Source organism: Castor canadensis, chromosome 12 (assembly GCF_047511655.1).
Source record: "Castor canadensis chromosome 12, mCasCan1.hap1v2, whole genome shotgun sequence".
In the NCBI taxonomy this organism is placed as follows: domain Eukaryota; kingdom Metazoa; phylum Chordata; class Mammalia; order Rodentia; family Castoridae; genus Castor; species Castor canadensis.
This window is the reverse complement of record NC_133397.1, coordinates 6729897-6874075: the sequence shown is the minus strand read 5'-3', so window position 1 is coordinate 6874075 and position 144179 is coordinate 6729897. Positions and strand designations below refer to the sequence as shown.

The window sequence follows — 144179 nt, the reverse complement described above, 5'->3', positions numbered from 1 at the left end:
ATTTGGGGTCACTGACACTGCCCCCTCAACTAAAGGAAAATCTAAGGTTTTATTCCAAGGGTAACAACTAATATGTTTGTATAACCTTAGACAGCTGTGATGCTGTTGCTGGCTCCTTTATATTAAGTATATTTGTGTTTTCCAAGTATATCAGGCCTTTTGAAATACAAAACTTAGATAAACATTATAACAAAAAGTTAATAGTACTAACCTACTGTTCTGTTAGTTACTAAATTGTCCATCAGAATTTTAACCATGGCTCTTTTAAGTTTTTGTCATTACAGTTCTGATCCTTCTGTGGCATTTACAATCAAGTCCATAAATGACTCTAACAAGTACCTGTCTGTCAACCAAGTTAGTTTTTAAAATATCTACTTTGATAGATTTTGTTTTGTATTATTGTTATCTAGAAGCCCACTGCCTAAGAGCAACTCCTAAACTGCTTTGTTGCTTAAATTTGGCCAAAAGGGTCTAGTTGGCACTGACTCCCACCTGACCTGCTTGTTGCTTCCTCCCCAACATGGGACACTTTACAAAAAAAAAAAGGTAATCCTCACGAAGAAGGACCCAAATGACCAATCAAAAAAAATCTTCAGATAAAACTGCTCAGAGACAAGCAGTTTAGAGACAAGGCAGGGAATGCCATCAAAGTTCAATAGAATCACTCATGCCACACTTCTCAAAAAATTAATCAAAGCTGAGAGGACTGAAGAAATGTTTCTTATCTATGTGTGGCTATTTGGTATTAAAGCCCTTCTAGGCACAAACTTACATTTTTGGCCAGGGCCTTCTACTGTAATAGGGACAAAGTGACTATTACTACTAGCTCCGGACATGTCCTATGGTACTTAAAGGTAGTGATTTTAGTTTTGGACTTAAACAATGGGTTTTTTTCGTAGACTCATGGACCATAGCCTTGGATTTTCTTTTGGCTAAACAGGGAAGAGTATGTACAATTTCCAGTACTTCCTGTTACACATATAAATACTTTGGGCATTGCAGAGAAATGTATAAATTTCATTCTCAACAGGCTAAGTGGCTCCAGGAACAGTCCCTCAAAATTCAGGTATCCACACAAGTATGGGATCAAATAAAATCCTGCTCCTCTCTACGACATGGTTCCTTCCCTTTCTGGGTCCTGTAGTTGCCATTATTCTCTTACTTGTATTTGGACCTTGCATTCTAAACTTTATCAAGTTTGTTTCCTCTCACCTAGAATCCATCAAACTACAGATGCTGATAAAAATAAGACGACCTGCTATCATGGGCCCTCAGTAACTTCTTTCATGAGGGGTTATCCTGATGCCTGTTGCCTTGGGCCCCTTCATTGCTCCCTGAGCCCATGTAGCAGCTGAGCAGTAGGTTAGGGTGTCTCCTTCCATAGTAGTAGGAGAAATTGAAGAGAGATTGAAACTACCTATATTCTGCAATTTACCAAGTACTTCTTAAAGAGCTCTAGCAGTGTCATCGTTCACTCTTTTGGGAAACTTCTCATTTTAATATGACTTCAAAACTTACAGCAAAGAGCTATTCTCCACAGTTCATCATTGTTTATGTCTTGCCCGTGTCCTTCCTTAGCTGACCCCCATACATGCATTGGTGTTGTCACCAGCTTCCTGCAGTGGGAATGACACTTTCAACTCCCACCTGTGGTGAGGGAGTTATTCTAGATCCTTGAAGTAACTGATGTTGCCAGTAATTAATAAGACTGCTGGCATAGGTTTATGCCTGCTCACAAGTGTGCTCAGTCATTAGTTCAGAAGGCAGCAAAGGTGCAAGATTTAAGACATTACAAATCTTTATTGTCACTTCTGGGAACTCTAAAAGGATGGCTTGATATTTAGTCAATCTTTTCCCAGACATCCATAAATGACTTTTTATTCTAGGGAGGCTCTGACTTGGTGGGGAGTCAGAACTTCTAGTTGTTGGCCCAAGGTTATCTTCATTTCCTGCTCCACTAACAGGGTAGCAGCTATTACCCTCAGACATCCTGGCCATCCTAAGGCTGTCCCATCTAGTTTTTTTGAAAGGGTAAAGGTCTGTTCCTAATTTTTGGGTCAGGACTCAACTACAATTATCTTTTTTTCTGACACATATAGTACAAAGGTTTTGTTAAATTGGGAATCCCTAAAGCTAGGGCCTCAGTGAGGGCCTTTTTAAGTGTCTTATTGGTATGGTCTGTTTTTCCTGTCCATTCTAAGAGCTCATTGTCTCTCCCTTTGCGGCCACATATAGAGGCTATGCTGTAACTCCAAAGTTGGGTATGCAGATCTGGCAGAACACTGCCATTCCCCGAAATAAACAGAGTTGGTATTTAGTCAGTACCCCAGGGTACAGATGACCTCTATCCTTTCAGTGGACGGTCTCTAGGCCCCAGGAATAAGGATATCTCCCAAGGGAGACTTGGCCTTGTTTTTTGAGACTTTATATCTCCTATCCGCTAAGAAATTAAGAACCAAAACTGTGCTGGCATTTGAAATGTCCTGAGTTGCACTACAGATCAGAAGGTCATCTACATATTGAAGAATTCCCCCTTCCTTAATCTGAAGGTCCCTTAAGTCCTTTCCCAATGCCCTGGCAAACAGGTGAGGGCTATCTTGAAATCCTTGGGGCAGTACTGTCCATGTATACTGTTGCCTTTCCCTTGTAAAAGGATCTTCTCATTCAACAGCAAAGAGATATTGGGAGTCGTGGTGCAGAAGGATGGTAAAGAAAGCATTTTTAAGTTCAAGACTGTGAACCATTTACTGCCTTCAGGTATTTGAGATAGGATGGTACATGGATCAGCCACTAGAGGGTGAATGGGAATCATAGCCTTGTTTACCAGTTGCAAACCATGTACCTACCATCCTATATTCTCCTGTTGGTTTTATTACAGGTAAGACAGGAGTGTGGCTGGAAGACTGGCAAAGTCTTAACAGTCCATGTTTTAGAAACCCTTTAACGACTGGCTGTAGTTCCTCCTTACCCTCCTGTTTAGGAGGATATTGTTTACCTCCTGGGATAATGGTTGGGGTCTTTCTTTGAGTTGTATCTTAACAGGAAAGGCTTACTCCAAAGGAATTTCATGTTTCCACCCAAGAGAGGGGCAGGGCAACTAGGGAATGTAAGAAATTTATGCATAAAAAAACTGAGTTTCAATATGGCAAGAAAGAAGGAGAGTGAATTTTTTTTTTTTCAGTTCTGGAGTTTGAACTCAGGGCCTACACTTTGAGTCATTACACCAGCCTTGTGTGTGTGTGTGTGTGTGTGTGTGTGTGTGTGTGTGTGTGAAGAGTTTTTTCGAGATAGGGTCTTGTGAACTATTTACCCAGGCTGGCTTTGAAACTCGAGCCTCCTGATGTCTGCCTCCTGAGTAGCTAGGATTACAGGTATGAGCCACTGGTACCTGACTGGGAGTGAAATTTTTAATTTGATTTTTTTCCTTCAACTACCACTACGATTGTGGTCTGAGAGGAAGACCTTCCTGCATAGGCAGGGAGAACAGAGTAACATGCTCCTGTATCATTAACAAATTGAATTTGCTTACCCAAGACTTCCAAGGCTATACAAGGTTTCTCATAAGTGATGACAAGCTTATGTGGGGGCTGTTGAGACCACCCTGAGCCTCCTCAGTCACGTGTGGCTCCAGCTGATACAGCTAGAGTTTTGATGGACTGGGATCCTCTCTGGGAGTGGGGACAGTTCATTCTCCAGTGCCATTGGGCAGCTCCTGTTTTGGAACACTTATGACAAGGCCCCAGGGGTGATCTTTCTCTAAAGCCCCAGCTTCTTGCATTTGAAGCAAGGTGGCTTTTCATCTGAGGATGTATTTTGGAGGGGCACCCCAATTATGGCAGCTATAGCTTGGCTTGCCTTCTTTCCTTACTCTGTTCCCTCCTTTCCTCTTCCAGGTCACAATTTTTATAGACCTGAAAAGCAACAACTACCAGCTGAGTTTTACTGGTCAGGGGTCCCAGATGCAGTTTTTGAATGCTTCACCTAATATCTGAGGCAGATTGGTTAACAAAATAATGGTTTAAGAGGGCAGCCCCTTCAATCGATTCAGGGTCAATGTTAATATATTTTCTAAAGACTTCCTCCATCTGTCATAAAAGGCCATAAGGTTTTCTTCTTTTTCCTGAATAATTCCTTAACCTTATTATAATTCAAGGATTTGTAGCCCCTGATTTCATTCCATGAAGGATTGCCTCTAACATACAGGCCCTCTTTTGCATTCCTCCTGGGGTGTTATAATCCCAGTGAAGCTGAGTTGCTGGGACAGTGACATCCCTGGATGCTGGCCTATAGGGTCCTCAGCCAAAGCCTCATTTGCCTCCCCATGAGCTATAATGAGAATTTTTCCCTTTCTGTAGGAGCGCAGCAATTGGCCAGAGGAACTGAATGTCTCTCCAAGAGAGATTGAACTCTAACGTCAGGGTCTAAAAATCAATTGTAAATTTTTCTGGGTCCTCAGTATATCTCCCTAATTTTTCCCTACCCTTTGGCTATCATTCATAGTGAAGGGCACATGAGCATGAATTGATCCCTTGACACCTGACACTTCTCATAATGGGAGCACAGTTTGAGGAGTCTCTGAGTAAGGTATCCTGTTTCAAGTGTGTGGTGGACCCATGGGCAGTGGGAATGCTGAGGGAGGAGTTTGGGGAAGAGGCAGTGGAGGTGCACAGCAAGGAGCATGGGGGAAGAAATAGGGGTTCCCTTTCTGGAACACTTGATGCCCCTGTCAGCAGAGGATCGTTGAGGATATCCATGTTTTCCTTCTTAAGTTTATGTTGGGATCTAGCGATCTCCTTATAGAGGACTGGGTTTTGATAAAAGGCCATAAAAGCTTGCACATATGGTACCTCTCTCTCACCTTTTATGAAGCTTATCTAACTGTAAGATGGTGTCATAATCAAGACTCCTTTCTTTATACCACTTTTTAGTCCCCAGTTGATATTGGGACCAAACTTCATTACAGGAATTAGTCAAACGTTCCTTTTTTAGGTTAGCAGGGTCAAAGCATTTCCAGTATGTAAGGATACAGTCAAGTAGGGAATCACTGGGAGTGAGTTGGCTCTCCCTATGCAGCCTGTGGAGAGAGGGAGAGGAAAATGGGAAGGGGAAATTACCTTTAGAGAGAGAGATGAGAATTTCTGTGATCTGCAAAGTCATCCCTTCTTGTCTCAAGGAAATCTTTTTGACCTGGTTTGGGTGTCTCTGAGGAGCAGCAAGTGCAGGGTACCCTGGCTTCCAGTCAACTGCTGCAGCCCCACATGAGGGCTTCTGATTGGAATACTGTTCCAGAATGCTAGCCCAATAACTATCCTAATGAAGAAAGTCAGAGAAATATGCTAGATAACAGAAACCAATTGGGGTGGGATTCGAACTCATGGCTTTACATCTGCTAGGCAGGTGCCCTATTGCTAGAGTCCTGCTGTCAGCCCTTGTTAGCTTCCTTACAGAGGGAGACTTAGGAACTCTCTTTAAAACCTGGTATCTAATGCCATAAACCACATCAGTGAAAGGGGCCAGCCAATTAATGGTGGGCCCAGGCCTGTGCCCCCAGGACAAAGGAATGCGACCTTGGGGTGAGCATTTCCACTTCCACTGTGGGGCATGGGGACAAGCAGTGCATGGGCAAGAGGTGGGACCAGGTGCCCAGGGCAAATACACACATGGTGGGTAGACAGGCAAGGGGACAGGACAAGGGCTAGGAGGGACTTCTGGGCTGCACTGAGAGACAGGGCTGGAGAACCAGCCCATGCTGATTTGAGGGGCTGGAGAGTGTGTGCCAGACTCCCTCAGGTCCCACAAGCCTCTCAGCCCTTCCTGCTGGTGGCGGTGGAGGCAGAGCAGCACTCCTTGTGTGTGCCACCCGGGTGGCTGCATGGAGGCCTGCGTTTGTTCCCTTGTGACTGGAAGGTCTAAGCACCTAGCAGTTCTGTGCCCCAGGCCAGATGCCATCCCTGGCCCCCCGCCAGATGCCATCCCTGGCCCCCCAGAGGCAGGATGATCCAGTCGAGGTGTGCCTCCCATTTCCCCTCCAGAAACCAGCTGGCAGATTAGGGACTAGAGAGAGTGTGAGAGAGCCCATGCCATGTCCCTGTGGGTCACGCCTTACATAAACATATTTCCATATTTCAGTGGGGCACTTGGACCTCAGCATATGTCCTCAAGGTCATATGTGTGCCCTGTTGCTGAATGTACATTGTGTATCCCAAGGCACTGGAGAGGTGGGAAAATAATCGTGTCAGTCTGGGTGATTAAGAGATTTAACTTTTCCAAATGAATGTCTTGCCTTAAACCTTCTAGTTCCTAAAATATTGTTCTTAAATGGTATTTTCCAGTATAATATTGTGAGAAGACTATCTCAATATTTGATGCTGTGCTGTAAAGGAGTTTAGAGGAATTTTAGACCGGATATTTAAGATAGTGGATACTTTAAAAAAATGCAATAAACATCTCAGTATTCAAAGGGTTTTCTTAAAGTATCTGAAATGACTACAATACACAGTGAAACTGTAGACAGTGATGGATGCCAAATTATAGGTAGGTTGTTTTGCTGGAGAGCTTAATTACCTCATGTCAGCGAGCCCTTCCAGGAGGAGTTTCTTCAACATAATTAAAGGTTGGTAATTGATATTTTAAGCTTATTTTCTCAAGAAACAAAAAAAAAATGAGAGAAGATGAGGCAGGCAGGCAGGCAGGAGTGAGGAAAGCACTGCGTGGCCTGGCACTAGCAGCACAGCACCCCTCCCCCCATGTTGGAGTTCTGTGTGAGACATAAAAGTTTAATAGCGTGATTTTATGTTGATCTTTTAAGTGAAATTTATCAACCATAGATTGTATAGAATTAGAGGAGATTATGAGAGTGGTAGATTTGGGTGAAGGTTTGAAAGAAATCTGTAGTAATTAAGATTACTATCTACCTAATCATTTTCTTCCCTGTCACTTTAATTCCTATTTGGGAAAGGATTGGGCTGAAAACTGAAGTCATTGAGTCTGAATGACATTTTTTGAGGAGAATATAGTTTCCAGAGTCTAACTTCCCATTAAAATTTTTCTGTTAGCTCTTGTTCAGTGAGTTTTAGAAGTGGTAAAAAGAAAACCAGGCTTTCATCTTCTGGGGCATTTTTACTATGAACAGCTGGTCTTGAGTTGCTGGTGTCTTCTTTAATCCCAGAAGTATTGTGCTGGCTGCAGCAGCTGCAGGCAGGAGCTGGGTTCAGCCGCAGACTGCGGGTCCTGCCCTGGGGAATAGGCCTTTAAAACTGATGTTTGACCAATCGTTTGTGAAACTTGTTTTCTTTTTGCCTTAAATTTTCAAGTACAAATTGTCTGTTATGAGTGTTCAAACTACACCCTCCCCCCTCCACCACACTAAGAAATTTGCAAGCAAAGTTAAGAGAAACAAAAGTGTGGTTTAAACTATTTGGTATTTTAGTTAAAGAAAAAGGCAAAGTCAATGCCCTTGAAAGTCCTGAGGTCTCTGTCAGCAAAAATGTCAGCGTGCTGTTTTAGGACTTGACACATATCCTTGCCTGTTTATTTTTAAGGGCATGTTGTTTATCTGATGAGGTGAACTCTGCCCCTCCCTTGCAGGAATGGATAAACAGCTAAATAAATTTTCTCTGTTCTCCCATGCATTGGGGTTAAGCTGCCTGTACAAGGATAGAAAAGAGGGTAGAAAACAAAGTAAATAGAATATATCTGCCACCAAATGTTTCTTTAGTTTAATGAACGCTATGCAGAGACTCTGGTCACTATTAAAGGAAGTGAACAAATGAGGCATAAAGACAGCCCAAGGCATGTTGTAAGTGAAAAGCAGAAAGTTCAATAAAAACTTCTGGGGAATTTTTTAAAATTTAGTCTATCCAGCCACTCAGAAATAATAATCATTCATTCCTATAGCCTGGATATATTTTATTTCTCAGCCAATAAACCTAAGTCAGTGTTGCCTACTTCTTAGTCAGTGAATATCTTCTAAGGATGACATCCAGAGAGCAGGATATTGGAGCAGTCTTCTAATTAATTGGAAGAAGATACGTTACTATCCAGTTTCACTGAATTTTCATCCCCCTGAATCTAATAGTTGTATGGAATGTTTTTTGATAGCTCTCCTCGAATTTGGAGAAATAGTCACAAATAAATATGCAATCTGAGAGAGAACTAAAAAAATTCCTAATTCTCAACTTGATTTTTCTCAAGAAAAAGGATTTTGTGTTCTATAAACTGGATATATCTACTTGGAGTGTTATAAACATTAATATTTTCCTTGTACTTACAGTGGAAGAATTTAAAAGTAGTACATCTCTACTAATGTTGGGTATAAAAAAATTCATTATAATACGTGCTTGCTTTTTTTTAACCAGAATAGGATTATTTTTCCATTCTTTGAGTATCATGAAATCACTTCAGAGATGATCAGTCAACATTGTATTTACTTTTGCGTGTATTACTCAGGGAAAATTGAACAAAATAACTTCCCTCATTTTCATTTCCTTGAAACAATAGTAATTGCTTCAATTGGGTCTGCCTCAGCTGTCATCGTTTTAAGAATGTCTCGTTCTGTTTTTAAAACAAGCATTTATTGAACTCAGAGTAACTGGGGAAGCTTGTTTAGCTTCTGAAACATCCAGAGTAATAGAGAAGACTTATATGGCTTCAAAAATGTCCATCCACTACTCTTCTCATCAGCCACCGCCATCCACTTGGTTAAAATCTTTTTGCCATTGGTCCTCACTCACACACAGGATTTCTATGTATACTACTTTTGAAGAAAACTTGCAGTGAAAAGTTTCTGAAAAATGAGTGACTCCCTGTAAGCACTGGTTAATCTGGAAGCAGCTGGAACCTTCCTTCTGGCCAGGCCTGGGGATCTCTCATCCTTTAGGTCTCCTGCTTCTTAGCATTGGGAAAGGGTGGAGGGTCTGAAGTGAGAACCAAGAGCAGGGTCTGCAGGAGTCAAGGGCAGGAAAGTTCTTATCATGCTCCATTGACTTTATTGCTGGAGCTCAAAACCCTGACTTTTTAGAAGGTTGTCCTGACTAACAACAGGACTTTTTTTTTTCTTTTATTCATATGTGCATCAGTGTTTGGGTCATTTCTCCCCTCTCCCCGCCTCCTCCTCCTTTTACCCTTATCTCTAATTTTGTTGAAGAGAGAGTATAAGCAATAATAGGAAGGACCAAGGGTTTTTGCTAGTTGAGATAAGGATAGCTATACAGGGAGTTGACTCACATTGCTTTCCTGTCCATATGTGTTACATTTTAAATTAATTCTTCTTGATCTAACCTTTTCTCTAGTTCCTGGTCCCCTTCTCCTATTGGCCTCTGTCGCTTTAAAGTTTCTGCATTAGTTCCTTTGCATTGAGGACATCAAATGCTATCTTGTTTTTTGGGAGTTTCTTGCCTATCCTCACCCCTCCCTTGTATGCTCTCGCTTTTATCATGTGTTCAAAGTCCAATCCCCTTGTTGTGTTTGACCTTGATCTAATGTCCACATATGAGGGAGAACATACGATTTTTGGTCTTTTGGGCCAGGCTAACCTCACTCAGAATGATGTTCTCCAATTCCATCCATTTACCAGCGAATGATAACATTTCATTCTTCTTCATGGCTGCATAAAATTCCATTGTGTATAGATACCACATTTTCTTAATCCATTCATCAGTAGTGGGGCATCTTGGCTGTTTCCATAACTTGGCTATTATGAAAAGTGCTGCAATAAACATGGGTGTGCAGGTGCCTCTGGAGTAACCTGTGTCCCAGTCTTTTGAGTATATCCCCAAGAGTGGTATTGCTGGATCATATGGCAGATCTATGTTTAGAGTTTTAAGAAGCCTCCAAATTTTTTTCCAGAGTAGTTGCACTAGTTTACATTCCCACCAGCAGTGTATGAGGTTTCCTTTTTCCATGCATCCTCACCAACACCCACAACAGGACCTTTTAATCCATTAAATAAGAAGGCTTAGGAACTTTCTACTCAATATAGCTCTTAAAATGACTTTTCATAGTGAAATAATCTACTGAACAAAATATTTTCCTTCTCTTTCCTCTGCTTTTTTGGTTTCTGTTTGTGTCTATAAAATTGGAGATGATATATGCTATTATTTTCTAAAAATTAGTGACTTTACTGAACAGGACTTAACACCGCATCACTTCTCAAAAATTACTTCATTCAAAGAATTTAGCTACACTATTTGAAAAACCACAGAAAACAATTTAAAGTTTCACTGCTAAAATAATCATACAAATTTTACATTTCAGGACTAAACTTTTAGGACAACAATCTTTCCTATTTAAAATTCATACCTTGTAAATAATTTGTACATTCATGAACAAATCTGGACATATGTAATTATGCTTCTTTCTTTAATCAATTCCTAATTATTGGATAATTGGTTTCAATATTCGACATTATAATTGAAAGAAAAAGTGACTTGAGAGAATAATTGTTTCAGAATGGTGCCTATTATTGCTGTGTCAGCTAAAGATTTGTCCAGAATTTTAGATATGAACCAGTATTTTGAGGGGTTGGGGGTTTTATTCAGTCATGGTGAGGCAGGCTAGAAGTAGGAAAGGTTTGGGGCTCATGTCGGTTGCTTGGAGATGGCCCGGACCACCCTCACCTGGGCAGGAACCACCCATGCTCCGCCCTCTCTTGATTACTGAATGGGAATCACCTGTTCTGCCCCTTCCCTTAAGTTATGGTATGTTTTAAAAGCTCCTGAAGGGCAGAAACACGCTCTCTGGGCTGGCAGACTCCACCTATGCCCCACCATGCTTCCCTTTATATTTCCCTTCCCTAACTTTTAATCAATTCCTTTTACACCCACGTGTCTTGCCATGAATTCTTTCTTGTGGGATACGCGGGATTTTGAATTCTTCTGATCACAGACTGCACCAGTGCCATTATCAATGAGTACTCCATCTTGACAGAAATTTAATAACCCAATTTAACATCAGAGCAGAATTCTAGATGACACTCTGAATGTCACCTTAACTGCCCCAAGAACCTTAGACCTGTTACACCAACCCAGAGGCATCTAATGAATGGCTGATCATTTATATTCTTACTTTGGATGCTAAATGTATGCTTTCTACTGCCCTTGTCAAAGTGGGTTTCTTTCAGTGTGGGTTCCTGATGCTGAAGGAGGAGATTTGCGTTTAAAAAAAGAAATCCACTCTGGAATTTGGGTTTGATGGGTGAGAATGTAGAGGATCTTTACAGTGTTCTCCTGCAAGTCTGTTTATAGTAACTCTCTAGGTGATGTGGAAACATTGTCAGGTGAGAAACCAAGCGGCACTCAGAGAAGTAGGAGAACTCGGATTTTTACTTTATTTATTTTATTTTATTATGTCAGTGGTCCCAGATGAGCTTGTGCTCAAAATTCTGGGCCTCCAGCAGTGAAATCACAGGATTCTTAAAGGGCTGTGCAGGGGATCAGGTTACAGGGAAGTGCTGGTTGCTAATGTGTGGGCTCACACTGGGGTCAGGGACCCGGGGTTGATTAGGTGGGAGCAGCAGGGGAACCTGTTTCAGAAAGTCTGCTTACAGAGGGAGACAAAGAAAGCAGGGGATCTGTAGTGGGAAATCTGTTTGCAGAAGACAGAGGGAAGGGCAGAAATGGGTTATCTCTGAATGGGGCCTTTTGTCTTGGCCCTGGACTCATCTTATGACTTAACTGGCAATTTCTTGTGTCCTGTAACCTGCTCTGAGGCAATTTGACTTTTCATTCCCTCCTTTCAATGCTTTTCCTACTTGTGGACAAGCATCGACCCTAGGTTCCTGGGATTCTGTCAGGTTCCTCCTGTCCCAAGGGTCTGTATTGGGTCACCAGGAGTTACAACTTCACTGCCTCCATTCGAGAGCTAATGAAGTGAGTAATGGCATTGAGAATGCAGGGGCCAAATAAGAGAGCCAAAAGGAGCATGAAAAGAGGACCAGCCAAGGGGAGAAGCCATGAGGCCCAATTTCAGATGCTGCTCCATCTGTTTGAGGAATTCCCTAATTCCTGTCTCCTACGTGTGACCCGGTCCTGTAATTGTTAAGTCACATCTCTGTTCTGACTATTCCTGACTGATTCACATAAAAGCAGCATTCTTCTTTTAGAAAGTGGCAGAGTCCCCCATTTTTGGCAGTGAGTAAGCCCAACCCTCTCTGATTTTGGAGGACCGCTGATCCTAGAGAGGCCGGTTGGTCTTGCATGGCCACTATGGACCTAGCCAATTGTTTTATGTCACTTGTTAGGTCCGCATAGGAGGCTGATGAGGCAATTCCTCCTGTGCCCGTTCCTGTTCCAGCTGTTACCCCTAATCCAATTAGTAAAGGTATGAACTGGATAGCTCTCTTTCTCCGTGTGTGGGCTGTCAAAGGCACAGGGAGGGTCTGGTTGTTAGGCACTATGTTTATCTGGGGGGTGAGGGATGCTAATGTGCAAATGCCCTTCCAGTTAGCTGGCAAGCACTGATAAGCAAGGGTCCCGCATACAAAGAAAGTTCCTGGGCTGCTGCACCATGGTCTGTCAACTGTACATCTAATGGCAGTGGTTGTACAGTTTTGGATTTGGGCACATTGGCTAGCAGCCAGGTCCCCCACTGGATAGCTTCCTCTTGAGTTGTAGATACAATTAGGGGCCTTCTGAGGTAGCTGCATATTGCTCACTTTGGGGTTTGTGCTGGTACAGTTGGGAGTAGCATCATGCACACTCTGGTTAAGGGGGCTCACAGGGGCTGCTACATAATGGAGGGGACCTGAGGACAGGCAGAGCCAACAATCACCTGCCAATGGTGGGTTCGTAAGATTAAGGAGGCGGTGAGTTGCATTTAACAGCCTGTACAGTTGAGGTTCCAAGTTAAGGTTCTCTGTCCTGGAAAGAAGCCTTAATGGGGGTCGTGGTGGTGGCATATTAATGTCTTTTACAGGCTCGTAGCTGTCTAAGTAATTGTCTTTGGATGGCCTCTCTGAATCTGCAGCTTTTCCCTTTGTAGACTGATGTGGGGATAGGGTGGTTGGAGAGGATGCCCAGACATATTGAGGTTTATTTCCTCCCCCTGTCATTTCATCATTCCATGCCTTTAAGGGATCCCTATCTTTCTGCCAGCAAACTATCTGCCCTATAGTGCCTTTGTTCTTGCAGGACCCCGTCAGGCCTGTCAGTTTTCCCTTATAATAAATTGTCCCTCCTCTGGTACATTCAGAAATTGACGTACTGCATGCGGGTGACAGGTATTGGTAATAGGTGAAGGCATATCGTGGTTTTCCCTGGAAGGAGAGAGGTTTTACACAAGCTGAGCAGTCATCCCAGCCTCTGGATGGGACCACCTTAAAATGTACTAGAGTCAGAAGGCAAAAGCACATCAGAGGCCTCATGCCTGAGACTGGGGTTACAGATAGCACCAAACAGCAGTAAGGTTTCCTACTATGAGGAGATGACAGGAGCCCAGCTGTACCCTTTGGCCTCTGTTCCAATCCTGGGGAGCAGTGACGGCCAGTCCTAGGGCGAACAGTGTTGCAACAATGCTAATCAGCAGGATGGGGTAAGGGCGGCAGACAGGGGATACATTTATGTTCTGATGGGCGAATCCTCAGGCTTCCGCAGTGCGTTGACCAACCAGCTTCCGGGAGGTGGCTGGAGCAGGGCTAGAGCTCGCTCGGGCGATGGCGTGCTTTTGTGATGTCCTCTGGATCCTCAATTTGAGGGGGTTAGTTGGGTCACGGATGGCCTGCCAGTCATTAGTTTCTGTGGGAGCTGCTGCCTTCTTTATCCAGGGAGTAATTCCTGCAACTTTAAAAGCCATGGGAGTTGCTAACACTGCTAGATGGGGACCTGTCCACTGGATTGGAGTGGTTCTTTTTTTCCAATCTTTTACCCATATAATATCCCCGGGTTGGTGGGGATGGACCCAGTTACCCATGGGGATTGGGGTTCTTACTAAGACTTCCCAGGAGCTGTGGCATGGGGTTTTTCTTAGGGCCTGTAGATGTCGGGACATATCTAGATTTCTGATTTTCCTGAGGTCCCCTCTAAGCCTGTTTATTGTGGGAGGGGGTCTGCCATAGAGAATCTCAAAGGGTGAGTAGCTGGAGGGTCTAGGTGATGCAGGCCCTGAGCAGGCCTGAGCAGGGCCAGGGGGACTGTGTTTCTTGGCAGAGTTTGCTAAAGTGGTCTTGAGGGTCTGATTCATGCACTCTACTTTCCCTGAACTCTGAGGCCTGTATGCTGTGCGGAGCTTCCATTTTATTTTCACAATTTTAGCAAGGCCCTGGACTATTTCCACCATGAAAGCTGGTCCATTATGAAAGGCTGGAAGAAGATTTAAAAAGCCAATGGCCCCTGAAAACAGGCAGGAGTAGCAATACTTATCTTTAACAAAGTAGACTTCAAACCTACATTGATCAAATGAGATAAAGAAGGACATTCCATACTAATAAAAGGGGAAATAGACCAAAAGGAAATAATAATCATCAACCTGTATGCACCAAATGTCAACACACCCAATTTCATCAAACATACCCTGAAAGACCTAAAAGCATATATTAACACCAACACAGTGATTGTGGGACACTTTAACACCCCATTATCATCAATAGATAGGTCATCCAAACAAAAAAATCAATAAAGAAATCCAAGATCTAAAATATGCAGTAGATCAAATGGACCTAGTTGATGTCTACAGAACATTTCATCCAACCTCTACACAATATACATTCTTCTCAGCAGCCCATGGAACCTTCTCTAAAATAGATCATATCCTAGGACACAAAACAAGTCTCAGCAAATATAAGAAAATAGAAATTATACCGTGCATACTATCTGATCACAATGCAGTAAAAGTAGAACTCAACAAAAAAAAGTAAAGACAAAAAACATGCAAACAGCTGGAAACTAAATAACTCATTACTTAATGAAGAATGGATCATCGATGAAATAAAAGGGGAAATTAAAAAGTTCCTGGAAGTCAATGAAAATGAAAACACAACCTACCGGAACCTATGGGACACAGCTAAGGCAGTCCTGAGAGGAAAGTTTATAGCCATGAGTGCATATATTAAAAAGACTGAAAGAGCCCAAATCAATGACCTAATGATACATCTCAAACTCCTAGAAAAACAAGAACAAGCCAATCCCAAAACAAATAGAAGGAGAGAAATAATAAAAATAAGAGCTCAAATCAACGAAATAGAAACCAAAAAAACCATACAAAGAATTAATGAAACAACAAGGTGGTTCTTTGAAAAAATAAACAAGATCGATAGACCCCTGGCAAACCTGACTAAAATGAGGAGAGAAAAAACCCAAATTAGTAGAATCAGGAATGCAAAAGGGGAAATAACAACAAACACCATGGAAGTCCAGGAAATCATCAGAGACTACTTTGGGAACCTATATTCAAATAAATTTGAAAATCTTAAAGAAATGGACAGATTTCTAGATACACATGATCATCCAAAACTGAACCAAGAGGAAATTAATCACCTGAATAGACCTATAACACAAAATGAAATTGAAGCAGCAATCAAGAGTCTCCCCAAAAAGAAAAGTCCAGGACCTGATGGATTCTCTGCTGAATTCTATCAGACCTTTAAAGAAGAACTGATACCAACCCTCCTTAAACTGTTCCATGAAATAGAAAGAGAAGGAAAACTGCCAAACACATTTTGTGAAGCCAGCATTACACTTATCCCAAAACCAGGCAAAGATACCTCCAAAAAGGAGAACTATAGGCCAATCTCCTTAATGAACATTGATGCAAAAATCCTCAACAAAATAATGGCAAACCGAATTCAACAACACATCAAAAAGATTATTCACCACGACCAAGTAGGCTTCATCCCAGGGATGCAGGGGTGGTTCAACATACGAAAATCAATAAACATAATAAACCACATTAACAGAAGCAAAGACAAAAACCACTTGATCATCTCAATAGATGCAGAAAAAGCCTTTGATAAGATCCAACACCATTTCATGATAAAAGCTCTAAGAAAACTAGGAATAGAAGGAAAGTACCTCAACATTATAAAAGCTATATATGACAAACCTACAGCCAGCATTATACTTAATGGAGAAAAACTGAAACCATTCCCTCTAAAATCAGGAACCAGACAAGGATGCCCACTATCTCCACTCCTATTCAACATAATACTGGAATTCCTAGCCAGAGCAATTAGGCAAGAAGAAGGAATAAAAGGAATACAAATAGGTAAAGAAACTGTCAAAATATCCCTATTTGCAGATGACATGATCCTATACCTTAAAGACCCAAAAAACTCTACTCAGAAGCTTCTAGACATCATCAATAGCTATAGCAAGGTAGCAGGATATAAAATCAACATAGAAAAATCATTAGCATTTCTATACACTAACAATGAGCAAACGGAAAAAGAATATATGAAAACAATTCCATTTACAATAGCCTCAAAAAAAATCAAATACCTACGTGTAAACCTAACAAAAGATGTGAAAGACCTCTACAAGGAAAACTGTACACTTCTGAAGAAAGAGATTGAGGAAGACTATAGAAAGTGGAGAGATCTCCCATGCTCATGGATTGGTAGAATCAACACAGTAAAAATGTCGATACTCCCTAAAGTAATCTACATGTTTAATGCAATTCTCATCAAAATTCCAATGACATTCATTAAAGATATTGAAAAATCTACCGTGAAATTTATATGGAACCACAGGAAGCTACACATGGCCAAGTCAATACTCAGTCAAAAGAACAATGCTGGAGGTATCAAGATACCTGACTTCAAACTATATTACAAAGCAATAACAATAAAAACAGCATGGTACTGGCACAAAAACAGACACGAAGACCAGTGGAACAGAATAGAGGACCCAGATATGAAGCCACACAACTATAACCAACTTGTCTTTGACAAAGGAGCTAAAAATATACGATGGAGAAATAGCAGCCTCTTCAACAAAAACTGCTGGGAAAACTAGTTAGCAGTCTGCAAAAAACTGAAACTAGATCCATGTATATCACCCTATACCAATATTAACTCAAAATGGATCAAGGATCTTAATATCAGACCACAAACTCTAAAGTTGATACAGGAAAGAGTAGGAAATACTCTGGAATTAGTAGGTATAGGTAAGAACTTTCTCAATGGAACCCCAGCAGCTCAGCAACTAAGAGATAGCATAGATAAATGGGACCTCATAAGACTAAAAAGCTTCTGTTCATCAAAAGAAATGGTCTCTAAACTAAAGAGAACACTCACAGAGTGGGAGAAAATATTTGCCAGTTATACATCAGACAAAGGACTGATAACCAGAATATATAGGGAACTTAAAAAACTAAATTCTCCCAAAACTAATGAACCAATAAAGAAATGGGCAAGTGAACTAAACAGAACATTCTCAAAAGAAGAAATTCAAATGGCCAAAAAACACATGAAAAGATGTTCACCATCTCTAGCAATAAAGGAAATGCAAATTAAAACCACACTAAGATTCTACCTCACCCCTGTTAGAACAGCCATCATCAGCAACACCAACAACAACAGGTGTTGGCAAGGATGCGGGGGAAAAAGGAACCATCTTACACTGTTGGTGGGAATGTAGACTAGTACAGCCACTCTGGAAAAAAATTTGGAGGCTACTTAAAAAACTAGACATCGATCTACCATTTGATCCAGCAATACCATTCTTGGGGATATACCCAAAAGACTGGGACACAGGTTATTCCAGAGGCACCTGCACACCCATGTTTATTGTGGCAATATTCACAATAGCCAAGTTATGGAAACAGCCAAGATGCCCCACCACTGACGAATGGATTAAGAAAATGTGGTATCTATACACAATGAAACTTTATGCAGCCATGAAGAAGAACGAAATGTTATCATTTGCTGGTAAATGGATGGAATTGGAGAACATCATTCTGAGTGAGGTTAGCCTGGCCCAAAAGACCAAAAATCATATGTTCTCCCTCATATGCGGACATTAGATCAAGGGCAAACACAACAAGGGGATTGGACTTTGAGCACATGATAAAGCGAGAGCACACAAGGGAGGGGTGAGGATAGGTAAGACACCTAAAAAACTAGCTAGCATTTGTTGCCCTCAACACAGAGAAACTAAAGCAGATACCTTAAAAACAACTGAGGCCAATAGGAGAAGGGGACCAGGAACTAGAGAAAAGGTGAGATCAAAAAGAATTAACCTAGAAGGTAACACACATGCACAGGAAATCAATGTGAGTCAATGCCCTGTATAGCTATCCTTATCTCAACTAGCAAAAACCCTTGTTCCTTCCTATTATTGTTTATACTCTCTCTACAACAAAATTAGAAATAAGGGCAAAATAGTTTCTGCTGGGTATTGAGGGGGTTGGGGGGAGAGGAGGGGACGGAGTGGGTGGTAAGGCAGGGGGAGGGGGCAGGGGGGAGAAATGACCCAAGCCTTGTATGCACATATGAATAATAAAATAATAATAAAAAAAAGAAAGCTGGTCCATTGTCTGATCTAATAGATCATATCTATCATATCTGGGGATAATTTCTCTTAAGAGAGCCTTTATTACCTCTTGTGCCTTTTCTGTGTGTGTGGGGGTAAGCCTCAACCTACCCCGTGTAAGTGCAGCCAAGGACCAGGAGGTACTGGTGTCCTCGGCAGGGCTTGACCTCTGTGAAGTCCACTTCCAGGTCCTCAAAAGGCATGGTGCCTGTTGCTTGTATCACAGGCTTGGCTTAGGTCCTTGATTTGCATTGTTTGGTGCACATATAATGCACTTAGCACTTACTTGAGCGCACAGGGTGGGGAGCTTGGGAATGAAATAGTATTTGTCTGGCAGTTTTTCCAGGGCTGTTTTCCCCAAGTGCATTAGCTCATGTTGTTGTTTTACCAGAGGGGCTGCTACAGCACTGGGGACAAAGTGTCTCTGGTCAGGCAACTACCACCAGCCCCCCTTTTCTTCCTTTTTTCATCTTTTGCCCTTTGTTCTTCCTCCTTGATGTAATACGGGGTGGGATGTAACTCTGGAGCCAGCAGAAGTTTGGCGGTTTGCTCTGGCACTTTGCTGCCTGGGCAGCCAGGCGGTTTCCTCTGCTGGAGTAGCCCCCTTTGCTGGCCTCTGTAGTGGATAATAGCCACCTGAGACAGTTCCCAGACTGCTTCCAGCAGTTGGAGGGTTTCTTCTTTGTTCTTAATCTCTTTTCCCCCTGCCATCAGCTGTCCTCTTTCCTTGTATCTTGCTCCATGCACGTGTAGAGGGGCGAAGGCATACTTTGAATCAGTGTAGATGTTCACCTGCTTTCCCTCTGCATATCATAATTCCTGGACCAGTGCCCAAAGTTCAGCTTGTTGTGCAGACCATCCTTGTGGTAGGGCTTCAGCCTGTATGATGTCATGAGCAATGGTGACTGTGAACCTGGCCTTTCGCCGTCCTCCCTGGAGAAAGCTACTTCCGTTTGTAAAGAGTTTGAGCTCTGGATCCATTAGGTCCAGCCTGCTAAAGTACCCATTACCTCTTCACAGTCATGATCTGGGGGCCTTTCTTCTGTTGGCAGGAAAGTGGAAGGATTTAAAGTTTGTACAGTTTCAAGTCTGACTTGAGAATTTGCACATAGTAGCCCTTGATAATGGGCCATTTTGGAACTGGCCAGCCATTTATGTCCCTGCCCACTCATTAGGGCCACAACTGCATGGGGGACTTGAACATTAATTTCCTGTCCCAGGGTGAGCTTGTCAGCCTCCCTGATTAGGGTTACTGTGGCAGCCAAGGCCCAAAGACATGGAGGCCACCCTGAGGCCACTGGGTCCAGGTGCTTTGACAGGTAAGCCACCGGCCACTGCCATGGACCCACTGTTTGGGTGAGGACCCCTAGTGCTGTGTGATTCTTCTCACAGATGAAGAGATTGAATGGTTACGTTACATCCGGTAGCCTTAGCACAGGGGCACTGGTAATAGTCTCTTTATCTCCTGGAAGGCACTTTCTTGGTCTGGTCCCCAGTTTGGAGAGTCCTTTCTGGAGCCTGCTGCAGCCTCATAAAGTGGTTTGGCCAAGCTTGAATACCTGGGTATCCAAATATGACAGAATCCTGCTGCTCCCAAGAATTTTCGGACCTCCCTTTTGGTCTTTGGCTGTGGGATGGAGCAGACAGTCTGTTTCTTCTCTGAACCTACAGCATGTCATCATTCTGAAATGATGAACCCGTGGTATTGGACCTCTTGCTGACAAACTTGGGCCTTTTTCCAGGAAACTTCGTAGCCTGCTCAGAGAGTTGGGCTAGCAATGCCTTTGTCCCCTCCTAGCATTTCTCCTGGTCGTGGCTTGCCAGGAGCAGATCATCCATGTATTGGAGCAATGTACAGCTTGGGTTTTCTTCTGGGAACATTGACAAATCTGCTGCTTGGGCTTCCCTGAAAAAGGTGGGCGAGTTTTTGAATCCCTGAGTCCATCTGGTCCTGGCCATTTGTGTTTTTCTTCCAGTGTGGGTGTCTTCCCATTCAAGGGCAAATAGGGGCTGGCTAACTGGGGCCAGGCTGAGGCAGAAGAAAGCATCCTTTAGGTCCAGGCAGGTGACCCAACTTGCTTTCAGTGGTAGAAGGCTCAGGAGAGTGTAGGGGTGCAAAGTGATAATGGTGTTGTTGACTGCCTGTAGTTCCTGGACAGGCTGGTAGTCATTTCCTCCTGCCTTCTTGACAGGTAAGAATGGGGCATTCCATGGCAATTGGCATTCAATCAATATCCCTAATCCTTCAGCCACTGTAGGTGGGTCTGAATTCCAAGGCATGCTTCCTGTGGCAGTGGATATTCCCTGTTTCTAACAGGGAGAGACCCAGATTTGAGATCTACCATTTTGGGTGTATGGTTGCGAACCAGGCCAGGGGTAGAGGCCCTTTTTCAGCCCAGACATCAGGAAACTCCTCCAGCAGGCAGATGGGCTTCTCCAGGTCCCCCTTTTCCTGGTGGTAGAGTTGTCATTTGTCTTCTGTAGGCATAGTCACTTCCATGATAAGGGCATTGGTCCTCTCGCTGTAAGGCTTGTGGGCCTTCCCCGAGTGAAGGTGATTTGGGCTCTGAGCTTTGTTAGTAAGTCCCTTCCCAGCAGAGGAATTGGGCATTCTGGCAGGTACAGGAATTCGTGAGTCACCACGTGCCCTCCTAGTTGGCATGTCTGGGGTCAGCAGAACTGCTGGGCAGTTTGGGTGCTGGTGGTTCCAACTATTGTGGCTCTGCACGCCATTGAGTGGGGCCACAGGTTTAGTGACCACAGATGCTCAGGGCCTGTGTCCACCATGAAAATCATTGTTTAGCTCCCCACTTTCATTTTGACCATGGGCTCTTGGTAAAGGTCCTGGTCTTCCCTAGTCTGACTCAATTCCTGCTAGGCCAATGAGGTCCTGGGCCTCTGGTTTGGGTTGCCATCCTGTCTCCTTTCCTGGAGTAGTCTTGTTTGGCTCCAATGCTGATCCCTTGTAGCAGGGGCATTCATTCTTCCAGTGGCCAATATCCTTGCAATAGGCACATTGGTCTCTTTGGAGTGGGGTTCTTCCATTGGGTCTCCCCTTCTGCAGCAGAGCTGACTGCTTGGTTGGGTTCAGCTTCCCCAGTGCTGCAGCCAATAAACACACCTTGGCTTTCATTCTTTTATCAGCCTCTCATTTTTCCTCATGGTCCTGGTTCACAAAGACTTTATTTGTCACTTCTAATAGCTGGGTGGCATTCAATCCAGTGAAGCCTTCAAATTTCTCAAGTTTCCAGTGAATGTCAGCATACGACTGGGCCACAAATGCCATATTGACCATCCGCTGGTTTTCTAGCACTTCTGGATCAAAGGGGGTGTACACCAGAAGACCTCATGGAGTCTCTCATAAAAATTAGTTGGTGATTCCTCTGGCTTCTGGATAACTGCCACAGTTTGGGACATGTTGGTTGGCTTCTTAGCTCCAGTTCTGAACCCATGTAGGAAAATGGCATGCTATTGAGTGAGCCCTCCTCATCCTCCTGCTGCATTGAGGTCCAAGGTAGGCCAAGCATCAGGGGCCACTTCTCTTGCTCAAGCTTCTGAATCTAGGTTTCCTGCTGGGGCCTGCCCTTGGAGCTGGTGGCAAGCCTCCATCAGGATTCACCATCGCTCTTCTGTGTTGAAAATTGTCAAGAAGATATATCGGCAGTCATCCCAAGTAGGTTGATGGGTCTGAAATATGGATTCTAGGATGTCAATTATGGCCTGGGGCTTTTCTGAATAAGGTGGTGTGTGGTTCTTCCAACTTAAGAGGTCAGTTGTACTGAAAGGTTGGTAATAGAGGATAGAGCTTCTGGGCTGGACTGTGCCATCAGCACCAATCTGCTGGGGCCCTTGTGTCCCACGGAGCAGCATTTGCAGGGCCCTGGCCTGAGGGGCCAGCACCTGGAATGAGCAAAGGTGGTGGCTCAGGGGCTGTAGAGTCAAACTTCAAGCTTGGGATGGGTGTGGGATGTCCCTGGGGCTGGGAGGCTGCTGACGGGGCTGAGGGGGACTCACCAAAGGTGGCAGACTGTCTGGAAGAGGTGGCACTGGCTGCTCTGATGGTAGCAGCATGCTGGGAAAGTATGGTGGGGGCACACATCTTCTGGGTCCCCTTGCAGAACAGGCTTGGTTGGCTTCTGGTCTTTAGGCTTCATTGCTGGCCCATGAAAACTCTGGTCTGTCCATTTTTGTTGGTACAGAATCGGACCCAAGGGGCATGGTCTGAGCCACCTGAAGCCAGGAGTAGATATAGGAGAACTGATTGGGTGTCCAGGGGTTTTTATTATGACTAGATAAATGGCCCTGAAGGTGAGCAAATCTAGGGTAACTTCAGGGGGCCAGTTGACTCCGAAAGTGGGCCACTCCAATTCACACAGCATGTGCAGCCTTCTGGGAGACATTTTTACACCATAATCTTCCAAAAATCCCTTCTTAGAATGTTTACGCATACACTCTAGGACTGTGGGTTTTGAGGAACTTCCACCCATGGCAGCTAGAGGAGTCCTCCATATCCACCCTATGTATTCCCCCCTGTGTTGATGGTGCAAAGACAAACAAGGGTGGTGCCCCTTCAAGAGCAGAGACCAATTAGATGTCTGCCTGGCCACATCCCTAAGGAACTTAGGTGCCTCTTAGCATCAATGGTGGGGTCGGCCTGTGACCCTAGATCGGGTTTCCCCAACACTGCCCTAAGCTGTATGAGGATCACCTTGGAACCACAGGACAGACCCACTTGGACTTCATAACCTTTTGGCCGTGGAGCCACAAACTCGAGCCTGAAGCAAGGAGGAATCAGGTTGCTCATTCACACACATATTCACACCAGAAGTTATTACGGTTCTCCTTCCCCCCTTTTGGGGAAGTTCCTGACCTGTGGAATTCCTCTCGGAGATTCCTAGGAGTTGATCAGACTCCCCTTCTTCCCAGTGGGATGGGACCTGTCTGAGGGCTGACTTCCCCTGGGGGCTTACTGGGGGCACCACGCAAGTTGGTCCACTTCTCTTTGAAGTCCAGTTGTGCAAGACTACCCAGAGGGTTGGAACTCTGGGACAAGGAAGACCCAGAATACCATTGGATTGTGTGTCACTACTCTGGTGCAGCCCAGCCACCTGCCGATGGCTCAAGGGACCAGAATGGTTGGTATCTTACTGGGGCCTCCAGAAATGTCAAAATATTGTCAGATGAGAAACCAAGCAGCACTCAGAGAAGTAAGAGAACTCGGATTTTTATTTTATTTATTTTATTTTATATTTTATTTTATTATATCAGTGGTCCCAGATGAGCTCATACTTAAAATTCTGTGTCTCCAGCAGTGAAATCACGGGATTCTTAAAGGGCCGTGCAGGGGATCAGGTTACAGGGAAGTGCTGGTTGCTAATGTGTGGGCTCACACTGGGGTCAGGGACCCGGGGTTGATTAGGTGGGAGCAGCAGAGGGCCTGTTTCAGAAAGTCTGCTTACAGAGGGAGACAAAGAAAGCAGGGGATTTGTAGTGGGAAATCTGTTTGCAGAAGACAAAGGAAAGGAGGGGATGGGTGTTTATCTTCACATGGGGCCTTTTGTCTTGGCCCTGGACTCATTTTATGGCTTATCTTGCAATTTCTCATGTCCCATAACCTGCTTCAAGGCTTATCCTGTTCATAGGAAAGAACATTTGAAATGAAATTTTCCATGTGGATATTTTGTAGGAATGCTCTTATAACCAAGATTAAGCTGCTTTTTGAAGCTCTTGTTGTACAGAGGATGCAGCCAAATTCATTGTAATTGGCAGGCTGCTTAATAATGTTTTGTATGTTTTAAAATAATATTTATTTAAATAGGTTTTTAACATAATGCAAACCCCAGTAAAGAACTGACAAGCTTCATAGGTCGTTGATTGGGAAAACTGTGAAACAGAACCTAAAGACATTTTTATGCCAACTGATTTGTCTTGTCTTTAAAAACTGATTATAACTCTTCTTTTAATACAACTTTTGTAAAGCAACAAAAAGCTCCACTGTTCTGTAGATAATACTATATGTCCATGTAAAACCACTGTCTAATGTTTACCAGATGTCACTGCCTTGACACATTTTGTTCAGTTTTTTCGTGAAAAGATTATTGCACACAAATCTAACATACCTGCCTGGCCTAGCCTTCCTCCTCAGAAGTCAGCAATGTTAGTATGAGCCTCCCTGTGGCTAAGCCTTTCATTTGTGTGCTTAGCTATGTGGTTTTTAAAACAATATTTTGTGTATTTCTTACAGCCTTTCTATGCGAGTATAGCAACATGGGTTGTGTTGGTTCAATCTGCTTGTTGCTGGAGCTAGGAATGTCACGTTTTTTAAGTCGATAAATGCTATATTTCTCTTTACTGGCAAAGAGATCAAGCCTCTCCTGGGGGGCAGGGAAGGAGCAAGGCTGATTAACAAGTAATGGAAAACAGCCAGTTGACACTGAGCCTCGGCTTCCTGGCTCCCTAGCAGTGCTGACCTGATCTCCTCTAACAAGGCTCATTTTGGCCTCTCTGTTGAACCAACCTGCTGGTTCCCAATCTCTATATCACTTGATCTCCTGCATTTGACTCCTCTCTTGGAATTCTTGGCTTCTATGACTGTTCTGCCTGGCCTTTCTCCCTGCCTGTCTGAGTAACCATGATGTATCTTAGATTCGTTCTCTTCCCAGCTCACAGACGATGTGGTTCCTGCTGTGCTGATTCAGCCTCCAGCAGTCATGTCCTTTGACTACCCCTGCCTTTCTCTAGGCCTTCCTCCCTCTCTCTTACCTAACATCTACACAAGTAAGTTTTTCCACCTGAAACTCCCAACCATTTCAATTCAAAACTCAACTGTCATCTCATTCCGTCATTCCCAAAGCTTGCAGTTTCTCTCTTGGCCCCTGTCATTAAATATGACTATTTCCCAGGTTACACAAGTCAGAGGCCCATGCATCATCCTTGACCTAGTCAGCCCCTAATGTCCCATTCTGGATAATTCACCACCTCTCCATTTGTACCACCTCCCAGTTGGCTCATAGGAATGGTCTCCTAGCCTGACTTCCATTCTGCAGTCATGCCCTCCCAGGTTCATTGTCTAAAATGCAGCCTGGAGACTGTCTTTTGAAACTTACAAATCACATTTTTCTTCTCTTGCTTCACAAATGAAACTGCTCCCCCAAATTGTTACCCGCTGGTGTGAAATGTTGCAGGCCAGTGTCGAGGGTCCTTGCCTTCACAGGCCAGAGAACTGGCTCTCGAGGCAGCTGATTGACTTGTGAGCCAAGGCCGGTACACAAAGTAGGATTTGTTACCTACAAGAGAAAGGAAAGGCTACAGCTAGAGCAGTGCAGCAGAGCCTGGAAACCAGTGGCTCCCTGCTCAGGTGAAGGCTGGGGCTTTTATGGACACTTTAAATCTGGGTTTGGGTAAGGGTTAAGTGGGCTCTTTTCATTGGCCGTGGATTCATGTGCTGTCTTAGATGAGCTGGTTTGTTTGCCCCTTATTGGAGGGTGGGAGCAATCTTGAGAGCATTTTGTTCATCAGTCCTGTGGCAGATCTATGAGACCCTGTATCTCCTCTTCAGGCTGCAGGAATGCAGATTTACAACTATTACTAAGGAAGCAGAAATGCAGGTTTACAACTCCTTCTCAGGATGCAGGAATCATAGTGCTCTCCATGGGGGATGGGATACTCACTCATCTGCCCTTTAGGTCTCCAGACCCAACAAGTACCCCCTCTGAGACAAGTACCCAACTGCTGTTGGGGAGAGGGGCGATAACTCATCTAGCTTCTTCGTGCCGGCAATGGGGCAACTGGGGGTGGGGTGGTGGTACTTGTCTCGGGGGTTGACCTGTGTAGCCTCCAGAGGCCCCCAATAGAACTGGATGGAAGGCTCATGCATAGGCAGAGGCGAGTATTCCTTGACTAAGAGCGGGAGTTTGATCCATTGGACCTGTTGAGATACGAATCTGGAGAGAGCATTTATTATACAAGGCCCAAATAGGAGTATTAGAAGGAGCATAAAAAGGGGGTCAGCCAGAGGTAATGCCCAAGGAGCCTACCTCTATATGTTGTTTTAGAAGGACCACGAATTGGCTGGTTCACTGTTGTAAGGAGTTGTGGGGTCTTTAAAGGCAAACAGAGGCCGACTGTCAGGATGCAGAGGAATGCAAAAGAAAGTGTCCTTTAAATCTAGTACAGAGTAATATTAGGCTTTTGAGGGTACTTAAGCCAATAGAGTGTTGGGATTGGGAACAATTGGGTGGAAGGGAATGACTGCTTCATTAATGAACCAGAGGTCTTGAACAAACCTCCATTTGTTTGGCCCCTTATGGACTGCAAGAACAGGAATATTGTAGGGGCTGGAGCAACTGATTAGGAGCACTTTTTTTTTTTAAGGAATTTATGATAGGTAAGAGGCCTCATAGTCCCTCAGGCTTGAGGGGATACTGTTTTTGATGTGGAAACTGTGAAGGATCTTTGAGCTTTATTTGAATAGGGAGGGCATCCTGCCTCACCCTACAGTCATTCCATCAGTCCATACTGTGGGATCTACTTGTTCCTGAAGAAGGGGGCAGCAGAGATAGTCACTAAAGGATTCGAGCCTTTAGTTGAGATAGTAAATCCTGTCTCAGCAGGGACACTGGACTCTCTTGGACTATGAGGAAAGAGTGACAGAAGTGGAGGTCTCCCCAAGAGCAGGCCAGAGCTGAGTAAAATAGCACTCTAGGGGCTGGCCGGGTATGCCCCAAACGATAACCTTGTTATTTGACCAGGGACCAGGAGAGAATGGTAAATCAGAGAAATGGGATTCACTGTGTATGAGGAACATGACCTTTCACTTCTGTACTATTGTGGCTACCTGAGGCTCCTCAACATTGATGTTAAGTGGATCCTGGACAGGAGGCCTGGGGACCCATAAATCCATAGGAGGTGGCACCCCACCTTCCATCTGGAGATGGGGGCACTTAGTCCTCCAGTGGTTACCTTTGCAGAGAGGGCAGGGTCCTGGTGGGGCTGGAGCTATCTGGTGGGATGTCCCCTTTTTGGGCATTCTCTGCAGAAGTGCCCCTCCTGTCCACAGTGGAAGCAAACTCGGGTTGTAGGCCCCTGTTGGGTGGGGCACTCCCTGAGAGCTGTGGTTAGGTCATAGTGTTTTTGTTTTTTTTAAATCTTTTTCTTTCTTTTTAGTGATGTGCCAGTTAGAGTATATAGACATGGATATTTGCATTAGTTGGTCCAGTGATTTTTCCCCTTCAGCCACATCTGGAGTTTTCTACAGATATCTGGGGCTGACTGAATTAGAAATTTATCTTTGAGGAGAACCTCCCCTGCCTGTGACTCTGGGTCCACTGTGGTATGCTTTCTGATGGTGTCCTTAAGACACTGTAGAAAGGTAAGGGGGTTTTCTTCAGGGCCTTGCTGTACTAGAGTCACCCAGGAATAGTTTAGAGGTTTGACTTTGGCCCTTTTTAGCCCTTCCACTATGAGATGGATGATGTGGTGTCAATGCCATTCATCCCCCTTATCATTTTGATCCCAATGTGGATCTGCCAAGGGGACTGACTGTGCCCCTGTGGCCATATGCATATTTATTCCCTCATTTCCAGGTGCCACAGGTATTGGGGCTTGTTGCAGATGGTAATCGTCCCCAACCTGAGTGCCCTGGGCCAGGACCCATTACTTTTCTAATGAGGAAAGAGTCTGGTCTAGTAGAAGCAGAATATTCTCCCATGCCAATTCAAAGGTTTGGATCACAGAGAAAAAGGCCTGGATGTATTGGTCTGGGGCATCAGTATAGCTACCCAGGTCTTTTTTAATCTCCCTTAGATCTGATAATGGGAAGGGGACATAGACTTGCCCTCTTCCTACCACTGCCTGTTGAAGGGAGAAGCACCCATTAGGAGATCCCGAATATCAGGGTGGCTTAGAAGGTAGGGCAGAGGGTGGAGCAGTAGGGGTGGGGCCTTGTCATTGATAAGGGGCTTTTCTGGTCCTCCTTCCCATGTTTATCCTGTGGCTTACAAAGAATGGTCTGTGTTTGAGCATCTAGATAGCAATTATGGAGCCATTCTTGCAAGTTCCTAGAGATAAAAGACAAGCTGGATGTAGGGGACCTTAGTCCACTTTTCCACCCTTTTATAGAAAATGTCTAATTGGAGCATGGTATTATAATTTAAGGAGACCTCTGAAGTCCACTCCTCTTGGTCACCCAAGGGATATTGAGGCCAGGCCTCAGTACAAAGAAAGATGAGGTTTTTTTTTTCTTTAGATTATAATAGAGTTAAAGTCCTTCCAATGTTTCAGTAGACAGGCCAGCAGAGACCGCTTGGGTACTGAGGCTGGAAGACTGGAGGGGGCAGGTCCCATCTAGAAGAAGAAGAACATAAAAAAACTAGGGCAGTTCCCCTTTTGTCGGTGTTCCAAGTGGGGACTGACCTAATGAGAGCAGGCATCCCTGTCTCATGATTTCCTTCTGCCGTCCATGGCCAGGACCAGAGGAAATATAGTGACTGGTCAGGCTGGGCCACCTTACTGATGCAGTGAGAAAAAAAAACCTCTAAGATCCTGCATTTTAGCCTTATATTACCAAAAGCAGGCAGCCTTTTTAACAAAGGGGTGCGTCACCTGGGAAGTGCCTGTAAAATTAGAGAAGAGTACTCAGAGGGAGACCTGGGACAATTACAGTGCCAGAAGGGGTCAACTAATGTTAATATTTGGAGGAAAATTTTTATGCTGAGGCCAAAAGTATAGGAAATTTTAAATGAGAATTTTAGAGACCTTAGCAACACCCACTTTTTGGCTGTTCCCAGGTTACATTAGTGCACTTTTGGACCATAACCTTGAGATAAGAATTGGCTCCAAGGGCTTGATTGGTCAGGCTCAAGGCATGAGGTGGAGCTGGGAGTGGGGCCTGTGCAAGGTGCTGCCAACCTCCCCCCTGCTTGGGACGAGCTCTCCTGTCTGCCCAGGCCCGTACCTGCAGCCTTTTACCCCTCCCCACCATGTATGTGTGCCTGCACATGTTTATTTTTTCTCTCATCCATTTTTTCGGGGGGAGAGTGGTGGTGGGTCTCAGTGGCTGCCGTGTATGGCTGGCAGCTTTGGATATACACTGTGCCCTTTTTATGGATTGTCTTAGCTGTGGCAGGCATTACTGCCATGCTCAGGGAGTATGGCAGGACCGGCCAGCGTCCCTGTGCATGTGTGCACCTGTTTGTCTTCCTCCCTCTCTTTGTGGGGGTGGAGTTAGGGCATGTGTGTGGCTGCAAATTCCTGTGGGTGCCTTTGCCTCTGCCAGTGCCCAGCAGCCAATTTAAATTTGGTGTGGAACAAGGGGCATGACAAACCAGGCGTGGGAGTAACTTAAGAAAGTCATAAGGTACCATGGTATGAGTTTTCCATGGGAGACTAGGGTCCCAGTAAGCCCAGGGAGGGGAAGGCAGACAGAGGTGATGGACCAGGCAGTGGGACCAGGGAGGGAGCGTGTGATAAAAGTATGTCTGCTGCTTCTGGTGGAGATAGAGGGGTGACCTGACATCCTAAGTAAGGGAGGGGGGATAGGGCTGGGATACAGGACACATGCCTGAGGAATTAATGATTAGGTGTGCTTTCAGGTCTTTCCCACTAAGTAGTACTGGAACACTGTCAACCACACAAAATCTCCACTTTTGGGCCACTGCCTCTGGCAGAAGGGGGTATTGATAGGTGGGAAAAGAAGAAAAAGATTGCCAGGTGCCCAAACCAAACAGGTCTTTCCCAACATAGCATAAGGCATACCTGAATAAACCCCAGGCTCAGTCTTGGTTTGCAGGGAGGGAGCAAAATCACTCCCAGAGCGGGAATCACTGTGAAGCCAAAGTTGGCTAGGAGCTGTTGGTTTGACACCATGTTGGGAAAGTCCTTCAGGAAGACAGGAATAGAGATTGACAGTGGTAGCAGCACAGGGAAGTCTGCTTTTGGCTAGTCCTCAGCAGGGGGTTTCCCCCAGCAGGAGCATCCAGCAGGGTGTTGGAGGCTCATGGCCACACCTTAGGCAAGCTTCTGCTGGTTTGTTGCTCAGGTCATACTGACCTTGGCCCGGGAGAGATGTGCCTTCATGTGGTCACCAAAATATTATGTGCTGGTGTGAAATGTTGTGGGCTAGTGTTGAGGGTCCTTGCCTTCACAGGCCAGAGAACTGGCTCTTGAGGCAGCTGATTGACTTGTGAGCCAAGGTCAGTACACAAAGTAGGATTTGTTAGAGAGAAAGGAAAGGCTACAGTTAGAGCAGTGCAGTGGAGTCCGGAAACCAGTAGCTCCCTGCTCAGGTGAAGGCTGGGGCTTTTATGGACGTTTTAACTCTGGGTTTGGGTAAGGGTTAAGTGGGCTCTTCTCATTGGCTGTGGATTCATGTGCTCTCTTAGATGAGTTGGTTTGTTTGCCCCTTATTGGGGGGGGGGTGGGAACAATCTTGAGAACATTTTGCTCATCAGCCCTCTATGAGAGCTCATCTATGAGAACCTGTATCTCCTCTTCAGGCTGCAGGAATGTAGATTTACAACTCCTTCTCAGCATGCAGGAATCATACTACTCTCCATGGGGATGGGATACTCATTCATCTGCCCTTTAGGTCTCCAGACCCAACAAAATCTTAAGCTCTTAGGACACAGGATAGCTACTAAATTGAAATAACTTATACTTCTGGACATGAAAAGCTTCCATATGTATACAAAGCAACAAAATTTTGTGAAATTTGAAAAATTTTAGAAAATCTGCAGTATGGCAAGGAAAAAATACTAAGATTGAAGGCATGCTATAAACAAAATTAATGTTTTTCTATCCAAATCCTCAGATTAGGAGTTATTAGTTATCCATGCCCATAGCAATTGATTGTACTCATTCATGATTATATTAGGTTTGATATAGGTAGTAAACTGTATTCGAGGAAATAAAACACAAACCACCCATCATCTAACAATTTTAATATCTTGGTGCATTTCTTTTTGGTCTCTTTCCTATTGGTAGATATAGAGATAGAAATGTATTTTATAAAATAATTCTGAAACTTCATTTTGGTTTTTTTTTGCTTTTCTTTCTCTCAGTTTCTTTCTTTCTTTCTTTTTTTTGCTTTATTTATTCATATGTGCGTACATTGTTTGGGCCATCTCTCCCCACTGTGCCTCATCTCCTCTCTCTCCCCCCAACCCCCTCACTTCCAAGCAGAACCTGTTCTGCCCTCTTTGAAACTTCATTTTGAACTTGACATGTTTCATGCCTTACTTTCACCTATTTCTTTCTTTCTGGGTTTATTTATTTATTTATTTTTTTTCCTGTGCTGGGGCTTGAAGTCAGGGCCTACACTTTGAGCCACTCCATCAACCCTTTTTTTTTTTTAATTTTTTTGAAATAGGGTCTCTCGAATTATTTGCCTGGACTGGCTGTGAGCCATAATCCTCTTGATCTCTGCCTCCTGAGTATCTAGGATTATAGGAAGGAGCCACTGGCACCCAGTTTACTTCACCTATTTCATTTAGGTTTACTTAAGTGGACAACATCAAGTAGAAAAGAGGGCAATAGTGGATGTAACTAATAAATAAACCACATGTTCACTGAATCCCACTCCAATCCATAAAAAGCAGCAAATAAGTTCTCCAGTTGCATTTACAGACTTTGAGCAGTTAGAGGATTGGTGACTGTATGTCTCTTCTTTACATCAGTGCACAGTATTTTCCTAAAAGTACTTTTTTTTGGGGGACCATAAGACCATCAACAGAATGAAAACTTATTAATTCTTATCCAGAATGCTAGGAAAGCAGACAACAGAATAACTCAAGATACACTCAATGTAGGGAAAAGCCAGGTGATGATCATCTGACTTTCTGAATCAGTTTGTTCATGGGGAAACTGACTAGCACTAAAGAATGAGGGGACTTTCCGCTAACAGTCACATGCCCCTGACATTGGGTTCCATCAGGAATTTGGATCAATAAACCACGATGTGAGTGGGTGTCTTTAGTGGATGATGTGGTGCTTTCTGTGTGAATGACTGAACCTTCCAAACCCGATGCTCCTCCAGCAACTGGCATTTTCTGTATATATCAAATCACAGCATTCAATTTATTTGTTTGCTAAGTCATCTCTGTCTTCATCAGTATGCAAACTGAAACCTTGCTACCCTTATGTAGCTCTATATAGTCCCACCCCAATTCCTAATATCCTAACCAGTGTCCCTGGGAACTCGTGGCAAGCCCTATTTCCTCAAAGTCAGAAGTAAAGGAAAGCTCACTTTTTGCTGGAATGAAAACCCTGGTCTCTCCTGAAGACATAGCTTCTTTTGTACTCTCAGTGACAGCTGATTTCTCTCATTACTCATTACTGGGCCTTCAAGGGAGGTAGGTAGTCTCCTTGCTACTCGTTGTTACTTGGCCGATAGTTATCTCCATCTTCTAAAACAGCAGAGTGTAGAAGCTCTTGCCATATGATATTGAGTTGTCCCCTCCTCCTTGCTGCCACCATCTACAGACTTTCCTGGGTCACTCCTTACTATTAGAATAGGAAAATACTAGAATCTGTTTGTCATTCTTTCCAGCACAACACATTCTTGGTGATTTCAATGTCCTCTCAGTATGACCTTCCAGTTCTCTGACCTCTTAGTTCTCTGACCTGCCATTTTCCAATAGTCTCACCCCCTTCCTTACATGGGCCACCAGTCGACATGCTTTAGGGCATGCTATTACCTGCAGTCTCCATTTGAAATAACCCTCTCTGAACTACCTCTTCGTCTCCATCTCTCTCCCTCTAGTATCCAGACTCCAATCAATTCTTTGACCCAAACATACTTCTATTCCATCAATCACAGCTCATGTTCTTACTGTGCTGAGACCCTGGTGTCTGTCCATTCAAATCATCCCTACCCCAGACACTCAACTCCTTGGTCCCCATTTCCCTTTGTCAGATTCACCTGGCAAAGCTAAACAATCTCCTTTTTTTTAAAATTTTTATTTTATTCATATGTGCATACAATGTTTGGGTCATTTCTCCCCCCTTCCCCCTGCCCCCCCTTACCACCCCCTTATCCCCCTTCACCCCTCGCTACCTGGCAGAAACTATTCTGCCCTTATCTCTAATTTTGCTAAACAATCTCTTCTTAATTCAGTAGCCTCCTTCCTATACCACACCTGCCTCTGAGCCCCTGATGGAGTCAGGCTGGCTGGTGTAACTCAGCAGTGCTCAGTAATGTCAGGCAATGCTCCATGTCACTCATTCCACTTTATTTGATACCCTGTCCCATCCCACCACCATCACATCCTCCCCTCTCCTCAACCACAGCAGGGAGATTTTTTTCCAACTTACTAAGTAACCCCTGTACACTCCCAAATTACCCACATCTTTCAGACTGCAAGTGTCCCCACCCCTAACTTTCCTCCCTGTTCCATTACTAGTGACTGATTTTTATCTGAATGGTTGAATCCAGATCTTGTGGTGCTTAAAATTCATAAACTTCTACAAGAGTAAGATGGCAATATTAGCCTTAAAAAGTGAATATTTAAGATAGAAAAAACAACATCTTATAAAATTTAAAAACCTGACTAATAGTATAAAACAAAATAAAGAAAAAGAAGATACTATTTTTATTGTCTATAATCTGAGAATATTAAATAACTATCTGAGATATAAGCCTTACATTTTTTGGTTACATTCTTTGCCTCTTCAAATGCTGTTGGTTTTACAATAATTTCTACAAAAAAAAAAAAAAGGAAAGATAAATTCAGACTTTCCACTGCAATGCTTGATTAAAACTTGTGATTTTATTACTGCTCATTAGGATGTATAAAATATGTGACTTTGCTTACAGATGCCATACTACTGTGAGCTTCTTTCCTAAAATTAAGAGTCCCGATTCATTCTCTATTGTATGATCCATCAAAAAAGAAAAATGATGTAGGGGGCATTTGTAATTGTACATACTGAATCATTGAAGAATAAATAAATGTATTTAATAAAGTTTTTATTTTAGAACAGTTTTAGATTTGTGGAAATGTGAGGGATGTACAGAGTTTCCACACACCTTCTGCATCACTTGTCCGATTGATAGCATGGACTGTAGGTGTGATACACTTGCCACAACTGATACACTAGGGCTAATGCACTGTTAACAAGGCCACACTTTAGTCTATTTCCTTAGCTTCTACCTCTTGTCCTTATACTGTGCCGGGATCCCATGCAGAAATGCTTCTCCTGATTGGCAATTTTAATTTTCTTCATTTTGGATGAGCTTGACAGCTTTGAGGAACACTAGTCATGGGGTTTTGGAAACTGTCTCTTTGCTGTTTTTCTGTTGAATCTTGACAGGAGACATCTTCCTTTTTGACTAGGCCAAGACTAAAAAAAACCTAAACTTCCTTACAAGTTTATAGGTCTAATGCTTGAAAGACTATTTCATATACTAGCTCCTGGTTCAAACTGTTGCAAATCTTGTTCGTCTGTTTCCCAGATTGTTTCAGGACAGTTATCTACTTCCAAATATGCCTAGAACCTGACTCTTTCCTTCCATCTTCACTACTGTTACCCTGGCCCGTACCATGTCAGCTTTTACTGTGTTAACAAAAGCCTCCCAGTTTTCCTACTTCTACCTCTGTACTCTGCCCCAACCATCTATTTCTCACACAGCAGGTAGAATGAGTTTTCTAGAACAGATCAGTTGTGACTATTTCAAAATCCTTGGTGGCTTCCAATCACACTTACAATAAAATGCAATGTCTTCCTTGTGGCCTTAAAGGACCTACTTGATCTCAACTCTCTGATTTCATCTCCTACTTGCCTTGCCTTGCTTACAATTTGTTGCCCTGTGAACATATCAAGCCTGTCCCTGCCTCTGGGACTTTGTACCTACTATCCCTATGCTTGAACCACTCTCCCTTCAAACAATACATGGCTCTTCCCTCACCTCCTTCTGGTCTCTGCTCCTGCACACCTTAACTCCTTACTGGACAGATGTCCTCCTTCTTCATAACACTTATCACCACCTGCCAGATGTGTTGGTTTGCTGCTGTCTCCTCCATTAGAACATCAGCTCCATGAAGACTGATGGGAAGGATTTTATACTCACTTCTGTATCCCCAGTTCCTGGAAGTATGCTGAGCTCACAGTAGGCATTCAAAAATATGTGTTCACTTTGTGAGTCTTATGGTGACTCAGTCATTCACTGAAGAGGTTTTGGCACATAGGAAGCCTCATTAATTTGGACAAGTAGAATGAATGAGTGGTAGAGCTGATCTTACAACTGAGAGCCTCTGCTGACACTCCTGCTGGAGTCTTAAATGTCCTACTGATTTCTCATTATTTACTTATGAGCAGTCACCCAGTAGGTCTCCAGGGCATTCTTTGGGGTTACCAAAATTTTATGCTAGCTATACATTGCTTCAGGCACCTTGATTTATTGGTATTTGATTGTTATTACCTACCACAACCCCCACACACTCACACTCTGTACTACTCTACTAGTCATTTTTTTGATTATTCCTCTTCACTGATAATCCTGCTTAAACAAACATACTGCTGTCTGCTGAAAGTTCTATTCAGTCCTGTAAGGCAGAACCAACTGAAACCTTATCTTGACAAGAAGTCTTCTAAGCTTCCTCTAAATGTAATTAATGCTTTCCTTTTTAAAGCATATATCAATGTATCCAAAGTGTAACATGGAGAGGGGCCAGGGAAAAATAGGAAATACAGAGAGGTGAGTAAGAGACAGAGGGGAGGAGATTAAAATGCCTACTTTATGGGTAATTAGATCCAGAAAAGGAGGAAAGGCAATGTCAGAGAGTTTTTTGGTGCTGGAAAGACATCAAGGACTATAAACCTCAGCTGAAATGTGGCTCAAGTGGTAGAATGCCTGCCTAGCAAGCGTGACATCCTGAGTTCAAACCCTGGTACCACCAAAACAAAACAAAACAAAACAAAAAAAACCCCCAAAAACGTAAAATCCAAAAAAGGCTAAATAGTGGAAATTCGAAGGACCTTTAATAAAGGGATAATCTTGGAGAACCAATCTATAAAATATTAAAATTAAGTATAAATCTACAATAATTTATACAGTGTTATATTGGCTTATGGATGCCCAAATGCATAAATAAGTCAAGTTGCAGTCAATAATGAGCTACTTGGTAGAAATTTGGACTCAAAGAAGAGAAAATTTACTCCTTTTTAAGAAGCATATGAAAAAGTAGGCTTTTAGGCTAAATATTGGTTTTACAGAAACAGAAAAAAATTATAAAGTGGAATCATTAATAATAAAAGAAGTTGAATCTAATGCAGACCTAAAAAAATTTTTTTTGAGACAAGGTCTGGCTATACTTGAACTCAAGATTCTTCTCATTCTGCATCTCAAGTGCTGAGATTACAGGCCACTAGGCCCAGCTCTGACCTAAAAAGTTTACATGTATCTTTAGAAAGTAAAAATTGTTTAATTATTTAAGATAGGATAAAAGGAAACTAAATTTTAGATGAAGATAGGGGACAGGTAAAATTTCAAAATGTATACCAGATTACAAAACTGAATTGTATATTTTTATAGCATAATAAAATTAAACAATAAACATAGACTCATAGAACTGAAGGGATTAAAAGAAATCAATAAGTCGATCTAATGCAATACTAAATATGTCTTTGTGTCCCCTTTTATGGGACCCTCTGCTTGCAAGTAGACTTTGGTTTTGGAGACTAATAGAGGTTTAAGGTGCTAAGTTAGCTTGGATGAGATCCCAAGATCCTGGAAATGGCAGGAATCCCACTTTTCAAGAAGTGGAGGAAGGCACTGAACATACTTCCTGCTGCCCTAAAAAGTTTTCTTTTAATGTAAAATTTTAACCCAAGGGGTTGGATGTCATTGTCCCATGGTTCCTGACCATGTAATATCCTTTCCCACTGCTTGATCCAAATTCTTTCTTTGGCCTCTGCTTGACTTCCCCCTTTCTTTGAAGGCACTCGTTGCTCAATATCCAAGAGAGCACTCATTTCTTCTGGACTCCCACTTCCTTGGCTCTTCGCTCATATCATTCTGATAACATTTCTCATTAGCATATCACCTGGGGAGAGCCCTAACTGGATTGTACTCTCAAACAGGGAGACTCTGACTCTTTCATTTCTATTAGTGAGTAAGGACTTGATGATGAGAAAAGTTTTATAGAATCTAAGACAGCTAATGGCCAGGCAGTGGGCTGGCACTATGGACATGTGTCCATCATGTTTCTTGAGCTCATGATGTACTGAAACCCCAAGCCTTGCTCATCAGAACTCAGTTATAACTCACTCTTCCCTTCAACTCTAACTTCCCCTTTCATGACCACAGGATTTTACATTTTCCCTCTAATGCATCCCATGTCCGTTCTTAACTCCATCTCCTGGTGTATTCCTTTGACTTCTGGTGCCATCTTAGAGTTAGGAACCTTCTCTGTGTTTTTAATGTAGAAAGACTATGTTGATTAAATGGGTCAGAGAGGAGACTGGTAATGATATCAAGAAAGTGACATCAACAGCTATCACTCTCCAGGTAAAATACTAACCTCACATGAGCACCCCTGTTTCTCCTCATTTTTAACCATGAGTGTTTAAAATAATAAGTTTGATTAAGAAAGTTTATATTTTAATCTCTAAGAAGCCAGAGAACTACAAATGGGAAGGTTATGGGAGCTATCTCCCAATTTTTTTGTGTATTTTTCAAATTCTTTATAATGAACACATATTCCTTTTGCAATCAGTGAAGAACACAATTTTAAAGCAATATAGTGTGCAAAACCTCTTGAAATTCTATGGAAAATATGTTTTACAATGAAATTGAAGGCATGTAAAAAGTATGGACTGCTGAAGTCATCATCGAATATGCTGCTATATGGAAAAAGAAGAAAACACTCTCAAATTACAGCGCTGATGGGAGAGCGGTGAGGAGTGGAAAGATAACTCCTATTTATCCTTCTACGTGAAACCACATGACAAGAAGAGAAGGCAGACTCTCAAAGTGATTTGAGTGATTCCATCAGAGCAAATGAATTTGCTAGAAAGATTCAGGCAGGCTCTGTAAATCGCAGAAAGAGCAAGAACATGGAAAGAGGCATGTCTTTGAAACAAAACTGGAGAAAAACCATTTTAGTTACCTTTTGCAATAGTTCTATGTTGCAAGATAGGAGTCTTAGAGTCCACAGATATGAAAGGAAGCAGCACCATTTGGCAAGAGTCAGGAAATATTTGTTACCAAAACAGATATCACTCACTTAGTGTAACCATAATTCCAGGCAGGAGAATGTGATACAGCAAGACTGTAGTGCAACTCCAGTTTTCCCCAGGACTACTCCTGAGACTGCCCCATGTCTCCTGGTTTCTCATCCCTGATGACATTTGGAGTAGCTCTTATAATTTCATAACTCTTCTGGTCACTTTTAGATCATAAAACGCTATTTAGTCTTTTTGTTTTCTTTGGTGGCGCTGGGGACAGAACCCAGGGTCTTGCACATGCTAGACAGTGCTTTCCCACTGAGCTACAACCCCAGCTCTCTCTAGTCATTTTTAAGTCCTTAAAGATTCTCATTTTAGTACTGAAATGCCTGGCCCATGTTATGATAAGACGTGAGTTTAGAGGGTCTCTCCTCCCCAAGTCAGCTCTGCCATGGTTGACAAATGTATTCTCTGCCTCAGTGCCTCTCCTTCCCCAGCCCACCTTGCAGCCCAGCATCTGTTCCCTCCCCCCAATAGTGCCATTAAAACTATGGGCTAAAGTGAAGCCTATTTCTAATTCCTCCTTCCTAGGCTAGTATCTGAACAGCTTTGAAAAACATCCCTGAGGGGCTGGCAGAGTGACCCAAGCAGTAAAGTGCCTGCCTAGCCAGTGTGATGCCCCGAGTTCAAGACCCAGTACCACTAAAAAAAACCAAACTAAACCAAACCAAACCAAAAAACATCCCTGAGGAAGAACAAGTCTCCCATGCGGTAATACCCAGGAATTTACATTTGGTAGGGAGGAGCAGGACGTCCAGGTAGCAGGGTCCTGTGACTTGGACTGAGATGGGCTTTGCTAAGTTCTTCACTAACCCCCCACCCCCCCCACCAATGTGATTTAACAGGGCCTGGACGACGTGACCTGGAGAGCTCACCATTTCTCTTAGGGGTTCCTTAGAGCCTTAGTACCTTAGAGTTCCTTAGGATCAGACTTAAGATCACAAGAACCTGCTTCTGCAGGTCACCATTTCACGTGAGTGAGATCTTTCAATGACTTTTGAAACCTCTGTTTGTGTCCACAAACCCATCAAGAAAACCTGTTAGTTCATTATGTGTGGGACACAGCTTCCCATTCTGGGGCCATGGATCCCTGTGAAACCACATACGCCAGTTCCCGTAACCAGTGGTTACGAAAGGACACCTTCTGTCCTTGGTGGGTCCTCAAAACTTTGCTTGATCTTAAAAAGGGATGTTGGTATTTGAAATCACTGATTTGGACTGAGTTTGAGATTAGAGTTTCATTAAATCACAGGAATGATGTTTGAAATCCACATTCCTAGGCCCCACCCCCAACAAGCATCAGGTCTTGAGTTCTGAAAAATCCATGATGAGTGTAATGTCCATACATCAGTGTGCTTGCCTGGCAACTCATGTGAAAAGCCAAGAGGGAGAATGCTCCATCAGAAGCTGGAGCGACTCTTAGGAAATGAGAGATACCCCAGCCATGTATAAGGAAGTCCTAACAGGGATGGCTTCTTCCCGAATGGCTCACGGGCTAGATACTCAAAACTGGATGTGGTTGGTGGTGGTACGGGAGGTAAGGCTGGAGTTACCCTTATAGTGTGTGTATGTGTTTTGGGGGAAGACAAGCAGGTTAAATGTACCGTACTGACCACAGACTCTGTGAGTACCTATAGTGTGCTGGACCCTATGGAGTAAGAAGGGGAACACAGAGGACTGGCTAATGATTGAGGTCGACCAGGAAGGTTTCCAAAAGAAGGGACCCCCCCCCAAGCTGTGTCTTAGAACTAGAATTTATCTTTGGAATCAGCTGCACTCCCAGGTAGGGAAGAATATGGGGTGGGGGAGCAACAAATTTAAGGGAGGTGGAATCTAGAAGGGGCAGTCAGAAAATAGGGAGGAAAACTAGAATTAGAGTCACAAAGCCCAGTGCAAGGAACATTTTCAGGACAGAGTAGCCCTTGGTGTCCAACAGAGGTAAATGAAACACTGTTCATGGCATTTGGTGATCAACCAGAGGCACCTTCTGCAGAGTTCTGGAGGAGGAGGCAGGACTGCAGGGCCACCGAGTCTGAGATTGGAACGGAGGGCTGGGGATGGAGGCAAGGACCTCAGAGGACTGAGGGAGGATAGGGAGGATAGAAAGGAGGCTGGGAGAACAGGAGGAGACAGAGAGGATGGGAGGGAGGAACTCATAGGTCAGAGGAGTCAATGTGCTCTCTGGGAGACCAGGAGTGTAAGCCACAGGCACTAGAAGTAGGCAGAAATTTGGTTCCTGGACTCCAGGAGGAATTGATCTGGCCTTCGTTTGCAATGAATGTGCAATGTCTTCTGAAATTATAAGTGTAGTTTATTTCTCTGAATAAGTTTGATTGCAGTGGTACACAGGGGATATAAATTAACTGTAAGAGTGACATTGATAGGGAAAAATACTGCCTGGGGTATTTGTCAAAAATATGCACATTTTGGAGGACAGAGACTGTGAGACAGGCTGTTCAGCAGGCTAGCCAGCCTGCTCTGCTAACTCCATCAGCTCCTCCAGCCCCGCCCACAGGGGCGTGGCCACCAGACACCCCGCCCAGCTCTCGGTCACGTGACCTGTCAGTGCCTCCTCAGGAGGAAAATGGCCGCTGGGTGTGGTGAAGGCGACGCACTTGAAGCCGCGGTCTCTTTTCTCGTCTTCTGACACCGCCTGCGGCCCAGCGGGCTGGTTCATGCTGAGCTGGGGGCGCCGACTTCGGCCAGGTTGTGCGAAGGTCAGTGTGGAGGTGGCCGGCGGGGGGTCACAGGGAGGTGGAGAGGCGAGGTCGGTGAGGAGGGCACCTGAGCCGGGGAGGGGGGCGGGGAGGGTCTCCGAGGGAGCCGGGATCGGGGTGGGGGGGTGGGGGGGAGGGAAGAGGTGGAGGTCGGCCGGGGAGGGGTCGAGGGGGGGCGGGGAGGGTCTCCGAGGGAGCCGGGATCGGGGTGGGGGGCGGGGGGGGAGAGGTGGAGGTCGGCCGGGGAGGGGTCGAGGGGGGGCGGGGAGGGTCTCCGAGGGAGCCTGGGTCGGGGGGTGGGGGGGTGGGGGGGAGGGAAGAGGTGGAGGTCTGCCGGGGAGGGGTCGAGGGGGGGCGGGGAGGGTCTCCGAGGGAGCCGGGATCGGGGTGGGGGGCGGGGAGGAGGGAAGAGGTGGAGGTCGGCCGGGGAGGGGTCGAGGGGGGCGGGGAGGGTCTCCGAGGGAGCCGGGGCCGGGAGGGCGGGCGGGGGGGGGAGGGAAGAGGTGGAGGTCGGCCGGGGAGGGGTCGAGGGGGGCGGGGAGGGTCTCCGAGGGAGCCGGGGCCGGGAGGGCGGGCGGGGGGGGGAGGGAAGAGGTGGAGGTCGGCCGGGGAGGGGTGGAGGGGGGGCGGGGAGGAGGAGGGGGACAGGTGGCGCCGCCTGGGGTCTCTGCGAAGGCGGGCGGCGAGCCGAGAGGGCCAGGGCGGGGGAGGGGAGAGGGGTCCGAGTCCGAGTCCCCGCGGGCCGGACCCGGGGAAGCGCGGGTGTCCCTGGGGGTCAGTGCCCCGGGGCGGGGTGAAGGATGTTAGGGAAACAGTCCTTTTCTTTTGCCAAGCCCGCCTCCTCCACCCTCGTTTAGCAGTGTCGCTGAGGCCGGCGGCGGCTGGGTTCCTTCCCCGGGGCTTCCCTGGGCCAGGTAGCGCTGTTTTCTTCTTTGCTTTTATGTTGGGCTCCATTGTCATATGCAGGCTTTTTTTTTTTTAATGTCTTACAAAATACCAGCAAGCTCTTGATCACAATGCTTCCGAATTTCTTTGTCAGTCATCAAAGTTGGAATTTTATTTTTCCTAGGCGTTTTGACCTAGAGAAAGGTTTAAGCCAGTGAAGAACATTTTTTTCCTGATTGTTTATGGAGCCATCTCTGCCCCCTAGAGGTGTTGTTAATAATGCAGCTTTCTTAGCCTTTCAGTGATCCCCAATTTTTTTTTGTCCTTGGGTGTGGCCCAGGAAACACCTCTTGGGGTGATTTTACTATGTATGTGTTTGCCTACATTTTGACAACGGGGAGGGCCACCCATATACATTTTTCATTTTAAAAGACGATATCTGCCTTTTAAAAAAGCAGGCTTAGGTCTGATGTAGAGCCAAGGTTGAAAGTGGGAAGGTGTGTTCTTTGTTCTCCAGCTTTACCACTATGAACTGTTTTATCAGAATTATTTAGGTGTGCATGTTAAAATGATCAGTTTCTGGGCCCCACCACGTATCTATGAAATGGGATTCTCTGGGGGAAGAGTGTACAGTATTTGAGAAGTTTTCCAAATAATTTTGATGCACCCAGTTTGAGAATCCTCTCTTGCGCTGTGTGAGTGTAAGACTCCTTGGACTCTCATGATACTCAGATTTTCATTTCTCCATCTCGGCTTTTTTGGAGCATGTCACCTTCAGCCTGCCCAGAGCACCATGTATCCAGTCCAAGTGGTGGGGAGAGACCAGGTGTAACACACAGAGAAACAGCTCATCTTCTTTATCTTCTTTCTGGCTTTCCCCCCACTCCTTTTTTTTTTTTTTTTTTTTTTCATAGCAACACAACCCTCCAGTCACATGCACGTGGCCTGTAGTTGTCATCTTTCACCTGTCGTTTTTCTTCTGCAGTCAGTCAGATGGTTTCTTTTATTTATTTTTCATCCAGAATATCTCCTCTGGATATTTTGGTGGGTCTAAATTAAGCTCATATAGGCCAGATGTGGTGACTCACACTTGTTCCAACTGGCTACTTACTGGAGAGAAGGCGATAGGAAGAATCAAGGTTCCAGATTAGCCTGGGCAAAAGAAGTTAGCGAGACCACACCCTCCCCCCTTCAACTAAAAAAACTGGGCATGGTGGCATGTGCTTGTCATCTCAGCTATAGGGGGGAAGTTGTAAATAGAAGGATGGTGGTCTAGCCAGCCCTGGCAAAAATGCAGAATAATTAAAGCCAAAAGGCTAGGGTATGGCTCAAATAGCTGAGCACCTGAACTAGCTGAGCAAGCATGAGGCCCTTAGTTGAAAGCCCAGTACCACCAAAAAACAAAAACAAAAACCTCAGACCCTGGGGATTTTATATTGTTGAAGTGAATATCTTCCATTTCTTCTCCATTTCCCCTTCCTGATTCATCTCTGTGGGCTGTTTTGTTGGATCCCTGACTGCTGTCTATAGTTTTGATTCCTTCTTTGTGTTTTTCCAGTCTGAATTGCATATGCATGCACTGCTAGGAGATTAATTTTTCTAGGATCATGTATGAGTATGCCAACCCCCCTTTCCTGCTTTTACTCAAGAACTGTCATGTCTATATGAGCTCTTCTAGGAGGGCTGTTTAGAAGGCAAACAGCCTGAGGGAAAAGGAGATTTACCAGACTGAATGAGAAGTCAAGATCCCAGATAGCTCTGTGTTCTGCATGTCTCTCAGAGACCACGTTTGTTCTCTTACTTAAGAAGAGTCTTTTTTTCTGTTGATATCTGTTCAGCTTTCTCTCTCTCTGCTGACTGAATGCCTCAAAACTATTATTTTGCCCATGCCACAGTCATTGGGGTTTAATTCCAGTTCTAGATTGGCCCAGCTTATCTTTTTGAGCATCACATGTACAGATTGTGTGCCCATTCCTGGTTGTAGTTGATTATGGAGAGCATGGCTGTTGAGGTAGCAGGAGCTGCCCATGGGCAAAGTCCTTCTGAAGAGGCATCCTTTGTATACCTGTGCAGTTACTCAATTTCACAATTCTCTATTAACTTTTTATTTGTTCTAGGCTTGTAATATGTTCTGGGGACATAAGAACAAAGGACAGAGACAGCCCTTTTTCTTGAAGAGATTACAGATGTAAACCACCATGACTTTCTAGCTGTAACTATCATTTCATACTTAAACACCCCACTTGTGTATCATTTCCTGGGCATACAATACATAGCCATTCAGTCGACACTCTTCTTCTTCTTCTTTTTTTTCTTTTCCTTCAGTACTAAGATTTGAACACAGGGCTTCACACTTACTAGACAAGTGTTCTGCCACTTTAGCCACAGCTCAAAGTCCGTCTTTTTTTTGTGGGTGGGCCTGGAGTTTGAACTAAGGACTTCACACTTGCAAAGCAGGTGTTCCACTGCTTAAGGCCCACCTCCAGCCCTCAACACTCTCTTCATCTGTTTTCTAGATGTTTCTTTTGCTTGGTGTGCCCTTTGTTCATTTTCCACCCTTTTGAACTTCTACATAGTTTTCAACAATCTGCATAAAATGATGTCCCAGCTGAAGAAGTAACTTCTCTTCAGAAGTCTCATAGCACTTTGATTCTGCCTTGAATTATAGCTTGGATTTAACTCGTTGTTTGGACATTTGCCTTTCAAATTGTGCTAGGAATGCATATTTTGTTATCTGTAAAAAGAAAAATATTTGCTCTGCAACATTGGAAAATTAAATAAAAGCATAGATATACTAAAAGCATCTCATAAACTAAAGTGATATGAAAATATTTGTCTTTTTTTTTTCTCAGTCCTGGGGTTAAGACTTAGGGCTTCATGCTTGCTAAGCAGGCAGCCAACCACTTGAGCCACGCTTCCAGCCCTTTTTGCTCTGGGTATTTTGGAGATGGGGTTTCACTTTTTGCCCAGTCCAGCCTAGACTGCAATGCTCCTACTTTATGTTTCCCCGCCACTGGGATGACAGGTGTGCACCATCACACCTAGCTTTTTTCCGTGGAGAACTCTTTTTGCCCAGGCTGGCCTCAGACTGTTATCCTACCTATCTCAGCCCTCCCAAGTAGCTAGGATTACAGACACGAGCCGCTGGCGTCTGGCTTATAAATGCTATTTTCATGAAGATCTCATGTCTTCTGGTGAACTGCAAGCTCGTTGAGGGCATGATAGTAATTCACCAGCAGGCTAGCTTGGGTCTCCCACATAATGGTGCCCAATACATATTTGCAGAAGCCCTCTGGGCTTCCTCATTCACCTAAGGTGTGCTGACATCCTCCAGACCATGTGTGGGGAAGTGGTGGAGGCAGCCATAGAGGAAGAATGAATGTAGACACTGTCAGAATTCAAAGCATATAATATTTGATGGTAGCAAAGTGTTTTCCCCAAATACAGAAAGTAGAGAATTATGTAATGAACCCTTATGTACCCATCCCTAGCTCTAACAATTATTGATATTTTAACAATCTATTTCAGATATTTTCTTCTTCCCCCATTACCTCCCATCTGCCCTCAGTCCTTTTCAGAGAACCATATCTCCATAGGGCAGGAATTTTGTCTTATTCAACTTTCATTCATAGCCTGCAAACTGTAGTTCCCAATGAACTGTTACTGGCTTACATTGTAGAATTATATGCATTTTCATGTAATTATATGATAAAAATAGATCACCTTTCCTTAAGATACAAGTTCTCAATGTTTTTTGAGTAGTTAAGGCAAAACAGCTTCAATTTATGTTTTTCAAAACTTTAAAAAAAAACATTTTCTGCTTAATCTTAATCTGAAGCAAGGATAAGAGTGAAAACCTTTTTATGTTTTAACTATTTAAAGCTGACACATATACAGTCCACATAATAATGGATGATTTTTATCTTTATTTTTTTTTGGCAGTAGTGGGGTTTGAACTTACCTTGTGCTTGCTAGATAGGCATTCTACCACTTGCACCATGCCCCGACGCCTTTTTGTCTTAGTTGTTTTTTAAAGTGGGTCTCCCATTTATTCCTGGGCCAGCCTGGATGGAGAGCTCCCTTTTGATGCTTTCTTCATAGCTGGGGTGACAGGCCACAAGCTACCACCCTTAGCTTTTATTGGTTCAGGTGGGTCTCCAGAACTTTTTGCTGGGACTGGCCTCAAACCATATCCTCCTGATCTCCATCTCCTGAATAGCTAGGATTACATGTATAAGGTGTTGCATCTGGCCTTCAGTCTTTGTTTTCCTTTGTGGTAGAACTTAATGTCTGCAGCTTCTTTCTTTACTGTGCTTATTCCATTTTGTGTGATATTGTGGCAATAAAGCATGTTTGATACAACTAAGGGTTTGTCAGACATTTGTGTGTTTTGAAATTTTATTTTAAAATAATTTCTACTTTTCAGAAGACTTGTAAGAATACTACAAAAGAATTCTTACTCCTTACTCATTTAGGTTGCTTATTTTGCCCAGTTAATACTATAGCCATTTCTTGATGAATGCCAAGCCCTCACTTAGTTCCTTAGGATGAAAAGATGAAGAAGATGTGATTCTGTTTGCAAGGATTTTGGAGTAGGTTAATGCTTGTGCTACATTATTTTAAGTGTAAACCTAAAAGCATGCATGAAGTATAGGTGTACAGATTACATTGACCAGGGCGTGGTGATTGGGGACTGAAGAGGGAAAAGGAAGAGGAGATCCTAGAGTGATGACCCTGGAGAAGAGTTGAAAGATGCGTTTAGTTGATTGCGAGTGTTAATACTGGGTCAGGTGTTCCAGGTAGTTGGAGCAGCATGAGCACACTCGTGATTCCACAGATACTGGGTTCTGCTGTCTGCCAGGCGCTTCCTTACCTGCTGGAGGATGAGTGGCGAACAGAGATAGTCCCCATTCTCATTGAGCTACATTTGTTAGAATTGTGGAGGGGAACAGACACTAAAAGTAAATAGCATGTGAAGTCATGTTGAGCACTATCTAGAAGAGTAAAATAAAGCAGGGTCATGGGGAATGATAGTAGCAGGGGTGATGGCTGTTTGTACACATTGGTCAGGGAAGTGCTGATCAGGTGACATTTAAATAGAAGTTCAGTGTGGCCTGAGCGGGTGAAGCAGAGAATTCTAAACATGGACTCAGGGAGGTGGAGAAGGAAAGGGGTGGAACAGATCAAACAGAGCCTTGTAGGCCTTGGAAGGATTTGGGCTTTTATTTTGAGTGGGAGTACAACTGTTGGGGGTTTTTTGAGCAGATTGGCCATAGGAAGACTTAGAATTTAGGAAGATCACTGTATCTTTTGTATAGAGGTGGTGAGTATTGCTACCCAGGCCTGGAAGGTTAGTATCCTTGCAGGACAGGGCCACTACATTTGGATTATTGTTGTTGGAGACTAAACAGAGAGGCTGGAGATAGTAGGACCATGGAAGAGGCCATTCAGGAATGTATTGTGTCATATCTGGAGGATACAAAGTCAGGATTGTTTGTCAACTTGGTCACTATTGTTGCTTTGGTGTAGTTTGTAATGGGGGAAAGTTACAAATGCATCATAATCTTTGGCCCTTTCAAAAAGGAATTTTGAATATATAGTAGACCCTTGGTATGCATGAGTATATGCTTTCAAGATGAGCGCCTTTGAGGAAAATCACGAATGCTCAGGATGCATAGAGTTCAGTGCTGTGCTGCAGATGTTTGATTTATCTTTCCCACAAAGCAGCTGACTTCTCCTAAAGATGGGGTTCCTTTCAAAAAGTCTCAGATTTTCACTCTCACTTAATCACATTCACTGTTAGCGTGTTTTTTGGGCTATTTGCTTTTGGGGAGGTGTATTTTCACAAAATTAAAGGCAGAGAAATGCTCATCAGATCACACATTGATTTAAACACAACTGATGATAACACAGTACTGACTGAGAGCTTGTCCATTCAACTGAGCTGTGTAATATATGTGTCTGATTTAAAATTTTTGTTATTGAACTTTCATTTTATTTATCATGCTTGGTCAAAATCACATGTGATGAGTTTGTGAATAAGGCGGGTTTACCGTACCAAAAATTTGGTAACCTGCTAAATTTGTTTGCAGGTCCCAAAAATGAGCTTATTATAACATAAAGATGTTTTTCTAGCATTGCTATCTGCCATATCTGCCATTAAAAGTATGTCAGGAAATGTTTGTTGTTGTTGTTGTTTCAGTTACTTGATGTTTCCAAATATAAAAAGAAAGTCAAGAGTCTTAGACCGGTTAGAATCAGACCATCTCAAATGAGACCTTCCCTTCCTCCCTCCACTCCTTCAGTTTCTCCCAGCTCTGGTGTAGCATATGTTTTCAGAAGGTCACTGTGAGTGCATTGTGGGTACCTGGTAGGGGAGGTGAGTGGAGGCAGAGACACCAGTTGGGAAGCTACGATCCATCCAAGTGAGAAGTCAGGGTGGAAGTAATGGAGACAGGGAACAGTTACAGATAGAGCCAGAAGAATGTGTTATGGATTGAAGGTAGGGTATGAGAAGAAGAGTTAAGTCATGGTTAAGTCAAGGTTTTGGGCCTTGGAAGAAAGGCGCTGGAGTTGCCATGGGCTGAGGTGGAGACAGCAAGAGGAGGAGCAAGGGAGCATTGCTTTGTATTTGGGGTGGTGATGATGAAGGCTTGGGGATGGATCTGAAGTTTGGGGGTTGGGTGAATGTGAGTCTTGGGAAATGACATTTTGTCAGCATTTTGACAACTGAGCAGTGGGACTTTGTTTTTAGTTCTACCATTGGAGGAATACTGGCACAAGTTTAGGGTTAAAATTGGTAATATGTTTAATAGGAACTTAGTTTATTTCTAACCACAAATTATGTATGTTTTGTCTAAATTACTTTAAATAGGTGAAATAAAGATAACTACAGCTTTCTGTGAAAATGTCAGTTCTGATATCACAGAGTGTTATAAATTATGTGGAAGAAGAAAATATTCCTGCTCTGAAAGCTCTCCTTGAAAAATGCAAAGATGTTGATGAGAGAAATGAGGTAAGGCTCAGTTTCTAAGATTAAATTCTTTCACATGTATTTGTTGCTTCTGTGTGCCAGGCACTGTACTAAGGATGAAGGTGAGTAAGAAGTAGGTGATTCTTAGGAGTGGGTGTGGTTGTGAACATCTGTTATCTCAGCTAGTTGAGATTTACATTTTTTTAAAATCTTATTTCGTGGAACATCTGTCTGTGTGAATTGAAGTATATCTGTCTTCTGAAAGTAAACAGGAAACTCCTTTGAGTCTTTGGAATTACTGTTGTAAAAACTATTTTGTAAAATTCATACACCTTCAGCATCTTGGATTCAGTTTCTTGGCTTTAATTTCTGTATTGTACCAATGGCTTTTATATCTCACTGTTTATCCCAGTAGATTAGAGGGAGAGGAGATGCTGCAGAAAGCATGCCAAAATATTTAGAGCTGACAGAGGCATTTTTGGTGTGGTAAATACATCTGTAGTTATGACTCAGAATCATAAACATAATGTTTAAGGTGATCTGTTTAACAAGTAGCAATTGTGCATTGCTGTTTAGATGGTGATTATCAAATTTAATGTTCAAAACGTAGAGTTTTTCACCTGGAAAATCTGTTTATGTATAATATCTCATTCCCTAATGAGTGACATAGCTACCACATACAATTTAGTATCCATCATTATGTAAGAATGTCTATGTTTAATGTGATTTATTTTTGTACTTTGTTTAAACCAGTACTATGTTTAAACTCTTTACTTGGCTTATACCTATAATAACCTTTGTGGTATTTTGCCAGTGATGATAATTATTTGCTTGTTTGTGTTTTGGTCCCAACAGCTTTTTAAATTCTTTGAATTTTGCGCACTCATTTGATGAACAAACATTTGGGTGGCAATAACTGTCCCTCATATTCCATGTACAACACTAACTCATAAACAAAACAGACATGTTTGTCATTCTCATAGAGTTCAGAGTCTTTAGGGGAGACACACACAAATTAGTTGTTAATCATGCAAACAAAAATGTAATTACAAATGAGAATTAGTGTAGTAAAGTGGAATTCCAGGAGGTCAGTAAGGAGGTGTGAAAGTGCACGAGGGCATGTGGGAATGCATATTTCTCTGTTGTGGCTCTGTAAGCCATGGTAGGGGTTTCAATTCTTATTCAGAAGATTAGTGGGAAAATATTGAAGGCTTTTGAAGCAAAGGAATGATCGCAAATAGCATATTTTAAAAATCACAGATACTCTCTTCTACCATGATACACATAGTGAGTAGGTGTGTATTTGTGTAATTGAACTTAACTTTTGGTGTAAAATTTTCTATTCCTTTGTGCTTGGTGTGTTTAAATACTTTCAGTATTAATGGTTTAACTGTTTGTTTTAACCTGGTGCTTTCAAGTCTGTTTCAGGCTCTTGCACTTAGAGAAAGTGATAATGTTTGTACTTCTTATAGCAGAGGAGGTTTGCTGCTGCAGTTGTCCTTTCCCAGCTGCCCAAGCAGTGGCTGCTGTTTCCAGGACTAAGGGCACTACCTCTGTACTCACTTTTAGAAGGATGGAAAATACGGATTTAATTTATTAGCCCGGGCTTTAGTTTTATGAGTTAAGGTTATAAAGCAAGGCTTAAACTCCATGTGTGTATTTTATGTGCGGCATCTCTATTGCTTTTTTTTGTTATTTTACTTTTCTCTCTCTAGTCTTGCTCTAGATAAAACTATAAAAATTAAAGCCTCACTCTGTACCCTATTCTACCTGTAATATTGGAGAATTTATATACATTGTGGTAGTTGTTTTCCAAATCATAGTATCACATGTGTTTACAGATTTTGAATGAATTTATGTGCCTAAAACAAATTATTACACTAGGGGGAGAAGAATTATGTTTCGTGATTTCTTTGACTTTTAAGTTATTAGTAATCCCAAACTAAAGGTTCAGAGCTGTTTCTAAATTAAAGAAATGTGTTTCTAAATTAAACACACCTAGTATTTGATATCCCTTCATGAAAAGGCAAGTGTGTATTTAGCAGTGGTGTTTCAGTGAATCAGATCATCTTGCTAAGTTCTCTGTGTCTTTTACATTCTCTAGTGTGGCCAGACTCCACTGATGATAGCTGCTGAGCAAGGCAATCTGGAAATAGTAAAAGAATTGATTAAGAATGGAGCTAACTGCAATCTGGAAGATTTGGTATGTATTAAAATAATTTACTCATTTTTAGTCTTTTTCTTTTCCTTAATTTATGTCTTTGTTTTGAAAGAATGATTAAAAATAATTGGCTTAAAATTATATATTCAGATATATCGCACCTTTGTCTCATGTGCTACATCAGTTTCTTTAAGAGTAATTCAGGAGAGTAACTTTTGCCTTCAGTGAAGGATCTCAGCTCTCTATGCTTTTTCTATATATATATGGCACTGGCTGAATAGAGAGCACATGTGCGTGCAATTAAATGCCCGCCTAGGAATGTCCATGTGAGAGCTCTGTTGTTTAGCTCCCATAATTACAATTTACTGAAAATACCACTACCCTTCATATTGGCCAGGAAGATGTGAACCCCCTATGATACTGCTATAGTATATCAGAATGGAATCACCATTCCAAAAGGTTACATTTCCTCTGAATTCCCCTGTTTTCTGGTCACACAGCTACATTTTATTTTAATTAAATGATCAGTTGAATTAAATTGCTGATATATAAATTTAATAGGGTACTTGTGTCCTTTTCTTAAAAAAATAAAGGTGAATATTCTTTTTGTTTATCACTTAATTTCTAAACTCTCTATATTGAGTTGCTGTACTTCCGTACCCTATGCATGTACACTCAGATCTGACTATAGGCTCTTTAAATTCAATTTATAGTAATGGTTGCTAGCCACGGGATTAGTCTTGAGGTTTGGTGGTCATCTTTTCTCCTTTTTTAAAAACACAGTATGTGATTACAAGTCCAGTGGAGAAGACTGAACAAGCAGCTGCCAAGTTGTTTCTGGACCATTAGCAGTGATATAAATAGATAAATTCTGAAGAGAGCTTCAATATTATTTTACAGAATTTTAGAGTAGGTCAAATCATGTCAGTTTGGTATGATCATTTGGTATGTAAATTCAGATTTTTTTTCCCCCTTACTCTGAAATGCTATTTTTGATTTTAAAACATACCATTTTTATATGTATTTAAGGATAACTGGACAGCACTTATATCTGCTTCAAAAGAAGGACACATACACATTGTGGAAGAGCTACTTAAATGTGGGGTTAACTTGGAGCACCGTGATATGGTATGTACGTTTTCTATAATACAGCATTAGTTAGCTGAAATCTTGCTAGCAATAACAGATACATGAAATCTTATATTTTTATGTATGAAGTGATATTATTGTAATGATTTCAGGATTTGGGGGTGGACATTGAAATTCTCAAGAATGCTTTAAGCCCTGGTGTTTTATCCCTCTTTTAGAAGGTTCTTAGTCATCATTTTCAGTTTATTTCAGAGTTTAAAATTCTGTAATGTTGTTAAAACATTTTTAAAAAACCATTTCATTATTCTCTAATATACAAATATTTTATTTATTTTATTTTTATATGATAGTTTTGCAGGTGGTTTTGTTGTGACATTTCCACATATAAATATATTATACCCTGATTTGGTTCATCCTCTCCATTATTCTCCCTCCTGCCCCTCCCTTCTTCAAATAACTTCAGCAGGTTTCAGTGTTCCATATTCAGACATGTACAGAAAATACCCCAACCATATTCAGTCTTTACCCTCTTCATTTGCCCTACCCTCCCACAAGTGTCTTCCTCTTAACACAACCTGTTTTACATTCTTGTCCTTCATTGTTTAAGTGTCTGTTTTTCAGTTGATACTTTCACTTTGTATTTTTCCTGTAAACATAGTGTGCTTAAGTCAGTCTAACCCTCTCTGACTCTTCCTCACCCTTGTCCCACTATCCTATTTTGTTCTATGGTTTTCCTGTCTTTTATTGTTTCTTGTTCCTACACAGATGTGATGTGTTCCATTATTATTCTGTATCTATCATTCCTTTCTTTTTTCCTCCTCTCTTAGTCTCCTCTAACAGTCCGACTTTTGGAAAGTTGGTCTGTATATATTTATATGCTTTTATGATAATGCTTGTATTTGTTTTGGATCTGTCTTCCACTTGAGAGAATACATGCGGTTCTTGGCTTTCTGAACCTGGCTGACTTTATTTAAGATGATATTATCCAGTTCCATCAGTTACCTGCAAATGATGAAATTTCATTCTTCTTTATGGCTGAATAAAATTCCACTGTGTATAAATACCATATTTTCTTCATCCATTCATCAGTTGTAGGGCATCTGGCCTGTTTCCATAGCTATTGGGAAATGCTGCAATAAACATGGGTGTGCAAGTGTCTTTATTGTATCTTGACTTACATTCCTTTTGCTTTATGCCTAAGAGTGGTATTGCTGGATTATATGGTAGTTCTGTTTTTTGAGGAGCCTAATTTATATTCCTACCCACATTGTATGTTATTTGTGTTCTTGATGACCACCATTCTATCAGGAGTGAGGTAGAATCTTCATGTGCTTTTGATTTGCTTTCCTTTATGACTAGGGATGTTGAGCATTTCATGTGTTTTTTGATCATTTTAACTTTACTCCTTTGAAAACGTTCTGTTCAGTTCATTTTCCCATTTCTTCATGGGTCATTGATTTTTTTGGGGAGTTTAGTTTTTTGAGCTCCCCATAAATTCTGGTTGTTAATCCCTTGTCAGATATATAGTTGGCAAAGATTTTCCACCAATCTGTCATCTGTCTTTTCAGTCTGGTGACCACTTCCTTTTCTGTGCAGAAACTTTTTAGTTTCATGTAGTTCCATTTGTCAATCCTTCCTGTTATTTTCTGAGTCATTGGAGTTTTATTTAGGAAGTTACTGCCTATGTCTGTATGTTCTAGTGTATTCCCTGTTACCTGTTCTTTCCTGTACTAGTTTCAAAGTTTCAGGTCCTATATTAAGGTCTTCACTTTTAACTATTATTTGTACAGAGTGAAAGACATGGATGTAGTTTCTACATGTAGATATCCAGCAATATTTAAGCCTGTCTTTTCTCCATCGTATGTTTTGGGCACCATTGTCAAAAATCAGGTGTTTGTAGCTGCATTTATTTATGTTTGGGTCTTCTATCATGTTCCATTGGTCTTTTGTGTCTGTTTTTGTGCCAGTACCATGCAGATTTTATTGCTGTGGCTCTGTAGTATAGTTTGAAGTAAGGTATTATGATACCTCCAGTGTTGCTTTTTTGCTCAGTATTGCCTTGGCTATTTGTGGTCTTTTGTACTTCTATATGAACTTCAGGGTTGATTTTTCAATCCCTGTGAGGAATGTCATTGGAATTTGATGGGGATTACATTGAATATATAGATTGCTTTTGGTAGTGTAATCATTTTCACAATATTATTTAATTCTGCCAATCCATTAGCCTGGGACAGCTTTCTATCTTTCGTTGTCTTCTTCGGTTTTGTTCTTCAGTGTTCTGTAGTTTGTTAGTGGTTTATAGAACTAACTTTGTTAGTTTTTAGAAAAATCTTTGTTTTTTTTTCAGGTAGGTTCTTGCTCTTCTTACCATGTTGGCCTTGGACTGCAATACTCTTACCTCTGAGGTCTCTTGAGTAGGTGGGATTACAGGAATGAGCCACCACACTAAGATTGTTTTTTAGATAGGCTCTCACTAACTTTTTGTCTGGGCTGGCCTCAAACTCTTATACTCCTGTCTCTGTCTCCTAAATAGTTGGGAATTACAGACATGTGCTACCATGCTTGTCTATTCAATACTGTAGAACTTTTGAGAAAATTGGTTTCTTTAGATAGGACTTTTGGAAGGATGTTGTATCATTTTAAGTTTTTTCAATTATAATTTTCAGAATAATTATAGGTTTATTTGTAAATTGTAATTCTGTTCAGACCTGCTAACTGTACACATAAGTTTAACAAGATGTAATCTTGAATTATCACTTAGTTCTTATCTGATCAGAGCATCTGGTTAAAACATAAAGGTTAAAAAAAGAATCATTTCTGGCTTATTCTGTAGAGCATTTAACTTTTTCAGAAGTTAATTTTAACAGAAGAAGAAAGGAAGGAAATGATCTGCCTTGATTTGACATATAATCCATGTATACTTAGCTGATGGTGCTTTAGAAGTATACATGGTCTGAGTTTTTAAGATATGGCAACATTCCACCATCTTGCTTTTAATAATACAATATGATTTACACCGGATTTTACCTCTGTAACCTTATATTCTTAAAAAGTAGCAAAGTGGATTATGTGCTTATTTTTATAAGAAGATACTGCTATAGTTTGGATCTGAAATACCCCCCCGGGGGTCCATGTGTTCAAAGTTTAGTCCTCAGCTGTGGCACTGTTGGTTCTAAAGGATAGAGCCTTTAAGAGGTAGGGTTCAGCAGAAGGAAGTTGGGTCGTTGGAGGAGTACTTTGGAAGGGAATTTTGGACCTGGGCTCCTTCCTCTTTCTTTGCTTCCCAATTGTGTGTGCTCCCACTGTGCCACCGTAGAACCAAAGTAATAAACTTTTACTCTGTGTACGTTGTTTATCACAGGTATTTTGTCACAGTGTCAGAAAGCTGATAAACGCACATCCAGAGACCTGTTTGTATCTTACTTATTTCCAAAAACGAACTTAAGTATACTTCAGTTAAAGTCTAGGGAGAGAAGATAATGATGTCAATAACCTAGGTAAAGGATAGTTATGTGCGCTGGAAGTAAAAAGTGGTGTTCTTTCTTTATTGGTGCATAGCATAGCAGGGAAAGACAAGGAGTTGACTATTTCTCAGTATTTTATTATAGGCACCATACCAGATTATCAATGAAGGATTAATACCGTGTACCAGTTATATGCCTGGCCTCCTTAGGAGCTTTATAGCATCTGTGTTTTTTAATTAACTTCTCAGAACAGTTCTGTAGACCACGGGTCATTTTGTTTTCTATGTATAGTTGAGGAAATTGAGGCCGAAGAGATGGGTCTTTATCCAAGGTCACATAGCTACTAAGTAATCAGGGTGGATTTTGAACCGAGGTCTGTCTACTCCAAAGGTTTACTCCTTTCATTCTTCTATATTCATAAGCAAGGGAGTGAAGAACTATAAAGTGCACCTTATGAATGTGTAAAATTTGATTTCTTAAATTCTTTTTTTGCTTTCCTTATTTCTTTTTCCCCAAAGTAATGATCACAAAACTTTTAACATTTGAAGACTCTTTGTGCTTGGCTTTGAAACACCAGAGAATGGAAAAATTGAGGACTGTATGTCTTTCAGTAGTTAGTATGGAGGGAACTGAACCATAAAGTATTGGTTGTGATGTCGGTAACTAAGCAATGGGAAGGCAGAATCCCTGGGACTGGTGTGAGGACAGGAGAGTGACCAGTGGAGCTGGAGTCTTAGGGGGTTCAAGATATAATGTCAGAAAGTCTGAGCAGGTGCTCTACTACTTAATACACCCTCCCAGCCCTTTTTCCTTTAGTTATTTTTCAGATAGGGTCTTGTCTGGGGCTGGTCTTGGGCTGTGATCATCCTACTTGTGCTTGCCTCCTAGGTGGGATTATAGTCATGTACCACCACATCCTGGCTTGTTTGTTGAGATGGGGACTTGCTACCTTTTTGCCCATGCTGTCCTCAAACTTCATTCCTACCCGCCTCTGCCTCCTGAGTAGCTGGAATGACAGGCTTGCATCACCATTCCCAGCCCTGTATGGACTCTTCATACTTATTTTATTCTTTGGATTATAAGCCAGTACTATACTTACTCTTTTGCTCAAGTTATTTCAGTTGTCTATTGGAATTCTTTCTTACTGACTTCTAAATCCAGTCAAGATGCTGTCTCATTTTCGTTTAAGTGTTTTTTTCCTTTTTGGTATGTCAAGATGCTTCAGGCTCATGCTCATCTTTTATTTTCCTTGCCTTCTTAATGGAATCATCCAGTTGTCCAAGAAAATGGAAATTGGTATTTAGAAACCAATATCTACGTGTCAGTTAAGCTTATTGCTAATAGAGTATCATTGCTTCTACTCCTCAGTGGGTAGGAGTAATACATGTATGTACGCTAACTTACACATGCACATCTACTTTTGTATCTACTTAGCTTACATATTTTAAAAATGAGTCTGTGTTGTTACCTTTGTCTTTCTATATTCTCACTGATTTTTAGGAAAAAGTTGCATATGGTAAAACTTACTCTGCAACAGAGTTTATGGGTTTTGACACATGTAGAGTGTGTGTCCTCCACCACAGTTCCATAGAGAGCAGCTCCATCACCTCCTCATTCCCCTCTGATGCTCCTTCGCAGTCAGCCTCTCCACCCAGCCTCTGGCTACCACTGATTTGTTTTCCCTTTCTGTAGTTTTGCCTTTTCCAGGTTAGGATAAGTATATTTTTCTTATTCTTTGTAATGTAATGTTGAACTAGCATCAGAAGAATTAAGTAAGTCATAGTCTCAGAGCCAAATATGTATTGGTCCAAATACCAGTTTTAAAAAGCAAAACATTTCCATCCTTAGTAAGATTTGGTTACATTGGCCTCTTTTATTGAATTGCATTATAGCCAAAGAGAAAATTGGTCCTGTAGCTTGGTAAATAGAACCTTATCAGCTAGGAATTCACACTTGATGGCTTTTCCCACCCTGGAAATCTGACCTAGAGCTTAGTGCCTTGCATCCTTCTTTTCTTGCAAGAGGTACTGTGATGACCTGGGATTAAAGGAAGTGTTTAAATTGAGAAATTGGATATGATGTGGAACCCCTATCTGTATGAAGACTTAGACAACGAGGAGGCTGTCTAGGGAAAGGTTTGTAACAGCCAAAATAAATCTTGCAGTAAAATTTGGAAGAGTACAGCATGAATTTTCCCTATTTCAGCTTTTGTGGCATAGTACAAACTTTGGAATAATTATTCATGGATGCAAGAGATTTGACTCATTTCATGGACTATTGTAGACTTTTGTGGGGATCTTGGAAATTTAAACCAATGATGTTATTAACATAAACACAGAAGGAACTTAATTAGTGGCATTTTTATGCTTGGATGTGATCCAGTTTTGTATCCCTCCATTTTTTCTTTAGGGGGGATGGACAGCTCTCATGTGGGCATGCTACAAAGGCCGGACTGATGTAGTAGAGTTGCTTCTTTCTCATGGCGCCAGTCCAAGTGTCACTGGTCTGGTAAGTGTTCACCAAAAATTTAATTTGTAGCATAAGTGGTAAATTTTCTTAGGAAATGCTTCAGGCTATTTTTACTTCATAGTGGTTGGAGATTTCCTAGATCATATTAAATATAATGTAGAATATGATTTTACAACACAATGGAAACTTCGTAAGTTGAGCTTTTGTCTTAATTTTTGTCAACATAAATTCAACTCTTAGAGCTAAAATGGTAATTTTATCTATATAACATTTCAAAAGGAGATTTTGAAATCCTTGGTTATCTTTTCTGTTTTCTGTGAGTATGCATACTTAATCTGAACTTCTTTAAAGAAACATATACTAATTAACCATACCATTTCTATAAATTCTGTTGTATATACTCATATTCCTTTTATTACCTGTTCCTCTTATTAATTTTGCCTGTTGGGTAGATAATCAAGTGCACTGACTCGATAAAAATAAATGTGTTCAGGACATATGCTTCTTTAAGGTTAAATGCATCTTTGTTGCCAATTATATTTTATAAGCATTATTTGTGTTTTTAAACCAGAGAGTGATCTGTAGAATGGTTTTTAAAAAATACTACTTTGTGCTACTCTCTTTGATATTTATGTACTTTACTTAGTAAATATGTGTGGCAAATATCCACCTAAAAGATTCCCTTTTCATTCCTCCCTTCCCTCCCACCTACTATCCATCCCAGCAGTATAGTGTTTACCCAATCATTTGGGCAGCAGGAAGAGGCCATGCAGATATAGTGCATCTTCTACTGCAAAATGGTGCTAAAGTCAACTGCTGTGATAAGGTAACTTGGCAGAATTACCCATGTTTTAGCTTGTGTTATGCCTGCTAGAGTGTCTTAGTTATAAACATTTTCATATAAAATTACTCACATGTATTTTATATTTTTGTATATTATTTTATTTATGTAGATATATGTCTTATAGTTGGATTCTTTATATATATTATGCACTGTTTCCTTTTGATGTTTATTATATCCCATTCATCATTCTCAAGAAGATAGCGACAGTGATTCACTGTCTCTGTTGTTTGAAGTTTTGAGTTGTAACTCTTTTTCCTTTAGTCCTACCTGCTTTCCTGCTTTTCCTTTATTATTGCAAGAATGATCTTTTTTTAAAATTCAGGTTTGTTTATCTGTCTCTCGTGTATGAAATCATAAAGACCAGCCTTGGTATGGTGGATATTGGTAGGACTTGCCTCCCTTTGTCCTGATACCTATAACCCAAGTTACCTTGCATGCTAGCCTGTCTAATGACCTGTAGTTTCCTGAGTTCCTGTGCTCTTTCCCAGTGTGCTATGACCTCTCCTCAGTTTCTCTTTATTCTGGAGGCGCAGCTCATTTGTCACGTCTAGAAAGCTCCCTAGAATGTTCTTCTATCCCCACCCCCCCTTTTTTTTTTAAATCCTTAGCACTAACCTCAAATGTTTAATGAGTACTTAATGTTTTTATTCTCCTTTCTTTTGGTGGCTTTCAGTGTTTCAGGATAAAGCCCATGCTTCCTGGTTTGACTTCAGCATATATTCCTAGTCTTACTTTTTTCTCTCCTTTCCATATACATACACTATGCCTTTAGACACAGAAGTTGTCTAACATTCTGTGAACTTTGTTTTATTCTATCCCCCCTGCTAGAATCTGTGCTATTGCCTCTTCTGCTTGATGAAAACCTATTTATTTTTCAAGGTTAACTTGAGATGTTATCTGTCTAGTCAAATCTTTTCTTAGTGCTCTGCCTCTGTACTATTAGTGCTCTCTGTGCATACTTCCATTGGAGCGTATAAACTACAGCCTTGTAATAATTGCATTTTTCTTTTTTTTGAGAAGATCAGGGATGTTCCTCTTTTTCCTTTTGGTCATTACTTCCATTGGTTGTTTTAAAATTTGACACATTGTTGGGATGATCATAATATTTTAAGTTAAAACTTTGTAGCTAATCATAGGAAAAAGGACTATTATCTGGAGTTTTTTTTGTAATTGGAATAGATTATGAGCATCACTTTCTTTAAGCAAATACTATTACTTACCCTCATGAAGATGTTGGAAGCCATCCATGCCTTGATCTGGATGGTGGTCAGTCGGGTTTGTACATATGTAAAAAATCATCAATTAGCACACTAAAGAGAGTGTATTTTTGTGTTTTATGCATGTTATGCCTTATTTTAAAAAATACTGCATAAAATAAAAGTTCAATGGGGAGGGTAAGAGGACTGTTGTATATTTATATGATAATGCGATGTTTAATTCCGATCAACTGAGATGTTGTTGATGTTTGATCAACTGAGATGTTTTTAATAGTTCTTTTTGTTGATGTTTTTGATATGACAGTCTAATATCATAGAAAAACCTTCATTTTTTTCCTTCTGGCCTGTAGAAAATTGTTTATATACAGTTTGCCATTTAAGGCCCTCCAGAATCATATATTGTGCTACTCAATCTGTCTTTCTTTAGCATTCTGAGAAAATGTTTAGTACCTGCTGAGTGCTATCCCTGTACTTAGCACAGAAGATACAAAAACAAAGAAGGAATGATCTCTGTTCAGAGAAGCAGGAAGATAAGTGGAATGTGTAATATGCATAGGTTAGGCTCAGATGTTTTAGGAATTTGAAGATAGGGGGATCCACTGATGGCTGAGCAGTCAATAAAGAACTGATAGATTATGTGAGACTTACTAAGAGTGGAACTTATATCCAAGAAGACTAGGAGAAGAAGCCATGCTACACACAGGGGAAAATGAGAGCAAAAAGCCCAAGTATGACTTGGCATGGCATGTTGAGGGGGTGCTGAGCAGACCAGGGAATGAGCTGAACTGAGTGTGAGGAGAGGAGCTGGCCAAGGAAGCCTTGGCCATAGAAGCCACCACCTTCAGGTAGGCCCTGAACACCTTACTAAAAAGTGGATGTCTGCCCTGTAGATACTGAAAACCACTGGGGAATTAGTGTTGTAGATTGGCACAAACTGGTATTAATTTTAGAAAAACTGTCGTTTAACAGTAGGCTTGTTAAAGATAGAGAATATTCTTCTTGCTGACAAAAGTAGGTTTTTATGGGCACTCATTTTTAGAAAAGGGAACACATCATTTAAGTTGTGTTGACTGAGGCAATGGGGCACCTGTGGTTAAAAGTGTCTGTCCTACTGGATAGTGGACCTAAGGGTTGTCAGCTGGTGGGAAAAGGCTTGCATAGAGGTGATTCTGGAAATTCTAGAAGCATGGGTTTAATAGCAGAGTTCACGGGGAGCTCAGCAGTGTCTGATAATTAGGAGTACTTCCAGAGGTAGAAGAATTTGGTTGGTGAAAAATCAATGGTGAGAAGTGACTTGAAAGCTCAAGGTTGAAGGCACAGTCAATAGTTCATGTGACTGTAGAGCTTTCAGGAAAAGAAAGAACTGAATTTAAGAGCTATAGATCTGGGGCTTAGGTGACGATTGTTGCCCTCATGTATAGTGATTCTGTAAGATTTATGGCGGAAACTAGTTTTTGAAGGGGTTTTGGTGAAGAATTGGAAATAACCCTTATAAATTATTTTGAAAGGTGTGAATAAAAGGACGATGATTAGTTACCTTAAGAGAGTAGGTTTTTGGTAAAGTTTGTTAGAGGGGAAAGCCTAAATCAGAAGGAAGGGAGGATTAGAAGGAAAGACATGGTGTGGGAGGAGATGGTTGAAAAAGGTCTAGACAGAACAGATTAAGATAGGATCAAGGGGATACATAAAGGGAGCAAACAAGACTGTGTCTGAAAAAAGAAAAAGAGAAAACTATTTAGACCATAGAGATTTGATTTAGAAGGAATAGAGGCCAGAACTTGAGAAAAAGAGAACAGAGAGACTTACTAAGGTGGTTGAATGCTAACTCCAGAGCTCTTTTGAAGTAGACAGAATGCCAGGTGAGGATGGTCTTGCCCCAGGCGCCAAGAGTTCTTTGTAATGATGAAATTGAGATGGCTTGCTGAATATGAGGGTGAGATGAGCTGGCCAATGTGATGACGAGGGGAAAGAGTAGCCATGCTAGCATATAATCCTGCACAGTTCAGTTCTGTAAAAGGGTAAAAATCAAATGCAGTGGGTGTTGAAAGGATGAGCTCTTAAGTCAAATTAGCATTTTTAAAGCAGGCCTGATTAGTAGTGAATGTGTATGTGTGTTATCCTTGTGACTGTCTGGCTCTTGTTTGTAGGGATATGGAGGGCATTTAAGCCAGAGAAAACATGTTAGCCACAAAGAAGGATGCTGGAAAAGAGAATTTAATTCTGGGAGAAGTGCAGTCCTTATTCCATCTCTCTAAGCCTGTTTTGAGGCCATGGCTGTGATGATTGTTCTCTTTCATGGCCTGTCTCCTTGTCGTTAGGCTCCTTTCCTATGTACTGTATTATAGGCAGGCTTGCGAGTCTGGCTGTCGTGAGGTTCAGTTCATCAAGAAGAGCACTGAGGACTGTAGCTTTCCACAGTGTGGTTGCCGTGATGTCTGGTATAAGTAGAATGGTGCTGCCCAGTGCAGTAACCACTAGCCACATACGGCTACTAGACTTTTAAATAAAATTGAAGATTCAGTTCCTGAGTCACATTAGCCACGTTTCAAGAGCTTAATAATCATGCGTGCGTTTCTTTCTACACAGCCCTGTTGGATAGGGCTGCCATAGCAAGCTTAGTAAATGTTCATTTTCATCCGCAGGCCCCATGAACTTAAAGGTCACTGTGGGCACTCGTGTGTGTGGATTGCCTATCATAGCATAAAGTCATGGCCTTGACTTTATGCAAGGTTTGTATTCTCTGATGCCTTTTGCGTCATGTTCCAGGAAAAGGTGCTTTTGAGTACGGCTTCCAGGCCGAAGGTATCAAGAACAGAGGCTGAGAGTAGACTCTGTGCCAGGCTTGTTGGGCTCATGGGTCTTGTTCTACCTCTTGATAGAGTTGGGACTTTGACATTTTAATCTTTTCAGAGCCTCACTTCCTCAGCTGTGGGAATGTAACGTGAATTATATTTGTTCTGTGAAAACTTGTTGAAAATTAGAGGCTTTATGACTTTGATGGAAAAATCGTCTCTGGTTATAAAAGCTAAGAAAGTTGGGTAAAAGGCATTTCATGCTGTGATTAGTCATCTAAATTGAGGGAAATAGGATTTATCTAGGATTAAAATTATGATGTGAACACATAAGAATACTCAGCATAAAGTTTTATCAAAATTCATGTTGTAAGCTAGTTTCTTTTAGTATTTCCCTAATAATAAACTTAAAATGTATTGTTTAATAGTTTGGAACCACCCCTTTGGTTTGGGCTGCACGAAAGGGTCATTTGGAATGTGTGAAGCATTTATTGGCAATGGGTGCTGATGTCGATCAAGAAGGAGCAGTAAGTGTCTTTTGTTTCTTAACCTTGGTGGTATAGAGATTCTTTTGGTTTTAAAACAAAGAGTACTTTAACTTTGCATATGTCTAGAAAAATTTCCCTCCAGGTTTTAAATAATGTTAACTTAAAAAAATGTGTACTTTCTATTATTCTAAGAACCTTATATTGTAAAAAACATAATAAATACCTGCTTTTGAAGATCTATTGCTAAAACAAATTTTAGCAAAAATAAGTTTTGGGAAGCTAAAACTATCAAGAATAATTTTCTTTGAAAGAATATTTCAATCAAATTCTTTTTAATCTTAATAGTAGAAAAAGAGCTTTTATACTCTATTAAGATATCTTTTCCCTAAAACCTTAAACTAATATTATAATTTGTGGGTATTTTTAGCTGTAACTTATTACCCCTCTCTAAAAAGCAGATTTAAGAAATCAGAAATCTTTACAAAGCCTGTAAAAAAAAGTCAGAAATCAACTATTAAAACCTAAAAAGTTTAAAAATTGGTTATCTGCATGTAACTGACAAGCAGTTATGAATTCCTTACTGATTACCAGCTGCAAAGCCAGACTATGCCACGAGTGCTTGGGAGACCTGAAAAGCCTCACAGATTGTTTTTCCTGTGAGCTCATAAGAATGTGCAGGAGGCATATATATTTATGTGCAATAAACAGTGAAGAAACTGTGGACTAGGGCTGGCAGAATTGCTCAAAAGGTAGAATGCCTGCCTAGCAACCATGAGGTCCTGAGTTCAAATCTCAGTACCACTAAAAGCCAAAAAGACCTATAGAGTACTGTTTACATGACTATCTACAAGGTAGCTCATAAAAGATTCTGAGACGTGATGCTGCCAAATCTCTGGCTTCATGAAACTCTTAATTACACTTGAGCTGGAGTACTTAACCAGTTCCTTCTGTTCTCCATGTTGGCAGAGCTTCTCACTGTTGAGAATGGACTGTCTTCACTCTGAGAGGAGACAGAACAGGATTCCTAAGCAGATATAGACATCTTGCCTTCCACTTGTGTCCCTTCTGGGAAGTTTATCAAGTGGATGAGTGGCTGTTCTCTGTGATGATTGACTGCTAAGGAGTTTGAAAAGGCTGTGTCATTTTAATATGTGAGATGATTACGCCGTAATTAGGGGTGCAGCTTTTAAAAGAACTACTTAAAATAGGACAATTTTTGAAAATGGGTTTTTAGACCACTGTCAAGGAGCATTTATTATACTTTTTCTTGAAATATTCTATAGGAATTAATCATGGTTTTAACTCAGTTTTTCCTATATGTCTTATTATAAAAATTCTTAGTGTGAAACTGGAGGTGTGGCTCAAGAGGTAGAGTACCTGCCTAGCCAGTTTGAGGCCCTGAGTTCAGTCCTCAGTATCACAGGGGGAAAAAAAGAATTCTTATTTTGAGGTTTGAGTCACCTTATTTTGAATTCACTTATTCTCGAATGTGTTTGAGTCATTTTGTAAACTATACTTTATTACATCATGAGTTTATTCATTGTAATTTAGTCCAATTTCAGATTATCATTTAAGCACTGACACTCCTAATATTTTTAATGACTCAGAATATAACTTTAAAAGCTGAAAATATTGTCTCATAGCCACTTTTGGTATGTGTCTGATTATTTATATTGCATCTTATCAGAAATAATTCTTAATCACTGGAGGTATAAGTCAATTGTACAATGCTACTGTGCCTTCTTAAGGCCCCTGGGTTAGGTCTCCAGTACCACCAGAAAGGGAGGAAGGGCGGGTGAGTGAGAGAGGAGAGGGTGGGGTGGAGGGCTGTTAGTAATAGGCCGCTTATTTTTGATTATGATGTAAATCATGTTTTCTAGACTATACTAATTTGGAATTTTTTTTTTTTTAAGAATTCAATGACTGCACTTATTGTGGCAGTAAAAGGAGGCTATACACAGTCAGTAAAAGAAATTTTGAAGCGGAATCCAAATGTAAATTTAACTGACAAGGATGGAAACACAGCCTTGATGATTGCATCAAAGGAGGGACATACAGAGATTGTGCAGGATCTGCTGGATGCTGGGACATATGTGAACATACCTGACAGGGTCGGTCACCTCGTTCAGATTTGTCTAGTGGTGAAGTGGTGAAAGATTACCTTAGCTGTTTACTTCCACCTTTCAAGATTCTTGTCTGACAACTTGTTTTAAGTTTCATTTCTCCCTTTGAAACTAATGTTAACAATTACTCAGTCTTTCTGAAGAATGCTCATATTTTTTCAAATAGTTGTGTTATTAAAATGTATGATTTGTCTGTAACTGTACTTGATATATATCACTGTCAGTGTTTTTTCACAGCTGATGTTATTCATTGTCTCAGGGCTTGAAATACCACATTTATACTTAAGATGTAAAAAAATCTTTCTGTTGCTGCAATTTGTACATCTTCATTTGAACTCTCCACTTGAATTTCTGTGTAGTGGGCTTCTTGTTTGAAGCAATCCAAAGTTTCCTCTTGCACTTAGGAACAAGGTCTTTTCAGCTTACAGACACCACTTGCCATTGTACTTGCCTGAGTCTTTGTCATGTCATGTCCAGATACTTTTCTGGTCCATTGACAGCCAGTGTCATTTTATTTAATTTATATTTGTAATGGGAGATTACCTGCTGAGAGACATAGAATAGGTTCTCCTTCTGGGCAGTTTGCTTTCTAAGTTTTTGTCATGAAATTTCATGAATTCTTATGTTGAGGCCTAATGTTCCCTGTCCCTTACTCAAACGACTATTAATTATCAGGCATTGCTATTAGTTAGCTAAAACTTTTCTTTTGTTTAATGATAAACTCTTTTCCTAAGAAAATTTTAGAGCAGACCTATTATATTAATAAATGAGTTGCCTTAACATCAAAATAGTGCTTATTTGTTCTCATCACCAACTGATCCTGTTTTTTGTCTTTTTAGAGTGGGGATACTGTGTTGATTGGTGCTGTCAGAGGTGGTCATGTCGAAATTGTTCGAGCACTTCTCCAAAAATATGCTGATATTGACATTAGAGGACAGGTATGTGTGATTACAGAGCACTGGTTATCTTGGAGTATAGTTGGTGGTACTGGGGTTTGAACTTAGGGCTTTGTGCTTGCTAGGCTTAAAGTGGCTCTGCTGCTTGAACCACACCTCCAACCTGGTGCTGCTTTTTAAGTCAAGTAACACTAACTTTTCCTAGACTTTTCTCACAAAGAATTTCTCAAAAGTATGTCTTAGAGAGCATATGGATTAACATTATTTCCCACTGTGCTTCCTATTGGAATGGTTTTTGGCAGAAATGTTATGTTATTTTACATTTACAAATAGCAGTTTTTAATGTTGTATCTTATATGAAGTGACTTTTTTCAAATTACAGGACAATAAAACTGCTTTGTATTGGGCTGTTGAAAAGGGAAATGCAACAATGGTGAGAGATATCCTACAGTGCAATCCTGATACTGAAATATGCACAAAGGTGAAAATGACATTTCTATTCTGTTAGCAATATCCAGTGCTGAATATTAGTACTGCTTTTTGTCCCATCATCATTGTTTGACTTTAAAGTTAACTGATTTTACTGGAAATGCTTTCTATTAAGTTGAGGGGTAACTTTGTATCCTTTTAAAGTTACATATGCATAGCAAATGCACTGTGTAATTTGATACTTGAATTAAATAGTGCTTTTCACAAATCTCCCCCAGTGTTTCATGCTTCTCTTTGTGGTGCAAAGCCTGTTTTCTGAAGACCTTTGTGAGTGGTCATTGGTTCTGCACACCAGCCATTTTAGCCTTATGTGAGGGGAAAGTATTTCTGTATTAAAATGTCAGAAATTCTTAATGCATAAAGCAAAGTGATAGAGTCATCCATAAGACTATCTTGTTTCATCTGCTAGAGACCTGGACTAGTACATTTGTAAATCCGTGATGGTCTTTCCAGTGCCCTGGGACATAAACTTCCCTGGAATATCTACGGCTTTGCTCATTGAACATCTTTTTTAAAAAATCTTTTTCTTTTGGAACCCTGTGTCAGCCACTGTAATGACATGTGGCCTTTGTCCATGGTTTTGTCTTTCCTACCGGGTGCTGAACTGTGATCTTCTTCATGTGTTTCATTTGATTTTGAAGGCAATCATGGACTCTTTTGAGGTTTTGCAAAGTCTGACTGCTGGTATCAAATGGTTTGAAAGTCCTTAGGTTCATATGTGTTTCTTACAGTCTAGAAACTCCCTTGCCTGGATGTTGAGAGGCTGTACTGGGGATTGTTTGGTGGGTAGAGAGCAAGAAGAGGAAGCAGCCTATGCAGGACCTGTCTCCAGGTCAGCATTGGCCTGAGGGAATTGACTGGAGTAGCCACTGCAGCAGGTGTGGGTGAGGAACAGCTGGGGGTACATCCCACAGCTGGCTAAGTGATACAAACTTATTTTCACACAAAAAGGTGGTCATGAAGGGAAAAGCACTTCTCTTTTTAGTTTTAAAACATAGTCTTCAGAACATTTTAAATGTAGACTATTATCACAGTTAGAATTTCTTGTTATGTATATTTCTATAACACTAAATACTTGGCAGTAAAGCTATGGATCTGTGAAATCTCGTTATCTGCATCCACAGGATGGTGAAACCCCACTGATAAAGGCCACCAAGATGAGAAATATCGAAGTAGTAGAGCTGCTGCTAGATAAAGGAGCTAAGGTGTCTGCGATAGATAAGGTAAGACATCTGTGCAGACAGAGACTCTTGGGTGAGTGTTGCTAGACTGACCTGTACATCAGTGGGCTTACTGGGGATCTGATCTAATGTGTGTGGGGAGAGATTACTGGCTGAGGCTGTCTGTGGGGGATTTTGATTCTGTTCCAGAGGTGTACTGAGGACTGGGCAGGCACAGTTTGCGATTGATGAAGCAGTTTCAGATTTTTCTTCTGAGGCTCATAAACCACTATGGAGATTTGCCCTTGACCACCACACACGTAGGGTGCCTCAGGGGTAGAACTTGTTGCAGATAAACTGAAGCAAAGAACCTGAAGGTACAGGAGAAAGTAGACCCTCAATGCAGACTGGCGTTCATGTTTACTAACAAGAGATGGACTGTTCTGCTTTGCGTCCTTACAGTTATCCTTTTAGAGCTTTCATATTTTTCATTATAACTGCACATTGCTTAACACTTTATAGACTTGATTTCTGGTTTTACTTTGTTTTCATTATAAACAGATTTATTTCTTTCCCTTTTCTCCCAGAAAGAGGTGAATTAATAAGAAGTATTTAAAAAATTCTCCTGTGAATGTATACGGTTTGGGCTTTCTTAATACTTAGTAAATTAAAGCTTACCTTTCCATTATTTATGGGAAAATTAAACAAAAAACACAATATACTTTTTATTTTACCAAGTTAACAACATGACTTAAAACAGCTGGGCTTAGCAGTGCATGTCCATAATCCCAGCACTGGGGAGGCTGAGGCAGGAGGATTAAAAGTTCAAGGCTAGCTTGAACTACATGGTGAGACCCTGTCTCAGAAAAAAGATGAAACAAAACTGAACAAACAAATCTTTTCATTTGTCATTTCTAAATTAATATAATTGCCTGTAGAAGAAAGAAGATTTTAGTATTCAAAATTAGGAAGAGTGGGTGTCAGTGGCTCATGCCTGTAATCTGAGCTACTTGGGAGACTGAGATTGGGAGAATCATAGTTTGAGACTAGCTGGGGCAATGGCCATGAGATGTCATGTCCAAAGTAACCTAGCAAGATGAATTGAAGGTGTGGCTCAAGCAGTAAAGTACCTACTTTGCATGCGAGAAGCCCTGAGTTCAAGCCATATTTCCCCTCTCCAAAGTAAGTAGATCATAATAGACGGGAGGTGTGGCTCAAGGGGTAGAATATCTGCTTTGCAACCGTGAATCTCTTAAGTTCAAACCCCAGTTGATAAAATAATAAATTAATAAAATTAGGAAGGACATAAAAATCAAGAAGAATTTTTGAATTACAGCTTTATGGAAAACATCCTGTTGCCCGTTTTCCTCATTCTGTCATTGAGTCATATCTGATACTGGTCCCCCCAACTTGCATCAAGATTGCTGGTCACAAGTAAGTTTCCTGAAGGACTTCCATCTCGATCCATGCATATGTGACCATGCCAGAGCCTGCGTGTGATATGTGCTGAGAAGCATCCTCGGTAGCTGGAAAAGTTGTTCATTTTAAGTATTCATACTGAGGACTGATAGGATGTCCTGTAAGCATTTGGAATACAGCCTCATAGGAGTTTTGAAGCTGGCTCTTCATAGAGAATTTCCTAAAAATAGATTTATGAATAAATATGATTTTTTAACCATCCCATTACCACTCTGTGTTTATCTTCAGCTTATGAACAGAATGTATTAGTATCTTCTCTGTTCAGAAGTTGTATGTCTGGCAGGCATGCTGCTTCTGAGATTCTGCCTTCTCACAGAATTGTGGGGAGAAATGGAGTTGAGTGGGACAGGAAGGTGGTGAAATGTGCCTCAGATGTTTGTAGTTTGAGGAGTGGTAAGACATTCAGGAGGTTGTAACCATAAGGCACTGGGAAGTGTGGGACAAGAATGAGGGAAAGAAATGCAGGCTGGGGATGGAAACTTGTCTGTCATTGAGCTATGTCAGTTGCACGGGCATGACGAAGATCAGTGTGAAGAAAGATGAAAGCCAAGGTCAATGTTTTCCTCTTCTATGGTTTGTGTTGTAGTGTAGTTGTTTTTATAATTGTGCTTGTTCACCCAGTCTCTTTCTTTTACAACATCAATTATTTAGGTCACAACTGTTTGTCTTCCATCATCTTTATCCCCTCCAAAGTATCTCGCATACAAAGTCCCTATAAATACTAAGGTCACAACATAGTTGTTTAGAAGATAGGAAAAGAATGTACAGAGGAAAGAAGAGGAGAAGTTAGGATAAGGTTGTGCCATGGAAGCCACAGGAAGAACATGCGGGTCATTTTTTTGGTGATGCTGGGGTTTGAACTGAGGCTCCAGGCTTGCTAGTGAAGCACTTTACCACTTAGCCTGACCCTGTCCTTTTGCTTTTAGTTTGTTTGTTAGATAGGGTCTTTGGGCCAACCTCAAACCTTGCTCCTCCTATCTCCACTTCCCTTGCAGCTGGGATTATAGGCATATATCATATGCCTGGCCCCTGCAGGGCATTTTCGTTAAGTATCACAGATCCATGTGGATGAGAACTGGGAATTTAATTTGTTAAGTTTGGGGCCATTGGTTGTCTTCAAGAGAAGAATTTGTGAAGTAATACATGGGAGAGTACTGGCAGACTGATGAGGCCTTTTTGCATACCATTTTTTCCTAGCATTGGATATGAACATTAATGAGGGAAGAATGTGGGTTGATATTAGGGAAAGTGAAAAAGTGAGGAGAGGGAACAGATTGTAGAGGTCAGAGAAGGATATATATGACAGGAAGGCTCAGCGTTGGGCAATGTGGCGGAATGGAATTTAAGGGTGCATCACAGGGCAAGTAGTTGACATGCGAGGTGACGAGGTTACCTGTGCCTGTGCTGGCTGGGGTGTCAGCACGAAAGCTAACAAAGACATCCGTGAAATAGAATACACGTTAGTTGAGGAAGATGGCTTATATCCTTGGACAAAAAATATTTGGATGACAGATAGGTACTGGGAGGAGTGCAGGGAGAAAGGCTGTTGCTCCTCTTTCCAGGAGATGAGGGGGAGATGTATAGCCTTCGTTATAAAGGGCTGGGGAAATAAATAGTTTCTGAGGAAAGCTGGAAAAGAAAGGAATTACGGGGAAGGCAGATAAAAATTCATGTTATATATGTACTCTATGAAAAATAGGAACAGTGCAGACTTTGTTGCTGTACAGAAGCATCACAATTGTTACTCTCTACTGTATATTAAAATGAGAAAGTTCATGTTTCCTGCTGTTATTTTACAGAAAGGAGATACTCCCTTGCATATTGCTATTCGTGGAAGGAGTCGGAAACTGGCAGAACTTCTTTTAAGAAATCCCAAAGATGGGCGTTTACTTTATAGGCCAAACAAAGCAGGAGAGACTCCTTACAACATTGACTGTAGCCATCAGAAAAGCATTTTAACACAAATATTTGGAGCCAGTAAGTATGGGGTTTTGTCCCTGACTGAGCTTTGGAAAAAATGAGTGTGCAGTTTTAGCATTGAAAAATAAAAGAGGCCAACTTCTGTAATTACCACTTAACTGGACAATACAAAAGTTAAGAAAGTTATTTTATTTTGGAAAATAATCTTCCACGTGTAAAATTCTTTTGCATTGTTTTGTAGCATTCTAAGTTAAGTACATTGAGCCATCAGTTTGTAAGGGTTCTATAAATTGAACCTATTTTTTCTAAATGCCTCCCCCCCCCCCCCCCCGTAGTTTTTATCAGACATGCTTTGCAATCTTAGCATACATTACAGTTCTCTACTTTTGTGTTTTGTCTACTGCAGGCCATGTTCTCTATCCCCATGAATATTATGTACTTATTACAACCATCTCTCTCCTTCAAAGATTGTGTCTGCTCTCCCTTCTTCATAGGTTGTTTTTGTTTTGTCAGTAATGGGGTTTGAACTTGTGCCTTGTGCTTGCTAGGCAGGCATTCTGGTACTTGAGCTAGTGCCTCAGCCCATTTTGCTTTAGTTATTTTTCAGATAGGTTGTGTTTATACCTGGGCAGGCCTGGACTACAATCATCCCTCCTGTTTATGGGATGACAGGTGTCCACCACCATACCTAGTGTGTCATGAGTGAGATGGGTGTCTCTCAAACTTTTTTGTCTGTGCCGGCCTTTGAAGTGTGGTCTTCTTGATATCTGCCCCGTAAGAAGCTAGGCATGAACCACTGGTGCCTGACTTGTATGTAATTTTTAATGTTTCAGACATATGAGTTTTATCAAGGTGTGGGGTATGTAGAGTTTTAATTTTAATTTTTAAATGAAATGCCTCTGATGTTGATATCCTGCACAAGTTCAATAGTGTTCTGATCATTGAAGTTGTATAGTATTTTTATACTGTCTGCAAGGATACCTACCCTTTGGTACTCTTTAAAATTTCTTTCTTAGCTGTCCTAACCTGTTTTTCTTGCTTTCAGTTTTTAAAAATACTCTCTGGGGTTTTGATTGGAATTGCCTTCAAGTGATAGATTAGTTTGAGGACAATTGATATTTTTAAGTCATTGAATCTTTCTACCGGTGACCAAAGACTTTTTATTTTTTCTGAGTATGTATTATCTTTTTCATTAATGCTTTGTGTTTTTGTTGTTGTATTTTTTGAATTCCAAAGTGCATATTAATTCAGTTTCTCTGAAACTGAAATTTGTCTTACCAATTTTTTTCTTTTCTGATGGGACTGGGGTTTGAACTTGGGGCTTCATGCAAAGCAGGAGCTCTACCTCTTGAGCCATGCCTCCATCCATTTTGGTATTGTTATTTTGGGGATGAGGTCTCCTGACCTGTTTGCTGGGGTCAGCATCGAACCACGATTCTTCCAATCTCAGCCTCCCAAGTAGGTAGGATTACAGGAGTGAGCCACTGGCGTCCGACATTCTTTGTTTTTGCTGGTGCTGGGGATTAAACCTAGGGCCTTGCACATCTTAGTTAAGCGCTCCACCCTTGAGTTGCATGCCATCCTTAAAACATGCCTCAGAAGCTGTGGGTAAGAAAGCATCACAGCACAATTGGCCTGCATCTTTTCTGAACTGTGCATAAAAATGAAGCATCTTACAATATCATGTATCTTAAGTTCCATGCAATAAGGTATTTGTCTATGAATTCCTGAACCTATTTTTACACAGACCCAAATGTTTAAAATAAGTGTTTTTCTCTAATAAACAATAAGTGAGATTTGGTATTCCTTTCTACCGGTAGTGCACTTCACGTATAGATATGTTGTGTTTCTAATTACAGGACACTTGTCTCCTACCGAAACAGATGGTGACATGCTTGGTTATGATTTATATAGCAGTGCCCTGGCAGATATTCTCAGTGAACCTACCATGCAGCCGCCCATTTGCGTGGGGTTGTATGCACAGTGGGGAAGTGGGAAATCTTTCTTACTCAAGAAACTAGAAGGTAAGGGGCATATTTTGTACAGTCTCTGGAGTAAAGGAGAAACTAGAGTTCTGTGTATAGGTATGTGGGTGACACTATTGCTGTCCTACATTTGTTGGGGTTTTATTGCCCTCTAGTTTTACTGTGATCCTGTCCACGGTCATTTGAGTTTTCAAAAAACAGATCCAATTGATAAAACCCTTAGTACTACATTTCATAAGCCCATCACACACTTGTCAGTTTGTGGTGCTCCCTGGTGAGCTCCATGCTGCAGTCTGGAGCACTGTGTGCTCTTGCCTCAACAGAACAGATATTTTGCTGACTTGTTCCCTCTGTCAGGAGCTTCTTGGACAGCTACCTCCCACCCCCCAACACACACATCATTTGCTTGGGAAAATCCTACTTACTTTTTAAGGCAAGTTGTAGTATTGCTTGTAAAAATTACCATGAGTCGTGTAGAAAGAATGACTTGTGTAGGGCTCATTTGGGTTCAGCACACCTGGAGAACTGTGATTCTCGAATGTAATTAGAGTGTGAGGGGACCACAGAGGCATGGTGGTGGTGTACAGTTTGAAGATGCTTTGAAGAAACAACAACATTGTTTGTATCACACAAAACACATAAAAGAAATCCTAACAAAATCTTGACAGATGGGAGTATATGCAGAAGGGTTTTGTGTATCCTCAGTGTGAAGCAGACAGTGGGCGTGTAGGTAGGCCCATGGGAATGAGATGCTTGTGTTTGTCAAGAGACATTGCTTAAAATGGTTAAGTAGCAGCAGTCTATTGACTGTGTGCAGTAGATGCCCAGTAAAAGTTTTATTGAAATCACGAAAATTAAATGTTAAGTTAAAAGGTGCATTTTTTTAAACAAAACAGAAACAAAGTTTCCTATGAATTTCTCTTTCAGATGAAATGAAGACATTTGCAGGACAACAGATTGAACCGCTTTTTCAGTTTTCTTGGCTTATCGTGTTTCTTACCCTGCTACTTTGTGGAGGGCTTGGCTTATTGTTCGCTTTTACGGTTGACCCAAATCTTGGCATAGCAATTTCATTGAGCTTCCTGGCGCTCTTATATATATTCTTCAGTAAGTCTTTGCTTCTCATCTTTTTGGAAGATGGAGAAGAAGGTCAAGACTAATTGTTTCACTTAAAAGATTGTCAATGTCTGTGTCTTAGAATCTACATGTGATTTTCATAATTGGCTAAGAAAGTTGATGTTTTTGCTCTTGTATAAATTGGCTTATAGGGACATTGTCCACAACGTGGCTGAAGTAGTTTTAAAAACCAGTGTATGGTCAATATTGAAGCAGGATTTTAATTACTCATTATACTTACTCTTTTGTAGCTAACTAATGACCTACATGTAAATCTTTTTTTGAAGAGAAAGTGTCATAGCCATCCCTGGCAGGCTCTAGAGCATTTTAACCATGATTGTATTTTTTAATTTATCCAAAAGCAAAGTAAGAAAGTAAACTAGAATCCCTGTTCCTGAGGTTGTCGTCATTTGCAAGAAAGAAAATGGGTTTGCTTTTGGAGGAACTGAGAACTTTAACAGTGATAAACTCATAGTCTTTTGCATTTGAACCCGTAGTAAAGACATATCTCTGTTTAAGGCTTTATCTTTCTGAGTGTAACTCTCGGGTCATATGTTAGTCAGTTTGCATGTTTTACATGCCTTCCATGTGTTGAGGAAGGTTAGTTGATGAATTCCTTGAGGAGTAGTTAGGAATTAGTGTGGGACCATAAAAAAGTATGTAAGCTTAGCTGTCATTACTCATTACTTAACTATTTGTAGAAGAGAACTTGCCTGAGTAGTGATTGTTTTCAGTAATCTTTTTAAAATTGCATTTCAGTTGTCATTTACTTTGGTGGACGAAGGGAAGGAGAGAGTTGGAATTGGGCCTGGGCCATCAGTACCAGATTGGCAAGGCATATTGGCTATTTGGAACTTCTCTTCAGACTCATGTTTGTGAACCCACCTGAACTGCCAGAGCAAACTACAAAAGCTTTGCCTGTGAGGTGAGTCAGTCCCTTCATTAAGCAAAACTTTTTTTTTACTTAATAAGGTTGTAATGTATCTTGTTCCAAAAAGTTTTGGTACATTGAATCTTTTATACGAAAAAATAAAAACATGCCAAAATGCATTTGGAAAACAAAACACTTCATAGTGTATCTCTCTCCTATGTACTTTTCTGTAATGAAACCTGTTTAACTTAGATTTACCACAGTTTATTTCTGCATAATCCTTCTTTTCCCTCTTTTGGTTACCTGTAACCATCCTTTGGACTTTTTTTTTTTTCTTAATAGCAGTGTTGGAGATGGAATCCAGGGCTTCATGCCTGGTAGGCTAACACTCTACCATTGTGCTATATTGGCCCTGCTCACACACTTTGAAAAGAGCATTGGATTAAAATGGCACCTTGGCTTATGAGCTCCAGATTGGAGATTTGGAACATCCCTAAATGAGTGTGTAACCTCCGGAAACTCAGCTTGCTTCTCTGAGCTGGTTGTTCCTCATTACTGCAAATATGTTTGCATGTTTGTCTAAAATTATTATTCATAATAAATAGGAAATTCATGGGAAAACAGGGAAGATGAAAAACTTGTTTTTTTTTTTTTTTTTGAAAAACTTTTAAGCCAAAGAATAAAGGAAATGTGTAGGGCTCCAGATGACAGTGAAAAAAAACAAAAGAGAAAACATAGAAAATTAAAACCAAACAAACTTCAATAGGAGTTAGCAAAAATTCAAATGCATTAAATTCTAATAAGGTAAGATATGTGTAATTTAAGAGGAAAATAAATAGATCATGCCATAAAAGGTGTGTATGAGAGAGAAGTAAAGGTAAACATTTACAAGTATAGTTAGCCATCTGTTATCCTCAGGTTTTGCATCGGCGAATTCAACCAATCATAGATTGAAAATATTATTTTAAAAATTGCACCTGTACTGAAAGTGTACAGACTGTTTTCTTTGTCATTTTTCCCGAAGCAGTACAGAGTGACTGCTGTTTATATAGCACTATATTATAATAGGTAAAATATGTGAAAGGATGGGTGTAGTTTATATGCAGATACTTTGTTATTTTATATAAGGGACTTGACCTCTTCCTAGAACAGTCCCCCATGAATACAGAGGGGCTCTCGTAATTAACAGGTAAGATTAAGTATTAAGAAAAGGATTTAAAACAGAAGTTTAAAAAGAAAATGTTAAAAGGAAAACATACAGAATAGAGTAAAATAGGCGAAATATTTTTACAGAATATGAGAAAAAAACCACTTTAATGAGTTTGTAGTTTTAAAAAGTTAGAACAACGGTAATAGCATCAGTCAAGACCACAGAATATAATACAGTGTGATCCCAGGTTGTATTTTGAAAGCAGTGCTTTTCTTCTGAATTGAGATGAGAGTTACGTGGAAGGAGAGAAAGGAAGTAATGCTGAAATAATGATTCAGCAGCTCAAGGCACAAATAATTGAGTTATTTTGAAGAAGAATTATGGAAAGAACATTACAACTTTATCTAAATTCATGTTTGATGTTGAAGCTATTAATAAGAATTAGAAAACCTGAGTTTTTAGGGGCTGATAGAGTAGATCAAGTGGTAGAGCACTGCTGACAAGCGTGAGGCCCTGTGTTCAAATCCCAGTAACAGAAAAAGAAAAGAAAAGAGAAATGTTCAAGTTTTTAAATGATGCTATGGGGTTTGCAATTCTTCATGAGTATTATTAATATTTTCTCATGTTAAGAAATCTTGAGGTGGTTTTAGAAAAGTTTCTTTGTGCCACTTTTCTGGTCATATTCTGATACCAAGTGCTGCCACCTTTCATTATTGTTGTTTCCTAAGGGAAGTATGAAGATGTTGAAAGTTAGAAGGCATCTGAGTACAAGTTCTTTCCCTCCTCAGAATTTTAATACAGTATTTCAAAGGAGCATCAAAAATGTAGAGTAAATGATTCAGAAATGACTTACTGTGAAGTTATTTGTTGCTGTAGTTGTTTGAGTAATGTTTTGCTTGGTCTTCCCCCAAGATTTTTGTTTACAGATTACAATAGGCTGTCCAGCGTAGGTGGAGAAACTTCCTTGGCTGAAATGATCGCAACCCTCTCAGATGCTTGTGAGAGAGAGTTTGGCTTTTTGGCAACCAGGCTTTTTCGAGTATTCAAGACTGAAGATACTCAGGGTAGGATTTCCTTCCTTCCTTCTTTGTGTATGTCTACGGGTCGAGGGTTTTCATGAAAACAGGAGTTGATTAACAGAGTCATCAGATGCTGTGTTTTTCTAGATATTTGATATGTCACTAATTGTTAAAACCGTTTGTTTTCCTACAGGTAAAAAGAAGTGGAAAAAAACCTGCTGTCTGCCATCATTTGTCATCTTCCTTTTTATCTTTGGCTGCATTATTGCTGGAATTACTCTTCTGGCTCTATTCCGAGTTGACCCAAAACATCTGACAGTAAATGCTGTCCTCATCTCAGTTGCGTCTATGGTGGGGTTGGCCTTTGTGCTGAACTTTCGTACATGGTGGCAAGTGTTGGACTCTCTCTTGAATTCTCAAAGAAAACGCCTCCATCACGCTGCTTCCAAATTGCACAAATTGAAAAGTGAAGGATTCATGAAAGTAAGTTTTTACTGGATAATCGGAAATTGTAATGTGAATTACGGTGTCGCTACCATGTTCGTTAGGCTTTGGTGTTGCTTTTGTTGTGTTTTTGGCATTGCTGGGCGTTGAACCCAAATCCTTGTGCATGCTAGGCAAGCATTCTACCACTGAGTTACACCCCCAGTCCTGTTGCGTTTAGTTTAACTTAGTTTATTTTTTATTCAAGTGTACCTTTTAAAAGTCCTTCTAGGTTATAGCAAAATTCAGAGGAATATACGGAAATATCCCAAATATCCCACATTCTTACACAGACCCAGCTCCTTCTGCTGTCAACATCCCTCACCGCAAACTGGGCATGCAGGCTAAGGCTGGAAGATGATGAGTTCCAGGACTGCTTGGGTAACATAGCGAGTTCCTATCTCAAAACAAAAACAACACAAAAGAAAAAAAGCCACCTCCTCCTGACCCCTGCCGAATTGTCTTCCAAAATGTTTATATCATTATGTGTTCTCAACAGCAGTGAAGGAGAGAGTTCCTTTGTTCCATGTCCTCGTCAGCATTTCGTATCAGCAGTCTAGATTTAAGGATTCTAATAGGTATATAGGGGTATATCATTGTTTCAATTTGCATTTCCCTGATGACATCTGATGTGGAACATCTTTTCTCATGGTTATTTGCCTTCTGTATTATCTTTGGTCAAATGTCTGTGAAGGTCTTTAAAAAATGACATATATAAGACATATCCCAAACTTTCCTTACTTTGAAGTCTGTCCTGTCTGAGATGAATATAACTACTTCCACTCTCTTCTGATTGTTATTCACATGTCTGTCTTTCATCTGCATCTTCATACTTCAAGGAGATTTCTGTGGATAACATAAAATTGGTCCTTTTTAAATCTACTGTAACATCTTTGCCTTTTAATTGGTGCATTTAGACCATTGGCAGACAGAGTGAATATGGACATACATGGATTAGTATGTAACATATGTGTTACTGTTTTCATTTGATACTTGTGTGTTCTTGTATGTCTTCAGCTTCTTTTTCTGCTTTTTGTGTTTTTTATTTCAACATTTCATATAATTTTGTTTTCTCACTTTTGTAGTGTATCATTATGTATATTTTACTTTTTTCACTGGCTGCTTTAGAGTTTGCAGTATACATTTGTAACTATTCCAATCCCACTTTCCATAGTACTGTGCCAGTTCAGGAATAGTGTGATTCTCTTAACAAGTAATCTTAATTCCTCCTCCCATCCCCTGTAGCCTTGCTTGTTCATTTCACTTATATATATCAATATATACCTATAACATATATTTACACACAAATACGTGTGCATAATCGAGTGGTTACTTCCTATTTGCTTATTTGCTGACCTGAAGACCTGAAGCTGCTGCATTTACTATTAGTTTTATCTGTATTTTCCTGTGGATATACATGTTGGATTGAGGTAAGTTATTAGTTGTCTGTTTTATGTAAAATAGACTTTTATAAATTATTCAAAGTAATTAGCAGAGTATTCCACAAATGCAAGTCACCACCACCTAGTAACATGGTTCCTCGAGAGCCTGGCTCCACCAAGCAGGCTCATTTTAAAATGTGGCAAGTTTGCGAGCACCACTGCAGAATGAAGGCCATTCTCAGCCATCGCATGGCCGGCATTCCAGCAAATGTGCACATTACCGTCACACAAGTGCTCCAGAGGAACCCTGTGCTCATCAAGGATTTCAGGACTTCAGCATGATGGAACTCGGCCTCCTCAGGAAGAAGAGGCTCAGGGTTGACGTGCTGGGAAAATGGAAAGGAACTGGCTCCCATTCCCACTGTCTGTAGTCATGCACAGAACATGCTAAGGGTGTTACACTGGGCTTCCATTACAAGATGAGGTCTGTGTATGCTTACTTCCCCATGAGCACCATTATTCAGTAGAATGTGTCTCTTGTTGAAATCACAAATTTCCTTGGTGAAAAATACACCTGCAGGGTGCGTATGAAGACATGTGTTGCTTGTTCAGTATCTCAAGCCCAGAAAGATGAGTTACTCCTCAATGAAATGATTTTGAACTTGTTTCCAATTCAGCCACTTTGTTTTTTTTTTTTTTTTCATTTTTCTTTTATTATTCATATGTGCATACAAGGATTGGTTCATTTCTCCCCCCTGCCCCCACCCCCTCCCTTACCACCCACTCCGCCCCCTCCCTCTCCCCCCCCCAATACCCAGCAGAAACTATTTTGCCCTTATTTCTAATTTTGTTGTAGAGAGAGTATAAGCAATAATAGGAAGGAACAAGAGTTTTTGCTGGTTGAGATAAGGATAGCTATACAGGGCATTGACTCACATTGATTTCCTGTGCATGGGTGTTACCTTCTAGGTTAATTTTTTTTGATCTAACCTTTTCTCTAGTTCCTGTTCCCCTTTTCCTATTGTCCTCAGTTGCTTTAAGGTATCTGCTTTAGTTTCTCTGCGTTAAGGGCAACAAATGCTAGCTAGTTTTTTAGGTGTCTTACCTATCCTCATCCCTCCCTTGTGTGCTCTCGCTTTTATCATGTGCTCATAGTCCAATCCCCTTGTTGTGTTTGCCCTTGATCTAATGTCCACATATGAGGGAGAACATACGATTTTTGGTTTTTTGAGCCAGGCTAACCTCACTCAGAATGATGTTCTCCAATTCCATCCATTTACCAGCGAATGATAACATTTCGTTCTTCTTCATGGCTGCATAAAATTCCATTGTGTATAGATACCACATTTTCTTAATCCATTCGTCAGTGGTGGGGCATCTTGGCTGTTTCCATAACTTGCCAATTCAGCCACTTTGATTCAGCAAGACACAACAGTTAAAAACAAGGATATTAGAAAAATTTGAGGTGGTATCTATGTTTCTGAAAAAGGGATAAGTTCAGCAGGCTGGTGAGTAAGGTGTAAGTTAAACCAGCTACAGAAATTACAATCCAGTATTATAATACCAATGTATGATACTTCTACTGAAAAAATGTTTTTAAAGAAGCAAGTTGAAGGTTGACCTTGGTGGCACGTGCCTGCAGTTCTAGGTATTTGGCAGGCAGCGGTAGGAGGATTGTGGCCTAAGGGTGGCCTGGGCAAAAGCCTGAGACTCCATCTGAAAAATTATAAATGAAACAAGGGACTGAACTAGAGGGACTGAACTAGCACCCTGCCTCTCAAGTGGCTCCCAATATCACAGAGACAGAGAGAGAGGGGAGGGGGAGGGAGGGAGAGAGAGAGAGAGAGAGAGATGGAGATGGAGAGAGGGAGAGAGGAGAGAGAAGAAAGAAGAAGGAGAAGGGAAGGAGAAGGGAGAAGGTCTAGTAAGTTAAAATTAAACTACCAAAATATGAAGTAGGAAGATGCTTTTTTTGGGCAGGTTGTGCCATGGATTGAACCTGGATTTTCACAAATTCTAAATGCTAGGAAACACTTAACCAAGTCTTACTTCTAGACCCAAATCAAACTTTTTCACCCTAAATGGATTCATAGAATTCTGAAGCCCCTTCCTTTGATCAAGGTCAGATGTCACCAGGTAGTGTGAAATCATTAGATCTTTTTCACAGTAGTGTGAAATCATTAGATCCTTTGGATTTGTGTTCTGATCAAGTGTCTTGGCATTCAGAGCTTATGATTTCAGCAAGTAAGTCACTCAATCCAGTTTGTCTTTTTAAAAAATGATATAACAGTGTCTACTTGATAGTGCCTGTGGGAAGGTTAAGTTTCCATGTCGTTGCTTTGTAAAGTGTGAAACAGTGGGTACAGTTTTGAATGGAACCACAGCTGGTAGCGAGGACTTTGAGTTAGTATTCCTCCAATAGATAACTTTTGTCATAGTTTTCAAGAAATGTGTTTAACCTTCTCATGTCTCCTGTGCTTCCTGCAGGTTCTGAAGTGTGAAGTGGAGTTGATGGCCAGGATGGCAAAAGCCATCGACAGCTTCACTCAGAATCAGACAAGGCTGGTGGTCATCATTGATGGCTTAGATGCCTGCGAGCAGGACAAAGTCCTTCAGATGCTGGACACTGTACGTTTCAACCGTCGTGAAACTTGTCATTGTCACTGTGTGGCAATGGACGGATGCATGAGTTCACAGAATACTTTGGAATGGAAACTGCTTTTTATTTGAGTGGTTCTGGCTTCTCTTGTGATTTTTGTTCTGTAAAAACAACCATTCTTCACATAGAAACATAGCAAGAGTAAATGTTTTTGTCATGAAGACTTAGATAGTTTTAGCTTACTGACAGGGTGAGGAAAAAACCAGATGTGGCATTTCTTAAGTCCAGAGTGTGGATCTTGCTTTTCTTTAGATAGTTATGGTTACACTGTGCAGTAACATAGGGAACCCACAGAATTTATAGGAGGGGTTTTTGTTTAAGGGGCATGTCACAGACTGTAAGTTTTGTTATAAGCAGCAGTGGTACACTGGGGAAGAAAGTGTGTCCAGGACCTCCTGTGTACTCAGGAACATTTTTGTGTGTGTTGATCTGACCCCGTGTGTAGGAGAGTATTGTTTTCTTTGCAAGTTTTGTCACTGTCAGATGATGGCAACCCCAGGTGGAGCCATCAGTAAAATTTCTGTTGAGATAGAATAAATTTTGATGGGAAATAATACTACTTCAAAAATATAATCACTAAAGAATAGCACAGATTTAAAAAGTACATCTTCTTATTTTGGGTAATTTAAAATTTATTCACAACCATACAATGTTTTCTACCGCAGGTCCGAATTCTGTTTTCAAAAGGCCCATTTATTGCCATTTTTGCAAGTGATCCACATATTATCATAAAGGCCATTAACCAGAACCTCAATAGCGTGCTTCGCGATTCAAACATAAACGGACATGACTACATGCGCAACATAGTTCACTTGCCCGTTTTCCTCAATAGTCGTGGGCTCAGCAACGCAAGGAAATTTCTTGTGACTTCAGCAGCAAACGGGGACCTGTCATGCTCAGATGCTGCAGGTAACTGCGAAGCTCCCAAAGTCCTTGGGTTTAACGTACTGTGCTAGTTCTTTATGGTGTCTTTCTTTTTACCTTGACAACTACTGTTGGAATTTCACATTGCTTTAATGTCACATACAACAGTACTTGGTGCAAATGCTGCTCTCTTGATCCCTTCCTTCAGGGATACAGGAAGATGCTGATAGGAGAGTTTCACAGAACAGTCTTGGGGAGTTGACAAAACTAGGTAGCAAAACAGCCCTCAACAGACGGGTAAGATGCCATTTGCTTTGCTTTAATTAATTAAATTTTCCATATAGCACTGGGGGTTGAACCAGGGCCTCATGCATGTTAGGCAAACGCTCTACCATTGAGAAACATCCCTGCCTGATTTGTTCTTAGATATATGTTTGTATCGCAGGTATTTTAAAATAGTGTTTTGTAAATACTGTGTGAACCTCTTCAGATAAACATTACGATTGATTTTTCAGGAGTTTCAGAGAATGTCTGTACTTAGAGCCAAAACAACCTTAAATCGAGAGAACAGTCATCTCTGCCTGTGCTGTCCCAGATCCTAGAGCAGTTGAATCAAAACCTCAGAGTGAGCTCACCAAAATGCTTTCATCCACTGTGATCATTCCTGAGCAGGTTGAAATCAGTCAGTTGCCACCATAGCTGTAAGGGAGACAGGACTGTAGTGTGAGAAAACTGGCTTTATCTTCATCCTTGCCCATGTTTGTAGTCTGTGTACTCTTTTTTTCTATACCAACATATTGATTCTGGGCCCTTCCCAGCCACCTTGGGTCTCTTTTCCAGCCCTTTAGTTGTCCCTGTCTGCTTCCCTGTTGCTTCTGTGGGATAAGGGTATGCTCTGCGTTTCTGTCTATTTATGTAACACAGGAAGATGGCCAGTTGCAGGGAACGTGTGGTGATAGTGCCGCTTAGGGGCAGCTAATGTGGTCTAGTATGGGCATTGTCTTTTTTTTGCAGTTGGTACCATTCAATTTGGACATTTTACTTTTTAAAAAATGTATCTTTGGTGACATTTTGATCTTATGCGTTCTATCTTTTATAGGTGTGAGTGCAGAGTAAATATGACCAATGATAATTGATAGCACTAAATTCAGAGCAGTGTATGATTTATCATTTTGAATTTCTCGCCTGGGAGTCTGGACTCTTGGGCACATGTGTTTGCATCCACCTTTCCCATGCACAGGACCTTAGATGAGGATACACATGTTTTTTTCAGGTGGTCCTGTAGTTCGAACTCAGGGTCTCACAGTTGCTAGGCAGGCACTCTCCCACTTGAGCCACTCCAGCAGCCCTGTTTTGTGTTGGTTTTTTTTTTTTTTTCGAGATAGGGTCTCAGGAACTATTTGCCTGAGCTGGCTATGAAACGAGATCCTCCTGATCCCCTCTTCCCAGTAGTTAGGATTCAGGTGTGAGCCACTGATTCCCAGCTGAGGACACAGCTTAGTTGTGCCTGTTCTCTTATGAACTGGGGTCCCTCATCCCAGTCCACCCCTATAGAGTGTCTAATTCTTATGGAGATGTGAGGATATTGTGAAGTCATTGTCACATACTTTAACCTAAAAATCGTAATGCTGAATCCTTAAAACCAGACAGCAGCTTATTTGCCTCATTTTTTAGGGTTCCTGTAAGTACTGAGCCTCCACAGAGTTAGAATGTGATTCTTTTTACACACTCTTCTTACTTCGAATCTGAAAGGCATTGAGATTTCTCTAACTGTGTAACTGCAGATGGCAATGCAGCTGACGGGAAACCAAAGCACCTGATGCAGTTCCTGCTAATACTTCTTTAGAGCTGTGCTGTGAAGTTTCTGCCTCCCAGATGGCAGTAATAGTGAGCTTATTAGCATGTACTCTTCCTGCCTGACTTGTCCTCTGACTTGAAGCGTGGGTTTGCTCTTACTGAGGATGCTCTGTTGCAGGACACATACCGCAGAAGGCAGATACAGAGGACCATCACGCGGCAGATGTCTTTTGATCTCACAAAGTTGCTGGTTACCGAGGACTGGTTCAGTGACATCAGTCCTCAGACCATGAGAAGATTACTCAATATTGTTTCTGTCACAGGTGACTTTTGTTCTTACTATCTGTGGTGGTTAATAAGCTTTATTTTATTTCATTTATATTTTTCGCAGTACTGGGATGGAACCCTGGCACTGTACCACTGGACTACAGCCCAGTCCTGACAATAAGCTTTAAAGTTACCAAAGTAATTTAATTGAAAAACAAAAGCATGTGTTGTGTTCTTATGTTTATGTTGCTGGGTATCAACTTTGTTGATCTCGTGAAGTCAGTGTTAGTTGACCATGAAAGTCAGCCATCACTTTTATACTGTTTTAAAATTTGATTGCTTTTAAATTATTTGCTTCATTTTAGGTTTAAATTTTCTCCACATATAAAGATAATTTATGAATTCATGTAACTGGGTATAACTAATATAAAAGATCAAAATTCAGATTTTATATCCTGCTGTTTTAATTTTCATTTAAGTAAAAACAGTTACAACAAAATTGAGAATTTTTGCCTTGTGACTGAATTCTTTGTATGGAATTCTGGTCTTTACCATGTGGTTACTTAGTTACTAATTAGCATTATAATCATCATATAAATGCTTATAATGTAGCCTGCATGGTATTGGTTGGTACTTTGTGATATTTCCTAGAACTAACTTTCATGTTGTCTACTCTGGCATTTGTGTTTTATACTAAAGGTGGGGTTCATGCTATGAACTGTAGTATAAGTGAGTTTGCATTTAATGTGATATTTCTGACTGTAAACTCTCTTTAAATAAAGTCTCACCCTCACTGTACTTGATTTGATTATGTTTGACAATGAAACTCTCTCATTATATTATCAACAGCATTTATATACTCATTAACAAATATGTAATAAGTGTCTACTTTTTGCCAAGTATTGGTCTGGACATTACAAAGATTAAGTGGTGAGCAGTAAAGTCCTCTTCCCAAATGGGAAGACTGAAAGATACAATGTCATGTAAGGATAAGGAGGATGGAAGGCATGCAGTGAAATGGAGATAACACTCCCCTTCACAGTCCTGAGTATAAGACTGCCCCATCCTTTCCCCAGAAGAACTTGTCTTGATGCTACCTCTGCTTCTAACCATTGTCCTGTTTCTAAGAAAAGCTCCTTAAAAGTTGACTAGCCCTGTTTCTCATTCTGTTTTCCCTCTGAACCCACTCCAACACTCTTTCACTCTCAGAACTTGAGAAAAATTATATTTTCAGGGTGACCCAGTGGCTTCCATGTTAGAGATTCCAGTGGTCAGGTCTCAGTCTTCCTTTGACCCACTAGTACTATTTGACAATGTTTTGTTCACTTCTTCTGTAAATACTTTCTTCCTTTGGATTCCTGAGTGCTGTGCTTACTGGATTTTCCTCTTTGCTTCTATTGGTTACTCTTCATCTCTTCTTACCATTTAGCATTGTAATGCCCTTGGGTACAGTTCCTGGAGCTTTCCTTTTCTATCCAAACCAATGTTTAATTTCCTTTGCCTTTGATGATCATTCTTTAGATTTATACACAGTGCGTTTTCTCACTGCTTTTTAAGCATTTGCTTAAATGTCAGCTTTTCATTGAGACCTTCCAGGACATAAAATGACTCCACTGTTCCCAGTCTGTCTCCCTCTCCTTCTCCCTCTGTCTGTCTCTTTCCCTCTCATATTCTTTGATGTATCCCTTCTCTGCTTTATTTTCCTTCAGAGAATAACCCATTTCTAATAAATTCTGTTATATTCTTTGTTTTCTTGTCTGTCTGTCTCTCAGTAGAATGTGAAATCCACATAACAAGGATTTTTGCTGTCTTGCTATTTTCTCAGTACTGTTATGAATGAATAAGGGAATAGTAAGAACTGATTTTTATATATTTCTTGAGAAGAGCATTCTAAACAGGAGGAACAACAAGTGTGAAGGCTTTGAGGTGGGATTCTAGAACAGCTGGAGGTCAATGTGGTTGGTGCTGGGGGGCAAAAGGGGAGTGATGTCAAAGAGAAAGCCAGTGGCCAGTTCATTTTGGGCCTTCCAGGCCACAAATCCTTATGAAGGAATTTGGATTATACTTAGACATTTTCAGGCACTCTAAAGAGACCCAAGTTAACATCATTTAATAATCGATAGTGGAGATACACATTTAAAAAATAATGATGTTTCCACATTTAGAAACTATATTTCCACATTTTTGAGTAGAAATAAACCATTTTCTTAAGCCATATCTTCAACGTAAGAATTTCTCTAGTGTTAGTCTTTGACTACATAGGAGACTTTTTAAATCGTTAAACCAGAAACGTTTTTATTTTGCTTCATTAAATATAGCTCTGACTGACAGTGAAAGATTTCTTGGTAAAATTTCCATTTTATGTTCTGGTGGTACTGGGATTTGAACTAAGGGCCTCATACTTGCTAGGGAGGCTCTCTACCAGTTGAGCACTCTGCCAGCCCTAAAATTTCCATTTCATAGAAGCTCTTAGTGTCATTGCTTTCATTGCTTAAAAAAAAAAGTATCATGTTGAAAAGGAACTTACAGAGTTTAACCTTTGTATTTTAATGAAATTTCAATAGTTTTCATGATAAATTTTTTCATTCAATTGGATAAAACTAATTGGAAGTATGTAAGTAAATATATTTTATGGGACAGGGCACAGGCAAAGGGCTTGGGTTTGAGCTCTGAGCATGTTATTTACCCTCTTGAAGGCTCCATTCCCATTTATGCAGAAATGTATATTATCTGTAGGAAAGTATGCAAGTAGTTACCACTATTAGAAAAGACATACCATAGATGTAGTAGTATCAAACAAAGTTTGGGTTCTAGAACCAAATTTGATAAGTATTTAGTTGAGTGGATTCTTACTTTAAAACCATGCTTTATTTGTCCAGTGTGCTTCATTTGAAGTTTGTTTTATTTTGAAGGAAAAATTAAATAATCTTAGACACCTTCTTTGGGCAAAATTGTCTCTTACTGTTATTTTCTTACCTATAGGCTTGATATATTCTTGAGGTACAAAACTTATTTTGATTCACTCACTCTTTATAAGTAATTTTCCAGTTCTGCATGTAAGTAAGTACCCGTTCTTCGTGACTTGAATCGCTTCTCTTGCCTCAGCCCTCCCTCTGCAGATAAAGTCATGCTCAGTCCTACATAGCTTAGTTCTGGAAGTCACATTAGGAAGATGACCTTCCTTACCTGCTGCTTGTGGATTTGGTACTCAGGTTTTTGTTTTCACGTAGTAGTCGTATTTGTGTATCTGTAGAATAGCCCTTATCTGATAACTTTGTAATTGTCTTTTTAATTTCTTTATCGGTCACAAACTGTCCTCAGTTTTTTTTCAGGTGGAGGCTAGGTCTTCTCTCTCTCTCTTCAGTAACTCGCATAGTGGATGAGTGAATTCTAAAAACTCAGTGTAGGAGGTTTTGAGGTATTCACTACCTTTCTGCAAGCTTCTATTTTGCGGATCAAATGCAGCGATTAAGAGAAGAAGTTTCACTGGTATATTATTATAACCTATGTCCTCAATTCAGTTCTAAAAGTTTTCCTTATCAGCATACGGTTCTAGAAGAAGTGCACTGTCAGTGTTGCAAGCATGTTTTAATGGTTTGTTTTCCATTGTCTGTTCTCTGTTGACCTGTTTGTGCTCTGTTAAGAGAGGATCTACTTGTGAGATTACAATTTATGATTAATTCATTCCATAGGTTTTTTTTTTTGTATGATTTATTCTCTGCTCCCCTGAGTGTATGTAGGCTTCATGAAGGTGAGACTGTATCTTTTTTGTAAAACATTTCATCCCCAGCATTGGTACATTACTGTTTGTGATACCTCTGTGAGTTTTCAAAGCTCTCATATGCTTGTGACTGTAGCTCAGTTGATGGAAGGTAAAACCTTGTCACTGATCTAGCATACTTGATTTCACCTTCTGGGGAAAAGGAATTCAGTGATGAGAGTATAGTTTGCATGTATAAGCAGATTTGCTGAGAAATGAGGGTCTGGCAATGTGGGAGAAATTGGGTGAGGAGTTACACATTCATGTCTATTAGTAGTAGGAAAAAAAAGATAATTCATCTTTGAACCCAAACAAGTAGATATCTTTTATTTTTACTTTTTGGTGACACTGGGATTGAACTCAGGATCGCTCTACACCTGAGCCAGCTTCTATTCCCTTTTGCTCTGTTTATTTTTGAGATGGTGTCTTGTGAACTGTTTGCCCAGGGTGGCCTCAAACTCTGTTCCTCCTGGTTTCAGTCTCCCAAGTAGCTAAGATTGCAGGTGTGAGCCACTGACTCCTGGCACAAGTAGCTGTCTTACTCCAGATACAAACTGAACTGGTAACAATGAAGTGAAACTGACAGTGTTTCAAAATTAAAAAGCAACATATCATTAATTTGTAATCCTTACCAAGTCAAGGTGAAACTCACTGATTATGTAACAAAAGAAGCATTGTTTCTGAAAGTTTGAGGATTGCAGCTGTGTGTATATAAGCATGCCCAGTGATTAGACACTGATTTAGAAACTTCAGAAGCCCCAGAAACAGACAGGGTTGTTTTTTTTTTCAATATATAAATAACACATTTTAGAAGTATCATAACTTGGTAGGTTAGTAACATGAGCTACTCATAGTACATAAAAATGAAAGCATGTGGGGCTGCACATCACCCATAATAAATCCAGAACAGATCAGCATTTTGGATCTCTTTAAGGTTCACTAATAGAATCTTAGCAGATAGTACTTTAGAGAATTGGGCAGTACCATGGGTGAGTTGATACTGTACTGCATGTCTGTAGGCAGCTTTGAGACTGTGTGATAGACATTTGGAAAGATTGCTGCCTGCATTTATACACTCAAAGAAGTGTATGGCACGAGCAGTCAATCAGGGAAAGTGCATTAGAATGAAACAGAATCATTTTAGTTCCTTAGAATCTTTCCTCACAGGTGTAACTGGCACACGCTGCCTGAGCCTTTATCTTTAAAATAGAGACTTAGGAACTACATAAATACTGGACTTGAATTTGTGGTGCAATCAAGAGTGAACTTTAAAAGATTAAAGTTAAATTACTTGTGAATATAGTAAATGTTTTACTGAACATAATTATCACACATCAATTTTTAAATGTTTTTGTATTCCTGAAAGGGCGATTACTGAGAGCCAATCAGATCAGTTTCAACTGGGACAGGCTTGCTAGCTGGATCAACCTCACTGAGCAGTGGCCGTACCGGACTTCATGGCTCATCTTATATTTGGAAGAGACCGAAGGTGTCCCCGACCAAATGACATTAAAAACCATCTATGAAAGGTACTTTCTTTAACTTCTTTGTATATAAGTGCCGCTTGGGTTGAGTTTTGAAGACAACAAAACATGTATAAAGCAAACTGAATATAAAATAATATGTATAAAGTGTGTATTTCTGAATCCAGCTTATCATTCTCATTAATTTTGGTATAATTTTGGAATTGCTATAGCACTGGTATATATTCCTTCACGTAAAACTTAGAGTTTTATTTGTACAAGTTTTTCCCTTCTCAGGTGTGTAAAATTTTGAGAGTTTCCAGTTTCTTATCACATTCACAAATAAAGTCATAATGCTTTTTATTTACCAAACACTGTAATACCTTCAAAAGTTTCAGTTGCTATTATTATAAATAAACTGTTTCTTAGAAAAAATAATGCAAAGGAACTATACAAACAGTTTTATAAAATTGGGTATAATGAAATCTGTTGTTTTAAAATGTAAATGAAGTAGTAAACCTAACAAGGTACTTAGTGTATTGTTTATGTATTGAAACTTGTTTAAGATGTGAAATAAGTTTTATTCTCCTGCAGTACTATCAGCATGCGATTTTTCTGATTTTTTAATATTTGTTTTAGGTGCATATTTTATTTAGTGCTTTTTTGGTCGTACTGGATTTAGAATTGTTGAGGGTTGTTACAGTATTTGAGAACCAGTTGGGTCTTCCAGGTTTTGCTGTTGAGCTGATGCTGAGTTACATCAGTGGCTTGAGCCTCTTGTGCTGTATCCAGTAGGTGTTCCAGTGATACATAATTACCATGGGTTCCTGAGAAATGGTTCCCAATTTCATCTCTGATCTTTTAGGAATCACCTTATTATGAAATACACAAGTGGGTTTTTCCTTCATTGTATTATTAAATACTAAGCATGATTTGTTGAATAAATCTGCCACAGCTTTTTAATTATGAATGCTTGCTAAAGCACAGTTATTCAATAGGCAAAACTTATCAAAAGTTTTATTGCTTAAAAATAAGTCATACTAATTCATAGGTTTTATTTTGCACATGTTCTCTTTATACATAATGGTCTGTTTAATATGAAGAGGCAGCTACATATACAGTCTCATTTATCCTTGAGTAATTGTTATTCTTACTTGTGTGTAAATAAAAATGTCAGAGAAAAGAAAAAGTCTTCCTTAGGCTTCTTCACTTAGGAACTGTGTGCCATTTGAACACACTTTAAAGTGGAGGGGTACCTTACGAAAGAGTAGCAGAAGTCATTCGACTCTTAGAATGTGTCTGAATTGGTCTTGTTCATAGAGTAATGCATTAGTCTGGGAATAGAGGTCCAGGTTTTATGAAATGTGAAAACTTGGAAGAAAGACAGCTTGCTGTTTCACAGGGGTTCTTATTTAATGAAGGAGTGTGGGTTACTTAGCATCCCCCTCCTTTCTTCATTTGCATGAGGTACTTTGCCTGGTGCCTTGTGTATTCCTGAATCTTTGTAGAGTACACAAGAGGTGGTTACTGTAGTTCCATGTTGTTAACAAGGAGGAATGAAGGAAGTTCAGAATTTTTAGTGTCTTCCCAAAGTTGCTCAGCTCTTATGTAGCAGAGCTGAGAAACTTACATGCTTGTCATTGTTCTGAGCACTTTACAGTGTAACTCTTTTGTCTCACATTTCTGAGTTAGGTATTGTTGTTATTGTCATTTTGCACATGAGAAGACTGAAGCCCTTAGAATAGGTACGTCACTTGCTCAAAGTGTCACAGTCAGTACATGGCAGAGTTGGGATTCGAAGTGAGGAACTTGAGCTCCAGAGTCCATGCTCACTGCATGTGGTGACAACCTCTCTTGATATTCTCTTAGGGTATGGAAACTTATTTCAGCTAGAAATGCTGTCAGAAGCACTTAAGAAACTGAAATTTTGTCATGGAATTAAGGGCTGCTGTTTTGACATTTTATTATTCCTCGGTTTTTTTCTAGAATATTACAAGTTAGAATATTCACAGTATCAGAGATTTAATATAAATGATTTCTTATTCATTCCAATAACTAATCCACCAAACAAACATTGCTGTATTTTTCTTTTCTGTCACTTTTCTTTGCTTGTATAAAACCATCACTTTTCCCTATTTAAAATAATATATTGGGGCTGGCAGAGTGGCTCAAGTGGTAGTGCAGTCATGAAGTCCTCCTGAGTTCAAACCCCTGTACTATAAATGAATGAATGAATGAGTAAATAAAGAAACATTAAAGCTATTGGTTATCACCTTTTTTCAGGTCTTCCTTCATCCCTCCCTTCTTTGACTCAATTCAGTCCCTCACCTTCCTTTAATTGAATAGAGTGCATGAAAGTGCATTGAATTTCAAGATGAGACTACATTTCACATTTCAAGAAATAAGTGTGAAGTGCCAAGAAGTGGTCCCATGTGTGTTACTGTGATAAGGATGGGAAGGGTAAAAAACATTACAGGAGATACACAGGGGAAATTTGAAATAAACTAGAGATTTGAAAGGTCCTCTCCCCACCAAAAAAAAATCATTCTCTCTCTCTCTCTCTCTCTCTCTGAAAGGAACCCAGGACCTCACTCATGGTAGGCACACACTCTACCTCTGAGTTACATCCCCAGCCTGACTTGCCTTATCTTAAGGCAACAAAGATGAATAGGTGTTAGAGACCTGAGACCTGATTGCTTCCCTTGATTTTTCTTTGTTCGTGCTCATTGGCTTTATGAATTACCATGTATTTATTGTGATTTTGTTTTTTTTACTAAGAGTGTTTGTATAGTTATAGCTTATGCTTTTGTGTGGTGTAGGGGCTAAGTAGGGAGAGGGGTGAGTAGAAGAAAAAATGAAAGTGTGTTACACCTTTAGGGAATATGTACGGATATATAATTTATGTATTTAAATTTTTTATTAGGTTATATTCACTATATGGGGGGATTCATAGTGACAATTCTGATTACACTTACATTGTACATTATTACATTGTCCCCATCGTCTCTCCCACTCAGCACCCTCCCCACCCCCACTTAAAGCAATTGCTAGAGGTTTCTTAGTTCTGTTTCTTATAGGTGTATGAAGTCCATCTGCCATATACCATCACCATAATCTGCTTTCTTCACTCCCCCACTAGTACCCCCACCACACACATACTGTACCTATTTCCCAGTCCTGGTTTTTGTTATTAATATTTAAGTTGATGTTCAGAGGGGTTTCTCAATGTGTACCCACTGTGGGTATACTATACTTTGGTATGTTCAACCCCTTCCATTACTCTCTCTCACCCCTTTACCTCCCACCCCCCATTTTTCAACAGCTTTCAGTAAAAGTTCTTATATGCTCTACTTTCACATTTTATGTGATACTACCAATGCTCTATCATTCTCTTTTCCTTTCTCTCTTTCCCCAAGTTCCATAGAGCAGTTCCACTGTTACAGACGTGCTCTACATCTCAGTTTGTATATGATCATGCTTGTTTTTGTGTATATGTTTCTCTTTGGATCTGTCTTCCACGTATGAGAGAAAACATGCGGCTTTTCTATTTCTAATTCTGGCTTACTTCACTTAACATAATGTCCTCCAGTTACATCCATTTACCTTCAAACCACATGTCATCATTCCTTATAGTTGAGTAATACTCCATTGTGTATATATAACACAATTTCTTGATACATTCATCATTTTAGGGCACCTGGGTTGTTTCCAAAGCTTGACTGTTGTGAACAGTGCTGCAATGAACATTGGTGTACAGGTCTTTCTCCTGTGTCCTGTCCAATGTTCCTTTGGGTAGGTGCCCTGGAGAGATATCACTGGATCATATGGCAGTTCTGTCTCTAGTTTTTTGAGGAATCTTCATACTGGTTTCCATAGTGTTGTACTAACTTGCATTCCCACCAGCAGTGTATAAGGGTTCCTGCTTGGCCACATCCTCACCAGCATTTGTTGTTGTTATTGCCCTTGATAATGGCCTTTCTTACCTGGGGTGAGATGAAATCTAAGTGTTGTTTTGATTTGCATCTCTTATAACCAGGGAAGTTGAACACTTCTTCAGGTACTCACTGGCCATTTGTACCTCTTCCTTTGAGACTTCCCTGTTTAATTCATGTGCCCATTTCTTCATTGGGTTGTTGATTCTTTGGGGGCTGAGTTTTTTGAGTTCCCTGTAGATTCTGGATACTAGTCTCTTAGTGGTTGAGTAGCTGGAAAAGATTTTCTCCCATTCTGTCGACCGTCTCTTGAGTCTGGTGACTGTTTTCTTTGCTGTGCAGAAGCTCTTTAGTTTGATGTAGTCCCATTTGTTCATTGTTTCCCTTAGATGCTGAGCCTTTTGAGTTCTGTTTAGGAGGTCGTTCCCTATACTTGTCTGTTCCAGTATATTTCCTACTGCTTCCTGGGAAACTCATATTTTTTAATTAATTTTTTTCTACTTGAACGTATTTTCAAACTTTACAAAAAAAAAACCAAACAACTCGAAACAGTAAGAATAGTGCAAAGAACAGCCACGTACCTACCCTTTATGCAGATTCATCTGTTGTTAGCATCTCACTTGATTTACTTTACTATTTACTCTTTCTCCTGGGTGCTCATTTTTTCTCAGTAGGTTTTATGTATCTATATCTGTGTCTATATTCACACAAACATACACAAATGCACACAAACTTTTCCAAATTATGCGAGGGTAGATTATATACAGCATATCATTTGTCCCTAAATGCTTGAGTTTTATGAAACTTACATTCTGATTAAAAGTAAAGTATGCATATTTGAAACACTAGTGGAAAACAAAAGATGGCTTAAGTAATTAGCCAGTTATGTTTTTTATTACTATCAGGCTAAATCTGCCTGGATGATAAGAAATTTCTTATTCTAAAACCACTGTTCTTTGTTGATAGACATTTGAGTGATCTTTTTTTAAAAAAAAAAAAAACTTTTTAAGGGAAGAAAGATTATTTTGACACATGGTTTCAGGAGCTCAGTCCCATGGTGGGGAGGTTATGATACAGTGGGAAAGCTCACATTATGGCAGCCAGGAGTCAGAAAGAGAGAATGCCTGCTCTAGCGGGCTTTTTCCTTTTCCCCCTTTATTCCACTGGTCCCCAGCCTTCAGAGTGAGTTTCTCCCACCCTGTCACATCTTGCCTGACCTCCTAGACCTCCCATTGAAATTTAGGTCAAAGCCTCCATGACCTAGTAACTCTTGTATTCTTCACGCCTGCAAACCCAGCATCACATGGATGATGCCAGAGTTTGCCAACAGCTTTAGCAGTAGGGGGGCTCCTTTGAACCACCTCGGCGATGGCCTCCGACTCCCTGGTGGCTGGACACAGGGAAGCACTTCGAAGGTAGCCCTGTGGGAGTAGAGCACCTTGGAGGTCTCCTCTGAAAGCAATCTTTCAAATGAGTTAAAACCTTTATGCCTTGAGCCTGGAATGGGTGGGGTCTAACCATTTCCCATCAAGGCATCTTTTCTTGTTGTTCCAGTGCAAAATTCTTGGCCTCTTTTTAATGGTGCTAATCTCATTAGCACCTACACTTTCCTTAGCTCCACCTTTTTTTTTAAATTTTTTAAATTTTTATTTATTTATTTATTTAATTTTGTATTCATATGTGCATACAAGGCTTGGGTCATTTCTCCCCCCTACCCCCACCCCCTCCCTTACCACCCTCCCCACCCCATTCCTCTACCCCTCACCCCCTCGCTACCAGGCAGAAACTATTTTGCCCTTATCTCTAATTTTGTTGAAGAGAGAGTATAAGCAATAATAGGAAGGAACAAGGGTTTTTGCTGGTTGAGATAAGGATAGCTATACAGGGAGTTGACTCGCATTAATTTCCTGTGCATGTGTATTACCCTCTAGGTTATCTAACCTTTTCTCTAGTTCCTGGTCCCCTTTTCCTATTGGCCTCAGTTGCTTTTAAGGTATCTGCTTTAGTTTCTCTGTGTTAAGGGCAACAAATGCTAGCTAATTTTTTAGGTGTCTTACCTATCCTCACCCCTCCCTTGTGTGCTCTCACTTTTATCATGTGCTCAAAGTCCAATCCCCTTGTTGTGTTTGCCCTTGATCTAATGTCCACATATGAGGGAGAACATATAATTTTTGGTCTTTTGGGCCAGCTAACCTCACTCAGAATGATGTTCTCCAATTCCATCCATTTACCAGCGAATGATAACATTTCGTTCTTCTTCATGGCTGCATAAACTTCCATTGTGTATAGATACCACATTTTCTTAATCCATTCGTCAGTGGTGGGGCATCTTGGCTGTTTCCATAACTTGGCTATTGTGAATAGTGCCGCAATAAACATGGGTGTGCAGGTGCCTCTGGAGTAACCTGTGTCCCAGTCTTTTGGGTGTATCCCCAAGAGTGGTATTGCTGGATCATATGGTAGATCAATGTTTAGCTTTTTGAGTAGCCTCCATATTTTTTTCCAGAGTGGTTGTACTAGTTTACATTCCCACCAACAGTGTAAGAGGGTTCCTTTTTCCCCACATCCTCACCAACACCTGTTGTTAGTGGTGTTGCGATGGCTATTCTAACAGGGATGAGGTGGAATCTTAGTGTGGTTTTAATTTGCATTTCCTTTATTGCTAGAGATGGTGTAGCTCCACCTTTATATGCACTTCTTTTCTAGGCAAACTGTAAATTCTTCACATCCTTCAGGTCTGATTTTTGTTCCCAGCTGTTACTGTGTAAGCCTGGTGGGAAGCAGCCAGTGATAACCATGTCACAGATTGAATGCTGGCCTGCCGTCACATGTCCTCCACCAGGTTGTTAGTCCTTCACTTTTAAACTCAGTCTTACCCCACATCTTAGGGCATACACAGAATGTAGACAAGTTCTTTTCCAAAATGTAGTATCCATGGCCTCTAGTACATTTCCAATAGTCTTTGTTTCTTTCTGAAACCTCATGATCATAGTCTTTGCTGTGCTTACTCTTACCAGCATTCTGGTGTTCTAGGCTTCCACCAGAGTTACCCATTAAGGTCTACTCACAGCATCTAGAGCTTCCCTATCCTGCATCTCCAAATATCTCCAAGTTTTTTCTGCAAATCAGTTCCGAAAGCTCTGACCCCATCCACAGGAATTGTCACAGTAATGACCCTACTACTCTGGTACCTATTTTCTGTGATAATGAGACTTTCATCACTGTGACAAAACAACTTAAGGGAGGTAAGATTTATTTGGCTCATGGTTTCAGCCCATCATAGTGGGGAATGTGTTACCGAGTGGAGCAGCTCACATTCTAGTAGCCAGGACTTCATCCTCATTTCCAGCATTTTGAACCTCATAGGAGAATATCAAAAATTTATGTTTGTATGTGAATTGAAATATGTTTCATGGACAAAAGGAAATGCTTAACATATATATTAAAGATAATAGTAAATTATTATACCCTGCTTATAAAAAGAATGTTTATGAAATGTAGAGGGGGGTTAATATTTTTAATAATATAACAAAAATAACTTGGAATGAATTCTTATAAGGGAATATTTTAATGTTTCAATTGGAGACATAATGAAGTGATGTCAAGTTTGTTTTGTGAATAAACCAACCTACTACTTTAGGTTTCAGCCTCTGACAGATTGTCATCCGAGAGCAAGTTGGATTCAGGGTGACTTTGAGATGCTTTTCTTTTTGGAGTAATAAATAGGTCTTACATGCCTACAAATAGTTCCAAAGAATATTTGTAACTAGGCCAGTGAAGAGAATAAGACTGTATGGAAAGCCATTTGAGAATTTATAAGGATTTGACTTAAAATAATTAAAAAGATGATTTGGAATGAGAGAGTATAGGAAGACCATTTTATGAACATATTGAAAAATCTTGTATTGGGGGACGTTAGAATAATTTAGATAACTATTTCTAGTTTGCCATAGAGTTAGTCCTTTGATGCTTGTCATTTGAATAATAAAAAGTTTTATTTATAGCTGTCAAAAAGCAACAGTGTATAATTGATATTCATTTACTTTATTAAAGAAATCTGATTTGGTAAAAACAATCAGAAAATAGTATTTTTAACACTAGTAGTAAAATTTATTTTTTAATCCATAAAAAGCCTCACTTATTTTTATAGCAATTTTATGACACATCTGCTTGCTTTATTCAGCTGAAAAAGAAAATGTTGGTTCTTGGTGTTTGGTAAAATTGCTTTGTTAAATTATTTTCTAAATTGTTCAACTTTTAACAAATGACATTTGATACTAACACTGGAAAGCAATTTCAGCTAATTAAGTAGATCCCTCTGTAAACCATTGGAACATTAAGATGACATACTGTTCATTCAAGAGTATTTTAATTGGTACAATTATTGCAATTTTCTTGAAATTATATGTTGAGCTAAAAGCTTTTGTCTCGATCATTTGAGTTTTTTTTGTTAACATACATTTTATAAGAAGAAAGAGAGTAAAATAAAAACTGTAGATAAAGATGTTCTATCTAGTTTTTATTACAGCATTTTAGATAGTCATTGAAATATTTTAGTATAAAAGTTTATTTCTGGTATTTAAAGCATTTTTAAGCTTTGATAGAGGTTTTTAAATGATCGATTTAAGTAGTTTTCATGAAGACAATATTCTAAATTTCCATTTTGACACTGGTCAGGCAGTCTTTTACTCATGATGATATGGTCAGAATAATTTTGTATAAAACACAGCATACCTTATTTTGATACTCTTGATTAAAAAAGACAGTTGAGCATGTTTTGAGGGAACTTAAGAATGGGAGCGTGGGAGTCTATGCTCCTGTTTCCTGCATGGGGCAGGAAATGCTTCTTTTTTTCCATTTATCCCAACTTAACTGTTACATTTACTACAAAAATCAATGCTAGTTTTAATTTCAGTTTCATTGAAATAGCTGTTTGTTAAATAGTTATGGTGGACATCTAATTTCTGAGTTCTATAGACCTTTCTGATTTCTTTAAATTATTCAATAATACCTTATGAGTAGATATGATATGATCTTCCTGCTATCCATCCAGGTTCCATCAGCTCAGTTGGATTGCTTCCAGTCATCTCTTGCCTCCCTATGCTGTTACTAACCTCCTCATCTTTCCTTCATTTCAGTCCCAGGGTTCATCATTTGGAGTGCATTATTCACGGCTTGTTTCCTTTGCACTGGACTTCAGTTATGAATTTTAATGCCATGAGAACTGGACATTAATTAACTTAGATTAATTAGTGAAGTTGTCTCATCCGTTTGTGGTACAAAGTACATCCTTTGGTGATACTGTGCTTTGAATTCAGGGCCTTGTGCTTGCTAAGCGAGTGCCCTATCACTTGAACCTCATCCCAGGTCCAAGACTATATCCTTTGTACTGGTAATTTTGTCTTAATTTAAATTTTGAGATTTTGGAAATATTTATTCCAAACATTTCATGTAGGCTGTTTAGGTGTTTTTATGTATCACTTAGAATCCTAATGAAGTTCCATATTTTGATATTGTAGGACTTTTTGTAGGAATTGATTTTGCCATCATTCAAAATTGATCAGATTACTATCTTGTATATAATTGTTTCCACCTTTGTTTCCAAAACATCCTTGTCCTGAATACAGAGGTTAATATTTTATCAATACCTTTGTGTTTTTAAAGACATAGCCTGATCTAGTTCTTTGTAGAATCACAAAAGAATGTTCCATGTGGGAGAGGAAACTAAGCAGGTTTGTATTTAGATAAAGATTGTGTAACTATAGTAGAAATCACACCTTATCTAGATAGAAATAAATAAGAATATTTTCTGAGTTTATTGTGCAAAACTAGCCTGCCAAATATGGAAAAATCATACTTATAACCAGGAAGTATGTTGACAGTTAAATGAGCCTTTCTGGTTTTATATTAATGGAAATCAATTGGAAAAATCTAGATTCCTAAAGATATGGTTTGGTAGAGCACCTGCCTAGCAAGCGTGAGGCCCTGAATTCAAACCCTGTACACCAAAAAACAAAACAAAACGTAATGTGAATAAAGGAGAAGGGCAGAATTTTTTAAAGTTTATTTTGATGCACTTCAAAATCATGCCCTTTTGTTTGCAGGAAAAAAAGAGGAATGAGATTAAACTAGGCATGTTTGTTTTTGAATATGTGTATATTTTATATTTTGCTACTAATTTTTTGTGTTCTTGCTACCAGATATCCAAAGATGTGAGATAAATTAATAGGAGAAAGCTTAAAATCCATGCATTTATTCAGAAAATACTTTTTGAGCACTTATTTTGAACAGTACTGTTCCAGGCTATATCCATGAACAAACTGGCTAAGATCCTTGCACCAGGGAACCTATATTCCACCAGCGGGTGATGGGCAATAAACAATATATATAAAACACATAATTAGCATGTTTAAAGGCAACGAGTCCTGTGGAAAGAGTGAAAAATAGACAGAGTTGGGGAGATGCAGAATAGTAGAGGTTCTGCATTAAATATTGAACAAAGGCTTGAAGGCGGTTAAAGAATTGGCAAGCCAAATTCAAGGAAAGTCTTTCCAAGCGAGGGAATGATTTGAACAAAGGTCCTAAGGCAGGAGAGCCCCTGGAATCTATGTTGGGAAACTGTTGTACCCCAGCAAGCAAGAGAGCTGGTGGTGTAGTGAGAGGGGATGCAGCAAGGGAAGGGAGGGGAAGTGAGGTCAGGTTGGTTATTGGGGTGGGTTTCCTGGACCACTTTTGGAGGACCATTGTAAGGACTTTTACTTTTGTCCTGGGTGAAATGGAGACCCAGTGCTGGGCACGAACAACTTGTACCCACTTCCCTAATGCTCTAGGGCCTATTAATTTGTTGCACACACTTGGCCTGAGGTAGGGAACCCTTTGATCTAGATCTTGGGAAGCATATTTTGAGAATCACATGCTGGGAAGAGGAAGGAGTGAACCTGAGTGGGAAAATGAAGATAAATGAAAAGTACAGAGAATAGTGTTGGCAACTATTCACCTCACAGTAAAGAGGAAATAAATGAGAAAATGGCACATGGTGCCACTATGTGATGAAGAGAGTCTGAGAGAGACTAAGAGCAACTGACAGAAATCATAGAGTTATTCTAAACATTGGCAGAATTTATAGAACTGAAATCTCTGTATATCTGTCCTAGTGTGATAGTTTCTTGTGTCGGACTCACTTTGTTCGTTTTTTGAGGGTAGTACTGGGGTTTGAACTCAGGGCTTCATGCTTGAGAGGCAGATGCTCTCAGCATGTGCAATGCCTGTGGTGCTTTTTGCTCTGGGTTTTTTGGAGATAGGGTCTCATTTTTTGCCCACGTCAGCCTGGACTGCGATCCTCCTGTTTAAGCTTCTCGCCATTACTGGGACGACAGGTGTGAGGCACCCTGCCCAGCTTTTTTCCATTGAAATATGTAGAGGCTGCTTTGTGCTGGCTACGTTAATAAAAGTACTAGCCTCACTCAGGATGGTGCCACACATTGGATTAAGCAAGTACTTTGCCTAGGTCATCTCATTTAGTACCCTGAATAACCCTAGGAGACAGAGAGAGAGACTTAAGATCTCCAAGCTGAACCTGTAGAGCTTTGTCAGGCCTGTTTTTGGGACTCATTGTCAGTCTTCTATAGCTTCATAGTGGGCATAGTGGGTTGAGATAGAAGAACTAAATTAATTTTATTTCTAAATGTATTTTATTTATTTTCATTGACATACCCATGAGTATTCAGAATAATTCATTATGTATCAGTTGGAATCTTAGGCAGAAATTTTTCAGAGCATAGAATTAATCTTTAAAAAATGCATGCTTTTACAAATGATAAATACTCACCAATACATGCTTTATTAAGCTGTAATTGTAGTAGCTGCAGTAGGTTCTGTGTGGAAAGCTTAAAAACTCACTTGTTATCTTTAACATTTTATTAGCTGGTGCATCTGTTTGTATAAGCCTTTTTACTATTTTAATATCCATTAAGTAGCTATAATTTTTTTTCTAGGTAGCTTTTTCAGTAGCTTTTCTTTTGCGCTGTGTGTGTGTGTGTGTATGTGTGCGTGTGCGTGCGCGTGCGCGTGCGCGTGCGCGTGTGTGGTGCTAGGGAATGAACCTCCAGGGCCTCACTGTTCTAGTCAAGTGCTATACTACTGAGCTATCTTCTCACCCCTTCTCTTGCTTTTAATAGGATACAACTGATTTTTAAAATATTTTGTGACACTTAAACTCAGAATGCCATTTTCAGCAGTTTGTTCTAATTGTAGAACAGAGATAGAATTTTTAATGTTTCAAAGTTGTGTGTTTCTGACTTCACTGTAAAACACTCAAGTATATTATCGAAGGCTATTTGGAAAGAAACTAGTCTCCCTAAAATACATTTTAGTATAAAGAATATATGTTTAATACATTAAAACTTATTTTTAGCATTAAAATCTTTTTTAAATGTTATTTTAAAATTATTTTATATTTTCTCTTTGGTGGTATTGGGGTTTGAACTCAGGGTCTCAAGCTTGTTAGGCAGGCGCTCTTACTACTTGAGCCATTCCACCAGCCCAACATTAAAATCTTTTAAGAAAATTTTTGTTACAATATAGAATGTTTTAGGTCTTTGTATATGTATGTGTATTTTGAACAAATCTGTTTACTGAAGATCTTAAATGGACCTTTAAAGATTGTGTAGCTAGGTTTTTCCTGAAGTTTATATTTTTAATAAAGATTTGTAATTCCAGAATTTCAGATAAGGAAAATTTAATTATTTTTAAAATATGAGAAAAAGAATAATGTGTAACAATAATGACAGCTAATTAAAATGCTAAAATAATTTGAGGTACTCCTATAAAACAGCACTGCAAAAGTGGCCTCTGGTAGCAATATTCAAGGAGTCCACAAGGTGGGGGTATTTCATTGAAATCATTGTTAGCATGAAAGAAAATCTAACGCATTTTGCTTTTCCCTTTCCATAGTAGAAAAATAAGGGGGAAGAAAATCAGGTTAGTGCAAGATTGAATTTCCATTTCTTTCTTTTTAGAAAAATGGCTTCACAAGACATGTATCTGCACTGAGAATCACAACTGTAGGCAGACAAGTGCTTGTGTAATCATTTCATAGTATTTTAAGTTTAGTAGTACTTTGTCTTCTTTTTTTTTTTTTTTTGGGTGCATTGCTCGGAAGCAAACCTAGGACCTTTGTGCATGCTAGGCAAGTGCTCTATCACTGAGCTACACCCCCAGCTCTCTCCTAAATTTTAACTGTTGGGGAAAAGGTATTATGAAAGTTTTTTTTTTTAAGTCTGCTTACAAATTTAGTTTAGATTTTAAAGCATTAAATAGTAATCATTGTAAAGCTGGGTTTTATACTTATTAAAGATTGAATCTTTAAGATAACTTGGGTACAAAAAAGGTTTTGCTTTAACCAAAGATACACCCATAGATTGATCTTGAGTTCAGAGCTTCCATTCTCTTGCCTGTTATTCAGAATTTTAATGTAAAACATTTGTTTCCGTGTATATTATTTGTGTGATGCTTTTTTAGATTTCATAATGGCAGTAATTTACATGGGCATCTCTTATCACTTGGTAGCAATTTGTGAAATTACTAGTGATGCCTCAAACCACTATAAAAATTTTATCTCATTTACTTTCATTTCACCATTTAAAAGTACGTCATAGTATGAGCTCTTTTTTTTTTTTTTTTTTTTTGGTGGCAGCACTAGCCTTCATGCTTTTTAGGCAAGTGCTCTACCACTTGAGCCAGACTATCACCTCCAGCCCTTTTTGCTCTGATTATTTTGGAAACAGGGTCTCAGTTTTTGCTCAGGTGGGCTTGGAGCACGATCTTCTTATTTTATGCTTCCTGCTGTCTTTGGGATGACCAGAACACACCATCACACACAGCAATAAGTTGAGATGGGGTCTTGCTAAGTTTTTTTGCCCTTACTGAACCATGATCTTATTGAGCTCAGCCTCCCAGGTAGCTAGATTTACAGATGTGAACCACCAGCACCAAGCCTGATGGCAGGCAGGTGAAGCTCTTTAACGATACTGTATTTATATATGGTTAGTTTGAATTAGTTTGTCTCTCACCTCTTACTGGAATCTTCTCTCATTACCCTAGATTGAAATTATTGTTTTGTCATTTCAGTTTCTGTTATCCAGTCACATGCATGGCTGTAATTGGGAAGACAACATGCTGTAATGCACTGATTTTCAGACTTTTACCCCCAGTGGAAACATTTTTCCAAATGAAATCTTATGCAGAATCACAATAAATGAAGTAGAATTAATATAAATTAATTGATTCAAATTGTAACATTTTGAACACATTCAATCAGTGAGAAAGCTATTTTGAAGACCATTATAAAGTTGAAATGTTGGTGATTACTGCAATCCAAACATCCCTTTGTTTCTCTAGTTAGTTTTGATAATATATCAGGAAAATCCTCGGGGCAGGCACAGTGGTTCAGGTGGTAAGAGTGCCTGCCTAGCAATTGAGAGGTCCTGAGTTCAAACCCCAGTGCCACCAAAAAAAAAAAAAAAAAAAAAACCTCAACCATTAGGTATATTCACATTAGCCTATTTTAAACTTTCTTTATAATGGTGAGCTGTTTTCAAATAATCTTATCTAGAAATTTGAAGAAAATTAATTGGAATATTGTTCCTCAGGCAAGTCACCAGTAGTATCTTGTAGTTGCTTGCACTTCTTGAAAGTGTTAGATGCTGCTTCTGTGATGAGGCCCTGTCACCTACGTCAGGTCATATAGTTTTTGAATTGATTCTTATATCTGTTGTCTGATACGTATGCTGTAGTAATACATTTACTTGTATAATTTTGTCAACAGGAAAGCACTGGTCTGGATTTTAAAAAATAATGAAGGAATTTCAGTATGTGCCTGAAGACAGAAAGCTTTTGTCTCAGTCTGTAAACAACTGAAATTCAAGAAATAAACACCAGGATGACTTACTAGCATGAATAGCATATGTACTGATCTTCTTCAGTATGTCAAAATCTAATATGCAGCAGCATTCTTTTTAATTATATTTTACATATTAAAAACACAAATCATTTTGAATGATTTGAACAATTTTGAACCATGCCTGTAACTCCAGTTTGAACGTATGCAGTGAGCAGGACACCAGCTTTTGACACAGACAGATGCAAGTACTAGCTCTGCTATTTATGTTTGTGGAGAAGTGAGGCCAGTTGCTTAACCTCTCTGAGCTCAGTGCGCTTTTGGTGCAGTCTGCGTGGACAGTGTCAGCTTTTATTACTTTTTTACTTTCATTACTTTAGCTGTAGACTAACGCTCTTTCTGCCATGTTATCAAAGGTGACTCCTGGAACACTTCCCAAAACAAAGCATTTTCATCAGAATCTTGGAGATGATTAAAACTTAGGAGAAGCAGCAAGGGCATTGTACAGAGGGACCTATAGTTGTAAATGCCTATAATAAAAAAGATCTTAAATTAATAGCCTCACTTTGTATCTTGAGGAACTAGAAAAAGAAGAGCGAATTAAACTGAAAACTAGCAGGAGGACAGCAATAATAAAGCCTAGAGACAAATAAGATGGAGACTAGAATAATAGTAGAGAGAAACAATGAAACCAAATATTGTTTCTTTGAAAAGAATAATAAAATGAACAAGTCCAGCATGAAAGTCCAGGCTCAGAACTGAAGCCAGATGTCAAGGGGAGCAGAGGTGATTGAATAGCTGTCTGATGAGGATCAGCAAGGGCAATCAGGTACTTGAACATGGTGGATTTTTCAAGTGTTTTTTCCTAGTCTGCTGGAGTTTTGGGATGAGGTTTTAGTTCGGCAATTAGATGAGCCAAGAAAACCCACAATTTTATACAGGTTATATGTTGGAAAAGTCATTACTACTCTTCTTACCCCTAGATTTAATGTTGAGATAGCTACCATAAAAGTTTAAGTCTCAAGCGTAGGGTTTAGGAGGATGGGACTGTACACACGTGCAGTCATTCATGTGTTGGACAGTTGTGGCTGAGACTGAACTGGTCTCTCCAATCAGTTAGTTGTCATGTTGGAGGAGAAGAGCTGGGAAAAACATTTGGTGGTATCTTTAAGTAAGCAGGATGTAGAACAGGTGCTGTGACTCTCTCAGAGCTGGCACCTTCACTTAGGTGACCTGCCTTGAAGGACTGGAAATGGCACTGGCCTTTGAGAGGTGATGAAATGATCGGTGAAAACATAAAAGAGCAGACAGTAGTACAGCCACTCTGCACTCTATATCACATGGGAGCTGCTTTGCGTAGGAAATGTTAAAGCTGTAAGACAATTGGCATACGCTGACTGGCTGCAGTGTTTATATCAATACACAGGAAGTCGTTGGTTGGAAGGGTAAATCATCTAGATGAACTAAGTGAATATTTGTTCCATGGAACAAAATATTCCTTCCTTGCTTTCTGTGTTAAAGTATATATAACCTTTTTGTATGGAATTCTTATTCAAAGCGTTCTATCAAAGAAAGCACTCTTTTTTTTTCATTTTTATTAAGGTATATTCATTGTACAAGGGGCATTCATTATAACAATTCCAAATAGGCTTACACTGTATACTAGTTAGATTGCCCTCACCACCTCCAGCCCCCCTCCTCACCCCATTTAAAGCAATTGCAAGAGGCTTCGTCATTGTTTCATATATATATATATACACATATATGTATATATATATATATGAAGTCATCAACCATATTCCTCACCTTCATCTCCTCTATTCACCCTCCCCCTCCATAAATACCCTACCACATTGCTTATTTTACAGTCCTGTCTTTCATTATTAATTCCTAAGTCATTGTTCAAAGGGCTTTCTTGATGTATCCATCCCCTTCTGTTACTCTTCCTTATCCTTTTCTCTCCACCCCCATTATTCAGCACCTTTCAGTACGTATCATTATGTCTTCTACCTACACAGATGTAATGTATTTTCATATTGTTGATTCTATCAGAAGAAAGCACTCTTGTTGGGTACAGAGCCTTTTTTTTTGAATTAGTGACTGTAGCTTGTCTCAACACTACAAAATAACTCATGTTTTTCCTTACTAGAGTAAGTTAGTAACATAATTGAGTAATATAGTCTTCATTTGTTTACCTGCCTACTTCATTTTAAGCTGTTTTATTTAAAAGCTTTTGGTTATAGGGATGAAGCTGAGATCCTTATTTTGGTGGTTAGCTTCACTTTTCTACCTGTAGTTATCATTTTGTAGTACTTTATAGTTGTCCAAAAATGTTTACTTGACCCTGTGAGTAGATGGAGTAAATTGTGATGTCTTCATTTTATGGATGTGGCCCCAAGGTTCTGGCTGGTTGTCTTGCCCTAGACTACTTGCTAGTGAGATAGGAACAGGGGGAAAGTAGACTTTTGGGTCAGAAGCTAAACTCACAAAGTACAATGTGTATTTCTGAAATTTCCAACACTTTCAACATGGACAACTTAACTCTCAAATTAAATTACAACATCTGAAGTAATCGAGGTACATTGAAAATAAGACAGTAGTAGATGTGATCAATGAAATAGGTAGTAAAAACAATCCTTAGTGCTTGTATGTGGTGGAACTTACAGTGCATTAAAAGACATTGTAAAAATCTGTTTTAAAGAGCTGGGGCATGGCTCAAGTGGAAGAGCCCCTACCTAGCAGCACAGGGCCCTGAATACATCCCCAGTACCACAAAAGAGAAATGTGAAGGAAAAATGTTGACAAACTTTTCACTAGATTGATAAAGAAAAACAGAAAAAAAAGGACATTACTATCAACTTTACAGAAGTAAAAAGGGTTATATGAGCATATTCAACTGATGTTGATAAAATATTCAGAAAACTAGGAAGAGAAGGGGACTTAAGTATAATGAAAGTCACTTATGTAAAACCCACAGCTAACCTCAATGATGAGAGACTGGTAACTTACCCTTGGAGATGGAAATTAGACCAGAATGCCTCTTGCAATGAACTGAGTATTTTTGTTCCACCATAATATATATATGTTAAAGCCCTAGTCCTAATGTATTTGGAGTTGGAAGTTTGGAAAGCAATTAGGTTTAGATAAGGTCATTAGGTAGACTTCTCCTGATGGGATTAGTGCTCTTCCAAGAAGAGATCAGAGTGGCTCTGCTATATGAAGACACAGCAAGAAGAAAGACTTAGTTCTCTGCAGACCAAAAAAGCTTGTGCCCCATACTTGACCATCTGGTACATCTCAGATTTCCTGGATCTCTAGACTTGAGAAAGCAACATGTCCTATTTAAGCCACCCAGTGTAGGTATAATGTTATAGCAGCCTGAGCTCTTTCTTCCCCACTGCTATGCAGTATTGTACTCAAGTTCTAGGTAGAGCAAGTAGACAGGAAATTGGATAAGAATTAGTAAATTTTTCTAATCACAAATGACATGATCCTATTTATAGAAAATTTCAAAGAACGTACCAGAAAGCTACTAGAACTAGTAAGTTCACAAAGTTTGCAGGATAAATTCAGCACAAAAAAAAAAAATCAGTTTTGTTTCTATTCACTGCTATGGATAATCTGAAAGAAAATTAAGACGATTCTGTTTACAGTCACATTTAACAATATAATACCTAGGAATAAATTTAGTAAGTTTTCCTGAGGAGATTGGAAAATCTAAATATTACAATGTCAGTATTACCCAAAATAATCTACAGAGTCAAGGGAAACACCATCACAATCCCAATAGCTTTAAAAAAATAGGGAAAGCTGATCTTCAAATTCATGTGAAATTTTAAGGTATACCTCAAGGAACCAAAACATTCCTGAGAGAGAAGAGCAAAATTAGAAGCACACACTTTCCAGTTTTAGAATTTATTACAAAGCTACAGTAACCAAAACAGTGTGGCACTGGCATAAGGATATCATATCCACCAATCAAGTAGAGTTGCAAGTCTGGAAATGAACCCGAATGTCTATGGCTAGTTGAGTTTCCATGAGAGTACCAAGTCTATTCAGTAGGACCAGGATAGTGTCTTCAACAAATGGTGGTGGGACAAGTTGATTTCCACATGAAGAAAAGAATGAAACTGGACCCCTGTCTCACACAATGTACAAAAATTAAGTCAAAATGAATTGAGCTACTCTTTCTCAAGCCCAAGGTTTTGTCAACATCTGAGAAGATAGAGTGGAAAATATTTTATTCTAAAAGAGTAGATTCTTGCTGGGTGCTGGTGGCTAATGCCTGTAATCCTAGCTATTTGGGAGGCTGAGATCACTGGCATTGAGGTTCAAAATCAGCCTGGGAAAATAGTTGTTGAGACCACATCTCCAAAATAACCAGAGCAAGATGGACTAGAGGAGTGGCTCAGCCTGCTTTGCAAGGGAGAAGTCCTGAGTTCAAACTCCAGTTCTGCCAAAAAAGAAAAAAAAGATTCTTTTGGAAGAGGTGGAGGGGAAAACTGCAGAGTTCAAAGGACTTTTGGGAATTAACTGGTTGAAGACAGGAAAGAGTGTCTGTGGTTGTGTTTCCCTAGAGAATATAGGGCATAAAAATTATTTTGTGTTACCATTTATTTCTGACCCTTTGGCTACAGCGCAGAGTGACTCTCTTCTGTATACAAGGTTTTCTGTGCATAGAGGACAATTAGTAAGTGGGCAAACTGTTGTGGAAAGTATCTGAAAGACTACTAGAACTTAAATTTGTTTCAAGGAAACATAAACATGAGACCCTTATAAAGCAAAAAAGTGCTGGGGGCATGGCTCAAGTGGTAGGGTGCCTGCCTACCAAGCACCATGCCCTGAGTTCAAACACCATTACAAAAACAAAATTAAAACAAAATAAACAACCAAAAAAAAAACCCACAACTGTATGAAAGTAATAAAATTAGCAATGAAGAGTTGTTAAAGAAAATTTGGGCTAAAGCTGTATGTAATTCAATGGTGGAATGGTTGCCTAGTGGTTGCCTGGGTTTGATCATCAGCACTGTTGAGGAGGGGGAGAATATTCTTCTTAATTTTAACCTGCTACATAATGGCATTACTGGGCAGCTACTTCAGAAAAAGTATGATAAATAATGCCTTCTGCATATGTTATGCTCTTAAGAATCCTCTTATGTTTTAATTTAAAATAGAACATTTTCTGTGTGATTTAAATTCTCCTTGTGAATGAAGTGGTATGAATGGCATATGTCATTTCTGCTAAAGAATTACTACAGACTTTCTACAAACCACTGGGTTTCTAATCAAAATGCTTTAATTTACATTGATGTTAGCATTAAGGAGTGCTTCTCAATTGGTAGCATAGAAAGAAATCATTTTGACACTTACTGGGAGCTCATAGAAGCCTGAGGTTTTAAAGTGCTTTCCGTGGGCCATTTAACTGCTGGCAACTTTAGTTCACATGATTCATAATACTGGAAATTTAAATTCACTCTAAATTGAGAAGTGAAGTTACTTAAATTCCTTAAATGCTAACCTTTGGAAAAATATCTGAAAAATAAAGGCCCATATGATTTTGGTGGCCCACTGCCAAAGATGATCATTTACATAAATACGTCTTTTAGTGGAAGAGTTCAATGCGCTGAGCTCAGAAGGTTGGAATAGAGACTTCAGTCTGGAAGCCAGTGCAGACGTTGGCTTGTGAGCGGCAGCACCGTCCTGGTGTTGAGAACACTGCTGGTATTCAGGCTCAAGCAGTGGGGGCATTAAGATTCAGTTAATTTGTTTCATGTGACTTGTCAGCTGTGTGTTTTTATCTAAATCTTTCCAGCCTCTCTCTTATGTTAAATTCCTGAAATAGAGGAACTACCTTTTTAACTGTTTCAGGTCTGATATAGCCTGACCACTTGTGCAAGTGATGCTGCACAGTAATTCTCCAGGTTTTCCATCTTAGTTTAAATATGTTTAATAATCAATGTGAATGCCATTTTACTTTATTGTGGTTAATCCTATTTCAGAGAACTTTCCTGTTTTGTCCATGTGTGTGAGTCTGTAAGATGACTTCCTGAAATCCATAAAGACAAACTGCAGTCCTTGTTTTCTCACCAGCACCCTTTTCTTTTCTTGTTTGATAATTTTGTTCTCTGGATTTTCCCTTAGGTGACTTTTCCTTTTTTTTTTTCCCGGTGCTGGGGACCGAACTTAGGGCCTTGCACTTGCCAGGCAAGCGCTCTTCCACTGAGCTAAATCCCCAACCCCCTTAGGTGACTTTTAATTTTTGGCTACCATCCAAGAACTGGGTCTCAGCAGTAATGAGCTGGTCCCAAAGAAACAATGTAATGTAATGCTACTACTATTAAAGTAACATTCTCATTTCCCTTCTGAAAGTCTTACCAGTCCTCTAGGATGGTGCTCACATATTCTTGAGTAATTGGAACGTGTTCTGAAGACAGCTCCAACAACTACAAAATAGCTTTTTGAGGAATAACTAACATAGAGTAACTGCCATATTTAACTTGTGCAGTTTCACAAGTGTGTCCAGAAAATCATCATCCCGATCAGGAGTGTGAGGATACATATCGCCTCCACAAGTTTCCTCCTTGTACTCACTCCGTCTTTGTGGCCCTGTTCTCCACATCCCCAGTGTTACAGGCAACATTAACGCATCTATAAATTGGTTTACATTTCCAGTTGTATATAAATGAAAAAGAAACGCACTGAGCACCCTCTGTCGGCTGGATTCTGTCCCTCAGGGGTTTATCATGAGACTCATGCACATTATTGTGTGTATCAGTAGTTTACTCTTTATTTCTGTGTGGATGTATCATCACGCAGTTATCCATGCATCTGTTGGTGGACTGTGTTGTCAACAGTTTTCACATCTACCTGCCTGTCTTTTAACTTCTCTTTCGTGTTTTTCATCCTTTTAGCTCTCGTTTTTTTCTTTTTTTTTGTGATACTGTGGTTTGTACTGAGGGCCTCTTGCTTGCCAGGCAGGTGCTTTAGCACTTGAGCCACACCCCAGTCCTCTTGTTTGCAGCCTCAAGTCAGCACATTGCCTGGATCTAATAGGGTGAATCAAGGGAAATTGTCAGCATTTGACAGTTTTGACTTGCAGAAACAGCCATTTTATATAGTTCACCATCTTACCACGTTTTAAATGAATGAACATTACTTATTTTACATTCAAGAATCTCTGCTGATACAAAAGTGTTTTCTAGCTCTTTGAACTCAACTATGTAAGAAATTACACATAATAAAAGAGTTACTGATACAACTGTGGCTCACACCTGTAATACCAGCTTCTTGGGGAGCACAGAAAGAAGGATCGTGGTTCAAAGGCAACCTGAGCAAAAGTTAGCAAGACTCTATCTCAGAAGAACAACGCAGGTGTGGTGGTTCATGCCTGCAATCCCAGCTGCTTGAGAGGCAGAGGTAGAAGGGTCTCCTTCCAAGGCTGGACCCAGGCAGAAGCAGAAGACCTTACCTGAAAAATAACTAAATCAAAAAGGACTGGAAAATGGCTCATGTGTTAGTGCAGAGGCTCTGAGTTCAAAGCCCAGTAGTGCAAAAATAAAATTAATTGAGTGATACACTGTATTAGTAGTCATTGTGTCTGCTTGGTAGAAATGTACATTTTTTCCCAGTCTACTCTACTGTGTTTGGTCATGTATATGTTTATGTAGTAAGCATATATTGAAAATCATGAGCTTCAGGACTGTTCGGTGTCTTTGCTGGCTGTGTGACCTTGGGCAAACTTTTGTGAGGCCCACTGTCCTCGTCTGGACAGTAATACCTTACCTCTTCATCACTGAGCGGTAACCACTAGTATGTGACACATCGGGCGTATGTGTTACTCTCCTTCCTGTTTCCCAGTCCAACCTTGCCTCGACTAAAAGGCAGTATAGTTCTTACCTCACTCATCGTTACTTTAGTAATTTTTTCACTATTCTACATTTTTATTTCTTTTAAAAATATTTTTAAATGAAGGCAAGGTGTGTAATATGTTTATAAGTAACAGGTTTTAAGTTATGCAGCATTTGACTTTCTAGTAAGACTACTGACTTTTTTCACTATTTCTTATTTGAAGAATATCAAAGAATATTCCAACAACTAAAGATGTTGAGCCACTGCTTGAAATTGATGGAGATAAAAGAAATTTTGAAGTGTTTCTTTCTTCAAGGACCCCAGTTCTTGTGGCTCGAGATGTGAAGACGTTTCTGCCGTGCACTGTAAACCTAGATCCCAAACTACGGGAGATTATTGCAGGTGGGTGTGAGGAGTAAACTCAGCTTTTCTTCTCTAAAGTCCTCAGAAGTGTCTTGTTGTGTCTATGCTCCGTGGGGGAAAAGTGAGAAAAGAAATCTGAGCCAAACATTCCACAAGAGAATTAATGAAATTAAGAACTAGGAGTCTTGACATCCTTTTTGGGAATGTTAAGAAAATACTGCCTGTTAAATTCTCTTTATTACAATCTCCTCATCACCCCACTAAATTCTTACTTTGGAAGTTTGAGCTCAGATCTCTCTTAACATATGGTTATGATTTTCAGATGCCAATCCATTGTAATTCTCCTATCAGCAGTCTTCTGTTCTTAATAGGTGTCTCTATCCAGAGGATAGAGACATCCAGGGTCTCAGCACAGGGAAATGATGAGTGTTTGAGGAGATGGGTATGCTGATGTCCCTGATTTGATAATTGTACAATATATGCATCTGTTGAAGCCGCACATTGTTCCACATAGATAAGTACAATCAGTATGTGGCAATTTAAAACCATAGCTGCTAGCACATTCTCTTTACAGGTACCTGTTACCACGTCACATAAACCTGATGCTTTTTTGGCTGTGGACTCTGTCGTTCAGAGGTGGCTTTGCCTTATAATTTGCAAGCCTACAGTTTTAGTTCACATTGTTTGTACTAATGCTAGACAGGTTTGAGTTTTTAGAGTTGGATAGTCTGGTAAGTGAAGAGAAGAATCCAGATATTGATGACTTTTCAAATAGTGAGAAAAACTTTTATCATAATAGTTGGACTTTTTTCACAAAACAATCTATGGAGTGTCAAGATTTCCTGTCAACTTCTGTAATGCAATTGGAATGCCTGGCAAGAGTGATGCAATTTATGTTTCTGAATCATAGCTCAGGCCAGAAAGGTGGCTACACTAATCACCACTGTCCCGTTTGCCTTCTGGGGTGTGCTGGGATGTCTCAGATGTCCGCGCTGCAAGAGAGCAGATCAACATAGGAGGCCTTGCGTATCCCCCACTCCCTCTGCATGCAGCTGCTCCTCGGGCCCCAGCAGGGTGCAGTCAGCCCCCTTCTGTCTGCTCTTCCTCCACGTCCTTCAGCGGGCCATTCACAGGGGCGCTGGTGTCACCGCAGCAGCCTCACAGCAGCTATTACAGCGGCATGACGGGCCCTCAGCATCCCTTCTACAACAGGGTAAGGAGGGGTGCATCTCTACTTTCCAGAATTCCTTCCGAGGAGAGGTCATAAGTGTTTTGCTTGTGAATTCTATTACTGTTTCGAAGCTATACTTTGACTTTAAAATAGAAAAATGGAAAGGGTATGATCTTTTTAAAATTAAGACTTTTGACTTTTTAGCATATTCTCGAGCTCTAAGGTGTCTGAATGTTAGCGGTGTTTTTACTATTTATTTTCATGACACGTTCAGCAGTAACCATCCTTTGCTTTAAAGGAATCCATTTCTCTTTTGTTTGTTCTTTTGGCATATCTTATACAGTAATTTGTATTGGCATTTACATTAATGATCAGCTTAAGTTCTTTTAGTAGTTCCTTATATATAGACATAATTTATGTCTTTTAACTTTGAGATAATAATAGGAACGTTCTGCTTGGAGGACTCAGATGTTCTCAGTTAATACTGCTATAACCCATTCTTAGAATTTTAGTTTACATTGTCATGTATAATTGTTTACTTAATACACATCTACAGTTTGGTAAATAAAAGGTGACAACACAATTACCAGTGATTTTCAGACCCTGTTAGGTTCAGTTACCTGAAGGTATCTAGTCTCATTTTCATGACCTTAAATGCTAACATCTCTTACAGGAAAATGGAGCAGGAACCACGGTATTAGCTTTGTGGAGCTGTACTCTTGGATGCATTGCAATTTCTTAATTTTGTTGTCTCCCTATTCAGTTTAATTCAAGCAAACACAGGGGCTGGCATTCATTGAAGCCAGCTGCCTAGCCTACATGAATTTCATATGAGCTGGTAGGAAAGAGTAGATTAGAATAAATGTGGCAAAGAAAGAATTGCAGAACTTAAATTGAGTTTTTAGTTTTTGAAACATGTTGGCCATATTAGTAACTAAATATACCACTCATAGAGCTGAAGGAATGGTATTCTGTTTTTCCATTTGGACCAGGGAGAAAGGTGGAACAATAGCATTTGTATTTTATCCTTATAAAATGATATTTTTGGTAGATGTGTGAAATGCAGATTTTTATTTACCAGACTTAAAATCTGCTGTAATTGTACCGAAGATGCTTTATACAACACCAGTCGAAGTTTTGAGCACAACACATTTATTGCCAGCCCTTCTAGGCTGAGATGTGTGTCCACTAATTTCATGAATAACACTAACAAGATAATGCTTTAATTGCATTTTAGTGTTTTTTAAATTTTTAAATTTTCTCTTGTTCTTAGCTCCAGTGATTTTTTGCTATATATCTTTAAGATTTTTAGTCTTCCGGTAAAAGCAGCCTAACTCTCTTAAACTGTCAGGGGTAAAACAGGTGAAAGAAGTTGCTACCTCATAGTCTACTGCTATATACTTAGCCCATATAATCTGGTATATGAGGCTGGTTAGAAGTAAATGCTACAGTTAGTTGTAAGTCCTATGTAATCAGTGGCTTCCCGTGCTAGTTTTTAAAAGTACATTTGCTCATTTAAGGTATAGAGCGCACTCTATAGAGTATCAGGATAAACTCCTGGAATTCTAGCTGGGGTGTTCCCATGTGATCCAAACTTTTTGGTTCTGATTTAGATCATTCTTTATTTGTAAGGAATAGTATTTTAGTAAGAGTGCAGACTGCTTTTTAAAAAGAGACTATGGCTTAATATGTGCAGATCACTTAGAAACTCACATACACCAAGCTTATAAATATGTAAAGTGTAAAGGGAAACATTTGTGTCAAAATGTATGGTGCAAAATGTTAGTTGCTTTAAAAAAACAAGCTTATATTAAATGAACAATATAAAAACGTGAATAATATATCTTAAGTTTGGGTTTGCTATCTTACAGAATATGAGGGAGGCTTCTTTATTCTTTTGTTTTGTCACTTGTTTTAAAAATTTTGGAATTGTATTTGATTGGTTAGTTTCATTTGATGAATCGCATCACACTTTAATTTCTGTAATTGTTCACGCCCTTTTTTTGTTACGTGTTTCTCCATAGCCATTCTTTGCCCCATACCTTTACACGCCAAGGTATTACCCTGGCAGTTCCCAACATCTCATCTCACGTTCATCAATAAAACCGAGTTTGCCCAGAGATCAGAACAATGGCCTAGTAAGTATATACAAGGGTAACTAAAGTGTTAATCTCAGAAACATGGATAGCATTAGAAAATGGGTTTTCCTTTCCAGAGGAAAAGAGCACAACTTATTTTATGAATAGTTTTAAGAAACAAAGCTACTACTAACATAAAATGTATATTGTCTTCATTTCCGGTAAATGTCTATGGAGGGAAAATGGCCAGCACACACTCATTAAGTGTTGAGTTCTTTACAACTAGAGATAATCTGCTTCTAATGTAGTAATGTTTATTACCAATACCTTAAAAATGAACCTTTATGTCTGCTAATTTCTAATATCTTTTAAAGGAAATATCATATATGGTATCGTGTATGTGTGTGTGTGTACAGAAGATGAAGCCAGGTGTGGTGGTACATGCCTGTAATCCCAGCACTAGGGAGGCTGAGGCAGAAGGGTGGTGAGTTTGAGGCTAGCCTGAGCTACATCATGAGGTCCTGTCTCAATGAAGACTAAAAGAGATTTAGTTAAAAAAAATTTTCAGTTTAATGGCACCAGTTAAACAGGACAAGAGGAAATCATTTAATTAATTACTCCAAAGAGAAACACATTTGTGCCCAATATATTAATGGTTCCTGATGAGAAACTTACGGTAACAATTAAAAAGAGCTCCTGCAATGTAATTGTAATTAAGTTTTAAAATGCTGTGACGGGAAGAATCTAACCCCAGTAGTTCTGTTATCTGCACTGTGAGTTTACATCTTCATCAGTCCTGTCCGTGTCTTGCTCTCCCTGCACCTCACTCCTGCGCTGTCCTGTTTATGTTGGTAGGAAGTTATCAAGGAGGAGGATGCTGAGGGGCTTCCTTCACCCACAGACTCCTGCAGGGTAATGGAGTCATCTCGTAGTGTGCAGCGCTGGCTTCTCCCTGCTTCTGCAGCAGTAACGACCGTCTTAATTGCCATGGCAGTTCACTAACTCTGCACTTGGGGATGAGCAGCTAGCGTTGAGTAAGCGGGTATTAATCACTTCAGCTCACGAGTGTGTACTACACCTTTACTTCCTCCTGTTTTCCCCTTTCCAGTGGCATGGGATGGGGTCTCTTATTCTGTCGTAAGGAAGGTCTGTCTGCACTAGTCTTTGGGAGTACTCAGTTGATATTTGTTCCTTAGTGCTGAGCTCTGTTTTCACCTTTGACTGTTTGTTGTAAAGCCTGTAGTTGGTACTACACACGTGGAGCAGTTTTGAAAGGATCCAGAGTCACCTTTGAGACTGCAGAAAGACATGAGCTAGATGGTATAGCCCAAATGCATCTTTAGTAACTCATTCTTAAACTAAGTATCTGCATTTAGTGAAGTCTTAGTGCAAGTCTTCACACAGTCCTACTTGTGTATCTTTGTTTATTAAGATAAACATTTGAGCTAGTTCAGCATGTAAAGGAAGTTGTTTAAACCTTTTTCCCCTCAACACCTTAAGGTAGGTTTCTTTAAAACAAACAAGCCATAGAGGAAGTCACTTGTATAATGACTTTCAAGACTCATAGTTAATAAGAAATGGTTGTGATGAGCCTTAAATTAGTCAATCAGTGTGAAATTGAAGAACAGAGTTTGTGTTTCAACTATTGTTGTTTTGTATACAGAATGCACACTCCCCTGTAAATGTGATCGGTTTCATCTACAACTACGCTGAAATGTGGCATAGTAGTTAGAGTTGTGAGTGAATTATTGCTTCCTAAGTTTATTCACTAGTTTTAACTTAAAACATGCATTTGGGTAGGCAGTAGTTTCTTTTAACTTTAATTTACTTTGAGTTCATGTTAGTAAGAGAGGAAAAGAGAGCCATTTTGTTATTTTTCTTGAGCAGTTGATGGTTCTTAAGCTATTAACATTTTGGCGAAGTGTTTGTGTGACTTCAGTTATCTGCAAATGGTAGACATAGTAGACCACAGTCATTCTGGTTGGTGCTTAGGAAATCGTCAACCCATGGATCATCACCACTGTATGCAAGATTGACTTTTAGTTTAGTAAGAGCCTTTAATACAGACATTCATGCATGCAGTGCAATTCTCTGATCTAAAACTCCTTATCAAATTTTTTTAAATGAAAACCAGATCCTGTGAAGAATTTGATGGCCTTAATGACACAGAAGTGCTGAAACAATAGCTATAGTTATTCCATGCTCAAATATGTACACAAACAATTGTAATTAAAAGGTACCTGAGAGCCAAGCATGGTGGTGCACAAGTGAAATCCCAGCACTCAGGAGGGCTGAGGTAGGAGGATTGTGAGATCAAGGCCAGCCCGGGCTGTATAGTAAGATCCAGGCCAGCCTAACTATATAGTGAGATCTTGTCTCAAAGAACCAAAAAGTAAATAAATTTAAAAAGTTAAAAGGTGTCCAGTAGTATTTCTTCAGGGACCATGGAAGGGGAGAGCATTAGCAAATTTCAAAATGAGTCTTTTTGTGGAAGGAGGAAGTAATGCAATTCCTGAGATGTGTTTAGAAAACCTATGACAAGGGATGAAGGTACTCTGCCTATATTACTGCCCTTGTTTAGTAAAACAACCATAGTATTTGTTGTTCTTTGAAGACTAAAAGATAGCTTATAATTGGTGTAGTAAATAACAGATGCTTATCGAGTGTCATTTCCTTTTAAGAAATTAGCAATAACAAGAGCATATAAATGTGTTTTGTACAAGACTAGTAAAAGTACGTAGATGTGTAGTTCAAAGCCAGATTGAAAGTGGTGGAAATGTGAGAACACATATGTGGGAATTGGCCCAGTCTAGCTGGGCCAAAGGTACTTATGAAAAATCCTGTAGCCCTTTCTGCTCCTGTGGCTTTCTAGTCTAGTCTGGAACAACAGTAGTGATGACTAACTCCACGTATGCTTGTCAGCTGTCCCCTACACACATTCTTGATGAGAGAGACAGCTTACAGATAAGTTTGCTTGCACAAGCATTTCTGGACAAACTCATGTCATTGCAGATATGTGGAGGAAAAAGACCAGGAAGGGTGAGCGAGCTACGGTTTTTACAAAATATAGGTGAGCCTGCCCTTTTTTACCATGGGGAATTTCTGATAAGCCTTTGTAAAGCTGAACTTTATGAAAATAATTATATTTTCTCCCATTACCATTATAGGGATTATAGTTTGTGAATTCCAGCCAAGGATTTATTAGATGAATTGTACCCAAACTGGTTCACAAAGCAGAGGATTTCAGTTATAACCACCGATGCTACTTTTTGCCAGTGATTTTATTACTTCGAAAAAACAAAGGCCAAATCCTACAAAAAATTGAAAAATATTAGATCCAAGATGTGCTCTGAGAATATTAGAGCTTTTCTAATATTAGAGCTTTTCAGTGTTTTCCACAGAGAACTCTTTTTCAGAAATGAAGTTTTAATCTGCAGTTAAGTTCATAAAAGCAGGGAGGGCAAGCCTCTGGCCCCACCTTGGACTTGCCTTCCCTCCTGAGGCTCCCCTAAGTATAGCTGATGTCCTGCGTCTAGTCCAGTGTCAGTGACATAGGTGAACTATGTGAGGCTTAGCTAAGGGACCTGGGAGGGGCATGCCAGCTGGGGAGCCAGAATGCACTTTGCTCGATGTCACAGCACATCGTTCCCCTGCACTGTCTCTGTTCCCATTTAGTATGAAGGAGGGATTTGGTCTTTTGAGTGACATAGATCTGGGTGACCAGCTCCTAATCTCAGACAGGTTACTTCTCCTGTCTCATTCTTTAACTTTCTCATCTTGAAAACGCAGACCTACCTCTTTGATCTAATGTAAGGATTACTCAGTCTTAGCATACTTCAGGTACATGATAATGATGCTGATGATGAAGGAGGTACAGGAGGGAGGAGAAAGGAGGCATAGGAAGGAGGTGGAGGAGGAAGGAGGGAGGAGGAAGAAGAATATTCAAAGCCAAAACCCACAGAGCTTTAAAGACTCAGAACTAAAACTGTTTTAGGTCAAGTAATCTTTGTCTTAGGAGCAGGAGATTTTTGTTTGGCAGTACTGTGGCAGTACTCAGGACCTCATGCTTGCTAGGTAAGTGCTGTACCACTTGAACCATTCTGTCAGCCCTTTTTTATATTGGATGTTTTTGAGATAGGGTCTCATGAACTATTTGCCCTGGCTAGCTTTGAACTGGGATCCTCTTGATCCGTGCTGTCCGGTGCTGGTGGTACTGTGAGATTTTACTTGATGCCTTTTCCTTCTCTCACTGCATTTCCCATGAGGAAATGACAGTTGACCTTGAGACACACAGATTTGGACTGTGGCGGTCCACTTACACATGAATTGCTTTTGAGGTGAAAATTTATAATTTGAAAAATTTTACAGATGAACCAATAGTGTAGAAATACCAAAAAAAAATTAAGAAAAGTTTAGGTGTGTCATGAATGAGTAAAACATGTGTAGATAAGTCTTATCATTTAGTACAATAAAATATACACAAGTCTACTATTGTTGAAGTTTATCCAAAGTTGCACACACACAGACCATGCACGGTGCATTTGCAGCAAGAGAAATGTGAGCAAGTGTGAAGATGCAGTAGCAAATGATAACTGCGTGACTGCAGCTGTAGCACACATGGTGCTGCTGTAATAGCTTCATAGCCACCTCCTGTTGCCGTTGTGAGAAGCTCAAGAGTTCTGAGAGTCTCTTAAAACACCATGGGACACTGATGAGCTGGATCTGAGCTGTGTCTTGCGGTAGAAAGTGACCTCTCTATGTTCTCATGTGTTTTTCCCTGTGTAGATACATACATCATACAGTGCGTGCTGTTGGTAAGGCTTCCGCTCACTGGTTGGCTATGAGCAGTTAGGCTTTGGGGAGGCCAAAGATCCATGAGGATTTTTGATTGTGTAGGGAGTCAGTACCTCTAATCCCCACTTGTTTGAGGCTCAACTGTAATGGCATTTAAATCATCTGTGACCCTCATGAAGGGAAGAACCCATTGTGGAAGGTCTGAATTGGACTAGGTCTCCTCAGTGACATTCTGCTGGGTGATCCCCAGGAGTTGGTCCGAAGATTGACTTAAAGTTTGCCGTTCTTGGCAGTAACTGCATTTCATTTGACAAACATTTTTCCAAAGGAAAGAATAACGTAGCCGTTCTTCATTCTTTTGTCCTTCCTTGACTGACAGAGGTTTATAGGCTGCCAGTGTCTGGGTGATCATTCGTTGCTTCAGTGCACATTTATCGGGCGTATGAAGCACTATCTAGAGGGTCCCAGTGGGGAACAGAACTGCTAGAAGTCCTGCCCTCACCGTGTATGGACTGAAGGCCCGGAGGGAATTTTTAGAAGCAGGCAGTCATTCTTTCCTGACCTTCTTGATGCCTTGAGATGCCTTTTATACCTTGTTGAAAAGACATGAAAATAATAAGCACCAAGTTTCATTGTAAGGACCCTCAGAATTGTAAAGGCACATGAACGTAATTTCATGACTTTTAGTGTGCTCTTACCATTACTTTTAGAGATTGAAGAAAACCATTGACTTAATAAAGATACTAAAAATGAAGGTCTTGGTTTTCACTACACATGATCCAATTCATGGAGTGACAACGTAAAAAGTAAGAAAGGATGGGGCTCACCTGTAAATAATTATTATTTCCACCACTGGTTTAGAACTTGCAACATGTTTTCAAATAAGTGTGTGTCCAAACCAAGCTGTCTGTCATTGTTCAGGAGAAGACATGGACAAGAAAGTTAAAAATGGCGTGAGTAAGGAGTGGGGATACTTCAGGTTTCACTCAGTCTGTGGGTGTGGGAGAGGTGTCCCACCAGCTCTCGCAGACCTCTCACAGCACTTTCAGCCAGCTCCATAGTCACCCACACTTTGAATGGGATTTTATAGGTGGGTTCTCATTATTCTGCTTGAGTTTGGAAAAGTACTAGTTTTTTTCTTTTGTTAATGTACAGCCCAAACTTGCATTTGCTTCCTGTGTGAAAGTCTTGTGCCAGATTTCAATCAAGAAAACTGTTTTCCTAAACAATGAATCAATTTCAACATTGGCAGGATAATTATTTCTCAAGCACTTTGAACAATAAGTCATATAGTAATTACAGTAATAAGAAAGTAAGTTACATTTTCCACCTAGTTAACAGTAGCTTTCCCTTATGTTTTGAGTGTCTTATAGTAAACTGTAATTTCATTACCATACCTTTTTTGGTAAGTTTGCAACTCTCTCTAGATATATGCAGTCACTTTATAATAAATTTATAAATATAAATTAGAAAATGAGTTTTTTGTGATAGACTCCAGATAAAGAAAGACATCTGATGTCAGACAAGCAAAACCTTGCCATTTATTGTACTAAACCAGTATTATAAGTTAACTTTGATACAGTGCCATTACACATCTGTAGCGTGTTCTAAACATTTTAAGGGCATTTGCCACCAATTAAGTTCAGAAAAGTAGTTAACAGCAATGCTTGTTTGCTTTGAAATAGTTTAATAAGTTATTAAAGACTAAAACAGTTATGTTAGCCATAGTGTGAGGGTTTTTTTTTTCTCCATTATAATTTCTTTGGCATTAAGGCTGTTGAGGCATTTGTTTTGAGATGTCATTTGAGGGAATCTGTTATGATCTTCACACCCAATGAAACAAAATTCAAATTTGGAGCATACATTTGAACATGAACTGCAGTGTGACTAGATTTTTTACAGTGTACGCTTCTACTTAAGAGGAGTATGGACTTGTAGCAAATATGATCTACCTGGTTTTCTTAGTGAGTGTATGGTACATGATGTTTTCTGCATGATAATGTATTTTTGATGTTTTCTTTCATGCTTATTTCCTTCATTCTGTTTTTATTCCTTTCTTAAAGCCATGGGACTCTGGGTTTAACCAACAGAGACAGGTACAGAAACTCTCAGTGAATTCTTACTTCCTTATTAGGCTCTTAGATGCAATCTTTGGCTCCTTTATGCTGGGTGCTGTGCTCATTTCAGTGCCTGGGGTCTATTTTAATAGTTGCTTTCAGCCTTTGCATGGCATTCATTTCTGGCTAACCAGATTTAAGCTTACTTTACAAATTTGCTAAAGATAACAATGCTTCAGAGTATAGTTTTAATCTACTTACAATATAAAGTGAAAGTTACCTCAAGGTAATTTTAATGGTTTGTTAGCTTTACTTCACTTGGAGAAATTCCAATTTGTATGCATTTTGAAGTTTGTATTTAACAGTTTAAACAAGCTAACATTTGTTGCATTCAGTTTTGAAATTAAAAAATGTCTTTAAAATAAATTCTGATTTATAAATTAGGGTGCAGACATGATCTGTTCTTGGCTTATTACAGGTAAATCAATAAGAATGCATGGTAAATGTCAAAGTATCATTTGAACTATTCTGTTTATTCTCAAAATAATACACTTAGTTTCTGTTAAGAATTTAGCTTCTGAATTACTGAATGTGCTTTATCCTTATTGCTTTTGTTCTCTTTTTGCTTCCTTTGTGAGATTTCCATTCAAAAATCCATTATTTTAGCTGTAAGATTCATTTGGTTTTGAAGTAGTTCTTTGGAGGGAGCGTAGAATAGGGGTTTTATCTCAGTCTCCTGCTTCCTAGGCAGGTACTCGACCACTGGAGTCATGTCCCCAGCCCTTTATGCTTCAGTTAATTTTTGGATGGGGTCTCCTCTTTTTGCCCAGGCCAGCTTATAGCATCACACACGCACGTGCGCACACACACACACACTGCATAATCCCCATTGAGGGAGAAAATAAGCTTTAAAGTAACAGATAAAATGTAAAAGTTTTAAAGGATCACGAAAGTAACATTCTTTGAAATATTTGCTTTACAGGAAGAGGGTATTACCTTTCTTAACATGTCTCTTGCTGAGTTTTCATATTCTATATGAAAATAAAATACTCTTTAGTTTACACTAGTTGGCAGAGTGAATACGTCCATGTCTATTATACTTGTCTTTTGTGACACAATCAGAAATAGAGTTCTTGGGGATTTTAAACTTTTTGAGTTTTTAATTTTCTTTTTGTGGTGGAAGAATTGGACCCAGGGACTCATGCATGCTAAGCACAAGCTCTACTACTGAGCTACATCCCCAGCCCACTCTTTTGTGATTTTTTAAAAAGAACTTTTATTTCAAAAATTTTAGGAAGAAATGGTGCAAATGATATTCTCTTAATGTTAACATCTTTTGTTAACATTAGATTATGCAATAATCAAAAGCAGAAATTAAATTTGTTATAAATCACAGTTCATTGAGTTTTACTAGCTTTTCCGCTAGTGCCATCTTTCTGGTCCAGGATCCAATCCAGGTCAGTTTGTGTTTCTTCTTGATGTTCTCTGATCTGTGACCGCTCCTCAGTCTTTCCTCATCTTTCATGAGCTTTATTAATTGCTAATAAATAAATATCTTGGTAGAGACTCTTTGAAGCCATATTCCTGCCGATTCTTTTGCCCATCCATTTTAGCATCCATCCATGGATCTTGACTACAATCACAATTAGTGTGATATTTTCCCTATGGTAATTTTCCATTTTGCCCCTCCACATTGACTAATTGGAATCCTGTAAGCTGCCTCATCCTCCTAGTCATTTACTTACTCAAGTGTGTAATTGTGTCAGTATCAGACTCATAGATATGTATTTTATCAGTAATCTGTAATCTGGCATAAACATAATTTATCCAACTGTCTTTGTGACCTTGGTCCAAAAGAAATGTAAGTCTAAGTCTATATAAGCAAGTCAAGAGCAAAGAGATAGGTGGAGAAATAAAAGCTTTGAAAGAATTAAAGATTATTTAGAAGATCAATATTACTCAGCAATAAAAAGAAATAAAGTACTGGCACATTGTAACATGGATGAACCTTGGAAACATCATGCTAAGTAAAAAGTCAGACCCAAAAGGTCACATACCGTATGATTTCATTTATATGAAACATCTAGACTAGACGTTTTAAATTCTAGAGACAGAAAGTAGTTCATTGGTTGTCAGGCTAGGGGCAGGGGTTGGAGGGATGGGGAATGACTGCTAATGGATACAGGGATTTCTTCTGGAGGTGATAAAAATGTTCTGAAATTGATTGTGGTGGTGGTCACAACTGCGTAAATAAACTTAGAACTCATTGAGCTGCGCACAGCGGCTTACGCTTGTAAACATAATTACTAGGGATGCAGAGATCAGGAGGATTGTGGTTCCAGGCCAGCCCAGGCAGTAAGTTTGAGAGACTCCATATCAACCAATAAAAGCTGGGCATGGTGGCACATACCTGCTATCCCAGCTACATGGGAAGCATAAATAGAAGGGTCCAGTCCAGTCTGGCCCAGGTATAAATGCGAGATCCTGTTTGAAAACTAGCTAAAGCAGTGAGGGCTGGAGCATGGCCCACATGGTAGAGCACCTGCCTAGCCAGTATAGGGCCGAGGTTCAAACCCAAGCACTGCCGCAGACACAAAAAAGCCATTGAATTGTGCACTTTAATTGTGGGATTCATGGGCTATGTGAATTACATCTCAGTGAAGCTGCTTAAAAAGAAAAACAAAAAAATAAAAATGAGTATTGTATTAAAATATTCATAGAAAGCTTTTCCATAGTAGATAGTAGATAAGTAACACTTTGATTATTGACTATGCTCATCCAGGCAGAAAGTAGAACTGTGTGTAAAGATACAAAAACTAAACTATGACTAGTGTTTTGTTTGTAATTTTAAAGCAACTGAACCCCAGAGCACATAAGATGTAGCACATTTTATATTTAATTGAAAAGAAACTATAAATAAATGATTCGGTGCAATACATTCCATCCAGCTCATTAATTTCTACAGTTTCATGGGCCTAGATCATACTTGTAAACTTGCTAAGACTCCCTAACTCATAAATTTACTACTCCCACTCTCTGTTCTATATAGTGTCATTTCCTGGCTATACTTACACTCTTATGTAACATCCGCCTGTACTAAGTACATACAGTGCATGTGTGTATATTTATCAGTTAGTAGTAACAATATTATGCTTTCATATGGCAAAAGTGTTTAATGAGGAATTTTTGACTATGTGATAGTTACTTTTATCCTTACAGTGATAAATGTACATACCCTGAAGATATGATAAACCTTTTTTGTGATTTGTCAGTTAGTTTTAAGACCAAACAGACATTGTCTATTCTCTGTATCGTACATCCTCACAGTCTCATCATCCCTTCAGTTGCTTTGCCTCCTCTTTATTATGGTTATAGATTCCACAGCCTCTTTAAAAGTAAAGAATAGGTGAAAAGGAAGTAGGAACTTTACATAAGAACTCACCTGTTAGGGTTCTGGTCCAAATCTACACTACCCAGCTCTTTATTCAGTGACAGAGCCTCACTCAACCTCTGGAGGCTTTCATGTGTGCTTCGGTAATTGAGGAAAATCATTTAGAGTTGAGCATAGGCAACTGCTGCTTTCACTACATCAAAAAAAAGTGTTTCTTTGAAATAAGGGCTAGATTTATTTCTTATTTTGACTTTTGTTTTTAAATGTGAGCAAATTTTATAAATTATATTTACTTTCACGTGTTTAGATTTCATGATTGATGTACAGATTCTAAAGAGAAGGTTTTAGATCCTTTGGTTATAGATGTGATTGAAAGCTAAAAACTTCAGCTGTTAATAGACTATTAATTTACTTTGTAGAAACAGTTAAAGCTGTTTATTTGTTTAATATAGGCACATTCAATTATTCAATATATTTTGCATTCCTATAATATAGCATCAATGATTTTTTTTGTCTTTGTTTTTGTCTTTTAGCCTCTCTTCTTTCTCTTTATTGAAGGCCACAGCCTTCAATATTGAGGTTAGGCTGTAGACATTTGAGAACTTGGCCAAGGCCTGGTTCATGGAATGTCTGTCTTCTGAAAAGTGATTTTGATTAGGTTGTCTCTGCTGTAATAAAAGCTACTCAAACAATAGCTAAATCTACTCTTTAATGGTGTTTCCTTACCATGCACATGCTTTGATTGTATTTATTTCAATAGTATAACTTAATGAATTTTTTTGTCACATGACCTCATATATCGGGCATTACATGCTATTTATACATGTGTTTTCCCTTGACTTACCTAGGGATCAGGCCCTGCCACAGGAATGCTTCTGTCACTGAATTCAATGACTGTGGATGCTGTGTGTGAGAAACTGAGACACATAGAAGGGCTGGACCAGAGCATGGTGCCTCAGTATTGTGCAACAATCAAAAAGGTGATGCCCACATTTACGAGCTGCCTAGAGACGGGACTGAGGTACAGAGGACAGATGGGAGTCCTACAGGGCGCCTTTCTGATGAGCTGCTCCAACGGGGCGGGTCTGCTGACGTGAGAAAGCTCCAGTGCAGTACAGGAATCTTAGTATTTTATATCCTGGCATGGCTATTTTATCTCATCTTGTAAGTGAATCACAGAATAATTGAGCAGAATTACAATGCTGCTTTTTAAAAATGACCTAATATAAGTAAAAAAAAAAAAAAAGCCTTGAAATATAAAGCTGTAGGGAATTTCACGTTTAGATACTTAATTCTTCTTTCTGTTGTGGAAAGAATGCTCGCAGGTCCTTTTTTCTGTGGTCCATTTTCTGCAGTTCACGTTGAGCATCCCTAATCTGAAAATACAAAACTTCTTGAGGCTTGGAGACCAATATAAGTTTCAGATTTCATATTTTTGGATTAAGGATTCTTGACTGGCAAGGAGCATGTCAGAATGCCAAAATCAGAAGAGCTGTGGAATCTGAATTACTTTTGGTTGAAGCATTTGTGTTGAGGGTGTTCAGTCTGTAATATATATTTGTATGGTTTCATAATTATCAAAGTAAGCCTCAGTCGCTTCATTTCCCACACATTCTCAGTTTTCTGTCATAAAAGATTTGTGATCGTGTCCCAATTGAAGAAACCACATATGTTTGAAAGGCTAATGCATTTGCAGGAGTTTATTTCTTCTGAAATCAGCTTCTGGCAGCTCTGTTACCTGCCCCGAATGTGGACCATGGGTGCTGGCATTGAAGGGAAGACTGTTGTGTGAGGATCACCAAGCCACGTCAATCCGGTCGATTTTCCCACTAAATTACGCTTTTACACCATCACAGTGTTAAAAGTCGAAGAGCAAATTTTTGAAGAATTATGAGCATTTGTACACACCACTTTACTAATCTTAGCCCACATTTAGTCAGAAGAGTTTCAGATAATGACTACTTTCTTCCAGAGCTGGTTTGTGCTCATCCCTATCTATACGAGTCAGTACCGCCTTTCCCGTGTCCAAACCTGACTCTCCTCCAGGCAGCTGGTCAATGCCAAGATAGCAAGGTCTTTAACTCCAGCCTCTTTCTGTGATTTCATTCCCATTAGTACAATGGTTTTCTTCTTCCCTCTGCTGTTTACCCTCCAGTCTGGTTTTGAAACCTGTCATAATGCCCAGGGTCTATGCTGCAAACTCGTGGCATTGTTACAGCAGGACCACTGCCACAGATGGGCTGTGTGTGCTTTTTCCTTCAGAATTAACATGGAAACGAACATCCTGCCAGTTTTAAGCATAGCTATTCCTTAATTTTAGCAGTTAATAAAATCAGGCTTTATGTTTCATAAAAATCCATGAGTTACCTGTGACTAATAAAGAACATGCTGCTGTTTCTTATTTGAGGGAAAATAGAATTACAAAGAGAAAAAAGCGGTAAGACCTTTTTTGGGCATTTAGCAGACTGAGATGTTAGTAGCTCTGGCCATTCTTACTGCTGAAATTATCTACTATAACTGATGAAGTAGTTTGTTAGACGCACTTCATTTAGAACTTTGTCAGCTATCAATCAGCACAGTCATAAGGACAGATTTCATTGTCCTCTTCCAGCAGCTTTTGTTCATGTTAATATTTTCTAAGATTACAAAAGAAAAACAGAGTTTTCTTACTGCCGGTGATCAGGTAGGTGGTATTTGAAATAGGAGGGTTAGCATGTGGGTTGGTCCTTGAAGACTGGTTTATTTTGCTTGAATGCTTAGCACTTGGAAAAATAGAAAGTGGCCTATATGTTGAAATTCAGCTTGTTTGTTAGTACACATGGGATGATAACCTCTTTGAGGTCAACCTTTCTTAAACTAAATAGAAGTGTACTTTTTAATCCCCAGTAGTTCAGAGTATTTTAATTTTGTTTGTCTTTGCACTTGTTTTTATTTTTGCTCAGGCAAACATAAATGGGCGGGTGTTAGCACAATGTAACATTGATGAACTGAAGAAAGAGATGAACATGAATTTTGGAGACTGGCATCTTTTCAGAAGCACAGTAAGAGATTTCTAACCTTACTATAGAATTTATAATATTACTTTACTATAACAAAATTGTTTACAGTATTGTACCAATCCAGAACCAGTAAGTACTGGCCTTAAGTGATATTTTTCATATTAGATTTTTTAATTGAAGCTTACAGTTGGGGACAGCCCTATGAGGTGGAGCGTGTACACAGCAGTACTTAGCGACCATTGCCTTTTTGAGCCTTTCACTAGAAATCTGAGGAAGAAGCCACTCGCCAATTTTCCATGCTTCCACTTGACAAAGACTCCTTGACCTAACTTCTGTCAGACCCCTCCAGCTCTGCAGGCCTCAACCTTAGGCATCTGTCCTTATCAAGCCTACCTTGCTTTGTATTAGCAAGAATCCTATTAAGTAAGTTTAGCAAGAACTCCCACCCTCCACACGTGATCACTCTTGATATCTGATCAAATGCCTTATTATGCACCATCCACCTCCCAGATGATATCTGATCACCCTGTCCTGTCTCTTAAGAATCCTGTCAATTGATTTAGCCAGAATCCCCCTTACCAGTGACATCTGACCTTCCTCCTCGGCTGTAAATTCCCATTTGCCCTTGCTATAGTTGGAGTTGAGCCTGTTATATATTGAAGTCTGCACTAAAGTAACAATCCAATGGACATACTAGAGTACTGTAGACAATGATTTCTGCTATTCTTTTAGTGTTATCAATTAAAATTAAAGGTAGGAAGATACAGTACAAATTCATTAGAAATTCATTGCAGAAAGTATGCTTTCTCATTGTCATTATAACTTTATAATGATTTATTGTTAAAAACCTCTAAAGCTTCTAAGATTATGCACTGTAGATACGATATTTTTTCTTCTGCTAAGGTACTAGAGATGAGAAATGCAGAAAACCAGGTGGTTCCCGAAGACCCACGTTTTCTGAATGAGAACACCAGCACCACAGTTCCTCATGGGGAATCTACTCGTCGTTCTTCGCACAATGAATTGCCTCACACCGAGCTTTCCAATCAAACTCCCTACACATTGAACTTCAGCTTTGAAGAACTGAATACACTTGGCCTAGATGAAGGTGCCCCACGTCACAGTAATCTGAGTTGGCAGGTATTTATTAAATGCCATTTTTCCTATTAGTGGAGAATAGGGGAAGTTATTAATTCACTTGAGAATATGTTGGTGCATTAATATAGTCATTAAGAAACACAACTGGGTAAGATGGAGGATTCCATATACTCAAGAAGTGGTGTTCAACTGGAGAGGGACAGACAGTAAAATATAGGAGAAAAGGTTATTCAGAAATGAATAAGAACAGTGAAAACAGTAACATCACACAATGGCGTGGAGAACAAGTAGGAACTGGGCCGAGTTAGTCATGGTGGTTGCAAATACTGCCTTTCTCTTGTTCTTATTCAGTAACCATTGACTAAAATACATTTTTTTTTGGAAAACTAGACCCATGTTACCCTTTAAGTCCCACAGTTTTGTTTTCCAGTTTTTTTTTTTTCTCTTTCTATCCCCTCCCCCCTCTCTTTCTGTCTCTCATGTATATATGTGTGCTCACACGCATTCTTTTTTGTGTCTTGAAACAGTGTCTTGTTATGTTGCCCAGGCTGGCCTTGAACTCCTGGGCTCAAGCACTTCTCCTGCCTCAGTCTCCTGAGTTATGGGAACACAGGCTCTCACCACTGTGCCTGGTTATCACATAGTGCTCATTATGGGTGTTACCTTTTGTTATCTGCTTCTGGATGGGCAAGATATCCCTTGGGATATTCTGAGAAGAGGGAGGAGAAGGGAGCAACAGGAGCAGAAACACAAGTGAGAGACAGGTGAGACGGAGTAAGATGGGAATAAGAAGAAACTAAGCTAGGAAAAAAACAGGAGACAGCACTATTGTGGGGATAAAATGGTAAGTAAACTACAAGGAAAGAGGCTGCGCTCTAAAGGGGAGCCATGCTTAGGAATTGCTGGTGACATTCCTAAGGCGTTTGGTTTGTAGTAAAAGTATTGTTTCCTCTTCCTCCACACTGACTTATTTTTTACAGCAAGAAACTATTTTATTAGTAAATATTGATGACTTAGATAAGAATGACTTATTCTACAATAGCTGAGTCCACAACTGATCCCTTGGTTTTCAACAATAGTTCTTTTGTACCCTAGGGTTCCATTTGAGCTTCCATAAGAACTTGTTCTTGGCTCTACTGTACTGTGTGCTTCCATCCATGAACAGAAATCCAGAGCCTTCCTGTTAGCGTGGCAGTTCTTAAGCTGTTCTTTAGTCTTAGCACTGCTTCGCAGTTTTAAAAATTATTAAGAACCCCAAAGAACTTTTGCTCGTGTAAGATTTTCTGTAGCTACTTACTGTATTGGAAATATAAACTGAAATTTTTTCTAAATATTTATTCATTTATTTTAAAATAAACTAATTACATGTTGATATAAATAGCATTTTTATGAAAAATGCCCATCTTTCCCTAAACAAAATAGAATTTCATGAATATGGGCTTGTTTTGCACATCTCTTAAGGCCCTCCATAGAAAATGACTGGGTCTCCATGTGCTGCTGCCTTCATCTGGTGTGACATCACACGCATGTGGCCCTGGGAACTCCGTGGTGCAGTCTTGTGTGGATGAGGGCTGAAAGGCAGATACCATCATGGTGTTCTAGGAACGCAAACTCAACCTTGAGGATCCCCTGCACAGGGGTGCGCACACTGCCTCTGAGAACAGCTGTGTTAATGGTTGGAGGGTTGCACTGACCTTCTAGTCTGACCGCATCCTAGAGTTCCTTCTCAAGGAGGTGGGCCACTCTCCTTCCAAAGAGAAGACTGCCTTGCTTCTTCATGTTTATTTGGGCTTTAGCGCTGACCCCTTCTTAAGCTCTCTGGATACTTTTTCTTCTACCCCTCCCCCTTCTTTCTCCTAATCTGCACTTTTTATTCCTCACTTCTAGGATCTAAAGCTTAAAGTTGGAAGTCAAACTTTTAGAAATACTTCATTTTTCTCTTTACTGTGACCCAGCTACTGGCCTCATGGCTTCTAATACTGTTCACTGGAAACCTTTGTTTATCTTTTCTATTACCCTCTATTCCTTTAAAAGGTCTTTTTTGCTGTTGTTTTGGTCTTCTTGACATTTTAAGTACATTTTCTTCCTCTTAATTGATATTTGACAGGCAGTTTGTATTGTATATGTTGAGGCACATTGAAGACTTGAGTGTTCTGTTTTTGAGATTCATCATAACTCTCTTCTTGCCCTCCTCCTAGAGGAATATTTTCTTTTTTATTAGTGTATATCAATTGTAGAAGGGATTTCATTGTGATATTTCCAAATGTACATATAATATACTTGGATTATACTCACCACCCATGTAGAATTTTCATCAATGAAGGTGACTTTACCTGAAATAAAATTTAAAAGCTTGAGGGAAAAACATTGCTAAGATTATTTAATACATTTTGTAACTGTACTTTTAAATATTAACAATAAATTAATTCTGTTAAAATTTTATAAATCTTTCTAATAACAGCAGAATTGACAGGTTCACAGCTTTTGTTAAATTGTGGCAGGTAAAATGCTGTTCAAAGAACTTGGTATTTTGATGAATTTTAAAATTGTCAGTGTGCATATATATTTGTCTTTTTTCTTTTTTTTTTTGCTTATTTGAATGCTTAAATCTTTTTTTCTGTCTTCACAGTCACAAACCCGCAGAACCCCAAGTCTTTCGAGTCTCAATTCCCAGGATTCCAGTATTGAAATTTCAAAGCTTACTGATAAGGTGCAGGCCGAATATAGAGATGCCTATAGAGAGTATATTGCTCAGATGTCCCAATTAGAAGGGGGCACAGGGTCTACCACGATCAGTGGCAGATCTTCTCCACATAGCACCTATTATTTGGGTCAGAGTTCATCAGGGGGCTCTATTCACTCTAATGTAGAACAAGAAAAGGGAAAGGATAGCGAGCCAAAGCAAGACGATGGGCGGAAGTCATTCCTAATGAAGAGGGGGGATGTCATCGATTACTCATCATCAGGGGTTTCCACTAACGATGCCTCACCCCTGGACCCTATTACTGAAGAAGACGAAAAGTCGGATCAGTCAGGCAGTAAGCTGCTCCCAGGCAAGAAATCCTCAGAAAGGTCCAGTCTCTTCCAGACAGATCTGAAGCTTAAGGGAGGTGGACTGCGCTATCAAAAACTTCCAAGTGATGAAGATGAATCTGGTACAGAGGAGTCAGATAATACTCCACTGCTCAAAGATGATAAAGATAAAAAAGCTGAAGGCAAAGCAGAGAGAGGGTCAAAGTCTCCAGAACACAGTGCCGAGCCTATTAGAACATTCATTAAAGCAAAAGAGTATTTATCAGATGCTCTCCTTGACAAAAAGGATTCATCAGATTCAGGAGTGAGATCCAACGAAAGTTCTCCTAATCACTCTCTTCACAATGAAGCTGCTGATGATTTGCAGCTGGAAAAGGCGAATCTCATCGAGCTGGAAGACGACAGCCACAGTGGGAAGCGGGGAATGCCCCACAGCCTGAGCGGCCTGCAAGATCCAATTATAACCCGCATGTCCATTTGCTCAGAAGACAAGAAAAGCCCTTCTGAATGCAGTCTGATAGCCAGCAGCCCTGAAGAAAGCTGGCCTACGTGCCAGAAGGCCTACAATCTGAACCGAACACCCAGTACTGTGACTCTGAACAACAACACTGCCCCGGCTAATCGAGCCAATCAAAATTTTGATGAAATGGAGGGAGTTAGGGAGACTTCTCAGGTCATGTTGAGGTCTGGGTCTACTCCCAACCCCACTGCTATTCAGAATGAAAATCTAAAAAGCATGACGCATAAGCGAAGCCAGCGCTCAAGTTACACAAGGCTTTCTAAAGATGCTTCAGAGCTCCATGCGGCAGCCTCTCCTGATAGTACAGGTTTTGGAGAAGAAAGAGAAAGCATTCTGTAAGATAAACAAGCAGGAGTGGAAGAGTAGTAGTATTCCCTTATGACAAGATTGTCTTGAATTTCAGATTCTTCCATCACCTTCATACATTTCATTCATAGGTAGTTAACAGAGAATGCTATACACAGAGGAAAGCCTAGAAGTGATGGTTCCCCAGCCAGCCTGCATTGTGCTTGTAATTATCATCTTCAAATCTCACTACTATTACTATGCTTTTCATTGGCACATAAATCCAAAAAATGTTTGTGACACAATCGGAGTATAAACATAGATCAGAAACAGTCTAAAGGGCCTAATTTGCAAAACAAACATTCATCAGACATTTGAGGGAAGACGTGATGTTAGATGAAACAGAAGCAAATTTTGGTCATAAATTGTTTAAATGAAAATTGACAGGTTTTGCCTGCTGTAGTTTCTTTAAGTGGGGCAGAGAGGGGCTTGTGGAAGGTGGAGGGAGATGGTGGGGGCAATCTAAGTAATGTACAATGTAAGAGTACTCAAGAATTGTCATAGTGAGTCCCCCCTGTACAAGGAATATATCGTAATACAAATGGAAATCAAAAGAATTTACTGGTTTTCAGCTGGGTGCTATGGCTCACAACCCCCTAATCCCAGCTGCTTGGGAGGCGGAGACCAGGAGGATTGAGATCTGAGGCTGACCCAGGCAGAGAGCTAGACCCTATCTGAAAAATAACCTAAAGCCAAAAGGGCTGGAGACTTAGCTCACTAACAAGCATGAGACCCTGAGTTAAATTCCAGCACCACAAAAAAAAAAAAAAAAAGGGAAGGAGATAGAGTTACTCATTTGCAATTTTGAAGTAGCCCAGAGAGCAAAGGTGAATGCTTAGTAAATTGGCAAAGACTGTTCTATAACACAAATTGCTCATTAAAGAGGTTGTAAGTAGAAAATCTATACTGAAGAGGGCTTTAAAACTTCCTATGAAAGTCAGTAGCACCCAGTAGTGTGACTGGGCCATTATGAGGTATTAGGGGAGGAGGTTGGGGAGGACCAGTAGCTCCTGTTAACTCCATGCTTTCCTTTCCAAACCCAGCTCTGCCTTCCAGCACAGTCTAACCAAGTCACATTGGTCTGTCTGAAACTCTTAAATTGTGTGCCCAACTTTTCTTAGTGAGCTTACAATGAGAGAGAGAGAAAAAAATACATGATTTATTTATGTTTTGAATTTTTGTTTGTTGTGGTGTTAGGATCCAACCCAGGACCACATGAATGCTAGGCAAGTGCTCTACCAGTGAGCTACGTCCCCAGCCCCAAACATGAAGTCTTCCTCTGGAGAATCAGGCAGATAGGGGTAGTAATAGGTGCTAATAAACATGTATGGAATGAATGCATGAGGAAGTGATGACAATTGATACTTGACAGATGACAAATACTTAATTAGGTAGAACTAAAGCACTGTTTTCTCTACTAGGGCAGAGTTTGTCTGCTGCATCTGTTCCTAAATCAGCATGTTAAATCTGGGGGAGATTATTAAAAAGGAAGTGCATTTTAAAAAAGTTCAAAAGCATGAAACAAAACACAAGTAAAAATATAAAAACTGGTGTGACCGTGAAACCTGATAGTTTCCATATTGTTGATGGAGTTAACAGAGTGATCACATTTAAGTATTTGTAGACTAGAAAGGTATCCTGTCATCTTGCATTGAAATTTTTTGTCACGAGCATAGCTTACTATGTAGTTAATTCTGGCAGTATATCCTGTGTCACAGGTCAGATCATAGATGAGTGATCACCTAGATTCAGTGTTATGTGTACGATGTTAATCACTTACTGGATTTTCATTAATATGCTGCTTATTTATTTGATCCCTCATTGCGCTGGATAGTTGTTCTTTTGTGTCTCACTGCCTTGTTTGAGTATAATTGAGTATGAAAGTATTTTGCATGATCTTTATCGTATGTTTTAAGCATTAAAAGTGGTAGGGTTGTTACTGACCCTACCTTATATTGAAGTGTTACCATTTTAATATTTATAGTATTTATTGGCTTGCAATATTATGTAATTAGTAAATATTTCAGAGGCAGAGTTTTGTTCCTTTTCAGGTGAGTAGTTGCAGGTTACTGTCTTTGAGGAGTTCATTCTTTACGCTGTTTGTAAAATTAATACTGGAGTACTAAGTGTACAAATAGATTTAGAAAACAATAAAAACATTGCATGCTATTCTGACTCGTGGATTTTTATTCACTACAGTAACGATGATTCACATTGTGACTAAAAGCAGAATAATTTGTGTGTTTGTTTTGTCACATGTGTATAGTTTGTAAAGACTTTTAGACCATAGAGGTGGCAGAAGTGTTCCAAACTGTCCCCACTGGTCTTTCTGTGAGAACTTGGCTCAGAAGTCTCGGTGCCTACCGGTGCTTGCTTTTAGCAGTAGTGTGAAGAGCTGGAGGTTCCATGGTACTGTGGCACTGTGAAGTGCAGTTCTGTAGCTACATGAGGCAGGTGATCCAGAACCCTGGAGAATGTCAATTTATTACATGAATATTCTCGATAAGTCTCCTTTTCTACTGATGCAGAAATTGACAAACCAGCTGTGCTGTTGAGTCACCATTATCTCTTAATCTGTATGTCAGTATGTATATCTATATTTTATAAATAGATACTCAGCTCAGTCTGATTCACACATATGCAAAGTCTGCTTTAAGATGGATGGAAACTGATAACAAAACTGGGCCTGAATCCTGCTAATCCTTTAGATTCTGCCTCATTTAGAGTATTATATTTTATGGCCCATTTTGTTCATAAAAGCCACACTTTAAACCACAACATATATCTGTTATTGTGGCATCATATTAAGCCAGATTCTCTCACCGTGGCTTTTGGAGGGCTATCTTGGAGAAGCCCAGGAGTGAGAAGTAGCTGTTGGTATTTTTCAATTGAGGCAACTCACAGTGCTGGACAATTAAGGATCAGTTCTATACTGGGAAATTTAAGCATTTATGAAGCTGAACCAACACTTTCAATACTGAAAGGAAAATTTGTGTTCATGTGGTATTTGCTTACATGAGTTTTATTTATATAATGGTCAGAATAACTTTAATTGCCTAGCTAAGTAATTTTAGCTAAAATTCTCAAGGTGAGAACTCTAGATCATTTGCATGTTGTACTGAAATAAAATATATGTGATCATGATTTTTTATGACTAATCGTTAGAAATTTTTTAATGAAATTAAATCATTATTTTCTTCTGGGTGAAGTACTAAATTTAAAGCTTTTAAGATCACATAATTTTTGGTTATACCAGGAATTCTCAGCCTCTTTAGAAGTTCTCAGGGTTTAAAAATCCCTGAATTCCTGGCTTACCTCTTGTGTGAGTCACTTGAACTACCAGAAAGAGAATGGGAAGAAACTGCTTCCCTTATCTTGTAGGTGGATGACCTTGAGGAAATAGGTAGAAAGGAAGATGGACAGCCAGGCTCCTTTATTTCCCCCCTTCTCAGGAGCTTCCGCTAGCAACTGGGCAGGAGGGAAGCGGCAAGTGGGGCACCTTTCTGCATGGGGTGGGGCTGAGGTGGGTGGGCTTGGGTGGGCCATGTGAACTGACCGCATGTTCAGGTCCCAGGTGGTCCTGCTCTCTGCCCTTTCCCACTGGGCAGCTTCAGCATAGGCCATAATTAGACAAATGGACTGGAAAGTAGGCCTTTAGAGACAACAGTGAGAGATCCCTGAATGGTTTGTAAATGGCTAATCACTTCACAAAGGTTGAGAATCCCTGGTTGAGACTGATGAAGTAGAGAGAGACTTTAAGATCTTACATAATTTTAAAACCTTTCGTGCCTAGGAAGAAAATGCTGTCCTTGAGGTAGATAGCTCTTCAGAAGATCCAGTTTAAGGTATGTAAACCATTAGTTTGCAAAGTCTACTAGTTTTAAGGTAGCTGTTGAGAAATAGTTCTTTATAGTTATGGAATTTGTATTCTCAGCACTTTACAAAATAGAGTTAAGTAAGAAGCATCTAGAACTGCTGTTAGAAATAAGCCACGCTCACCTACATAGACAAAAGCTTTTCATAAAATAAGCAGCAAATCACAGCCCTGGCTACACCATTGCCAGAGTTTTGGCGCCCCAGCCTATGGTGTGGTTGAAAGTCTTCACAGGGGCTTTGTGGAACTCGAGCAAAAACCCTTTTTGAGTGGGGCTGTAGGATGAACACTGTTCTGATTTCACAGAACAGTGAGGTATTTTGGAAATTCCATTGTAAAATGAAAATCTTGCAAGCAGAAAATTCTGTGAATTCTACCAAACACCACAGCTTAGCAACACAGTGCTCTGCAGAGGGCCGGACATGTCCCTTCATAATCTTGGTGCTGACCAAAAACTGTCAGGAGAGTGTAGACCCCTATCACTAGCCCAGGAAAGGATCAAATTCAGAATTCCAAGAATGCTTTCTGCTGAAGGAGCATCACTTTCACACCATTGTAAAACTGGAAAATCATAAGTGAGGGGTGATAGGTTTTTCCCAAACCACTAGTGGGATGGTTTCTTAAAAGAAAAAAGTGAAGACTGACCTAAATTAGCAAAAACCATTAATTACATAATGTAAAAAACAAAAAGATAGTACTGCTCTTTCAAAGTACATAAAATATAGTCAATCTGCCTATAGAAAATGTCAACAGTCATTGGTTTACAAAGACTGCACATGGGTCCCCACCTCTCTTCAGCTAAGGATGCTTTGGTAGTGTCTATTCTAGTGGCATGTATTAGGAGTCCTCTCTTAGTTTTTTTCTTTGTGGGGGGATGGGTTGGAATCTAGCAAAACATGAAATCATGTATCAAAGTGAATCAAGAAAACATGTTTAAATGAAGTTTTACTTTAAAAGAATAAAACTATGTTCCTTATTCAAATTTAAGAAGCTGTTTGAACTAACTAAGATTGTCTTGATTATTGCTGTCATTTTCTAATTTTAACATATTCTATACTTATTTGCCTCGTTTTCTTTCAAGGCAACCAGGGCTCTAGACCTTAGTCCCTGCCCATAGATCCAGCAACGCTTCTTTCTCATTTCTCCTGACAATTCGGTTAACTTCTCACAGTTGGCTTCCTCACCAGCTAGAAGGGGGTGAAGAAGATAAGCCTGCCCCTCAGTAACCCTGCTACTCGGCCAGCTGGAGAGGAGAGTTCTTCATTCTACCAGTTTTCTTCTCAGTAGTTGTAGAACTTGATTTAGGTTTAATGAAGTGTTCCTAAATAAAGTTTTAGATAAAGAGCCCAAATGTATTGCAAAAGGCACATACAGAATCTCTACACAGCCTGACATTTCTTGTCTTACAGCATGCTCTTGGTCAGATAGCTAATAAAAAGATAAGATTGTTGTTCTCAAAATTACCATAGTTACACTTGCACTTTTAAAGTTGTGTTTCTGAGAATTTGTAGGCTGCATGTTGTTATATTTAATGCAAATTAAACCACTTTTGTTTTGAATGAAATTATTTTCTTTTTGAATTCTTTGTGTTTTTCTCCATCTTTTGCCTGTGTTCTTTCAAGTTTTTCTGTGTCATCAGTTTTTTGAGGTTGCCATGTGCTCATCTTGTTTTATCATAAAATACCCCTAGAGCAGCAGACTGAGAAAGAACCGTAGCACTGTCTTCCAGGCCAAACTAGGATTTGGATAGCCTGCAGACAGTCAGCAGATTCCTATGGTAGCGAATGAGGCATATCTGAACTAGGGCAAGTCTACCCACAAACCCTACAGTGTCCTAAAAATGTTAAAATGCATCTTTGAGCAGTTCCTTAAGGCCCTACCCTTCCCTCTCTCTTTGTACTCACCCTATTACCTATCTTGCCTTGGTAAGCGTTTCTGATTCTGATTCCAGTAATCTTTCCAGAAATAATCCTGTGCTTTGTTTTTTAAAAAGTAAAAATTTAAAAATCTCCTAAGGGTGACATTCACAGCCCACCTTGATAAGCTCTATCACTTTAAAACATTAGGAAGTATTTTTTATACAGGTGTATTTTAAAATCCTCTTGTGTACTTGAGGTCTTCGTTTAGTCCTTTACAGAAATGTCCATCTTATAAATTAATGTAATTCTGGAACCAAATTAAAATACTTTGAATCTGCACTTTATATTACAAGATTGAACAGTTTCAAGTATAGCTTAGTTACAGTGAGCATGTTTTCTCTGAGGCCCACAAAGAGCTACATAATTGTAGTAAGAATATTTGCTATCAGGACCATCACAGCCTGACATGAAGTTTACCCTGTCCATCTCAGCCCTTTGACCTTTCTTTCAGTAAGTTAGTTGTTTTCACTTACCACCCCCTATCCCTATCATTCCGTATCTCGAGCCACTCTGATTAAGTTTGACCTAGGAAAAGCATGTTATGCTGAGATTCCATATTGAATATTTTAGACATAAGTGGGTCATTATGTATCGTTTGAAGTTTTCCTTATGGTGAGATAGGCAAACCACTGCAACAATAATCCACCAGTCTTACTGACTTTATATATTTCAAATTTATTTCTTGGTTGTGGAACAGTGATACCTAAGTTCACATAAAAACTTGGGGGCCAAGCTCCTTCATCTTGAGGCTCCACTGTTCTCCAAGGCTGCAGGTCCGTGTGGCCCACCTGCACCATGTTCTGAAAGGGAAGAGAAAGGTAGAGATACAAGAGGGAGGTGTATATTGTCCAGGCGTAGGATGTACATGTGGTGCTTTCCTGTACATTGGACTTCCTGAGTCACAGGCTCCTGCTGAGCTGCAAGACAGGACAGGAAGTTCATTGTGGCTCTGTGTCCTGGAGGAAGGGGACCCTATAGGTGAGCAGTTAGATGCCTCCAAAAGGTATCCATGGCCATTAGACATGGTGACTTCTTGTGTTAAACTTAAGCAATTCTTATTGTTAACATCTTTACTTTATGTGAAGCTTTTATTCTGGCAGGGAAGTCTGCTAAAATGAGAATCCTTGTTAGGCAGGAGTGTTTTAGGCAAGGGCAGTGTACCAGCCAATTCTTCCCATACTCTGAGAGGCTGAGGGGCTGTCCAGTGTGGAGCATGGTTAAGAATGGGACAGAGAAGAAAGTCTCACAGCTCCTCTAGAGTTCTCATTGAAAGAACTCTCAGACCATCAAACCCACCAAGAATCTGCTTGATGTTTAAGATTCAATTATAAATTTATAATTCAAACATTCTGTTCTAGTAATTCTTTAACCCCTCCCCCTAGCTCCTATTGGTGGCAAAGTGACTCATGGTGGCCTCTCCTCTATCTGCCCCTGTGGAGACTGTCCTCCTGGTGGCTCCTACCACCACTGCATGTCCTTGAACCTGGTGGAAGCAGGGATGGCCATTAGGAGAAGCAAAACCCTTTTGTCCCAGAAATAGAGCTCCTGCCTTAGAAGCCAGTAAGGAAATTAGGGTCTCTGTCTTCACTTTTGTCTTTAAACAGTTAGATGTCTTCTGCCATCTAATGCTGTTGACCACTTTCCAGTTAATTGACCAGTTCCAGATCTCTTGAATTCTGAGATGCATTTTTCACATTTTGACTTATCTGACATAAGAATATATCATTTAACCAATAGAATCAAATACCACATTCTTTTCTTAGCTGTTGGGGTCTTGCTTGGACTTATTTTTCTTTTTTGATGGTAACTGGGGTTTGAAGTCAGAGCCACTCTGTTGTTATTTTAGTGTATGGCATGGTCATGCTGAGTTACAGAGTTAGCACTATTAATGGACGAGTGTTGATTTATATTCAAACGGCCCCAACATGTAGTGTTGGGTATTTTATCAGTTATTCCTCCTCCGGTGTCCACTCTGGATATTTAAAATATTGCTATGTATGTACTTGTTAGAAATAGCTTGCCCATGTGCTGGACAATGTTCAAAGACCTTTATTTATATTAGCGATTTTAATCTTCTTGAAAACTTGATATAATAGTTACTACTATCCTCAGTTCACAAATAATGAACTGGAAAAAAAAAAAAGAGAAAGCGAGACAGTGGTTTCTCAAAGTGAGAGTTCCTCCGTGCAGAGCCAGGGTTGAGGTGCAGGCTGTGTGACTCCATAATGCCCTCTCGGGGTGACTCCATTTGTACATGTTTCCACGATACATTTGAATTTCAGCTTTATTTATATAGCATCACTGCATCATCGACACTGGCTACTTGTTTCAGTGAGGTTTGGGATCTCAGGGGACTGGCTGTTTTAGAGAGGTAAGTGTCCTAAAAATCTAGAGCCATGTGAATTAGAGTTATAGAGGAAAAGAGCCTTGATATTTTTTTAAAACATCAAACATATTTGTTCCTAGTAATAATTTAATTTTTACTTAAAAGTTGTCAGCTTTATTTTTTATGTGCCTCATCCCATTATTAGTCATGGAATAGACCATTGCATGGAAGTTTGTGCACAACATAGTGATACTGGCCGTTGTATTGCTATCTGGCCTTCATGTACTTGCCCGTTATGTCTGCTGATAATATTCTGTGTGAGATTATAATCCTAAATGCCAGCATGTATTTTTCCTTCTACTCTGTTACTGAATAGTATTAGTTCTTAGTAAATGTTAACAGATAAATAATACATAACATATTTATAAAAATCATTTTTGCAACAGAGTTTTTTAAATGACTGTGGTCGCTGTCTCCTAAGTGAAGAAAAAATAGGCAAAATGGGGACCCCTTTCTCTTCCTAATGACAAACCAGTTACCAGAGCCAAGAAATGACCAGGCATATCAATGATAGTGGACAGACAGCGGACTGAGATGGCACAGTGACATTCCAATTTTATACAATCATCTACCTAATGTAGTGGGCTGCCTGGAACCACCCACAGCTACAGGCACTTTGCAGGGATGACACACAAGTCCTAATGATGTTGTAAAGTCAATACCTCAGTCGTCCCCAGTCTGCGAATGAACTAGAGCTGCAGAGAAGTTAGAACTGACACAATCACTCCAACAGGGCACCACCCAAGGCTGATTTCCTGACTGAGTGCCAGGCCTGCCCCCGGATCACCCTTTCCTAATGCACTGCAGC

The 144179-nt window shown here is 40.0% G+C and overlaps 1 protein-coding gene across 11 annotated transcripts; it reads left to right on the top strand.

Moving 5' to 3' along the window:
• The first annotated feature begins 41236 nt into the window (after nucleotides 1-41236).
• Nucleotides 41237-140888, top strand: LOC109675106 (kinase D-interacting substrate of 220 kDa-like). 11 transcript variants are annotated; one of them, XM_074049113.1, is made up of 31 exons: nucleotides 41238-41401; nucleotides 49161-49301; nucleotides 51364-51462; nucleotides 52450-52548; nucleotides 58383-58481; nucleotides 59167-59268; nucleotides 63724-63822; nucleotides 65697-65894; nucleotides 66746-66844; nucleotides 67185-67283; nucleotides 68416-68514; nucleotides 71730-71907; nucleotides 73710-73874; nucleotides 74763-74942; nucleotides 75711-75876; nucleotides 77885-78036; nucleotides 78185-78474; nucleotides 82344-82484; nucleotides 83181-83424; nucleotides 83588-83676; nucleotides 85355-85499; nucleotides 90570-90732; nucleotides 113567-113745; nucleotides 114690-114919; nucleotides 116902-117015; nucleotides 123813-123845; nucleotides 128046-128177; nucleotides 130140-130238; nucleotides 131100-131336; nucleotides 138986-139037; nucleotides 140148-140888. In XM_074049113.1, the coding sequence occupies exons 2-30, from the start codon at nucleotides 49194-49196 to the stop codon at nucleotides 139034-139036; spliced, it is 4089 nt and encodes a 1362-aa protein (XP_073905214.1). In that variant the 5' UTR covers nucleotides 41238-41401; nucleotides 49161-49193; the 3' UTR covers nucleotide 139037; nucleotides 140148-140888. The 11 variants fall into 11 exon arrangements, with proteins under 11 accessions (XP_073905208.1, XP_073905207.1, XP_073905214.1 ...); XM_074049107.1 differs by lacking the exons at nucleotides 138986-139037; nucleotides 140148-140888 and adding an exon at nucleotides 133924-137361 and having other exon boundaries at nucleotides 41237-41401; nucleotides 59170-59268; XM_074049106.1 differs by lacking the exons at nucleotides 138986-139037; nucleotides 140148-140888 and adding an exon at nucleotides 133924-137361 and having other exon boundaries at nucleotides 41237-41401.
• Nucleotides 140889-144179: the final 3291 nt, after the last annotated feature.

Excerpts from the sequence above, each read along its gene's own strand:
- LOC109675106 (XM_074049106.1), top strand. The coding sequence starts at position 49,194 with ATGTCAGTTCTGATATCACAGAGTGTTATAAATTATGTGGAAGAAGAA. Across the intron at positions 67,284-68,415 it reads ATACTGAAATATGCACAAAG|GATGGTGAAACCCCACTGAT; the intron begins GTGAAAATGACA and ends CTGCATCCACAG. Across the intron at positions 73,875-74,762 it reads CTTACTCAAGAAACTAGAAG|ATGAAATGAAGACATTTGCA; the intron begins GTAAGGGGCATA and ends TTTCTCTTTCAG.